The 121896-nt window shown below is 53.4% G+C and overlaps 3 protein-coding genes, 1 long non-coding RNA gene and 4 other non-coding genes across 9 annotated transcripts; 5 read left to right on the top strand and 3 right to left on the bottom strand.

Annotated features, from left to right (window-relative positions):
* Window positions 1-614: 614 nt before the first annotated feature.
* On the bottom strand, window positions 615-27269 carry Tab1 (TGF-beta activated kinase 1 (MAP3K7) binding protein 1). The gene is made up of 11 exons (XM_069999566.1): window positions 27173-27269; window positions 12724-12860; window positions 12284-12437; window positions 11305-11391; window positions 10749-10887; window positions 9790-9903; window positions 9263-9374; window positions 7362-7506; window positions 5402-5624; window positions 3802-3964; window positions 615-2169 (listed from the first exon to the last, which is right to left on the bottom strand). Exons 1-11 carry the CDS (start codon window positions 27203-27205, stop codon window positions 1962-1964), a joined length of 1515 nt encoding a protein of 504 aa, XP_069855667.1. The 5' UTR covers window positions 27206-27269; the 3' UTR covers window positions 615-1961.
* Window positions 27270-30448: 3179 nt separating this feature from the next.
* Window positions 30449-38547, bottom strand: LOC138811758 (uncharacterized). The gene is made up of 2 exons (XR_011367492.1): window positions 38461-38547; window positions 30449-34848 (listed from the first exon to the last, which is right to left on the bottom strand). It is a non-coding gene; the product is annotated as an uncharacterized lncRNA (long non-coding RNA).
* A 2606-nt stretch (window positions 38548-41153) lies between these two features.
* On the bottom strand, window positions 41154-67862 carry Syngr1 (synaptogyrin 1). Of its 2 annotated transcripts, none has more exons than XM_069999567.1 (4): window positions 67706-67844; window positions 49918-50155; window positions 48851-48996; window positions 41154-44236 (listed from the first exon to the last, which is right to left on the bottom strand). In XM_069999567.1, the coding sequence occupies exons 1-4, from the start codon at window positions 67802-67804 to the stop codon at window positions 44015-44017; spliced, it is 705 nt and encodes a 234-aa protein (XP_069855668.1). In that variant the 5' UTR covers window positions 67805-67844; the 3' UTR covers window positions 41154-44014. The 2 variants fall into 2 exon arrangements, with proteins under 2 accessions (XP_069855668.1, XP_069855669.1); XM_069999568.1 differs by lacking the exon at window positions 41154-44236 and adding an exon at window positions 47571-47813 and having other exon boundaries at window positions 67706-67862.
* Window positions 67863-78952: 11090 nt separating this feature from the next.
* On the top strand, window positions 78953-84218 carry Rpl3 (ribosomal protein L3). Its single transcript, XM_069999565.1, has 10 exons — window positions 78953-78982; window positions 79803-79995; window positions 80486-80654; window positions 81152-81287; window positions 82091-82277; window positions 82629-82789; window positions 83180-83281; window positions 83542-83637; window positions 83855-83974; window positions 84120-84218. Exons 1-10 carry the CDS (start codon window positions 78980-78982, stop codon window positions 84162-84164), a joined length of 1212 nt encoding a protein of 403 aa, XP_069855666.1. The 5' UTR covers window positions 78953-78979; the 3' UTR covers window positions 84165-84218.
* LOC138811941 (small nucleolar RNA SNORD43) lies at window positions 79397-79460 on the top strand. The gene has a single exon (XR_011367515.1). It is a non-coding gene; the product is annotated as a small nucleolar RNA SNORD43 (small nucleolar RNA).
* On the top strand, window positions 81103-81151 carry LOC138811949 (small nucleolar RNA U82P). Its single transcript, XR_011367521.1, has one exon. It is a non-coding gene; the product is annotated as a small nucleolar RNA U82P (small nucleolar RNA).
* LOC138811944 (small nucleolar RNA U83B) lies at window positions 82334-82427 on the top strand. Its single transcript, XR_011367518.1, has one exon. It is a non-coding gene; the product is annotated as a small nucleolar RNA U83B (small nucleolar RNA).
* LOC138811945 (small nucleolar RNA U83B) lies at window positions 83362-83454 on the top strand. Its single transcript, XR_011367519.1, has one exon. It is a non-coding gene; the product is annotated as a small nucleolar RNA U83B (small nucleolar RNA).
* Window positions 84219-121896: the final 37678 nt, after the last annotated feature.

The raw sequence follows: 121896 nt of genomic DNA, 5'->3' as shown, positions 1-121896 counted from the left end.
GCCCAGGGCCTGGGCAGTGGCCGCCTGTGACCAGCACCATGGAAGCCTGTCTGTCACTCACAGAATGGTGTGGCAGGGTGCCGAGGCTGACCTCAGGTCATCAGGACACCCAGGGTTTGGCTGGGGGAGCTGAGGAGGGGCAGCTCTGAAGGAGGCTTTGCAGGGGGAGGCCTATGCCCAGCCAAGGGGCGGGAGCGTGGGGACCCTCTAACCAGACAGAGCTTGGCTTTGTTCCTGAGCACACAGCCTTCTGCTTGTCACAAACTCTTCTTGAACAGGGCCGAGCTCTGTCCCAAAGGGCAGGAAGTGGCATGCGTGCACTAGTATTTGTGGGAACATCCTTCACCCAAACAAAGCCAACTGGCTGGCGAGAGGTGGGGGCCCCTGCCCTGGGGACCCAAGCCCTGGGCAGTCACCCCGCTGTCTTCAGGCCCAGATCTAAGGGTGGGGTAGTGTAGCAGCCTCGTAGGCCTGTGCTCCCCCTCCATGGCCAGGACGGCAGTACAGACGCCCCAGAAGCCCTGGGTTCAAATCTCAGCACCCTGGCCAGGCTGGCTCTTTAACTCCCCAACCGAGCAGCAGTCAGAGGCTTCCCAGGCACACAGGAGACAGGATGGCGGAGAACACCACGTGTTTCCGTATTGCATTAACAACAAACATGATTCCATTTCTAGAGTAAGAGCACCAGGCATCCCCAGACATTCCTGAGACAGTCCCATGTTCCCAAAATCTGCGGGCCAGCAGAGATGTGGCTTCCCAGGGCAGGGCAGCCAGGGCGGGTGGCTGTCATCCACATTTTCTCTCTGCTTCTTCGGTGGCAGTGTCCCCAGTACTGCGTGGGGCAGGCTCTGCTGCGGGGACACAGACTCCTGGCCAGAGCGGGCAGGGGCTCTGGAACTGGTCTTTGGTCTTCCAGACAGCAAGGACAACACTGTGGCCTGACTGCCTGCGGCTGTGCCCTCACTGTGGGGCCGGGGGGTGGGGAGGGCAGCACCTGTGCAAGGCAAGTGATCTACCACTGAGCCACCTTCCCAGCCCATGGCAGCACCTGTGAACCACACACCACACCAAGGCCACAGGCTAGAGCTCTGGACAAGGGCAGGCAGCAGCCGCTGTCTCCTCTGTGGACCCCACCAAGGCGGAGCCTGCGAGTGATCTAGCTCAGGGCCTGGCTGGCCCGTCCCTCCCTCCCTATTTGGAAATATCATGCACACCCCTAAAGCCTTGTCTTCCTGGGCTTTGCTCTGGCCAGTACTCCAAGGATCCTCTTCCCTCACAGCCACTGCCCAGTCTTTTCTCTCAGCCAGGCCCCCAGCCCAGACTGTCACCTCTGGCTGCCACCCAGAAGCAGTCCAACCTCACCCTCAGCCGCTCACTACTGGGCCTCCCCTGCAGCAGCACGGAGGATGCAGCGCGGGGCCGGCAGAAGAGCGGCTGGGTGGGCAGCTCACCTCCTGCGCCCCTGGGGATGTCCAGCCACCAGCGCTCTGTTCTGGCGGCTCCAGCCTCATGCTTCTTCAGCCACACCTAAGCTGCTCCTGTGGCCATCCCAGGGACACAGGGACCGCAAGCCGAGAGGCTGGGGGACACGGACAGAGACGAAGGGTACTAGCGGTGTCCAGGGGCTATTCTGGGGGGTGGCCTCGAGCAAGCATTCCATCTGGCTGGAGGCACCGTGGGTCCGCAAGTGTGTCCCACTGTGTCGCCACAGCTTCTATGCTTGGATCCTGCTCTGAGGGACAGCTACAGTCCTGGCTGGGGCTGCCCAGCGAACCCAGCCACCAGCCTATGTGGTGGCCAGGTGCACACCAGCCACAAAGTTTGTACCCGTGAGCTCCACAGCCTGCAGTGCCGTGGGCCAAAGCCTGGTGCACGACGTGGGGGTGTCCACTGGCCCCCAGCACAGGCCGTCCCCACGCACCCCACGCGTGGACCGGCGGGGCTGCGCTCCTTGCCCAGGCCTATGGCGCTGTCGTCACGCTCTGCTCACCATGGTCCACACTCCAGAGGCGGTAAAACTCAGCAAAGTCCACGTAGGGCTCCACTCGGCCATCCTCGCCTGGTGGGAGCGAGTGGGCAGGCCGGGAGCGGAAGAGGCCCCCGTCAGAGCTGGAGCTGCTGCTCTGCGTGTGTGTATTGGTGGACTGCAGGGTCAGGGTCGGGCTCTGGCTGCAGAAGGAGGGAAGGGGGACAACTGAGGCAGGACCTGCAGACAGAGCCCCAACCTTCGGTGGGCCGCAGGCCTGCCTATCAGAGATGGCCGTAAGAGCCAACCAGCTGTTCTGAGGGACACAAAAGCTGTCAAATGCATTCTTTTTCTGTTTTGGTTTTCGGAGACAGGGTCTCACTATATTGTCTGGGTGGCCATGAACTCAGGATCCTCCTGCTTCAGCCTGACTGCTGGGATTGCAGGCAGGTGTCATTATGCCAAGCCTTCAAGAGTATTTCAGGGGGCTGGGAAGGTGGCTCAGTGGTAGAGCACTTGCCTTGCATGCATGAGGCCCTGGGTTCGATTCCTCAGCACCACATAAACAAAAAGAAAAAAGCCGGAAGTGGCGCTGTGGCTCAAGTGGTAGAGTGTCAGCCTTGAGCTGAATTGCTGAGGGACAGCGCCCAGGCCCAGAGTTCAGGCCCATGACTGGACCCCCCCCCAAAAAAAAAGAAAAAAAAAAGAGTATTACAGCACTGGCTATATGCGGCTCTTTAAGCTGACAGAGGGTAAATGGAACACTCGCATGGTGTCAGGGCTAAGCAGCCATGCATGGTGACCTTCCTCTGTTAGGGAAAGTTCTACTGAGGCTCTGAGCCACTCCAATCTCAGCCTTGGACCACAGGCAGGCAGGACCCCTATTCCAGGAAACTTTCTGCCTCTTGTGGACTGGGTGCACAACAGCCGCTGCCTGCCAGTTCCCAGCACGCACAGCACCAGCTCAGGCTGGCCCGCATGTGACCCAACTGTCTCAGCTAGGGGAGGGCAGAGGCCTTGGAGGCCCAGGGAGTGAGGCGGAGGATGCTCATCCTCCGTGGGCCACAGTGATCAGCTGTGTGGACGCAGCTGGTGGCTTCCTGGGGTGGGGGTGGGGCGAGGAGAGGACAGGCTGACCCCGTTCAAGGATTGCTCGAGCTGCCCGTGGCTCTGGGACTCCCGGCTGCTGGCAGACTCTTCCTGCCACAATGTTAGCAGCAGATCTTGTGGGCAGAAGGCAGGCCCGGGGCAGGCCGAGGCAAACAAGGCCCTTCTAATTGGCCACATCCTGCCTGCTCCATCCTGATGGGCTGGGTGTGGGATCTGTTACCCCTGCAGGGCTGTAATATGGAAACCAGATCCCTTCCCGCCCCCCACGGGGTGCTGGCTACAGACCTGTCCCACAGGTCTATAGGGAGGGGCAGCTCCTGCCCAACCCCATCCCCACTTCATGAACGCCCCCTCCCCCTAAACTAGACAAACCTTTCAAAGCTGAAACCCGCATGGACCCTTGGGGGAGCAGTGGTGGGAGAAGCAGGGCAGGGGCAGTGGTCCCTGGCCGACCCAGGGACCCACACAGAGCCCATGGAGAGGTCTAGCCTAGGCTACACACTCCCACATGGGAGAAAAGAACAAGAGAACCTGCACAAAGCAAGGTCCAAAGCAATGATGTGGCCTGACCCAGTGGATGGTGGACTGTCCCCTCCAGCCCTCCTGGGCCACCCAGGTCCAGCTTTACCAGCAACCATCTATGCTGCCCCAGGGGCGGGGGGGGGGGGGGAGGGGGAGGCTGGAGAGGTCCAGCACGGCGGGCACAGGGCAGCGCCTTGGCTTACTTGGTGAGGGTGGGAGTGGCTTCATCCAGGGTGGAAGCGCTGTGGGCCCCGTTGACCATCTGGCCTTGGGACGGCATGACGAGGGACAGGGTGACACTGGTCTTGCTGGTGCTCTGGGCACTGGAGTAGGGCACGGACACAGGGTACACACGGCCCCCTGCAGCTGTGGGAGGAAGACAGCGGTGGGTAGGAGGAGGGGGTGGGAAGAGGAAAGAGGCACAGGGATATTGCTTCTCTGGGCTGAGGGGTTGTAGACTGGGAGGCTCCCCGAGCCCCCAAGGGGCCCTGGATCCATGGAGCAGCGCAGGAGCAGAGCCCTCCCTTCAGCACGGAAGCTGTGCTGAGGCAGGGTGGGTGACGGCCCAGCTTCCCCTGACGGCTTAGTCCACAGAAGTCTGCTCCTCGCTGAGGCTAACCCAATAAAAATACGGCTGCAATAAAAAGCCAGAGAAATGCCAGCAACCCTGGGGTCTGGTGGAACACACCCAGCCACTAAGTTCAAGTTCTAAGATGTTTCTTTTCTTTTTTTTTTTTTAAGATCTGTTTCTTTAAAAAAGGAAAGGAGGGGGGGCTGGGAAGGTGGCTCAGTGGTAGAGCACTTGCTTTGCATGTATGAGGCCCTGGGTTCGATCCCTCAGCACCACATAAGCAAAAAGCAAAAAGCTAGAAGTGGCGCTGTGGCTCAAGTGGTAAAGCGCTAGCCTTGAGCTGAAGAGCTGAGGGACAGCTCCCAGGCCGAGTTCAGGCCCCACGACGGGACCCAAAAAAAAAAAGGGAAAGGAGGGGCTGAGAATATGGCTTAGTGGTAGTGTGCTTGCCTAGCATGCATGAAGCCCTGGTTTGATTCCTCAGTACCACATACACAGAAAAAGTCTGAAGTGGTACTGTGGCTCAAGTGGTAGAGTGCTAGCCTTGAGCAAAAAGAAGCTCAGGGACAGTGCCCAGGCCCTGAATTCAAGCCCCAGGACTGACCCAAAAAAGAGAGCGAGGAGAGGGGAGAGGGTGAGAAAGAGAAAGAGGGAGTGAGGAGACAGAAAGAGAAAGAAAGGAAAGAAAGAGAGAAAAAGAGGAGAAAGTAAGAAAGTAAAGTACTGCTAGGCACCTGGCTCATTCCTGTTATCCTATCAACTCAGCTCAGAAGGCTGAGATCTAAGGATCATAGTTCAAAGCCAGCCCAGGCAGGAAAGTCCATGAGACTCTTAGCTCCAACTAAACACCAGGAAACTGGAAGCGGTGCTGTGGCTCAAAGGGCTAAAGCACTAGCATTGAGCCAAAGAACTTAGGGACAGTACTCAGGCCCTGAGTTCAAGCCCCATGACTGGCAAAAAAAAAAGAAAAAGAAAAAGAAAAAAGAAAGTATCTGCCCAGTCCACTGTGGCCAGAGCCAGGCCTCGGGGCCTGATCATCTGTCCGTGTCTTGTGGCCTGCACTGTGTGCTCATGTGGCAGATCTTCAAAAGATGGCAGGGAAGTGCTACCATTCTCATTATACAGACAGCGCAGAGTTGGCAAACCAAAGCATCAGGTCAGAACCGCTCAAAGCTGGGTCTCCTGCTTCACAGATGCCAAGCAGTAAGGCCACCACTTTGTGGCACACCCACCTGGGGCTGGGGTGGGTGTGGGCTGGCTCATCTCTCCCAGTGGGTAGCCGAAGTTCCTCACCAACAAGGTCATGTCCTCGTGCCGTGGGCAGAACTTGGCACGCTCCCCCCCACTGGCAAAGGTGTCACCATGGATACGCTTCACCCGGTCCACCACGGCCTGGGCCACTGCATCCAGAGAGGTCTGCTTGGCAAACTCAGTGTCAATCATTGCGGCGATCTCCTGGGGGTGGAACCAAGGAGCTGGTTGAGAAGTGAGGAGTGGCCTTGGGAAGGGGGACCCGTAATCCCAGGGTCCTGTTGATTTAGGGGGTCACAAACCCAGCAGGTAAAGGAAGTCCCTACCAGCCAACTTGTAATCTGAGCTTTTCAAGACCTTTAGGATAATCTTTCTGGAACTTTCGAGTTAGAAAAGTTGGCTTCCATACCTCTAAATGGATCACTTCCCTGGGTTATTACAAGAGTTACATAGCATCACGAATCTGAGCAGTCTGTAGACTGCTAAGAAGGGCCATGTGAATGGCCAGCATCAAGCATTGCTTCTCACACTAACTTGCTGAAGGCTACAACATGCCAGGTTTGTCAGAACCTGAGAATGAAGACATCATGTTCTAGAACCTGGGAGATGCCACTGGATACGTGGCACCAAAGAAAGACAGAAAAAAAGAAAACCACAGTTCTTTACGGGAGGACTGGCTACGGCTCGTAGAGGTAGAGGGCAGACAGGTGAGGGGAAGGGACCGCACGGGGAGCCAGGCTCAGCTCCACCGTCCCACCGTGACCTCAGACAGAACCCTGGGAGCTGAGCCCCACCCGAGTTCCCTGCTTTAGTAAGCCACTGGCCCCTCTGTGCCACAAAGTTGCTGGGATGAATAAGAAGAAAACAGTGAAAAACCCTGAACACAGGGAATTGGGAGATAGCTACACTTTCTTTGTTGAAGAGGATGAATTAGAGTTGGGCACAGTGGCTCATGTCTGTAATTCCAGCTGCTTGGGAGGAAGAAATAATAAGACTGAGGGTAGTTGGGCTCAGGCCCGTAATCCTAGCTACTCAGGAGGCTGAGATCTGAGGATCATGGTTCAAAGCCAACCCCAGGCAGGAAAGTTCGTAAGACTCTTATGTCCAATGAATCACCAGAAAACCGAAAGTGGCACTGTGGCTCAAGTGGTAGAGTGCTCACGTTGAGCTGAAGAACTCAGGGACAGCACCCAGGCCCAGAGTTCAAGCCCCATGACTGACAAGAAAAAAAAAGACTGAGGGTAGATGTCAGCCTGGACAAAAATACAAAACCTATCTAAACACAAAGGCAAAATTAACGTGGGCTCAAGTGCAGAACACTTGCTCAGCAAATGCAAGGCCCAGCGTTCAATCCCCAGTGCTGCCCAGAAAGGAAAAAGAGATGATCAGAGGCAGGCATGGCAGTGCACACCTGTGTTCCTGGCACATGACTTTGAGACCAGCCTGGAAGTCATACTTCAGTGACGACTGCTTGCCACCTGTGCACCACGTTGTGCGAGAAACATGTCTTTTCTCCCTGACTCAACAGCTCCATTTCCTGTGCCTGACCTCAGCACAGTCCCCACGGGAGCATGGCCTTCCCCACTGCACAGGCCTCCACAGGAGCACGGCCCTCCTCGCTGCAGAGGTGAGGGACTCTGCGGCTCACTGAAGAGAGGCCTCCTGAGGCTGCGGCTGGGAGGCCTGATACCTCAGCCCAGCTCTGTGCAGCAGGCTGCAGCCCTTCCTGGGCTCTCCCCCTCAGCCCAGAACAATCTGATGGGAGTCTCTCCCTCTCCCTCTTCCTCAGCACTTGTGCTGAACAGTGAAATGAGTACTGCTTTGGGCAGGAGCAATGTCTTCAGAGCTCTGAGCTTTTCCTTCCCCACCTCTTGACCTCTGGAAAGATGTCTGACAGCTTGTGAGGAGAGCGCCTGGCCACCCGTGCAGTGTGTGGCTCACCTGGTTGGCCTGGCCAGGCCCGTGGGCTGCCTCCAGGGCCTTGTAGAGTCCTTCGGACATCAGTACCAGGAAGCCGGTCACCCCGTCCAGTGGCTGTGCACCGTGGATCTCTGGCTCAGCGATGATGGGTTTGGACTTGGCGGCACTGTGGGAGAGGGGAGGGAGGGCTTGGTGTGGATAGACCACCAGGTGGAGGCTGCTTCTGCTGGGGGGAGAAGCTACACCTAGAATGTACAATACAACACTGACTTGGTAAGTGGAAAAGAAAGAGAAAATCAGCGCAGACCTGAGGGCCAGGAGAGCTGGTGTGCTCTGGGGTTCAGATGGCCAAGGTCAAATATCAGACTCCAGCCTTGTTTGGTGTCTCCTGTCTATAGAGCCTGGCAGGGCAGGGCAGAACAGCAAGAGAGGAGGCCATGGAAAAGCCCACTCCTCTCTGAAGGTGGTAAAGTGCTCGCTGAGGAATCAAGCCAAGCAAACCCACAGTCTTGAGTTCAAACCGGACTGTCAAAAAAAAAAAAAATAAAAAAAAGCAAGCAAGCCCACTCACAGGTGTCTATACAGCTCAAGCCACAAATAGACCATGTGCAGAGACACCATTTGCTAACCTGCAAATCTGGAGCACATGTACATGGGCCCGAGGACATTCCTGACACAACACTCAGAGGACAAAGTGGACACATGCCGAGGGCTGGGCTGTCCAGGCCCACCAGGTGCTGGAATCCCAGAGGCTGCACTCAGGTGCAGGTGTGCAGGTGTGTGAGGGGCATCGCTTGTGTAAACAGAGGGGGACGTGACCTTAGCTTCGGCCTCCGAGCTGCGCACAGGAAGTATGGACCTGAGTACATCACTCAGACTGCAATAAGGTAGTTAAGGAAGAAAGGTAAGGGGCACACTCCTGGGAGTGTATACAGGGTATTTCTGTGGGTATTTCAGGGGGCTGCTGTCATCCTTAGCTCTCAGAAAACACCCAGAGGCGCCTGTGTGCACGTTCGCATGTGCAGACACACATGAGAAACTGGCGGCCTCAGCAGGGTCTCCTGGGTTGCACGGATGGAAGACTTGCCGTCACTGCCCTGCCCTGAGCCCTTCACACACAGGCCTTCAACAGAGCAAAGAAAACCCTATAAATTAATGACAAAGGTTCCAAACTGCTTAAATCCTGGGAGGCGCAGGTGAGGAGGTCTGGCCCTTGCTGACGGGGTCTTTGGTGAGGTTCCTACGGCCCTGCCACGTAAAAGCTGTGGCTGGCATCACCCAAGTGCCAGTGTTTCCTACACAGGTTAGCCAGCCATTAAGGACACATGCTCCAAATTCAGGCTGTCTGAGGTCAAGTCCTGCCTTGGTCCATCACCAGGCCTATGACCAGGCAGGCTACCTGATGTCTCCGTGCCTCATATATCTGAGGAACATATCTGAGGATCTGAGCAAGTGGAGAACGGAAGGCTGTGTGTAAGGAGCGGTGTAGGCTGGCCGCAACAAAGGCTCAGCAGGACTGTCACTGCCACGAGCTGGGTATCACCACAGAGGGCAGCGTCCCCGCAGGAAGGCAGGTCACTCATCTCACACCTCTGCACTGCCTCTGGCCACGGGCAGCAGTGACCAACAGGCTGGTAGCCTGCTCATACCTATCCACGCCAGCTCTTCATGCCACCTCCTGCTTGCCCCACCAGGCCCTGCGACACTGCTGCTTGCCCTGGCTTTGGCCCAGCTTCCTTCTTGACCCCTTGCCAGCCTAGCACATGGGACTCAACTCCTGGCCTGCTCACCCAGGCCCCACCGCATACCTGTTACCCTGGGGTTAGGAAAAGTGTCTCCCTGAGCCTCAATAACCCCTCCCTCTGCGGCCTGAGATCAGCTTCTGGCCCCAGCCCTCTGCGGGCTGCTGGCTGGCCACCCACCTGAGCAGGTCTATGTCAGTGTAGCCATATTTGACCTTGTAATCCCCGATGCGCCTGGTGCTCTCCTGCCCACAGATGACCCCCACCTGCTTGATCTTTCCTGCGTCCAAACCTACCAGGGAGAGACAGAACAGGCATTCCTGTAGAACCATCCCTGGTTCATTACAAATTTAGGAAAAAAAAAAAAAAAGAGAGAGAGAGGGAGAGAGAGAGAGAGAGAGAGAGAGAGAGAGAGAGAGAGAGAGAGAGAGAGAGAGAGAGAGAGAGAGAAACATGCCACGCCAACAAGGAGGAGGAAAGGGAGGTAACAGCAGGGTGACATGGTGAGCAGCTACACAGCACCCCTAGTGTCCTAAGAACATCCCCTTCCCCAGGCCACGCCCCCTCCATGCACCCCAGGCTGACTGGCCACAGACTGAAGCGCCCAGCCCTTCCACCCCTCTCCCTGGCCAGCAAAGGAGAGCACATGAGGGGTACAGGGGTCAGTCCCCTCACACTGACCCCCCAGCCCGGCATCCTCTGCTCACCCAGCTGGGAAAGGCGGAAGAGCTCATCCTCGTTCTCTGTGGTATGGTCCATGTTCAGCTGGGTCACCTGCAACCCATCCGCTGTGGACTTGCACAGGAGTGCCCGGTTCGTGCCTGCAGCACAGTTTGAGCAGCTAGGCAAAGACTATGCAGGAGGAGGCGGAGGCCCCTGGGAGAGGAGGGGACCCCTGAGAGAAGGGGGGAGGGCAGGCTTCTCACACAGGCTGCAGGAAAGGCCAAGGCTAGACCAGGGGTGACCTACCAGTTGGGGGCAATTGGTGACAATCACAGGATCATGCATGTACTAAGAGTACTAGGGTAGAGGTATCTCTACTCTGGAGGTGACATCACACCACAATGTCTAGGATTTGCTTCACAAAAATTTGGGGATGAAGGGCAATAGATGGAATAGAACCAGCCACAAGGTAATTCTTGGCATTGGATGGGACATGGTGGTCCACTAAGTACTAATCTCGTTTTGGTTCGAAAGTTGCTGTCTAACAAATTGCTAAGGAATGGAGGAAGACAGAGGGGTGCACAAGAGGTCTCTGCAGTCCCCACAGTAGGAACCTGCATGCTCTACACTCTCTTCTGCTTCCCAGACGGCCGCTCCTTTTCCCATTAGTCAGATGCTCAGTTCTCCCAGCTCACTGCTGGGGGATGCTGACTGGGTATTCGCACCACATAACCTCTTTTGGAGCCACTTCAGAGCCAGACTGTGGCTCACCATAGGCTACAAGCCAGTTAGTGGCAGAGTGAGGCCAAACGCCAGGATGCCTGCTCCATCCAGGCCATCCTCCTCCTGGATGGTGTGGCTGGAATGAGGGCACATGTCCAGTGGCTGCAGGACACTCTGCATCTGAGGTTCTATGTGCCTAGAATGCAGCCCACTAGAGAGAGCTCCAAGCCCAGTCTCCCCCCTCCTCCCCTCCCCGGGCCTGGGACAGTGGGTGGCTCACCAACGTTGGCCACGTAGAGCCTGTTGTTGAGAAGAACTGCCACGACGGCCATGGCGCCTCCTGAGATCTCCCTCTCCAGCACCTTGAGTCTCTCCAGTATCTTCTGATATTGAGGAGGCAGCTGGTGCTGGGGCACACCCTGCATCCATCAACAGAGGGGTCAGGCAGGCAGGTGCTCCAGATGGGAGTAGGGATGTGAAGGCCCAGAGGACAGACAGATGGCTGTGGCATGGCCAGGATGAAGGCCTGTTCAGGAAAGCCCGCAAGCCCTAACACAGGAGCAGCCCGAAGCTGCTGGCAAGTGATGAGGCTGCAGCCTGGGACCACAGGACTGGAAAGGCCTGACCTCCCTCCCGTCACTGAAAGCCAAAGCTGAGCCTCAGGGAAAGCTGTCCCATGCACAGCAGGCCACAGGAGCCTCTCAAGCACAGGCCCATTGGCTCCCACGATTCCTTGGCTCTGCTGGGTCCATGCTTGGTGAGTGACCATGGCAGGTGAGCTGGCTTCCGGCAGAGCTAGGCCTTGACATCTGGGCCCATGCAGGTGGGGAGGTTACCTCTGGTAGCTGGGACTGGAGGCTTGCCTTCTCAGCCAGCGCATCATCGATGGACTCCAGGAAGCTCCTCTCCACCACGTCGAAGGCCTGCAGGACACAAGACGAGGCCAAGGCCGGCTCAGCCACCGGTCACCTCACACTGGAACGCCCTGGGAGAGCGCGGCAGGTCACTGCCTCCACAGCCGTGCTCACAGGACCCAGTGCCACACCCATCAGCTCCGGGGCTTCTTGCACATCAGGGGCAGGGGTACTGCTCAGGCAGCACCCAAAGGGACTTAAGAGCCCAGAGCAGAGCCTGGGCTTGGCATCAGAGTGGCTCAGCCCCAAGCAGGCAGCCCTCGGCTCAGCACTGGCTCTGGGCAGTGCTAGGTCAATGGAGCACAGTGGTCTCTTCCTGAAGGCTTCTGTCAAGCCCTGCCAGGTCCTGCCTACCATGATGCTGACCCCTTCTCCAAGGTGTGGGTACTGCCAAGTCACTGCACAGAAGCCCAGAGTCCCAAGAGGACAAGAAAAGGCCGGGCCATCTTCATGGGCTTGGAAATGGAGACGCAGGAGGAAAACTCCAACATGACAGTGGGCAGCGAGGCTGCTGGCCAGCAAGGACACAGCTGGGAGTTGGGGAGGGGAGCTCCTTCCTGGCCATATGCAGCAGCTAGAGGCTGCACCTGACTCACTCAGAGGAGGGGGCTGCTCTGAAGACCCTGGTCTCTACCAGGCCTCCCTCCCTCTGCAGCAGCATCTCCTCCAGAGCCAGACTGCCAGCCCTACAGGACCACTACTTCATGCAAGGCCTTCAGCTCCTAGGGATGGATGAGAGCCCTCCTGTACCAGGGGCTGCTCCCAGCTCTGCTCCTCAGCAGGGGGAAAGAAGCTAGTGGGTTGTGGACCAACCCTAGATACATTCATAGCGACAAGGCCAGGGCCCGGGTGGGTTGTCACGCAAGTCAGCTGGGTGACAGCAGCTACCTGGAGCTCCTACCTGCAGCAGCACCCGCCGCACGTCGGCCTCGGTGTGCTCAGCATTGAGCTGGCCCAGCAGGAGCTCTGCCGACAGCCGCTGGGCCACAAAGTTGGTCACCCGGTTGCCATCATAGCCGTTGAAGACGCCGTACAGGAAGCAATTGTTCTCACTCCTGGTAGAGGGAGGGTGAAAGGAGACCTAACACCAGGACCTTGGATGGGGAAGAAAGAACTGGGGGAGACTAAAGACAAAGGCTTCAGGTCCCCACATGGGTCGCCTACTTTGTCTATTATTTCATGGTGCCCATGACCTTCTGCCTTCCGTCTTCCCCATGCCCCGTGCAGGCCCTCCACAAGATGGGGAAGGTACCACAGCAGAGGCTTGCTGCCAAGGGCCACATTTAGGGCAAGCCCCACACCCAATGGTGTCTTGCTTGCAAACCTCCACTACAGGCATACCTGAACTTGAGCCAGTTGTCCTCCAGGGGGTGACTTTCGATGCCCTTCCCATCGGAGGAGTAGCTGCGGTTGGAAGCTGAGCCAACGCCAGAGAGGTGGCAAGGCGGCAGGTCATCTGTCCAGCTTGCCTGCTGCTCCTGGGGGCGGGGAGAATGCCAGGAAATCATGAAGTGCCACCTCCCTCTCCCACTCACCTGAACCAAAGGGTTCTACTCCTTTCTGAAAGCAACGATCCTTGTACAAAGAAATACATGCAGAAGGCTTTCCTGTCTTTATGGACAATCTACAAATGGTTCCTGGGGACCCCCTCTCCCCCACAAAAAATCAGTGTTCCAACACGTGGTTTCCAGGATGGATCTGGGTTGTGAAACACAAGCAAAACACAAATGAAGCAAAGCCCTTGCGGGAAGTTTTTTTTTTTTTTTTTTTTTTGGTCTGGTCGTGGGGCCTGAACTCTGGGCCTGGGCGCTGTCCCTCAGCTCTTCAGCTCAAGGCTAGCGCTCTACCACTTGAACCACGGCACCACTTCCGGCTTTTTTCTTTTTGCTTATGTGGTGCTGAGGAATCGAACCCAGGGCTTCAGGCATGCAAGGCAAGCGCTCTACCACTGAGCCACCTTCCCAGCCCCTTGCGGAAAGTTTTTTGCACACACTCCTCACAGAGATTCTGTCACAAGCAAGGTAGGCCTGGGACACTGTTTGCAGTTGGCAGTCTGCCCACAGAGCATCAGACCAGGCGCAGCCAGGGGTGTCTGCATCATAAATAGCTCCCTTCATGGCTTCAGGAGGATGGTTAGGACAAAGTCTTGAGAAACTCCACCTTGCAAGCTGGTCTCCATCTCTCCCTGGCACTGGGCCTTCCCATCTCCCCTGCTACGTACTTCCCAGTGACGCTTGCGGCCTGGTGCGCACCTGTCCCACACATGGACACTCAAGTTTCTCCTTGCCTACAAACCTAAGAGTTCTCTGGGCCTCAAGAGCTTCATCTCTCCTGCCCGCCTTCATCTGACTCCCGCTCTTTCTCAATTCAGGCTGCCAAGCACCATCACTGTGGCATCTCAAACACATAAGCAGCATACACTTGAGTAGGCCCCGACATATTGACTGAATTTACTAAGTGTTCCTGAGCACCTGCATTTGCCTCACCGCGGTCTGACTGCAGCAAGGCCCAGCCCCCCGTTCCCCCCCCCCCAAGCACTGGGCCTGCTCATGAGGAAGTCTGGGTTCCACTGTACAGCTACAGTAGATTCAATGGTTGGGAGAATCAAAGTCCAATTTCAAGGCCACTCGTTAAAATGTGTATGGAAAGCTTTATTGAAGTCTTAAATGAACACCACTATTGTGCACAACTTCTTACAAATTACCAGTAATGGTCTAAAAAAAAAAAAAAAAAAAAGCATGTGAAAACCGCTGCTGCAGGCTTCTACAAGCAGACATGATAAAAATGTGGCCAACTTCATTTTGTTACTTTACATATACTGCCAGGGAGTTGCTTTCTGGATTGTTTTTCCATTTTATTGCTTTTATGCTGTATTTATCTATTTTAGCACCTTCCTTATGGAGCACTTCTGTGGGGTGTGGGAGTCTAGTTTATTTTTAAAATAGCACGTTGTGGAGGGGAGGGGCCTGGCTGTGAACACACTGGAGAAGCTGGGAGTCCTGCCACACTTGGGATGTGGTGTGCCCACAACCCTAAACACTCCCTCCTGATGCCATTCTGAAGTCCTCACTACCCAGCCCCTGGCACCCGCCTGCCAGCTCGTCACATGTGGGACAAAAGGCAGTATGTGAAATTCAAGGCAGGTTCTTTTACTCAGGATTGTACCCCTGAGATTCCTCCGCACTGCGGCACACGCACCAGTAGCTGGTCCCTCCCGGCTACAGAGCAGGTCTCTGTTCTACTGCACAGACCTGCACAGCCCACTTGTCAGTTCATCCAGGAACAGACATTCTAGTTGTTTCAGGGGTTGGTAATTATTAAGAGAGCTGAGCTAGACAAGCACTGGTGGCTCCCACCTGTAATCCTAGCTACTCCTGAGGCTGAGATCTGAGGATAGTGGTTCAAAGCAAAAAGTGAAAAGTCGTTTTTCTGTTTTTCCAGTCCTGGGGCTTGAACTCAGGGCTTGAGCTCTGTCCCTAAGCCTTTCTGTGCTCAATGCTAGCGCTCTATCACTTGAGCCACAGAGCCACTTCTGGTTTTTTCTGTTTATATGGTACTGAGGAATTGAATACAGGGTTTCATGCATCCTAGGCAAGCACTTTATCACTAAGCCACATTCCCATCCCTGAAAATTAGACTCTTATCTCCAATTAACTAGCAAAAAGCTGGAAGTAGAGCTGTGGCTCCTCAAGTTGTAAAGCATTATTCTTTAACAAAAGAGCTAAGGGATAGTGCTCAGGCCCTGAGTTCAAGCCCCAGCACCAGTGTGTAAACACACACACACACACACACACACACACACACACACACACACACACACACAGAGGCAGGGCTTGCAAACACTCGTGAAGGTTTTTGCTGGTATATAACTTCTCATTTCTCTAAGGTAACTACCTTGGGGAGGGACTGCAAATGGATGATGTTCATTCATGAGAAACCAACTGGCACAGACAGTTTTCCAGAGTGGCTGAAACACGAGCATCTCCACCATCCCCGCACAGGAGTTCTGGAGGCTGGTGCCTTCCCCACCCAGCAGCAACTAGTCTGTTTAGAACTCTAAGGGGAATGCTTTATTTCACTTCAACTTCCATTTCCCTAATCATGCTGAGCATCTTCTTGTGCATTTATCTGCACACAGGTCTGGTGTATGCCCCTTTTTAACTGGAATATTTTCTTTTTGGTGCCAGTCTTGGGGCTTGAACTCAGGACCTGGGTGCTGTGTCTTGAGTTTTAGTGCTCAAAGCCAGTGCTCTGCCACTTGATCCAAAGTTCTACTCCTAGCTTTTTGCTGGTTAACTGAAGATAAGAGTCTCAAGGACGGGGCTGGGAAGGTGTCTCAGTGGTAGAGCACTTGCCTTGCATGCATGAGGCCCTGGGTTCGATTCCTCAGCACCACATAAGCAAAAAGCAAAAAGCCGGAAGTGGCGCTATGGCTCAAGTGGTACAGTGCTAGCCTTGAGCTGAAGAGCTGAGGGACAGCGCCCAGGCCCAGAGTTCAGGCCCCATGACCAGACCCCCCCCCCAAAAAAAAAAAAGTCTCAAGGATTTTCCCTATATAGGATGGCTTTGACCCTCGATCCTAAGATCTCAACCTCCCTAGTAGCTAGGATTACAGACATAAATCACTGGTACCCACTTTGGGATTTTCCTTTACCTTTTTCCCCCTCCTGGGGTTTGAACTCAGGGCCTGTCCCTGAGCTCTTCTGCTCAAGGCGAGCGCTCTACCACTTTGAGCCACAGCTCTGTTTCTGGTTTTCTGGTGGCTAATTGGAGAAAAGAGTCTCATGAACTTCTCTGCCTGGGCTAGCCTTTGAACATGATCCTCGGATCTCAGCCGCCTGAATAGTTAGTATTACAGGTGTGAGCCACCAGCACTCAGCTGAACTTTTGAGTTCTTAGAACTCTTTACATGTTTTAGATAAAATCCTTGATAGTTATGCAATCTGTAAATATTTACCCAAGACTGTAGCTTGCCTTGCTGCTCACATAGTGGTATCCTATGTAGTGCCACATTTTTGGTGTTCTTTTGTTTTGATGCTGGCACTGGGGCTTGAACTTATGGCCTCATGCTCTAACTTGACTTTTTTCTTTTTCCAATCAAGCCTAGCCCTTTACCACTGAGCCACATTTCATTTTCCAGCTTTTTGGTGGCTAATTAAGGATTAATTAGCATAAGAATCTCAAACTTTCCTGCTTCGAACCTTGGTCCTCAGATCTCAGCCTTCTGTAGCTAGGATTACAGGTGCCACCGGTACCTGGTTAGGTTTTTGGTGTTGATGATGTCATTTTACCGATCCTTTCCTTCCATCGTTCCTGCTCCTGGAGCCATGACAAGCCAGCTGCAGGTCACAAAGACCTTTGGTTTCCTTCTAAAAATTTTATAGTTTCACATTTTTATCTTTCTGTCTCTGGTCCAGTTTGAATTGATTTTGGTCAAAGGTAGGAAGTTTTTTTTGTTTTTTGTTTTTTTTTTTGGTCAGTCGTGGGGCTTGAACTCTGGGCCTGGGCGCTGTCCCTGCACTCTTCAGTTCAAGGCGAGTGCTCTACCACTTGAGCCACAGCACCACTTCCAGTTTTCTAGTGGTTTTTATTGGAGATCAGAGTCTCACGGACTTTTCTGCCTGGGCTGGCTTTGAACCCTGATCCTCAGATCTCAGCCTCCTGAGTAGCTAGGATTACAGGCGTGAGCCACCAGCACCCGGAAAAGGTAGGAAGTTGTAGTATTTTTTTTTTCCTAAATGCAGATGTTCAATTGTGTGAACACCATCTGGTGAAAAGATTACCCTTTCCCCATCAAATTGCTATTGAATCTTTGTTAAAATTTAACTAGCCATGTTACGGAGGGTATTTCTGGACTTGGTTTTATTTGGCTGAATTATGTATCTATCTCCCCACCAATATCACATTTTATTACTTTAGTTTTATTACTGTAGCTTTATAGTAAGTCTTAAAACCAACAGTGTGATTCCTCTAACTTTATTCTTTTCCAAAATTGTTTTGGCTCTTCTAGTTGCTTTGATTTCCTATATGGATTAGAATCAGTCATTCTGTATTTACAAGAAAAAATGAAAGAAAGAACAGAAGGAAGAAAGGAGGAAAGAAGGGAGGGAAGGAAGGAAGCAAGCAAGCAAGGAAGGAAGCAAGGAAGGAAGTCTTGTTGGGAGCTGGGTATGGTGGGACACACCTGTAATACCAATACTGGAGAGAATGAAGAAAAAGGATAGCAAGTTCAAATCTAACTTAGGCTAAACAGTGAAACTGTCTCAAAAAAGAAAAAGTAAATAAAACAAGGTTAATCATTGGTGACTCGTGACTATTATTTATTTTTGTGTGTGTGTGTGTGTGTGCGTGCGCGCGCGCGCGTGCGCACGCACACACACTGGTGCTGGGACTTGAACTCAAGGTCTGGGTGCTGTTCCTTAGCTTTTTCACTCAAGGCTAGGACTTTATTACTTGAGCCACATCTCTAATTCCATCTTTTTTTTTTTTTTTTGGTCCGGTCGTGGGGCCTGAACTCTGGGCCTGGTCGCTGTCCCTCAGCTCTTCAGCTCAAGGCTAGCGCTCTACCACTTGAGCCACAGTGCCACTTCCGGCTTTTTTCTTTTTGCTTATGTGGTGCTGAGGAATGGAACCCAGGGCCTCCTGCATGCAAGGCAAGCGCTCTACTGCTAAGCCACCTTCCCAGCCCTCTAATTCCATCTTTTATGCTGGTTAGAGATAAGAATCTCAGGGACTTTTCCTGCCTGGGCAGGCTTCAAATGGTGATCCTCACATCTCAGCCTCCTGAATAACTAGGATTACAAGAATGAGCCCCTGGTGCCTGCTCCAATTCTTCCTTTCTTTCTTTCTTTCTTTCTTTCTTTCTTTCTTTCTTTCTTTCTTTCTTTCTTTCTTTCTTTCTTTCTTTCTTTTTCTTTTGGGGGGTTGGTTGTGGAGCTTGAACTCTGGGCCTGGGGGCTGTCCCTGAGCTCTGTTGCTCAAAGCTGGCATTCTACCACTTTGAGCCACAGTGCCACTTCTGGCTTTCTGATTGTTAACTGGACATAAGAGTCTCACGAGCTGGGTGCTGATGACTCACATCTATAATCCTAGCTACTCACGAGGTTGAGATCTGAGGATCACTGTTCAAAGCCAGCTGGGCAGAAAAGCAGAGAAGTCCCTGTGAGACACTTATCTCCAATTAACTACTCAAAAGCTGGAACTAGAGCTATTGTTCAAAGTGGTAGAGCACTAGCCTTGAGCATAAGAGCTAAGGGACAGCACCAGGTCCTGAGTTTAAGCCCCATGACTGGCAAAAGAAAGTCTCATGGACTTTCCTGCCAGGGCTGACTTTGAACCATGATCCTCAGATATCTGCCTCCTGAGTAGCTGGGATTAAAGGTGTGAGCCACCAGCACCTGGCTCCAATACTTATTCACTTATTCTCTCTCTCTCCCTCCCTCCCTCCCTCCCTCCCTCCTTCCAGTCCTGGCCTGGACATGTCCCTGAGCTTCTTTTTGCTCAAGAGTAGTACTCTACCACTTGAGCCATAGCACCACTTCCAGCTTTTTCTGTTTACGTGGTGCTGAGGAATTGAACCCAGGGCTTCATGCATGCTAGGCAAACATTCTACCACTAAGCCACATTCTCAGTCTTTCAAAACTTTTTTTTTTTGTCAGTGATGGGGCCTAAACTCTGGGCCTGGGCACTGTCCCTCAGCTCTTCAGCTCAAGGCTAGTACTCTACCACTTGAGCCACAGCGCCACTTGTGGCTTTTTCTGCTTATGTGCTACTGAGGAATCAAACCCAGGGCGGGCCTTATATATGCAAGGCAATCGCTCTACCACTGAGCCACCTTCCCAGCCCCTCAATACTTTCTTAAATTTAAATGTATACTTTAGTGAGTTGCAATTCCAGCATCTTACTCAGTGTGAAGCACAAGGGAAGAAACATTTCCATTAGGAACACTACAAAGCTGCCTACTCTCCATTATTTAATATTATGGAAGTGTGAGCACAGGCAATCAAGACAGAGGAAAAAAATGATAGGACAGCAAATGGAAAAAAAGGTAAAGCATGGTATACCTGGAAACCCTAGAAAATTCATGATAAAATTAACTCAAACAATAAAAGATATGGTGACATATGTCTATAATCCCAGCACTTGGGAGGCTGAGTCAGGAAGATTTTTTTTGGTTACATGTGTGTTTATGTGTGTATGTACTGGTTGTGGGGCTTGAATTCATGACCTGGGTGCTATCTCTGAGTCTTTTTTGCTTAAGGCTAGCACTATACCACTTGAGTCACAGCTCCATTTCCAGCTTTTTTGGTTGCTTAATCAGAGAAAACAATCTTACAGACTTCCCTGCCCAGACTGACTTTTAAGCCAAGTGCCTCAGATCTTAGCCTCCTGAGTAGTTAGGATTACAGGAGTGAATCACTGGCACCCAACCAGGAAGACTGTACTTTGAGGCCAGTTTGAGCGACAGAACCAATTCCAGCCAGCCTGGGCTATACTGGGAGACACTATCTCAAACCCACCAACCAACAAAAAGAAAAGCATTGGGTGTCAAGTCAGAAAATCAACACATGGAAACCAGTAGCCCTCCTAAGTAAAAGAAGGCGGCCTGCCTCGCTGGGAACATTCCTACTTGCTGCCAATGATAACAGGCAGCTTTTCTCCCCAAGGGGTCTTGCTCATCTGTATCCTCTACCACACTCCCCCCTTAGGTCTGGAAGCCTAAGGTCAGATTAGATCTTAATGCTTTCATCTTAGCCTTCCAGACTGTTGACACAGTTTTGAGTCTCTCCTTTCGAGAAAGGAACAATCTCACCGAATTGTCGACCCTGTACAGACAGAGCCTTCTGCATAGCATTCCAAATACTTCTAAAACTGTGCCCACAACAAAAGGTGCAGGAACCTAACCCACTTCTGGCAGGAGAGGTTCACACCAAACAGAGGAGGCAAGTAGCATCTTCTGCCCTCCTTGAAAACCCGTATATTCTAGGGGCGTGGGAGAAAGTCTGCATCAGCAAGTGAGAGTGAGGGCAGAGACGGCCAGCCAGTCTGGGTGACTAACAGATCATAATGGAAGACTTTGACCCCAGAGGTAAATCACAGACAGGCACATATATGTAGATGCATGCTCTGCCGAGCAAAGTCCTGCTTGGCTTACAGTGGCACCCTGTAGACAGCAAGAAAACAAAGATAGAAGAAAAAAACTCAGCCAGAGAACATATATTTAAAGCATGCACAGGAAGGTAAGACCTTCCTTTTTCTGTCTTTCTCTGTCCCCTCGACCCTTAAAGTCCCTGCTCAAATCTAGCTAGTACCAGAGGCTGGTTTCCCAAACCTCAATCAGCCATGGACGGTTTTCAATAAATTGCTCACTTCTAGTTTATCTCTAAATTACCCTATTTTTCTCTGAAATTACTTCATTCCAAAGTAAACCTTTCCAATATTCTAAGTGGAAAACCAGTATGATTTGCCATGTCTAAAAGATAAAAACCAAAACAAGGCTACTCTATTTTAGTGGAACCTCCTGCCTGCCACAGACCAGGCTGGAGCCCTCTTCTTTTTTTTTGGTCGGTTCGTGGGGCTTGAACTCTGGTGCTATCCCTCAACTCTTCAGCTCAAGACAAGCACTCTACCACTTCAGCCATAGCGCCACTTCCGGTTTTCTGGTGGTTTATTGGCAATAAGAGTCTCATGAACTTTCCTGCCTGGGCTGGCTTTGAACCATGATCCTCAGACCTCAGCCTCCTGAGTAGCTATGATTAAAGGCGTGAGCCACTAGTGCCTGGCTTGCTCACTGGTTTAAAGATGTTAGTTCCCATAATTCACTATGACTGGAGATAATGTTACAAGTTAATTAGCAGTGCATCATTTTCTTAGTTGAAAAAAAAAAAAATACTAGCTGGGTGCCAGTGGCTTACACCTGTAATCCTAGCTACTCAGGAGGCTGAAATCTGAGGATCATGATTCAAAGCCAGCCCAGGCAGGAAAGTCCATGAGACTCTTATCTCCAATGAACCACGAGAAAAACTGGAAGTGGCTCTGTGGCTCAAAAGGTAGAGCGCTCGCCTTGAGCTGAAGAGCTGAGGGACAGCGCCCAGGCCCAGAATTCAAGCCCCACAACCGACAAAAGAAAAAAAGAAAGAAAGACAAAAAAAAATACTGTGTCTTATATCCTGTAACGCATTGTTTTCATGTGGTTTGGGTGCTGTTCAGTGGCAGGCCGGCCTGGAGTGTGGTCCCCACGGCACCTCGGACAGATTTGGAGACAAGTGGCCAGACAATGGCCAGCTTCAGTCCTCCCTGACTTCATCTCACATGGCCAGGGCTGGCAAGCTCCCACTCTTCTCCATCTCCACTAGGGATCAGACACACCAAGTAGCCACAGCGGCGTCTATGAACAAGTCTGCCAAGTCTCCTCCTTCCTCCACATTTCTGAACAATTTTTGGAAAGGTCATGGATTTGCGAGTCACACAAACCGCCCACCCCTCCGCCCCTGCGCTCACTGAGGCATACTTTCTCCCACATCCCCAAATGCCAGGCTCATGAGCTCAGGGGGCACAAGCCTTTGGAAAGCTGAGAAGGGGGTGTCTCACACTTGGCACCCTCAGTGTAGAGCCCCCCCCACCCGGCTCTCCACACACGCCTGTGTGCGCACGCACATGCAAACACAGAGACTGTGATTCCTCCCCGATTCAAAGAATTGCTAACAAAATCCAACAGAAATTAAGAAGGCTGCTTCCAAGGGCTTGCCTTAAGCTTGATTTGGTAAGGGGCTTTCCACCAGTCTTACTCTGGTAGGAAAAGCTTCCACGGCGATCCAACTGTGTTTGGTCCCCAGGGGCTTTGCCACACCTTGGGCCCTTTCATTTACACAGGAGGCTCAGTCTGTGTCACATCAACAGAGGTCAGAGATGTCCCCACATGGACTCAGCTCAAAGCGCTGGGCAGCACAAGTGGACAAAGCCTGCTTCAGGCCACAGCTTGAATATCACATTATGGTATGAAAAGGCTGAGTGTTTTTGTAGTGAAAGAAACTGAATGCCTTGGGGACCAAAAGGAAGCTCTGACAGTGTGGATTTCTATGGGAAGATGGCTCAGGGTGGGACAGCAATTTCTTCTCTTAAAAAACCTCCGGCCATCTCCAAGCCACTGGGTGATCCACTTCAGAGGCAAGAACACTCTTGCTCTCCACCATGCCCTAAGGCTTCCAGCACAGGCTCCATGCTGTCATCACCAAGTTCCCCACTACCATTTGAATCCCTGGGGGCCATGGCAGCCCCTGGGCCTGAGTTGTTTTTTTTTTTTTTTTTTTTGAAGTCATGGGACCTGAACGCTGGGTCTGGGCACTGTCCCTCAGCTCTTCAGCTCAAGGCTAGCACTCTACCACCTGAGCCATAGCACCACTTCCAGCTTTTTCTGCTTATGTGGTGCTGATGAATCCAACCCAGGGCCTCATGCATGCAAGGCAAGCACTCTACCATCGAGCCACCTTCCCAACCCATGAGGAAATTTTTGCAATGGATGTTTTTATCTTATCAGGTATGTATGTATGTATGTATGTATATATGTATGTGTGTGTGTGTGTGTATGTGTGTGTACATTGTAGAGAAAAATATAGCTAACACTGTGGGTTCATAAGTAAAATTATTCAGGATATACCTAATCTTAAAATATTAATTTCAAGCCAGGCGCTGGTGGCTCATGATTGTAATCCTAGCTACTCAGGGGGCTGAGAGTTGAGGATCCAGGTTCGAAGTCAGAGGGGGGAGGAAAGACTGTGAGACTTTTTTTTTTTCTGTGAGATTCTTATCTCCAATTAATCACAGAAAAAGCCAGAAGGGATGCTGTGGCTCAAGTGGTAGAGTATTATCCTTGAGCAAAAAAGATGTTCAGCAGGGACAGCGCCCAGGCCCCGAGTTCATCAAGACTGGCAACAAATACATAAAATAATTATTTCAAGTTAATTTTCTTTTTTTCTTTTTCTTCTATTGTTGATCATAGGGCTTGAACTCAGCTCCACTTCCAATTTTCTGGCAATAAGAGTCTCATGGACTTTTCTGCCTGGGCTAGAATTGAACCGTGATCCTCAAATCTCAGGCCCCTGAGTAGCTAGGATTACAGGTGTGAGCCACTGGTGGCTTCTTTTTATATTTTTGGAGACAGGGTCTTACTGTATTGTTCAGGTTGTCTTCAAACTCCTGGGCTCAAGCAATCCCCCAACTCAGCCTTCCGAGTGGCTAAGAATATAAATATGTACCACCATCTCTGGTTGACCTCCTCTTTGTACTTAAAAACAATCCAGGCAAAATCAAACTCCAGGTAGGTCCTCCTTGCATGCAATAAACTCCTCTAGAGGCTAGGAATGTGGCTCAGTGGCAGAGTGCTTACCTAGCATGCATGAAGCCTTTGGTTCAATTCCTCAGTACCCCATACACAGAAGTGGTACTGTGTGGCTCAAGTGGTAGAGTGCTAGCCTTGTGCAAAGGAAGCGAAAGAAAGAAAGAAAGAAAGAAAGAAAGAAAGAAAGAAAGAAAGAAAGAAAGAAAGAAAGAAAGAGAGAGAGAGAGAAAGAGAGAGAGAAAGAAAGAGAAAGGAAGGAAGGAAGGAAGAAAGAGAGAGAGAAAGAGAGAGAAGGAAAGAAAAAGAAAGAAAGGAAGGAGGGAGGGAGGGAGGGAGGGAGGAAGGAAGGAAAGAAGGAAGGAAGGAAGGAAGGAAGGAAGGAAGGAAGGAAGGAAGGAAGGAAGGAAGGAAGGAAGGAAGGAAGGTCCTCTTTCAGGGGCCCTCACTGTCAATGATGCCACTGTTGCTCAAACCCAGCCTTGGAGTTATCAGGCACTCCTCTGCCTTGAACCCCATATCCAACTCCAGCAAATCAGACCAGCTCTGCCTCCAAGTACAGCAGAACCCTCCTACTTCCCACCACTCCTCTCTCCCCCTGGCCAAGCCACTGTCCTCTCTCTTCAAGCCACTATCCATTCACACCTAAGGACTTAGCAGGTGCCAGGCTTCCACTCTTGCTGCTCAAATCCAAGAAAGATCTTTCTCCAGTCACAAAGCAGACTGCATAAGACCCCTACTCAAAACATCGAGAAGCTTCGCATGACACAAAGGCTATTGCCAGCATCTACCAAGCCAATTCAAGGGCTGCAGCTCCCTTGGGCCATGGCTACCACTCTCCCCCAAGTGTTCAACCGCAGCCACAGTGGTCCTCCCTGGGGCTCCTGAAAAGGCAAAGCCTTTGTACACCTCTCCTCACACCCTTTCATGTCCCTTACTACACCTCCACAAACGTGGAGACAGAACCCCATTGAACCCAAGCTTCTGTGTGTGGCACACACTGCCTTATCAGAGGGAGACGGCTGGTTGTTTAGAACACATCAAGCTTTTTGTTCAAAAGCTCTTTTCTCCAAAAGACCTTTTAAGGTTCCACACTCCCTGGCAAGGAAAGGGGAATTCCTCAGGACGATGATCCACTTCGCACTCTGCCAAGTAGCTCTAGAACCCCTTGAGTAATCCCAGCCCTTCCTTCCGTGCAAGCCCCTCTGCCTGGATCACTGGAGGCTGTTCCATGGCCTGTGCTAGCAATACAGACATGAAACCCCACTTAGCTAACTTCAGCAGGTACCTATGTACCTGTGTAAGTATGTATGCATATCCTCCTGGAATGTTCCTCCTCTCCTCTGCCTGGAAAACCTGACTCTCTTTCAAGGATTGTGCAATTCTCTGCTGCCTGCCCAGGGCTCCTGATGCAGACCCACACAGATCTGGGAGTGTCTTACACACTATGCCAATGGCATAGGTGCCTTCTCCCAAGTTGGGCTATACACAGTGAGGGTGGCTACCCTGTCTCATTCATCCATGCACTCCCAGGCCGAGAAGCCAGAGTAGCAACCTCCACGACCATCTGTCGAACACAGGCATCTGAGCAGACTCAGGACAGCACCCTGCCTGAACTAGACACCATGATACCTTGTGAGCAAGGATGAGCTGGTCTGTCTGACAGGGTGTGAGTGGAGTTGAGTGCTTGTATAGGCATCTCTGGAAGTCCCCTGATTTGCATCAAGATGCTATATGTCTGTAATTTTTAAGAGTCTATCATCACCCAAATTGGGGCAAGGCAAGCTTATTTTCTATCTGACCAGTCTCCTGGGCAGGGGGAGAAGGTGGCAGCTACCTTGCTCTGCATATTCCAGGTGACCACTCTTTCCATAGTAAGCTAACTCAACATGCACCACTTACCAATTCTTCCCAGCATCCCTTTCCCTCAACACCACAGTCAAGCTAGTGTTTCCCAGATACTTTCTACAATGGGGACATTCATGCCCTTCCAGACCTTTCAGACCTCTCAGCTCCCAGACTCTACACAATGCCTGCTTAGCCAGTGTGTTGATAGCTAATGTTTGTAATGCTAGCTATCTACTCAGGAGGCTGAGATCTGAGGATGGCAGTTCAAAGTCAGCCCAGGAAGACAAAGCCAAAAGACTTTTATCTCCAATTAACCAGCAAAAAGACAGGAGTGGAGGTATGGCTCAAGTAGTAAGGCAGTACAATCCCCAGTACCAGTACCAGACACCCCCCCCCCCACACACACACACATACAGGTCTTCCTTAACACACAGCAGTGAAGGCTAACCTAATCCTATCATTCTGATGCCTCAAGACCCTCAGGGGCAGGAAGGCCAATGATCTCAGAAGACACAGGGATTAAAAAACAGAATCAAAGCTGGCTCACACCTATAATGCTAGCTACTTAGGAGGCTGAGATCAGAGGATCCCGGTCTGAAGCCAGTCTGGGCTTGAAGTTTGTGAGACTCTTTTCTTTTTTGTTTTGCCAGTCGTGGGGCCTGGATGCTGTCCCTCAGCTCTTCAGCTCAAGGCTAGCGCTCTACCACTTGAGCCACAGCGCCACTTCCAGCTTTTTTTTCTGCTTACGTGGTGCTGAGGAATCGAACCCAGGGCCTCATGCATGCAAGGCAAGCACTCTACCACTGAGCCACCTTCCCAGCCCAGCGAGACTCTTACCTCCACTAAAACTACCAGAAAGCTGGAAGTAGAGCTATGTAGTTGGAAGTGATAGGTCACTTGCCCTGAGCAGAAAAGCTAAGGGGCAGGGCCCAGGCCTAGAGTTCAAGCCCCACAAAAATAAATAAAAAATAATAATAATAAACACCAGAATCAAAGCCTGGCCGGGAGATGGAGAGGGGAGATGGGCGCAGTCTCACCCAGAGGCCTGGACTTCCAATGTCACCTTGCAGAGGGGCAACTGAGACCAAGGAAGGCACAGTGAAGCTGGAACCCAAACCAAGGTCCCCACCACCTCTGCCAATCCTTCGGAACAGCCCAGAGCTTAAGGGGCGCTCTGGAGTCAGACTGCCTGGGTGACATGGCCTTCTGTGCCTCAGTTTCCTCATTTGTAAGAGTGACTACAGTATTATTTCCTGCGGCTACACTGAAATGAAAAGGACCAATGAGAGGCGACCCGCAGAGGGGCCAGCGTGCAGCACGCGTCGCACGCGCGTGGGCCGCTCCGGCTGTCACGCGGACTCGCGCCCCGGCGGGCTCCGCGGCCGCGCCCGCTTCCGGCTCGCGGACGCCCCCACCCAGCCGGACCCCGGCGCCTCGCGGGCGGCCGGGCGGCGGCGCGCATGCGCGGGGCCCAACCCCGCGCGGCTGCCGCGCGCTGCTCGCGCCCGGACCAGGGAAGCGAGGAGCGGGCGGAGGTCACGCTCCACCACCCGACAGTACACCGGGGCTCCCGACCCCCAAGCCCGGAGGGCCGGTCAGTCTCCTCACACTCTGCAGCAGGCTCCTCCTCTGCGCCGCCATCTTGGAGGACCCCCGCGGCGCTCCCGCCCCCACAGCGGAGCAACGAGAAGGACGGGTAGAGAGGCTGAAAGCGCCTTGGAGGACCAAAGTTCCAGGGAGCATGCGCACAGCGCCACCCGGGGGCGGGGGGGGGCGCCTAGGGAGAGAGCATGCGCACAGCGCCACCGTGGAGGAAGTGTGCGCGCTGGTGCACTCTGAACAGTTGGTGTGCCCTCGCGGGTGTTCATTCCCGCACTTTCTCCGGGATTCTTTCCGACGGGACCCTAAGGCTTTGGGGCCTGAGGAGAGCGGATTATTCACTCAACAAATGACTGTGTGTCTGCCGCCGCTGTCGCAGATGTCACAGCCAGCAAATCCAGCCTAGAAAGCTGTTAGTCGGGCGCCGGTGGCTCACGCCTGCAATCCTAGCTACTTAGGAGGCTGAGATCTGAGGATCGAGGTTCAAAGCCAGCCCGGGCAGGAAAGTCCGTGAGGATCCTGAGCTGTGGAGCGCCAGCTTCGAGCGAGGGACAGTGCGTGAGCCCTGAGTCCAAGCCCCAGGACGGGCACACGCACGCACACGCACGCATGCACACACGAGCTGGAAGTGTGGGAAAAACTGAAGGATGGTGCCAGCTCCTGAGTTTAAGTCTCGGTACCAACATTGGAATTGGTGGGGACCGGCGTGGGGTGGGGACTGCATTGGAAGAAGAGCAGCCCAGGGGGAGGCGACTGCAAGAGCAAAGAGGCCAGAGAAAGAGATCACCGAACTCACACTTTTAGTAAGATTGAGTGACAGTCCTGTCACCTGTGTGCTTGCACAAGCCACCTCAGTGGGATATGGAAAGGCCTGACTTCAAGTAGGTGTTAATGGTCAGATTATAACAAATTAGATGTTAATGTTAAGATTACATTTAAGCTGGGAAGGTGGCTCAGTGGTAGAGTGCTTGCTTGCATGCATGAGGCCATGGGTTCGATTCCTCAGCACCACATAAGCAGAAAAGGCCAGAAGTGGCGTTGTGGCTTTTTACCCCAAGATGCCTTTCTTGGGCTGGGAATGTGGCTTAACGGTGAAGTGCTTGCCTAGTGTGCATGAAACCCTAGATTCGATTCCTCAGTAATACATACACAGAAAAAGCCGGAAGTGGCTCTGTGGCTAAAGTGGTAGTAGAGTGCTTGCCTTGAGCAAAAGAAGCTCAGGGACAGTGTCCAGGCCCTGACTTCAAGCCCCATCTGGCAAAAAATAAAATAAAATAAAATGCCTCTCAATCACGTGTGTGTGTGTGCGTGTGCCAGTACTGATGCTTGAACTCATATTCTCATTTAGCTTTTCATTCAAGGCTGGAAATCTACCACTTGAGCTGCATCTCTACTTCCAGCTTTTTGCTGGTTAATTGGAGATGAGTCTCTTAAATATCTAGCTTTGGACCATGATCTTCACATCTCAGCCTCCTGTGTAGCTGATTACAGGCATGAGCCACCAGCTCCCAGCTCTCAATCACTTTCGATTCTTTCAAACTGTAGTTACTGTTTGCAGTGAACTTCATGAAATGAGGACCCATGGTAAGTTTGCTCTGAGTTTTCTCACAGACTCTAGAAGCCGTTTAGCAAATGTTTGTAATATCAACTTGGTTGATGAACCAGGGAGAGATGAATTGACATATTGGTAAATGTGAGGCACAGCAGCACTAATGTCCCCCAAGTAATTTATAGGGATGCTGGAACTCCATTTTGGGCATCCCTTATTCCTCTCTGTACCCCTAATCACCTAAACAACACAGTAGGGCAAACCCTCCCTCCACATTGGTCTGGTTTTTCAGAATTGGAGTAAGTTCACAATGGTACTTGGGAGGAAAAGCATTGTTAGTACTAACTACGTGCAGTGTGCTGGGCTCCCAGAAGCTGTGTGATGAATTGGAAGAAGTCTACTGTATGAAATCCTCACCGACACACACTTCTCTGGGGACAGTGCCCTGGAGGCCACAATGATGTGTGTCCTGCTGGGCTTGTGATCAGTTCAAGGCACCCTCTGTCCCAGTTAGTGGCCTTGATAACTACCCAGCCAGAGTGAGCTGTGGGCCCCATCCATCGTGGACACCCAGATGGGCAGATAGGCTGGCATGGACGCACCATGAAACCCACTCCTGGCCCAGAACATCAGCTAACTGCACCCTCCCATTCCAAACCCCAGACAGCACAGACAGCTCACAACCCTCAGTGTGGGAGGACACCTTCGCAGGAGGGTTGTGAGAGGTCTGCCTTCCTAGAAACTCTGGACTGCCAGCAGCCCCCATGGAACCACAGGCTCCTTTCCCTTCACAAATGACCACTGTGGCTACTCTGGTTTGCACATTTGGCTTGAAAAGATGATATAAGAAGCCCAGCTTGGTGGCTCACACCTGTAATTTCTGGCTACTCAGGAGGCTGAGACTTGAGGACTGTGGTTCTGAAGCCAGCCCAGACAGGAAGGCACACTAGACTTTTATCTCTAATTTAAACTACCCAAAATCCTGAAGTGGACCTATGAATCAAATGATAGTGTCAAACACAATTTTTTAAAAAAAAAGAAAGAGGGGCTGGGAAGGTGGCTCAGTGGTAGAATGCTTGCCTTGCATGCCTGAGGCCCTGAGTTTGATTCCTCAGCACCACATAATCAGAAAAAGCTGGAAGTGGTGCTGTGGCTCAAGTGGTAAAGCGTTAGCCTTGAGCTGAAGAGCTGAGGGACAGCGCCCAGGCCCAGAGTTCAGGCCCCATGATCGACAGAAAGAAAGGAAGGAAGGAAAGAAGGAAGGAAGGAAGGCAGGAAGGCAGGAAGGAAGGAAGGAAGGGAGAGAGAGAAAAAAAGAAAAAAACTAAGGAACTGCACTCAGGCACTGAGTTCAAGCCCAGTACTTGCACATGCACGTGTACTCACACACACACACACACACACAGCCCAAGCCCAGTGTTGTGATGGGGCCTGAGAGAATTTTCCCATCAGCCTACCATTCTCATCCCTACCCTCACCTTTGTTTTCAGTCCCTCCATTCTGGCCCAGATCCAAGGAGATGCTGTAGCCTAGTTGCCATAGAAACAAAAGTACCACACTGGACAGGTTCCTGACCTTTCCAGTTTTTCCCTGTTGTAGATGTGTGGCTGAGTAGTCTTGGTATTGATTGCTTTAATGGATGCTTTGTATTCTGTCACTGGAGACGGTTAGCTAGTAAACTTATGTTCATTTGGGGATAGAGATTATAAACAGTTCTGCAGTGAGCAGTCATCAAGCACTGGAAAACTATTTATTGAATATCTTAGAGAACCATGACAAACTAGATGGGAAAGGAGGATTTGCATTATAATACTTTAGCACCCACACACAAATGGTACTTCAAAGGAAATGTTGCTGGCTTACATAGATGATTTGGATTAAAAATAACAGCTCTCATGCTGGGCGCTGGTGGCTCACGCCTGTAGTCCTAGCTACTCAGGAGGCTGAGATCTGAGGATCATAGTTCAAAACCAGCCCTGGCAGGAAAGTCCCTGAGACTCTTATCTCCAATAAACCACTAGAAAACTGGAAGTGGTGCTGTGGCTGGAGCGGTAGAGTGCTCACCTTGAGCTGAAGAGCGCAGGGAAAGCACCCAAACCCAGAGTTCAAGCCCCATGAATAACCAAAAAAAACAAAACAAAACAAAACAAAACAGCTCTCCAGGTGATGGTGGCACAGCTTATAATCCTATTTACTCAGGAGGCTGAAATCTTAGGATCATGGTTCAAAACCAGCCTGGGCAGGAAGTCCAAGAGACTCTTATCTCCAATTAACTTTAAAAAAAGCCAGAAATGAAGCTGCTAGCCTTGAGCAAAAAATGCTCAAGGACGGCTCCCAGGCCCTGAGTTCAAGCCGCAAAACTGGCACAAAAAAAAAAAGCTGGGCACTGATAACTCATACCTGTAATACTAGCTACTCAGGAGGCTCAGATCTGGGGATTGTGGTTCCAAGCCAACCTAGGCAGATCTGAGGATTGTGGTTTGAAGCCAACCTAGGCAGAAAAGTCCCTGTGAGGCTCTTATCTCCAATTAACTCCTCAAAAACCAGTAGTAAAGCTGTGGCTCAATGTGGTAGAGCACTAGCCTTGAACAAAAGACCTCAGAGACAGAGCCCAGGCCCTGAGTTCAAGCCCCATGACTGATTTTAAAAAATTAAATAAAAAATATGTATGTGTAAGAAAGCTGGATGCTGGTGGTTATAACTGTAATCCTAGCTACTGAAGAGGCTGAGATCTGAGGATGGTGGTTCAAAGCCAGCCCAGGCAATAAAGTCCTTGAGTCTCTTATCTCCAATTAACTAACAGAAAATTGGAAATGGTTCTGTGGCTCAAAGTCATAGAGCACTAGCCTTGAACAAAAGAGCTCAGACACAGTGCCCAAGCTCTGAGTTCAGAAAGAAAGAGGTGGGGGAGGAAGGAGGGAAGGAGGAAGGGAGGGACGGAAGGATGGAGGGAGGGAGGAAGGTCACTGCTCAAGTGACAGAGTGCCTACCCATATAGACTGGCCCATTTGTATTTCTTCCTCTGTTTTAACCCATTTTGATGAGGAGCCTATATTAAGGTTGTATGTGTGTGCCTGTACAGTACCTGGTACTCTTGCTTGTCTTAGTCATACCTCCAATTCTGGCTTTTTGCTGTTAATTGAAGAGAAGAGCCTCTTGGGCTTTTCTGCCCAAGCTAGCTTCAAACTGCCATCCTCAGATCTGTGCCTCCTGAGTAGCTAGGATTCCAGGCATGAGCCACCAACAGCTGGCATGACCCTATATTTCTTTTCTTTTTCTTTCTTTCTTTTTTTTTTTTTTTTTGCCAGTCCTGGGCTTGAACTCAGGATCTTGGCCCTGTTCCTGAGTTTCTTTTTTGCTCAAAGCTAGCCCTCCACCACTTGAGCCACAGAGCTACTTCCAGCTTTTTCTGTGTATGTGGTACTGAGGAATCAAACCCAGGGCTTCATGCATGCTAGGCAAGCACTCTACCTCATTTCTAGCCCCCACAGCCTATATTTCTATCTGCTTACATACTGCAAGTGTTTTAATGCTGTTTTTTGTATCTTTTTTTTAGTTTTTTTTTTTTTTTTTTGTCGGTCGTGGGGCTTGAACTCTGGGCCTGGGCACTGTCCCTCAGCTCTTCAGCTCAAGGCAAGCGCTCTACCACTTGAGCTACAGCGCCACTTCTGGTTTTCTGGTGGTTTATTGGAGATAGGAGTCTCACGGTCTCTCCTGCCCGGGCTGGCTTTGAACCGCGATCCTCAGATCTCAGCCTCCTGAGTAGCTAGGATTACAGGCGTGAGCCACCAGCACCCGGCGTTAATGCTGTTTTTTGATGTGCTATACCTTTACATTTTCACATGGTTAAGTTAGAAGCTGCCTTTATGGTATCTGCCTTCGTGTGTTTTGCTGAGACCTGCCTTCCCTTCCTTAAATTCCATTCATGTCCACATACACAATCATCTGCTCTGTTTGGAAGCGTGCAGTGTAAGGGATCCAATTCAATTCTTTCCAATTCAATTCTTTCCATACACGGAGCCAAGTTCTTATTACATTCATTTGTTAAATCATCTCTTCTCCCCCCACTGCTTTGAAATACTTCCTTTATTCGTTGGGTAAATCTCACACACCAATGTCTTTGTTTTAAAAATCCCCACCTCCTAGGGATGTGGGGATACACGCAGTGACCTGACCAAACCTGAGCCCGGACTAGGATCTGCTCCAAGTGTTTGGCTGTCCCCACCCCCCTCATGCCATATGCTTGACCTTGAGCCTTGGCAACTGTTCTCACACAGGTGTCTCCAAAGGCCTCACCTTTAGGCCCCCAAACTGCTTTTGGGTCTATCATCAGCTCAGCCAAGGTGACCTTGGTCAGCCGGCCAGGATGACTGGCAATGGTTCGATTCCACCAGGGGGTTAGGACCATGTCGTGGGGAGGGGAACTGAGAGCTGGGTGTAGCAGGGAGAGGAGCTGGGCAGGCAAGCAGGGAGAAAGGGCACTGCTGGCTGATGATCAAAGCTGGAGTTTGGGGCAGGGAGGCAGTGTGCCTTAGGAAGGGGCTTATCACGAGTAAGGTAAAGATAATCACATTTCTAACGTTATCCTGGGCCAGAATTAGCAGGCTGCTGAGGCATCCAGTCCAGATAAGAGGGGGCGTGGCCTGGCACAGGGGTAAGGGTTGGGATGTTGGGGGGGGGGGCGGTTCTACCCATTGAGCTGCCAGCTCTCCTTATACTAGATAGTTTTATTTTTTCCCCTTGCGGGGAGGGTGCTGGTACTAAGGCTTGAACTTAAGGCCTAAGCACTGCTCCTGAGCTTTTTGACTCAAAGTTGGTGCTCTATCACTTGCACCACACCTCCACCTCCACTTTTTGGTAAGATGAGTCTCACTGCCTCTTACTGCCTGAGGTGGCTTCAAACCACCATCCTCAGATCTCAGCCTCCTGAGTAGGATTGCAGGCATGAGCCACTGGCACCTAGCAAGACTTTGATTTTTTTTTCTTTTTTTTTTTTCTGCCAATCCTGGGGCTTGAACTTAGATCTTGGGCACTGTCTCTGAGCCTCTCTGTGCTCAAGTCTAACGCTCTACCACTTGAGCAACAGCACCACTTCTGGCCTTTCTGTTTATGTGGTACTAAGGAATGGAACCCAGGGCTTCACGCATGCTAGACAAGCACTCTACCACTAAGCCACATTCCTAGCCCAAGACTTTTTTATGCTACAAAAGTAAAGGGCTTTTGGGGCTGGGAAGGTGGCTCAGTGGTAGAGTGCTTGCCTTGCATGCATGAGGCCCTGGATTCGATTCTTCAGCACCACATAAGCAGAAAAGGCCAGAAGTGGCACTGTGGCTCAAGTGGTAAAGTGCTAGCCTTGAGTTGAAGAGCCGAGGGGCAGTGCCCAGGCCCAGAGTTCAGACTCCACGACTGAGAAAAAAGAAAGGAAGGAAGGAAAGAAGGAAGGAAGGAAGGAAGGAGGAAAGAAGGAAGGAAGGAAGGAAGGAAGGAAGGAAGGAAGGAAGGAAGGAAGGAAGGAAGGAAGGAAGGAAGGGAGGGAGGGAGGGAGGGAATCTTTCTGAAAAGAGCTCTGCTTTGAGCAGAGCAGAGGCTGGTATTTTAAACACAGGGTACAACTTCCTTGGATTTTGTATTCTAATTCTACCACTATCTAGCTACGTTATTTAATGTTTCTGTGTCTCCATTTTTATCTGTAAAAATGGGAACATATTTGTATGACTAGTTATTTAAATAAGTTTAACACAGGAAAGTGCTTAGATATCCATCACACAGTTATCTAGTTATGGTGACAATACCAGTTATGGCTGGTGATGTGGACTTCAAACTGGAAGGCACATCTTTAGGGGGTGCCCGCGGTGGCCAGGAGAGGCACAGGGGGTGAGAGCAGACCTGGGCAGCTGTGGAAGCAGCTGGAGGAACAGGGCACTGCACTTCGTCTGAAACATGGAAATGTCTGCGGTAGCATTTCTAGGGCACATAATTGGGACAGAGCTTGGGAGGACACCAGAGCTGGAGGAGCCCAGGTAACAGATGGTAACAAATCGAAGTCTTCACAGCAGGCTTTAAAGGGGCAGGAGATGTAGCTCAACGGGAGAATGCATATTTAGCACGTGCCAGGCCCTGGATTCCATCCCCATCACTGCCAATAAAAAGCAACAAGACAGAATAGGCTTTAGGAATATCAGATATATATATTATGTACGTACACACACACACACACACACACACACACACAGACACACACACACACACACACACACACACACAGTCAATTTTTTTTTTTGGTCGCTGTGGGGCCTGAACTCTGGGCCTGGGCGCTGTCCCTCAGCTGTTCAGCTCAAGGTGAGCACTCTACCACTTGAGCCACAGCGCCACTTCTGGTTTTCTGGTGGTTAATTCTGGTGGCTCATGCCTGTAATCCTAGCTACTCAGGAGGCTAAGATCTGAGGATCACAGTTCAAAGCCAGCCAGAGAAGAAAAGCCCATGAGACTCTTATTTCCAATAAAGCACTCAAAAAAGCGAGAAGTGGTGCTGTGCCTCAAGTGGTAGAGCACTAGCCTTGAGCAAAAAGAGGCTCAGGGACAGTGCTCAGGCCCAGAATTCAAGTCCCATGACTCAAAAAACTATTTGTGTGGCTCAAATAGTAGTTATCTGCCTAGCATGAGCAAAGGCCTGGGTTCAATCCCTAGTACGGAAAGATGTGGGCTTGATAGTACTTTGCCAAGGTCCCAGTGTAGCTCTGTCTCATGGTCTGTACTGTGCACTGAATAGACAAGCCCCTGGTTTATTGCTCTGCCCTTAGTCTTGAAACTCTCCATCAGTTTACCTTTACACTTGTGTTTTGTAAGGGAATTCATTGCCCAGGACAGTAATGTGCTCATGTGACTATAGCCCAGGTGGAGTTGAGCCGGCTCAGGCCAGCAAGAATGGCAGGTGGTGGGCAGCACGGGGGAACAGTTGGCCTGACCTGGTGGCACCACATGCCTGGACAGTCTGGGACACTGTGGGGCTGCAGAAGGCAGCAGGATCAGGTCATGTGCCCAGACTGGAGGTAACAGAAGGAATGGTAATGGTGACAGCCCATCGTGGTACTGGCAATAAAGGACTTCTCGTGGAAGAGCCCTCCTGTGTGTCCTGCCCACACGCCTACAGCCTCAGTGCCGGGCTAGGGACTGCAAGCATCTGCTAGTGAGACTCACCAGCCAATCATTCCACAATAAAAACTATGCCTGGGCCAAACACCAGTGGCTCATGCCTGTAATCCAAGCTACTCAGGAAACAGATTTGAGGATCAAGGTTTGAAGCCAGCCCAGACAGGAAAGTCTATAAGACTCTTATCTCCAATTAATCACCCAAAAGACAGAAGTGGAGCCATGGTTCAAATGTTTGAGTGCTAGCCTTGAGCAAAAAATGTTCAAGCTCCAGGAGTAGTGCCATAAAAAGATTTTTTAAAAAGCTATAAACTGGGCACTGGTGGCTCACACCTGTAATTCTAGCTACTCAGGAGGCGGAGATCTGAGGATAGTGGTTCAAAGCCAGCTAAAGCAGGAAAGTCTGTGAGACTATCTCCATTTAACCACCAGAAAACCAGAAGTAGTGCTATGGCTCAAAGTGATAGAGCACTCACCTTGAGCTGAAGAAATCAGGCACAGCTAGCGCGTGTGCAACTCAACACCTGGGCCCTGTTCCTTAGCTCAAGGCTGGCACTCTATTACTTTTGCTCCACTTTTGGATTTTTTGATAGTTAACTGGGCTGCCTCTGAACCATGATCCTCAGATATCAGCCTCCTGAGTAGTTACGATTACAGGCATAAGCAACTGGCACCCAGCTTTCCAAAGAGTTCAGAATTTCTGTTTTGAAAACTGCTGTGACATTGTAAGCAGATATCCACAGATTGAGGGTATTTTTTTTGGCAAGTCCTTTGGCTTGAACTGAGTCTGAGCACTGTCCCTGAGCCTCTCTGTGCACACCACTTGAGCCAGCGCCACCTTGGGCCTTTTCTGTGTATGTGTATGTGTATGTATATGTGGTGCTGAGGAATCAAACCCAGGGCTTCATGTATGTTAGGCAAGCACTCTACCACTGAGCCACATCCCAGCCCTAATTTTTATTTTTTGTTATTTTTTATTGTTATTATAAAAGTGATGTACAGAAGGATTACCATTACCTAAATCATGTAATAAGTACATTTCTTTTTGGACAATGTCACCCCTTCCCTTGCTCTTTCCCAGAGGAAGGAGGTTTTAAGATTAAATTTTCCTCATAATTGAAACTCTAATAGTCCAATCACAGATACATGTCATAATTTTTTTTGCTGTGTGTACACGTCATAAAATCATTTTGTTTGCTGTGTGTGTGTGTGTGTGTGTGTGTGTGTGTGTGTGTGTGCGCACACATGCGCAGGCACTATGGCTTGGCCTCAGAGTCTTCACCTCTCTCTGTGGCTTTTTTGCTCACAGATAGCACTCCACCCCTTGGACCACAACTCCACTTCTAGCTTTTTGGTGGTTAATTGCAGACAGGAATCTGAAGGGCCAGGTGCTGGTGGCTCACGCCTGTAATCTTAACTACTCAGGAGGCTGACATCTGAGGATCACAACTTAAAGCCAGCCTGGGCAGGAAAACCCGTTAAGACTTTTATCTCCAATTAACCACTAGGAAACCAGGAAGTGGCACTGTGGTTCAAAGTGGTAGATCACGAGGCTTGAGCAAAAAGGCTCAGGGTCAAGCCCTAAATTCAAACCCCATGACCGACAGGAAAAAAAAAAAAAAAGAATTTCATGGATTTTTCTGCCCAGTCTGGCTTGGAACCTTGATCCTGATTTCAACCTCCTAAGTAATTAGGATTACAGGTGTGAGCCACCAGCACCCAGATAGAAGACACGGGAAAGGGGGCAGATAGGTCCAGACTCCAGAGGCTGGGTGCAGTTGCTTGACCAGCCATGGCAGGCCACAGCCTCGGGGTTAGGCCTTGCTGGGGTTGGTCAGCTTCCAATGGTGATGAGTGGCAGCGTGGCGGGGGGGGGGGGGTGAAGGTAAAAGCCAAGGGGTGGGGAACCTGGGCAGCTGGAACTGACATCCTGATGCAGTCAGCATCCTGCAGCTCTCCACTTCCACTAGGAACCAGCACCTCCCACTCCCAACTGACCAATCCCTCTGTCCCATCATGGAGGGAAGCAATCTGATTGGTTTAATCACCCCACCTCAGTGTGGGCATGGCCATCAATGTGATGGACAGCCGCATGGAGGACCCAGCACCCTGCTCCGCTCCTCCACTTAAGTTGGAGCCCCAGAACCTGACCTGAGCTGCCCTGTCTTTACTCAGTCTATCTTTTACTGACCCGCTCCTTCATCAAATAAACCATAACTACTGCTGTTTTTATTTTCTGGGACTGGGGGTTAAACTCTGGGCCTGGGCTCTATCCCTGAGCCTCTCTGTGGCTTTTTTTTTTTTTGAGTAGTTCATTAGAAATAAGAGTCTCACAGAGTTTCCTGAGCTGGCTTTGAACCGTGATCTTGAGATTTCAGCCTCCTGAGTAGCTAGGATTACAGGTGTGAGCCACGGGCACCCTGCTACCTCTGCTGCCCTCTGACCAGCGTTGCCCGCACCAGCTTCTCCTCCCGGTCCGCAGAGGCCTCCATGTCACCATGCCTCAGGGCCTAGTGCTGGGACCTGAGAGGAAACTGGCCTGTCCCTTCTCTCCTTCACTCTCAAGCTCCTCCCCTTCCAGTGATTTTCTAGAACTCACCTTTGCTGTCAAGCCTCCACTCACTGGAGAGAGCTCAGGCTGTCATCTGCTCAGAGGTCTACGCTGCATCCTCTGGCCCGGCTGACTTCCCCTAGCACCAAATGCAATTATTTTCATTTTACTTACTTTGTGATACTGAAGTTTGAACTCAGGAGTTTTTCTTGCAAACCAAGCACTCTTCCACTCAAACCACACTCCTACCCCTTTTTGCTTTCAGTTTGTTTTTCAGGTAGGGTCTGGCGCTTTTGCCCATGCCAGCTTCGGACTTCCATTCTCCTTCTTCCATATCCCAAGAAGCTGGGAATGCAGGCATGCACCATCATGCCCAGCTGATATTTGTTATTCATCCCAGGCTGGCTTCAGATTCATGATCTTCCTGTCTTCAACTCCGGAGCATTGGGACTACAGGTATGTGCCACCATTTCCAGAGTATCACTGTTACTTCTGTTGTATTGTTACTTGCATGTTGATTTAATTCCAATCTCTCCCACTAAATGGCCATGTCTGTGTGAATTCTCAGGTCCTAGCAGTGAAGTGTCTGGAACTATCTAGACTGCCTAAGTGGTGTGCCAACTCAGAGCAACTAACTGTAAATTGGAGTGCTGTAACCATGTGCACACAGATGACCGTGGGATGGTCTGGAAAGAAGGCCATGCTCCTCATCTAGGCTACTTCTGGGGTTGGAGACGAGACCAGGACAGGGAAGTGCATGTGTGCGTGTGTATGCGTATACACGTGCATGCATATAGCACACTCACATGCAGGTGTCTGGTAGGGACTTTAGCTTCAACTGTAGTGATATTCCTTTTTGTGTGTGTGATATTGGTTGTTGAAGTTAGGGCCTCATGCCATGTGTAGTCTTGAAGGAGACAACATGTATGAAGATGGCGTGGCTCACACCTGTAATCCTCTCTACTCAGGAGAATGAGATCTCAGTATTGTGGTTCCAAGTCATCCAAGGCAGGAAAGTCCATGAGGTTCTTACCTCTAGTTAACCACCAAAAAGCCAGAAGCAGTGCTGTGGCTCAAGTGGTAGAGCACTAGCCTTGAGCACAAAGAGGCTCAGGGACAGTGCCTAGGCCCTGAGTTCAAGCCCCAGGACTGATATCAAAACAAAAAAAAAATTGGACTAGGAATGTGCTTTAGCGGTAGAATGTTTGCCTAGCATGCCTGAGGCCCTAGGTTCAATGCCTTCATACCACACAAACCATGAAATAAAAAGGATTCCTTGAGCTGGGCGTCCCTGGCTCACACCTGTAATCCTAGCTACTCAGGAGGCTGAGATCTGAGAACTGGGCTCGAAGCCAGGCTGGGAAGGAAAGTAAAATTAGTTAATTAATTAAAAATTTAATAAATACAAAAAAGAGGAGGTGGGAGGGCTGAGGGCGAATGAAGATGAATATGGTTCAAGTAGTTCATTTGCATACATAAAAAAGAGAACAATGAAATTTGTTGAAATTATTTAAGAGTAGGGGGTAAGGGAGAGTGACAGAGGGGTAAACTTGATCTGGATACATTGTATGAAGATGTGGAAATGTTACAATGAAATCAGTCCTCTATCATTAATGTATATATGGAATCATTTTTTTTTTTAATGAGTAACTTCCCAGGGTGCCAGTGGCTCACGCCTGTAATCCTAGCTACTCAGGAGGTTGAGATCTGAGAATGGCGGTTCAAAGCCAGACAGGGCAGGAAAGTCTGTGAAACTCTTATCTCTGATAAACCACCAGAAAAACTGGAAGTGGGGGTGTGGCTCAAATGGTAGAGTGCAGGCTCTTAATTCAAGTCCCACCACCAACCAAAAAAAAAAAACAAAAAAAACCTTAGAATATAGGGTTGGGGGCATGGTTCAAATGGTAGAGCATGTGCCTAAAAAAGATGTCATACCTTCATTGTGTAGTTAAAACTAACTGAACAATATACAAAGAAAACGTGGCCAGGCGCTGGTGGTTCACACCTGTAATCCTAGCTACTCAGGAGGCTGAGCTCCAAGGATCGTGGTTCAAAGCCAGCCTGGACAATAAAGTCTGTGAGACTCTTATCTCTGATTAACCACTAGAAAATCCAAAATAGGGCTTAAAGTGGTAGAGTGGTAAAGTGCTAGCCTTGAGCGAAAAAGCTCAGGGAGGCTGGGAATGTGGCTCAGTGGCAGAGTGCTCACCTAGCATGCACAAAGCCCTGGGTTTGAGTCCTCACTACCACATAAACAGAAAAAGCCAGAAGTGGTGCTATGGCTCAAGTGGTAGAGTGCTAGCCTTGAGCAAAAAGAAGCTCAGGGACAGTGCCCTGGTCCTGAGTTCAAGCCCAGGACTGGCAAAAATAAATAAATAAACCAAAAAAGCTGGACACTAGTGGCTCATACCTGTAATCCTAGCTACTCAGCAGGCTGAGATCTGAGGATTGTGGTCAAAGCCAGCCTGGGCAGGAAAGTCCATGAGACTCTTATCTCCAATTAAAAAAAAACAAAAAACACCAGAAAACTGGAAGTGGTGCTGTGGCTCAAGCAGTAGAGCACTCGCCTTGAGCTGAAGAGCTGAGGGACAGCACCCAAACTCAGAGTTCAAGCCCCACAACCAACAAACAAACCCCAAACAAACCTCAGGGACAGCGCCCAGGCCACGAGTTCAACTCCTGAGTGTGGTAACTCCAGCCACACTGAGGACCAACAATAAAACACAGTGACACACTTGCAGTCCACTGGTAGGTTCTGAGTCTGAGTCACTTTATTACTACGTCACCAGAAGTCACCACCGTCACTTGGTTCACCACAGATGGATGGGCGTCATAGAGGAGGGGGCCACAGGCCACTCTGGAGAGACTTACCCAGGTGGGAGGGGTCTAGAGCGGGGGCCCAGCGTGGGGGCCGCCCTTCACCACACACGCACGCGCACACGCACAGATATAGTTGTGGAGCCTTATATTATACATCTTATATATAGAAAATATATATATTTATACTATTCACAGGCAGTAATGCTGCGGGAAGGACCAGGGCACCTGGGGCGGGATGTCAGGTGAGGGGCGGCGCTGGGAGGCGGCTGGACCAGTCTCTCCTCCATCAACTCGGGGTGGGAGGGGGTGCCTCCCTGTGCTCCTCTGCGGACCAAAGGGATCTTGGACAAGGTGAGGGCTCCCGAGCAGTGACAAGTGAGGATTCTGTTATACTGAAGCCCTGGAGAGGGCGGGGAGGGGGCGGGGCTGTGGGAGGACGGCCTCTGATTGGGCAGGATGGGCATTCACTTAAAAGGCAAAGGTTAGGGTTGCCACGCCCCTCGCTCTGTGCTTGACCTTGGACATTGCGGCCTTCCTGTCCCACACTTGACCCTCTCAAATGGTCTCGACGTGTACGGTGCCTTCTCTTGTGCTTGGGGGGAGAAGTGTGCAGGCTGCAGGCAGCCCTTCTCGAAGGACACTGGAGCAGGGGGAGGGAGGACCCTAGAGGGAACTGGGGTGGCGCTGGTCGGAGTCACTGTCCCTGTGAACCTCTCAGCCATAGAATCAAGGTACCCGAGTGTCCTAAAGCCTCCCACAGACACCGCATGCCCTCTGTCTCATGTCCACCGCGGCACGTCCCCACCCGTGTCCCTTCTGGGGGCAGATTTCGTCCAGACACGCACCTGGGCTGGACCCCAAGAAGACTAAGGGAGGATGCATCCTGAGGTGGCAGTCTGCAGCCCAGCAGGGGTCTGGGAAACTTCCTCAGCCTGGATGCCAGTCAGGGCCAGGGCCGGGCAGAGCGGAGCTGCCCCCTGCCATCCGGCCCAGTGTTGCCAGTAAGAAGCAGATAAGCAGCACCTGGGGTCTCCAGGGCACACCAGCTGGGGGGGGAGGGGAAAGGGGGCTAGGGAGGGAGTACATGATCCATAGGTTGTCCCCAGCCCTCTGGGACCTACACAGAACCACCAGGTTCCAGGAACACTGGCAGCACTGCAGCCTCGCCTCCTGTCTGGCACAGGCCCGCTGCTCAGCCTAGCAGATAGCCTGTCCCCAAGCTGTCTCCTGGGGGACTGTGACAGAGTCCCTTCCCCAGATGTGACAAATGCAAGTCAGCAATGACCACTGGGTCCTCTTCCAACACTGCTGCCCTTGAGCTGGGCTCCACTGCTCAGTAATGTTCTCTATGCCTCAGTTTCCCCCTCTGTTCAGGGCTGCTCCTTCCTGCTCCTGTCACCCTAGGGTCCTTGCAGTGCAACGTGAAATACCTCGTCACTGTTCCGTATTCATCCTCCCCAGGCTCTGGGAAGACGGGCCCCACACACCCTGGGTCTCCTCAGATGGACGGCTGGCACCTGGTGGCTGGAGCAAGCAGTGGTCACCGGCCTGTGGGGTCCTGCGCGGGACGTGGGGTGGTGGTGGGGACACCATCCCTCTGCCCCGCCCCCAGGGGGTCGGCCAGCGTGCCCTCTGCACCCGCAGGAAGAGAGGTGCAGCACTGTCATGCAAGGACCCTTCCTGCCACTGCTCAGAACCGACTGCTGCCTGCAGCCCCACCCTGCTTGAGCCTTGGGGATGCCCTGCTACCTCGCTCCGTGCCCCCCCTCTGCACAGCACTCTCCCTGTCCTCGGCGTGCCAGCTCACCCATGGACTCCCCACCCCCCATGGACCTTCCGGAAGGTCAGGGAGGGCAAGACCTATGCCCAGGCTGCTCCAGATCACTCCTGTGTCCTGGGAGGTCCCAGGGGTGGGATCGGGCCCCTGCAGGGTGACCAAGAAACCCGACAGCAACTCTGCTCATTCACTTCCTGGATGCCAGGCCAGTCCCAGCACACTGCCCACCACCACCAGGGCCGGGCAAGGCTCGGAGAGCTCGCCCAGAGGCAGGCCTGGTTGGCCTGCTCTGGGTGGGCTACCTGTGGGACGGCTCCTTGCTTAGGAGGGGAACCCCCAGGGTGAGGTGCAGCCAGGGTACAACAGGTCCTGGGCTTGTCGTGGAGTCGGGGTGTCTCCTGGGCAGAGGGCCCAAGGCCTCCCAGGTGAGTCATGCTGATGGGGGTGGTGGGAGAGTGGGAGGGGGGCTGGTGCCGTCAGCTCTGGGTTCTCTGCTGCCCCACTGCCCTTGACCTCTCAGCCACCTTTTCCTCAACTGTGAACCGGAAACAGCTCCGCCCCCCCCCCCCCCCCCCCGCCCCTGCAGGCCTGCTGCACCACATAGGCTGTCGGTGGGTGGGCTGCAGACATCACACTCGCCCTGTGTCCCAGCCCTGCGCAGCCAGACTTCCTGCAATCCACCCAGTCCATCTGTCCCACCGATCCTGCCTCTGGGACCCACGGGGCCACCTCTGCACCCCTCTTTTACTACCTGACCAAGCACGGGCCTGGCAGAGTAGGTGCTCAATGAATGCGCGAGGACACAATGAATGAATGCAGCCCTGATGCCTGCCCTCGGGGCCCCCGCTGGGCGCACACCCTCAGACACACTTGCACACACATGGGCGCCCCCCACAAGGGCCGCCCCAGCCCCGCTGCAATGTGGAGGCTGAGGAGGTGCTGGGCAGGGTGACCAGGAGGGATGGGCAGGGCGGGGCTTGGGGAGGGGCGGGCGGTCCAGGGGGCTCAGTAGCCCTGCGACTGGTAGCCCTGTGGCTCGGAGTCGAAGGCATTGGCCGGCTGCTGGTAGGTGCCGCCCGTGCCGGCGGGGTCCGGCCCGGTGCTGGGCTCCGCGTAGGGGGCGTAAGGCATGCTGGAATCCTGGCTGGGGTCCATGTAGTCCTGGGAGAAGAGCGCCGAGTCGGCGCCAATCTGGTACCGCTGGAAGGCCAGCACAGCCTGGCCCGCCTGGGGTGGGGGCCAGCGTGGACAAGGGCGGGTGGGAGGGACGGTTAAGGGAGAGACAGACAAGAGCACTGGGTTAGTGATGGTTAGTAGATGCGGGCAATAGAGCTTAGAGAGCCTCAAAGCACCTGCCTTGACTGGACAGGACTGTCCCCATCGCACCCCTCCAACATCCGGACCACATGTCTAGCCAGGATAAACCTCAGAAGCCACTGTCCTCAAACAAAATATTTTTTTTTGTCAATCATGGGCTTGAACTCTGGACCTGGGCATTGTCCCTGAGCTTTTGTGTTCAAGGCTAGCACTCTACCACTTTGAACCACAGGGCCACTTCTGGTTTTCTGGTGGTTAACTGGAGACAAGAGTCTCACAGGGGGCTGGGAAGGTGGCTCAGTGGTATTGTGCTTGCCTTGCATGCATGAGGCCCTGGGTTCCTCAGCACCACATATGCTGAAAAAGCTGGAAGTGGCGCTGTGGCTCAAGTGGTAGAGCGCTAGCCTTGAGCTGAAGAGCTGAGACACCGCCCAGGCCCAGAGTTCAGGCACCACAACTGACCAAACAAAAAAAAGTCTCACAGATTTTTCTGCCCAGATTGGCTTCAAACTGTGATCCTTAGATGTCAGCCTCCTGGGTAGCTAGGATTACTGGTATGAGCTGCCAGTGACTGGTTCAACCAAATATATTTTATTGCCACCGTGGAGAAGTCCCAGGAGCTCACAACTGCTTCCCAATTTGGGTTTGGGTATTATATGGAATGTCCCTCCTGCAGCCAGGTACAGCCAGGTAATTCAGTTTTGGTCAACAAGGTACCTCCCAAGTTCTCTGTTCTACCCTTTGATCTGAGGCCTGGAATGCAGGTGTGATCACTGGAGCTCTAGTTGCTAAAACGGGCCATGAAGACCATATGCCAAACTGCAGAGATGGAGGGCACCTGGTCACTGATGGCCTCTGAACCACTATGTCAGCCTTGCACGAGATTTGTTTAAATTGCTGTTATTTGGGATTTGTGTCCTTGCTGCTGAACCTGATTGTGGCTGAAATATGTGGTCAAACAAGTTCAGGAAACTGAGTTCAAGACAGTGAAACAAGTTGCAGGGACCACAGGACTTGTCAGGGCTCTGATGTCAATATCTGCTAGAGCCCCCAGGGAGACAAGATGGAAGCAAACTTGCGCAGTACATGGCTGCTGTGTGCACCGTTAGCTTTGATATCAGTAAAGGCAACTAACTGCACTGTGAACACCAGCCTGCCAGGCTAAGGAGCAAGGCATTCTTCCCACTGAATCCTGATTCCAGGCTTGCAATGAGATCTTTCTCACCTGGGGGCTGGACAGACTTAAGGCCGGAGTGTCAGGGGAGTTGGTACTGCAGTGGGGGGTCTTCCCCCTGCCCTGGCCAAGCCCCTCACTCCTTCCTTGCCATCAGTCCCCTGACGTAGAGAGTTAAGCCCTCGGGGTCCTAATGGGCTGATGGAGGACAGGTAGGGAGTAAAGTGCCTGGTAGTCTATTCCAGAATGGTTATTTGTTTTTGTCAGTCTTGAGGCTTCATCTCTGGGCCTGGACGATGTCCCTCAGCTCTTCAGCCCAAGGCTAGCACTCTACCACTTGAGCCACGGTGCCACTTCCAGTTTTCTGGTGGTTTATTGGAGATAAGAGTCTCATGGACTTTCCTGCCTGGACTAGCTTTGAACTGCAATACTCAGATCTCAGACTCCTGAGTAGTTAAGATTACAGGCGTGAGCCACCAGTGCCCAACTCCAGAATGTTCTAAAAGTCCAGAAATTAAATATTATCAGAAGACCCTTTGGGTTGCCCTTTGTGGAAAGCAACTGTTCGTTTTCCTCTCTCTCTTTTGCCAGTCTTAGGACTTGAGCTCAGGGCCTAGGCACTGTTCCCAAGCTTTTTATGCTCAAAGCTAGTGCTGTATCACTTGAGACACTGCTCTACTTCTGGTTTTGTTTTGTTTTGTTTGCTTGTTTTTAATTGGATATAAGAGTCTCATGGTCTTTTCTGCCTGGACAGACTTCAAGTTGTGATCTTCAGATCTCAGCCTCCTGAATAGCTAGGATTATAGGTGTGAGCCACCAGCGCCTGGCTTCCTTCTCTTTTTTGCAGTGCTGGGGATGGGACTCTGGGCGGGCTAGGTAAGACTTCTACCAATGAGCCATACTCCCAGCTTGGGGAGGCTCCTGGGGCCAGGGAAGCTGTGGTCCACCATAGGCAAAGCACCAAACCTGGGGGAGGGCAGACAGGCCCAGAGCAGCTGGGAAGAGGAGTGGATGCGGCCCTCTGAGTTCCCGCAGCTGGGGTTTCAGAGGCTGGGGCTGGAGATGCTGGGCGGGGAGGGCTGCCGGCAAGCCAGGCAGGAGGACCACACAGGAACAGAGGACAAAGCCCGAGGCAAGGCCTCAGCCCTGCACCCCTGTCCTCACATCCCTGCCTCCTTCCTTCCTGGCCTCCCACACAGGGGCCCAAGGCTGGAGCAGATAAGCTCTGTGGGCCTCTGGGAGAGGCCATGGCCATAGGCATGGAGGACTAACTAACTGTCTCTGTGGCCAGTCTTCTGCCTCCAAGGCCAGGCCTCTTTGGAGAGGCCTGGGACTGGCTGGTCTGGGCTGCACTGGGGAGGCAGCAAGTCCCGCCGAGAGCCAGGGACCTGTGTCCACTGGTCGTGGGTCTCCTCCAGGCAGCAGGCTGTGATCACGCGCAGGGCGCCGCAGGGCCAGGCAGCACAGATCTGAGCTCGGCCCCAGTGAGGCTGGCTACGACTGCCTCAGCATCCACAGAGGGTGGAGGGGCAGGCGCTGCCCAGACACCGAGGGCCACAGAGGAGCCCATCAGGGCACAGAGGGCTCGCCAGGAAAGGAGAGCTTATGGGAGTGTCCCCAGCTCTGGAGAGGAGGATGGATGGATGAGCAGAATTTACATTTATTGAGCATCCCTGTGGCCAAGCCCACGTTGGCCTTAGTTTTATTGCACAATTGCCTTGAGAAGCGGGCCTGTAATCAGCTGCAAGGGAAAATGGACTGAGGCTCAGAGAGGTGCAGAGATTAGCTCTAGGTCACACAGCAAAGGACCACAAGCCAAGCCACATTCTCTGACAGGCTGGGCCAGCCAGCCTCCATCCAGACGTCATGCCACAGCCCTGGACAGGCCATCAGTCAACAGCTGAGCTCCTTCAACGGGGGACACCTCCTGGCAGCCCGTACTGCGTCATGGAGCCACTCACCTTCTACCATCCTGTGGCCTACTTGGGGAGTGATTCTTCCTGCCTTCCCCTCCCCAGTCTGTGAACTCCTGGGCCAGAGACCCCATCTAACCCACCATAAGCACAAAACAGCTGCTCAATAAATGTTTACTCAATTAACAAATACAAAGAATAAACAAAAGAGATGATGAATGAATGAACAAATGAATGAACAAGTGGTAAGCTCGGCTGGTCCCTGAAGCCAGCCTGCCTGCACTCCCTGCCCTGCGGGGGGGATGGGCTATGGCTGGGCAGTGGCGGGGAACAGTGTGCTGTACTCTTCCTGGAAGGAAAGGTCCTTCAGTCTGCGCACGGCCAGGGCTGCAGTCAGGCTCTGCCGGAAAGAGCAGGGGTGAGGCCGCTGGGGAGGTGCGGAGGACAGCGGTGCCCCACAGCACCTGCCCATCAGAGCTGCAGACCCACCTCTAAAGAGCTCATACCCAATCACCAGGCTCCTCTGCAAGTCCCACCCACACGGGGCCAGAGCTTTCAAACTCTTCCCACTGGGGGAAGGAGGGGGGTCGCGGAGGGGGGAGCACCGTCTCTGCACTAAAATTCTGTGGATCACCCAGGTCTTCCTGTCCAGGCCTGAGACCTCAGGGCGGGCCACCTGAATCGCAGGTCGCCCCTCCAGTGAGCAGTGCTCACCACTGTACTGAGGACCTGGGGCTCCTGAGTCTGCTTCCTGTCATAGCCATGATGACAGGCATGTGGCACTGTGCCCAGCGACCGGTGGAGAGGGGGTCTCGGGAACGTTGTTGCCTGGGCTGGCCTTCAAATGAAATCACCATCATGATCCCGGCCACCCAGGCAGGACCACTGGTGCCCAGCTCCAGATCTCTTAACTTGAATAAGTTACCCACAACATAAAGACCAGAATTCGTGTAAAAACTCCTATGTTGGTTTCTGTGGAAAAACCAAATGCTGGCTTCTGCGGTTCCTATCCATGCTTGGCAACAGGGCTGGGCAGAGGGCGGGTCTTCAGGTGTGTGCCAGGCCACCCAGGGGACCCTCGCCCTCTCAGGCCCTGCCCGGATCCTGAGCAAGAGCCCAGGTCTCTCCATTTCCAGATGGGAGACCGGCGGGAAGCCAGGGGCAGTCTCCTTCACCCTGAGGCCTGGTCCTTCCCAGACTGGAAACTTCCAAATCTCCCTTCCAGTCGAGGCCCCCACCATCCTATCTATGTGGGGCACACGGGGACCACCCCGGAGAGATGGAGGATGCACGGCCCCTGAAGGCATCTCTAGGCCAGCAGGGTCTGCCTTGACCTAGAAGCCACCGTACCCGGGGTGCCCCAGGGGGCTGGAGCAAGGGCCGCAGGCAAGGCCTGGGCTTGGCTGGGGGAACCGGGGCTCAGGGGACTGTACTCACCCAGGAGAAGATGGAGAAGAAGGAGAAGGCGATGGCGGCCCGGGCTGCGTCTGTCCCTTCGTTCAGTGGGTTGTCCTTGGGCTTGGACACCTGCCACTGATTGGCCAGGTAGCAGAAGCCCACAAACCAGAGGAAGGCCCAGAAGGCTGGGGGTCCCAAGGCAGGTTGTATAGGAAGAGTGACACATGGGGGTGGGAGGGGGGAAACACAGGAAACAGAAGTTCACAGAACCCCTCCCGCCAAGCAGAGGTGAGGGCAGAGGAGGGGCAGGCAGCCGGGAGAGGCAGCAGGGAGATGAGGAAGACAGGGCAGAGCCAGGCCCAAGGGAGAGTGGCCAGGGCAGAGGGTGCCAGGGCAGTCCACAGTATAGGAAGGACAAATGGGGGAGGGGAAGGGAGGGGAGGGGAGGGAGAGAGAATGAGCAAATTAGACTGCAAGGCTCTGCCCCCTGCACTCTAAATTCCATCCACTTCCCTCTCTGGGGCCCGCGGCCCACCTGCTGCTGGCCTCGGCTTGGCCTGCAGCACTGGGGTGGGAGGGAAGCAGGGCAAGGGTGGTAGCTGTGGGGTGCTGAGGGGGAGAGCTGGACTTCCTCTTCTAGTCTCACAGAGCCTGACACAGTGAGAGTCTCTGAGAGCTGGGTTCGGGGCTCAATAAGGGGTCCGCCAGGAGCAGCTCAGCGCACGCCATGTGTGAGGGGGGCGGCGGCGGGCGCAGAGCCCAACCCACAGACACACTGCTGGGGATCCCTGGGGCTCTGTGGAAGTGTAAGAGCCTTTCACTTAGTTCCAGTCCTTCCTGAAGGTCTAAGGAGCCCCAGGCCCCAGGCCAGGATGGCCGAGGCGGGCCCTGGAGCCCCCAGAGCAGAGCAGGGCCCTGCCAGAGGCTCTTGGGAATGGACAGGGGGTGCAGGTCTATGCTGGGCAGAGCCAGGACAAGGGGGAGACTGAGGCTCGCGGGGAGGAGCACAGGGAGCACCGAGACAGGAAAGAGGGTCCCCCCACACGACCTGTCTGTGCCTCGGTAGGTGGTGGGGCCCAGGGGCCAGGAGGCCCCCACAGACTCACCCGAGACACCAATGTCAGACAGCACGGCCTTCTTGCGGTCCTTCACGCTGCTGATCTGCGGGAAGTAGACGTCCAGGGCCAGGTAGAGCAGGCAGGTGAGAAAGGCCAGCACGCCCACGGCCACGCCGTAGCTGCAGGCGTTGGGGTTGCGGTTGTAGATGCAGAACTCCTCGCCCTCCGTGGGGCTGTTGAGGTAGCCCTCATTGACAATGGAGCCAAACACCACAATGGAGAACACCTGGGGGGGGGGGCGGGGAGGGGTGAGCCAGGACAGGACACACCCGCTGACACTGCTGTCACCTGCTGCCTGCCCCTATGTGAGTTGGGACACACTGGAGGCTCAGAGCGGGAAGGCAACTAGCCCTGGGTCACACAGCTCAGGAAGAGCAATCGCTTCCTTCCTCAGCTACAAGGATCGAAGGCCCTACCACTTGTGGACTCCATGAACCCATGGCTAAGGCCCCTGGGACTGGACTGTTCCCTGAAATGGGACCTTACTTACAGGCCACCCTGGGCATAAACTTGTCACGCCCCTCCCCACCCCCTCATGCTGCCCAGCCCAGTCCCCACCCTTTCTATGGCCAGGGCTTCGCCGGCCCTGGCAGTTAGATAGGGTGATGAATGAAAACCACAGGAGTTGCGTCCCCCCCTCAGGCCACCATGCTACCTCATTTACAGTCAGCCACCCCTGCAGGCTCAGCTCTGCTGGAGGCCAGCCCCACCTCTCCCACCCACATCCAGGTACCCTGCACCTGCTGTGGCGGCGGATTCTGCCAGATAGCCTATGGCAAAAGCTTCTAAGTGAGGGTCACAAAACGATGCCGGCTCCCGCCTAGCTTGCCCCTTAACCCCCGCCCCCTGGCCCCTGCTCACTTGCTGGAGGTCAGCTGTCACATTTGGAGCTGCCCCACGGAGAAGTTGGCATGCGACTGAGGGAAGTCTGTAACAGCTGACAGGGACCTGAGACTCTCGTGAGCGGCTGGCGGGCTGAAGCCCACCAGCACCACAGAAGTGAACTTGAATTTGGATCTGTCCTCAGTGGAGCAGTCAGATGAGACCACATCCCTGGCTGACATTGGGGCCGCAGCTTAAGGGACCCTAGGCACCAACACCCAGAAGTGCAGATTTCTAACACAGAGAGATGATAAATGTGCGCTCTAATGCCATAAGTTTGGTTTTGCAGCAATTGCTAATCCCTCAGTATCGCCAGCATTTTGCAGAAGAGGCGGTCAAGGCTCGGGTATAATGAACATGCCCAGTAAAACCTTAAGGGCCAGGCTTCCTCCTCAGGCCACTCACCTTTCCTAAGTTACATCAGGAGACAGACCAGGCCTGAGCGCCCTGAAAGTGGAAGTATTATTGTTCAAGTGGTACAGCGCTAGCCTTGACTGAAAAAGCCAAGGGAGAACGTGAGGCCTTGAGTTCAGATCCCAGTCCTGACACACACACAGAAGGCTCAGTCCCAAGTGTGGCCTGTGACGTGTCAGAGGCGGGAGCTGGGGGGAGTTCACTTGTCTCTGCTTTCTGTTTTGCTAGAATAGGAAAGCAACTCCAACATGAGTCAGGAGGGGCAGTGAGCCTGGGTGTATGGACAAGCAAGAGAAGCACTGCTAATGTTCTCTGCAACATTATTGCGTGTGCGCGCGTACACACACACACACACACACACACACACACACACGTGTGCATATAAGCATGCACATGCTGGTCCTGGGGTTTGAACCAGGACTTGGACACTGGTCCCAGAGCTTCTTTTGCTCTACCACTTTAGCCACAGCTCTACTTCCAATGTTTTTTGGTAGTTCAGTGGAGATAAGAGTCTCATATTGGCCTGGGAAGGTGGCTCAGTGATAGAGTGCTTGCCTTGCATGAGGCCCTCGGTTTGATTCCTCAGCACCACATAAGCAGAAAAAGCCAGAAGTGGCGCTGTGACTCAAGCAGTAGAGCAGTAGCCTTGGCTGAAGCAGAGTTCAGGCCCCATGACCAACAAAACAACAACAACAACAACAAAAAACCTACCAAGTTAGTTATAATTTGGCCATACAAAGAAAAGCCATGAAGGTGGTTCTTGAAAACAAGCCAGGCACTCAGGGTCACATATGGTTATCATGTCTTTGCTGGTACTGGGGCTTGAACTCAGGACCCTATGCTCTTAGTGGACTTGTTCACTCCTAGATGGAGTCCACTTAAGTCCACTTAAGCCACCACTTCCACTTCCAGCTTTTTGCTGGTTAACTGAAGATAAGAGTCTCTCAGATTTGTCTGCCCAGGCTGAATCATGATCTTCAGATCTCAGCTCCTGAGTGGCTAGGATTTCCAGGCATGGTCACCAGCACCCAGCTCTGATGCAAGCTAGATAAAGGCTCTTCCTCTGGGTTACAGAGGCAGTAATCTCTGTTTTCGCTCCATACTGATCCTTTTTTTTTTTTGGGGGGGGGGTCTGGTTGTGGGGCCTGAACTCTGGGCCTGGGTGCTGTCCCTCAGCTCTTCAGCTCAAGGCTAGCGCTCTACCACTTGAGCCACAGCACCACTTCTGGCTTTTTTCTTTTTGCTTATGTGGTGCTGAGGAATTGAACCCAGGGCCTCATGCATGCAAGGCAAGTGCTCTACCACTGAGCCACCTTCCCAGCCCCCAGCGCCCAGCTCTGCAGGATGACTTTTTTACTTGATAGACAGGAGTAGTAGGTGCCACAGGGCAGGGAGGGGGTGGGGTGATTACTCAATGGGCACAGGATGCTTTTATGGGGTGATAGTTTGAGACAGAGACAAGACAGGGCTGTATAGCACCAGGAATTCATTTTTTTCTTTTCTTACTCAGGACCTAGACACTCTCCCTGAGCTTTTGTGCTCAAAACTAGTGCTGTACCACTTTGAGCCACAAGACCATTTCCAGCTTTTTGGTAATTTAGTGGCAATAAGAGTCTCATGGAGGGCTGGGAAGGTGGCTCAGTGTCTTGCATGCCTGAGGCCCTGGGTTCGATTCCTCAGCACATGAGCAGAAAAAGCCAGTAGTGGTGCTGTGGCTCAAGTGGTAGAGCGCTAGCCATGAGCTGAAGAGCTGAGAGACAGCGCCCAAGGCTCAGAGTTCAGGCCCCACCACCAACCAAAAAAAAAAAAAAAAAAGGCTCATGGATTTTTCCTTCCCGAACTGGCTTTGAACCTTGATCCTCAGATCTCAGCCTCCTGAGTAGCTAGGATTATAGGCAGGAGCCTCTGGCACTTGGATGAATTTTTTGTTGTTGTTTTCAGTCATGGGGCTTGAACTCAGGGCCTGAGCTCTTTTGTTCAAGTCTGAAGCTCTACCACTTTGAGCCACAGATCCACTTCTGGTTTTCTGGTGGTTGATTGGAGATAAGAGTCTCACAGACTTTCCAGTCTGGGATGGCTTTGAACCTGTATCCTCAGATCTCAGCCTGTTAAGTAGCTAAGATTACAGGTGGAAACTACCTGCACTGGGCAGGAAGAGGGAGGGGAGAGGAGAAAGGGGAGGAGGAGGAGATCTGTGGTGTCCTGGCCAGCCACAGTATTCGCTAGTCCTGATAGGGGATGTGTCTTCCTGCCATCCTCTGGACCCAGGGAAGGTGTCTGGCCTCGCCAGCCAAGAGGGCTACTTGGGAAACCAAGGCTCAGAAAGTGAAACCCCCACCAGAATACCTGTGTCAGCAGCACAAGCTGAACCTGAGCCCAGGTCTGCGGATTACAGCCCCTCCCTCCCTCCACGCAACCAACCGACATTTGCTTCAGGGGGTGGCCCAGAAAAAAAACGTGGTGTTTCTAGAGACCCAGGGAACCAGGTGAGAGGTGAGCAGGGAGGACGCCCTGCAGGGCAGCATCAGTGCAAAGCATTTGGCAAAAGTCCGGTCTGGTGTTCAGGGGCACAAGAAGCCAGCACTTCAGAGCCATCAGGAGGAGCTGGGTGTAGTAGTGCATGCCTGTAATCCCAGTACTCAGCAAGCTGAGGCAGGAAGATCCTGAACTGCGGACACAGGCATCACGGCAAGGAAGGCGGGGCAGGCTCTGCACCCTGGTTGCCTGGGCCCGCTGCCCGTGACTCTCTGTGCACAGCGAGCTTGAGCTTGACTAGAAACATCTGCAATGGTCCAAGGCTGTACCAGAAAACCACCAGGTCAGAACCCCGGGGCCCATGCTGCCTATCACTAGAACCAGCAGAACGGAAAAGCTGCTGGGTTAGAAGGCGATTTCAGACACACAGGTATCAGGCCTGCTGGGTTCCTATCTGAGGACTGCAGCCATGCAGGCTCTGGGGCCTTGGCCAGGCTCTCGAGTCCTGGAGAAAGGAATGAGCCTCTCAGCTGGGGATGGAGCTCAAGCCTAGAGCATGTGCTTTGCATGTGAAGACTGGGCTCCGAGCCTTTCTCTGGAGAGAACTGCACACAAGCACCCAGAATACGCAGGCCTCAGAGGACTGGGGTGAGACTGAGGCCAAGAAAGAAAGAAAAACACCTGTGAGCCTTTCTAAGACACTGCTGCTCTCTGGGCTGGAGAAGACACCACTGCAGCCAGTGGGAAAAACAGAAATAGACCCCTTGCAGAAGCAGGGAACAAGGGGCCTCCCCAAAGCCAGAGGAGCGGAGGGAGGCAGGCACAAGTCCGGAAGTCCAGGCCTTGGGGACTGCAGCAGAGGCGGAACCATTAACTCTGGGCTCTCTAGAGAGAAGACACATAACTCCTCTGAGAGGCCTGGAGGAAAGTGCTGGAGACAATATGTCCCCAAGAGGGTGAGGAACAACATCAAAACACGCTCAGAGCCAAGTATGGTGTTACACACCTGTAGTCCCAGAAGCAGAAGCAAAAGGTCTGGCCAGAATTAGGTAGATCATGTCTCAAAGGTAGAGAGATTAAAGCTGGGTGCCAGTGGCTCATTCCTGTAATCCTAGCCACTCAGTCAGGAGGCTGAGATCTGAGGATCTTAGTTGGAAGCCAGACCAGGCAAGAAAGTCCATGAAACTCATATCAACCACCAAAAAGCTGGAAAGTGGAGCTGTGACTGAAGTAGTAGAGCACTATCCTTGAGCAAAATAGCTAAGGTACTGTACCCAGGCCCTGAGTTCAAACCCCAGGACCAACACATTTAGAGAGAGAGAGAGAGAAAGAGAGAGAGAGAGAGAGAGAGAGAGAGAGAGAGAGAGAGAGAGAGAGAGAGAGAGAGAGAGACTAAAAAAGAGCGCTGGAGTATAGCTCAAGTGGTAGAGTGCCTGCCTGGCAAACTTGAGGTCTTGAGTTCAAACCTCAGGACTGGGCGTGTGATCACCCTCAGTGGTCACAGCTCCACAGCTCCAGTGGCCTCAGGCCTGGGTCAGCACTTAGCACAGATCTCAGGCTCCTGGGTGTGTGGTGGCACTGTACTGGGAGGGGCACCCCGTCCTGGCCTTGTGGGTCAGGAACCTGTTGTGTGGTGACTTAACCTGAGCCCCAGATCCTGCATGGGCCAAGGGAGAACCTGGCGGCCAGTGGAGTCTCTCACAAGTGACCCGACTGCAGTGAGGGCCCTGAGCCAATCAGATAGCTGGAAGAGGACGAAGCCACAAGTGCAAAGGCTCTAGGGTGCAAATGAGCATGGGGTATGGAGAAGCTGCTGCAGGCCACAGCGGCTGGAGCAGAATGAGCGAAGGGGCGATCCCTGAGAAGTGAGGTAGGTCCCTGAGGTAGGCAGGGGCTGGTGTCCAGGACCTTGAGGGGCAGGGGCAGGCCCAGGAGCCACTGCAGACATGAAGAGCTGTGACCTTAGCTGTGGAGGAGAATCAGTGGAAGGGAGTCTGCAGGAACTCCCGCAGCAGCTGGGCGAAGGAGCTGGGGCTGGGACTGGTGCGGGCAGAGATGGGCAAAGCGGTCTGGCCCCAGGGGTGTCCTGACTCCCTGCAGAATTCTCTCGGCCCTCCAGCTGCTATGCGCCCACCCAAGCAGGAGCAGAGCAGAACAGGACAGGAGGACGTGGCCCCCGGTTGCCTGGGCCTGCTGTGGCGGGGCAGCCCTGGAAGGGGCTTCCCCTGTCGGATGTGGTGAGCTGAGACCACGCTGCAACCCCCCAGGGGGCCTCGCCCGTCCAGGCCACCAAGCTGGCCGCCACTGCAACACAAGTTTCTTGGAATCCAAAGCCGGTGCCAGTGCCACCCTGGTGACTTACAGCCAGATCTGCAGGGACCACAAGGAACTCCCAGAGCGGCGCAAGGAGACACCAGACAACCGGAAACTAAACCAGAACGCAACTCTACACCAGCCTCGGCCGCAGAGGCACTGGGGGAATTCACGCAACCAACTGCGGGGCCGCACAGAACAGGGGGACAGGTGATGGCCAGGGAGGTCTGGGGGAGTCGGCTGCTCACATGCCTGGAAAACCATACCTCCCCTTGGGCTCGGGAAGCAGCCCAGGTAAAGAGCAGGGTTTCTGCCTCTTCTGCATCCCAACCCGACTCTCCAGAGACGGTTCCAGATGGTGCGTGGTGCAGACCCACATCCAGCTCCAAAACCGAAGCACAAGGAAGCTCGGAATCAGGAAGTTGCAGGATCCTGGGTGGCTGGATTCAGAGGTGTAAAGAACCAGAGACTCGGAAGTCCTGTGCCCTCGGTGACCCTACGCATCTGCTGCGGTCCCTGCCCTGTTTGACAGGACTGGCTGTATGAAAATTCTGTATGGTTTCCCCGCTTCACAAGCCATCACCCTTCCAGAACCTCCCGTGACGGGGAACCTGGCCACGCTCCCCCAGAAGCCGAGCTGGCCTGTGGCCTCCTAGGGCTCTTGACACTCGCGTGAGCAAAAACGGACATGGAGGCTCAGACATCCTCCTGCACCGTTCCAGAACAGAATTCCTCCCCCCACCCCCACCCCCGTCCACAAACCCCAGAATCAGCACAAGACCAAGGAGGGACACCTGCCGATGGCTGGGGGCCAGGTGGAGGGACAGACCACCCCGCTTTGGGGACCAGATGGTGCTCCTGCTTCACAGGCAAAACCCATCGGGGTGAGCCTGGGCCACGGGTGGGGCTCTCAGGAGGAGATGCCCAGCTGGCATGGGGTGATAGAGGTCAATGCCCAGCATGGACTCCCAGAGGCCTCGTTATGAAGTGCTGGTTGGCTTTTCCCCAGCCAAGCTCGGAGAGATGACATCTGGGGCCTCATGGTCCTTCCAGCCACCGTGAGTGGGGCAGTGTGCCCCAGCCAGACAGCGGGAGCAGCCCTGGCCCTGCCCCCCGCTGCCCAGCCCTGCTGCTGCTGCTGAGAAAGCCCATCTCCAAGGGTGGCTCTGAGGCCCCTGTGTGGGCCTCATCCACAGCCCCACGCTGCTCCCAGGGCACAGGCCCTGCTCAAAGTGAACTCCTCCACCCCTCGTCCAGCCCCCCTTACACTTCCTCTCCTCACCCTTCTCCCCTCTCTCTCTTGGAGGCAGAACTGGGGTTTGAACTCCAGGCTAGGCAGGCATGGTAGCACTGAGCCACACCCCTAGCCCTTTTTGTGTGTGTGTGTACATGCACACCAGGCCTGGGACTTGAACTCAGGGCCTTCCACTGTCTCTTGGCTTTTTTACCCAAGGCTAGCACTCTACCACTTGAACCCCACTTCCACTTTGGAAGTTTTGCCTGTTAACTGGAGACCGGAGCCTCGTGGACTTTCCTGCCTGGTCTCCCTTTGAGCTGCAATCTTCCTAGCTCAGCCTCCTGAATAACTAGGGTTACGTGTGTGAGCCACTGGTATCCAGCAAGTGCTGGCTCTGTGCACCGACGCCAGCCTCCCGCCGCAGCCCTGATCCTGCCTCTGGTGGCCATGCTGAGGGACAAGGCCGGCTGCCCACACCCCGTCCCCAGCTCATGTGAGAGAAACCTCAAAGCCAGCATAGCGTCTCATGAGGGAGCCCCTCAGGGCTGGGACGGGGTGGGGTGGGAGGGCGGCATGCAGGGAGCCCGGCCTCCTCTCCTCCCTGCAGCCTTGGCCCCAGCCCAGCCCGGATTAGGAGGTAATCTTCTCACAGCTGTCCCCACCAGGTCTAGTGGGGAGGGACAGGATGGGTCAGTCTCTCCAGGCGCAGAGATGACCCCCGTACCACTCTCTCTCCAGTGGGGCCGGGGGCCCACGGGAAGGGTTCAGTGAGCCTCAGAGGGGCTCTTGGCTGTCCCGGGCTCCCTCTGGCTGATGCACCTGGGCTGTGATCCTGTGACCTCGCTGCCTCTGATCTTTTGGGCACAAGAAGGGGAGGGGATAATGTCACCACCTGTGACAATGGCACAGAATCTGAGCCCCAGACTCAGCTAAGCCGCAGACACTTCAACAGCCTAGGAGGTGGCCACTGCTGTCCCCATTTTATACAGGAGTCGGGAAGGGCAGGGTTTACCACAACAGCCTTTCTACCTTCCTGACACTGATCCTCATCCCCTCTGGGGGGGGCTCCAGGGCCTCAGGGAGGTGAGCCAGCCCTGGCCCTGCCTACCTTCCAGAAGAAAGGCTGTGGGAGAGAGGCCACTGCTTTAAGAGTTCACCGCCATCACTGGAGCACCAAGAGTGGCAGGACAGGGTGGAGAGAGTAAGCTGGGAAATCCAGGAAGGCTTCATGGAGAAGGTGACCAAATGGGAATATGGGTAGGAGAAGAACAAAGGACAGTTCCCACCTCACTCACATACACGTGGAACCCTCCTGAAGCTGGGTGATGCCTTGGGCCTGGGAAAATCCATGTCCTTCAAGGCTCGAACCCCATGGGGTGACTTGCACCGGCCTCTGATCCTCTATTTACTGTCTCCTCGCTGTCCCTGAGCTGGGCAAGTGTCCCCTTGCTGGTGGTCGCTGCTCACTCCCATATGCTAAACAGATTCCCGGCCTCAGTTCTCTTCTCTAGATGGGGAGTTTTCCCTGGCAAAGACCGAGCACAGGGTGCACCCAGGAGGAGGAGTGCTGTGTACTGGATGGGCGGGTGGGCATGTCTGCAACCTTGCTGTCCGGATTCAAGGGAGGACATGCGAATGTGCCCAGGCCCTCCCTGTCGGCTGAGATGCATCAAGAACAATCTGCCTCAGGATCTGGCAACATGAAGGCCACGTGAAGGTCGCGGCTGATCTTGACAAGTGTGGGGGAGCCAGGAAGAGCCCGCACGGGGACCAGGCCCGCCTCCGCCGGGGAGTACTTCCTGAGGGGGATAACAGCCACTTGTAAGGGAGGAGCAGAAAGGGCAAAGTGGCTGGAGGAGGGGAGGAGAGGAGGAGGCCAGAGGAGCTGCAGATGTGCAAGAGGGGCCGACCCAGGGGCTGCGGAAGGAGGGGAGGGCAGCCGGGGTATGAGAAGGACCACCGATGACCAGACGAAGCGTGGCCAGCAGAAGGCTTCTGTGACACCAGGGGACCAGCAGGGCTGGCCAGGGGGGAGGAAGCAGCTTCCCAGGACTGGAGTGACATCCGGGGGCCAGCAGGTCCAGGCATGGCCTCAGGAGTCAAGAGGGCCTTGTTCCCCACTTCCGGCCTGGGGCAAAAAAGGACCCCACTGAGTAGCTGGAGACAAGGATTAGGAGACAAGGATTAGGAGACAGGCCGGGTTACAGCGCAGTTTATATAACAGGGTCACAGAGGTACGACTTTGGGAGCGGCTTAGGGGGTCAAGACTGGGGACACCATGCTCTGTGGGGACCTGAAGACCCCCAGCGTCTGCATGTCCACAGCTGGGGCTGTTCCAGCTCACACCCAACCTTTCCCCCAGGAAGGGTCCCGTGTCCTGTGCCTGCCACCCAGCAGAGGGGAGCCAAAGACAACTCCATCCCTGGAACACAGGGACATGGCCCGGGCCAGGCCGTGACAGTGTGCTCCTCACACGCACGGCACGGCCCCGGGGCCCTCTGCTCCAGCCTTTCTTTTTTGCATGTGGAGGTCTACAGGAGTAAACTCAGGCAAGGGCTTGATGGCAAAGCGCTCAGTCCTTTGGCTTTCCTGTTTGTTTATTTTGGATGGAGTTCCTCACTATTGTCTGGACAGGCGGAGGACCAGGATCCACTTCACCTCTGGTAGCTCTTTGTTGTTTTTGTTTGTTTGTTGTGGGGCTTGAACTCTGGGCCTGGACACTGTCCCTGAGCTCTTCAGGTCAACGTGAGTGCTCTACCACTTGAGCCACAGTGCCACTTCTGATTTTCTGGTGGTTAATTGTAGATAAGAGTCTCACGGACTTTCCTGCCAGGGCTGGCTTTGAATCTCAATCCTCAGATGTCAGCCTCCTGAGTAGCTAGGCTTACAGGCATGAGCCACCAGCGCCCGGCTTGACATTTCATCTTTAAAGACAGACAGAGCAATTGTCAGCTCTCATTGACACTGTCACTGATAACCTGACACAAAGGCAGAAAGACTGATTCTGGCTGATGCTATCAGGTCTATGGGGTCTGGGGTCACCTGGCCATACACACATGGGCAGACTGGGGGAGGGGGTGTAGAGAAGGCTGGGGACGGGCGGGGTGGGGGAGGTTAGGGACCCAGAATAACGGAGAATCACACCCACTTCCTCCAGTTAAGTCTGACCTCCATGGTCAGGCTTAACTGAGGTCTAAGGCCTCCTAGAATAGTGCCACCAGCCGGGAGACAAGCCGTCAGCACATGAGCCTATGGGGTATCTCACAACCCCAAAGCCCCCCGCACCTTGGGAGCACAGAAAGAACAAGAATAGGTTCTTTAGGGATACAAGGGTTGGGAACCACCAGCTCCATCCAGCTGTCCTTTTCCCACCGGACAGGTAGGCACCCTGAGGCCCAAGAGCATGGGCATCTAGCTCAAGTCACACACCAGGCAGGGCTGGAGGAGGCTACCACAGGGCACTTCCCCATGCTCCCGCTGTCCCCTCCCCCAGGACAGCTGGTTCTTCCGGTCTGAGTGCCAAGAGAGGGTTCTCCAACAGCACTGCCATCTGCCTCTCCTCTCTTCCCTCCCTCTCCTGGCTTTGTTCCTCGCCTCCCATCCTCCCTCACCTTCCTGCTTTTGCCCCCAGGCTCAGGTGTGCCTAGCCACTTGGCTCACTGGGTCGCAGGGCCCTGTGCTGTGCTTGGGGTGCCTCTCAGGTCCTGCCCCCGCCCCCCAGCCCCTATGTAAAATGGGGATGGCAGGACACACAAGGAGCTCACCGCTGCCACCACTTTCCAGACTCCCCCAAACCAGCCACTGCAACTCATGTCACAGAGGGGAAACTGAGGCTGGGAGAAGCTGGGCTTTCAAGTCCCCCATGGTTCTTTTGGGTTCCCCAATCCTCCAGCTGCCCCAGTAACCAAGGAAGCTCTCTCAAGGCATGATCGAAACCACAGTTCAGCATCTCCCGCAGGTCCCCTTGTGCTGGCCTTTCCTAGACCTGAGGGAGACGCAGCACTAAGCATTGGCCTTGGCCAGAGGCAAGATTCCAAGATGGACTGTGAAAAATGCCAACCAGGGCTGGGATGCCAACAAAACCCTGTTGGCTCACATCTGTAATCCTAGCTACTCAAGAGGCTGAGATGTGAGGATCAGGATTCAAAGCCAGCCAGGACAGGAAAATCTGTGTTTTTTTTTTTTTTTTTTTTTTTGTCGGTTGTGGGGCTTGAACTCTGCGCTTGGGTGCTGTCCCTGTACTCTTCAGCTCAAGGCGAGCGCTCTACCGCTTGAGCCACAATGCCACTTCTGGTTTTCTGGTGGTTTATTATAAATAAAGAGTTTCACGGACTTTCCTGCCCGGGCTTTGAACAGTGATCCTCAGATCTCAGCCTCCTCAGTAGCTAGGATTACAGGCGTGAGCCACTGGTGCCAGCAAATCTGTGAGATTCTTAACTTCAACTAACCACCAAAAAAAGCTGTAAATGGAACTATGGCTCAGGTGGTAAAGCACCAACCTTGGGACAGCACGCAGTTCCTGAGGGCAAGCCCCAGGATGGACATAAAGCAAAACAAAACAGAGGCTCACACCTGTAATCCTAGCACTGCAAAGTGGTTTGAAGCCAGCCCAGGCAGGGATAGAACTGTGGCTCAAGAAGTAAAGCACTAGCGGGGCGCTGGTGGCTCATGCCTGTAATCCTAGCTACTCAGGAGACTGAGCTCTGAGGATCGCGGTTCAAAGCCAGCCTGGGCAGGAAAGACCGTGACACTCCTATCTCCAATAAACCACCAGAAAACCAGAAGTGGCGCTGTAGCTCAAGTGGTAGAGCACTCGCCTTGAGCTGAAGAGCTGAGGGACAGCGCTCAGGCCCAGAGTTCAAGCCCCACGACCGACAAAAAAAAAAAAAAAAGAAGTAAAGCACTAACTTTGAGCAAAAGAAGCTCAAGATAGCACCCAGGCCCCGAGTTCAAGCTCCAGGACCAGCAAATGCGTACAGCAACAACAGGCCCAGCACTGATATATTCTCTCCTTGATTGGTCCTTTCAAGCCCCCAAAGAAAGATCCTTAATTCCAAACCAAAGGCGCCCAGCGCTCAGAAATGAACATGATTCCTGGTGGTAACTGTTTCCCCTCAGGCTCCAGAACCAGGAAATGAGTCATCCCCGGCATGCTGCAGTCCTGTGGACTGGCAACAGATCCACACCTCTAACCCACACCAGCCTCCTGGGTCATGTGGAGAAATCAAGGCAGGCAAAGAGGAGGGGACACTTGCTGAATATCATAGCTACTCCCAACCCAAATGGAGGTGGCAGCTCCCAGGCTGCCCTAGACAAGGCTGCAACTTAAGCTACCTACAGTGAGGCAGAGGAAGCCAGGCCCAGCCTCGCCCAGCCTCACCCAGCCTAGGAAAGCAGTGGCCTGGAAGAGCAGAAGCAGCCTCAGTCCAGGGCCAAGTGAGGACTGGGAAGCCCTGCTTCTGACACCCTCCCCCCCACAGGCAGAGGGGCTCCTAAAAGCTCCAGAAGCTCAGGGTCCAGTGTGGGTCTCAGGTGAGGTCTGCAACTTACATGATTTGGAAGCCTGACTGACCATCCCCATTTTGTGCTGTTCCTGGGGCTTGAATTCAGGGCTGGCGTGTTGTCCCTGGGTTTGTTTTCCCTCAAGGCTAGTGCTCTACCACTTGAGCCACGGCTCCACTTTCAGATTTTTTTAGTGGCTAATTGGAGATGAGTCTTTTAGGCTTTCTTGCCTAAGCTGACTTTGAACCTCAATCCTCAGACCTCAGCCTCCAGAGTAGCTAGGATTGCAGGTGTGAGCTACTGGTGCCTGGTGAGTGCGCTCTCTCTCTTTCTCTTTCTCTCTTCTTAATGACCTTCTCCCATTCTCCTTGTAGTACTGGAGAATGAACTCAGGGCTGTGAGCATGCCTGGGCAAGAGCTTTACCTCCCACCTTTTAGTTTAGTTTGTTTTTTTGGGGGGGTCTGTCATAGGGCTTGAATTCTGGGCCTGAGTACTATCCCTGAGCTCTTCAGCTCAAGGCAAGTGCTCTATCAGGTGAGCCACAGCACCACTTCCAGTTTTCTGGTGATTAATTGTAGTTAATAGTCTCATGGACTTTCCTACCCAGGCTGGCTTTGAACCACAATCCTCAGATCTCAGCCTCCTGAGTAGCTAGGAATACAGGTGTGAGCCACCGTGCCTGGCTCTTTTTTTTTTTTTTGTCGGTCGTGGGGCTTGAACTCTGGGCCTGGGCGCTGTCCCTCAGCTCTTCAGCTCAAGGCAAGCGTTCTACCACTTGAGCTACAGCGCCACTTCCGGTTTTCTGGTGGTTTATTGGAGATAGGAGTCTCACGGTCTTTCCTGCCCGGGCTGGCTTTGAACCGCGATCCTCAGATCTCAGCCTCCTGAGTAGCTAGGATTACAGGCGTGAGCCACCAGCGCCCGGCTCTCTTTTTTAACTTTTGAGACAGGCTAGCTTCCAATTTGAGATCCTCCAACCTCAACTTCCCAAATGCCAGGCTTACAGGCATGTGTCATCACACCTGACATCTGGATCTTTCTGGCATAAATTTTACAAACTCGCAAGTGGGCATGCACGTTAGTGGAGGCCTCCAGGGGGGTGGTGAGGCACAGGTAATATAGGAATCCTAAATGCCAACCCTCCCACTTTGCCATGGGCTGAGGGGCTAATGCCAAGCAAGTTCCAGCAACCAGGAGGATCTGGTCACCTGAGACCTGGAGACCAGGAACCATTTGTTCTAGCAGACCTGCAGTATGCAAAGGGAGTGGTGTGCAAAGGGCCACGGTGTGCAAAGGGCCATGGGCAAGAAGGCAGCAGCACCCATCACCCCCCCTCCCTAACCTGATAAGATGTTTCAGCATACACACATTTCCCCAAAAGACTAAATATAGTACCGGAGTCTTCAACTTCCATTTCTTGCATAAGGAGCAAGAAACGTTTCTCTCCTTTTCTATTTCTCTCTACATTAGCCTTATGAAACTAAAATAAATCCTTGCTAAAACTTAAAAAAAAAAGTGTACAAGGGTTGGGAAGGTGGCTCAGTGGTAGAGTGCTTGCCTCACATGCATGAGGCCCTGGGTTTGATTCCTCAGCACCACATAAACAGAAAAAGCTGGAAGTGGCGCTGTAGTTCAAATAGTAGAGAGCTAGCCTTGAGCTAAAGAGCTGAGGGACAGTGCCCAGGCCCAGAGTTCAGGCCACAGGACCAACAAAAAATAAATAAAAATAAAAATAGCCAGCGTCTATGGCTCACGCCTGTAATCCTAGCTACTGAGGAGGCTGAGATTTGAGGATCGAGGTTCAAAGCCAACCTGTGCAGGAAAGTCTGTGAGACTCTTATCTCCAATTAACCACTCAGAAAACCAGAAGTGGTGCTGTGGCTCGAGTGGTAGAGCACTAGCCTTGAGCTGAAGAGCTGAGGGACAGCTCCCAGGCCCAGAGTTCAAGCCCCACGACCAACAAAAAAAAATAAAAAATAGAGAACTATGGTTGAGGATTTAGTTCAGTGGAAGAACACTTGCCTGGCAAGTGCAAGGCCTTAAGTCCTCAGCTATGGAAAAGAGAGACAGGGGAGGAAGGGAGAGAGAGAACAAACATAGCACTACATGAACTGCCCCAAAGGACAGTGTTTCCCCTCCTCCAGTTTTCTCAGTTATGGTATAATTCATACAACATTATGGTCTTCACCATTTTTCTTTTTGCAGTGAGAGATCGAACCCAAGACAAGGGCTCTACCCTTGAGTTATATCCTCAACCCCATCCTTCTACTGTACAGTCCAGTGGTATCTGTTCATGGGTTTTTTGGTTTTTTTTGGGGGGGTATGTGTGTGTACCAGTCTTAGGCTCTGAACTCAGGGCCTGGGTGCTGACCCTGAGTTTATTTTTTGTCAGTCATGGGACTTGAACTCTGGGCCTGGGCGCTATCCCTCAGCTCTTCAGTTCAAGGCTAGCGCTCTACCACTTGAGCCACAGTGCCACTTCTGGCTTTTTTTTTTTTTTTCTGTTTATGTGGTGCTAAGGAACTGAACCCAGGGCCTCATGCATGCAAGGCAAGCAATCTAGCACTTGAGCCATAGCTTGGCTTTTTGGGGCAGTTAACTGGAATAAGCATTTCAGCAACTTTCCTGCTTGGGCTGGCTCTGAACTTGTGATCCTCGAATCTCAGCTGCTGAGTAGCTAGGATTACAGAGCCATTGGTGCCTAGCATTCATATTTTTTGTCCAACTCTCATGCATGATTTGCATATTTTCCAATAATCAGCAGGGATTTTTTTTTATATTTTTACTTTTCCCCCTTCTTTGTGGCAGTACAAGGCTTGAACTCAGGACTTTGTGCTCTTAACTAGGTTTTTTCTTTCACAGTTGGTACTAGTCCAGCACTTTACTTGTTAACTGGAGATAAAGTCTTGAGGACTTTTCTGCCTGGGCTGGCTTCAAACCTTGATCCTGATATCTCAGCCCCCTGAATAGCTAGGATTACAAGTGGAAGACATTCGCTCTTTGCAAGCTTACTTATTATCTACTCTGTAAAGGTCTCAGTGTGCTGTATCAGATGCTCATGGGGGGCGGGGGAGCACGCCCCTTTTGAGCTGGCCTGGGAGGTGGTTTGATTCCCACATTGGTCAGGCTTGGCCCAGATGATCTTCAAGTGCCAGGACTCCACATTTCCCCCACCCCAGACTATGACAGGAAGTCTTGGGTGCCTGTGCTCACCCTGTCCTGCACTTTTAGGTCTCTCGGTGCCCTGTCCACTCGGGGAGCCAGCTAGGGAACCGTACACAGTGGTGTTCAATGTGTGCTTGTTTTTCTCCATACCACATCCTCCACATCGCAATGTGCGCAAGGATAAGCTCTCCCCATGCTGCAGAGCCCGAGGTGACCTCTCCTTCTCCACGAAGCTCCTGGATTCCACAGCAGAGACCCTCTCCTGGCTCCCTCATGGCTTCTGCCTGGGGCACCTGGCTGCCTCCCCAGTGGGACTGTGGGCTCTGGGGCACCAGGCAGCCAGGGCCTGAGTCATGCCACCTTCCCTCAGGGCCTGGCAGACTCGATAAAGCGATGCTAAATGAAGCCATCACAAGCAGAAATGACCCAAACACAACAACTGCCCGCCCACGCCCCCACACAAAGCCAGGCAGTCAGAGTCCTGGGGAGGAGGAGGGCAGCACACAGAGCTGGCCCACCTGACCTGGCAGGGTGCCCAGGAAGAGGGGGGCTGGCTCCCACCTTTGCCTAAGGTCTGCCCCTCCTTCTGGTTGTTGGGGACTGTCACCGATGCATGGATTTGGTGCCAGAAACCCTTGTGGACATGCTGAGGACATGCCAAGACACGAAGACCAATGGCACAGGGGCTTCAAGGGGCCCCCTAAAGGGGCCAAATGGTCACCCTTCCTGCTGCCAGGACAAATCTACAAGCCGTCCAACCCATCAGACCCTAAAACAGCCCTGGAATGCTGAAGAGCCAGGCACTTCAGCCTGCCTGGCTCACAGTTGGCTTCTGCCAGCCCCCAATGGGTCCTGTCAGTATCCCTGCCCAGTGTCCCTGATTCTCATCCTTCTGGTCTGGCAGCACCAGCGAAGGGCCCCAGACCTACAGAGACAAGACTGTCCACAAGGGAGGGTTTTTCAATCATGACCAGCTAACCAGGAAGCCCCAGGCACCCCCCTCCACAGGACCCAGCAGGCCTCTTTCCTACAACAGCTCTGCCCTGTCTTCAACCCCACTCAGACCTGAGGTATCTGCCCCCCCCCGTCTATCCCCCCCTCCCCCCTTACAAGGATGCAGGTGCAGAACAAGTCTCTCATGGGTGGAGGGGACCTTCCTTCCAAAATACCTGGCCCTGTAGACATCCAGGTGAGGACTGGGGGGGGGGGGGAGGGAGGAGGCCGCTGGCGGGGGAGGTGCAGTGTTATGGATCCAGGAAATGTCACCGCCCAAGGGGCCCCCAGGAAGCTCCTCCCACCCTTTCTATAAGGGAAACTGAGGCACGACATTAGAGGTGGCCCCTCCCGGCTCGGAACCAAATCCCTCGTTTCGGCGAGCGTTTCTAGGTGGTTCCCTGCCCAAGGTCACGCGGCGAAGACGCGGCTGTTGGGGGGGGGGGTGCTGGTATCCGGCGGGGGCCCCGGGGCTCCAGCCCCTCGGAGCTGGGCAGCAGCAACCCCGGCCCCCGCCTCACCACGGGCACGACGCGCACCCCAGCGGGCGACCCACACCCTATCATCGCCCCCCCAAAGTCGCGCCTCGGACCCGGGCACCGTCCACGGTCGCGCGCGACTCAAGCCTCCAGCTGCAGAGCGGCGGCGGCCTGGAGGTCAGGGCGCGGGCGCGCGGGGAAACCGAGGCTCGGGGACGCCCGCGGCCGGCGCCCGGCCAGCAGGGAGCCCCGCGGCTCCCGCGGCACGCCGTCCTCGCCCCCGCCCCCCGCCCCGGACCCCCAGCCCGTCCTTACCCAGGACACGACGCGCAGGATGGTGTGCGGCTGCCGGACCAGCGTGTGGGGGTCGAAAGCGCCCCCGGCTTTGCCCGCTCCGTACGCACCCCCTTCCATCGTGGCTGCCCCGCGCAGCGCCCCCCGCTCGGCGCGCGCCGCCGGCTCCTGCGCGTGCGCGGCGCCCCCGCCCCCTCCCCTCCCCTGCGCGCCGCCGGCCCCCTGCGCGTGCGCAGCGCCCCGCCCCCGCCCCTGCGCGCCGCCGGCCTGGAACGCGGCTCCGCCAGGGGGCGCTCTGAGTGACGGGCGCCGCTCGGCGGGGCGGGGCGGGGCGCTGCGCTCGGGCTCGCGGGGGCGCGCGTGCTACGGGGCCCAGGCGGAGGGCGCGCGCGGCGGCGGCGGCGCAGTGACCTCTTTGCAAAGCGTGGACCCGAGAGAGGCGGGGTGTGCGCGAGTGCAGGCGGGCCCCGCCCCCGGGCGCCCCCAGCCGTCGCTGCGCCGGAAACCCTCCTCCTCCTCCTCCTCCTCCTCTCTTTAACGGTGAACCGTGGGTCTGTCTGCCCCATATCCGAAAGGGAGCGGGGGCTGCGTCCGTGCTCGTCTCCGGGAACGAGGCGCCCAGCAGGTGCCTTTACCGGATGAGTGCATGGACCCAGAGCTGCCCCCCCAGCGCCCCCGCCCGCGCCTCCGATGACGTCATGCACCCCACCGCACCTGGCTCAGCCGTGGAGGCTGGCTCCCGCATACACCCGTCCCGCACGCCGCAATTAACTATGTCACCGTTTATTTCCTCCTCGTCTGCAGGTGCCCGGGATTCGTCTGCCCTGTTCCCCGCTGTAATCCGGGTCTCTCCTGCGGTGGGTGCTCATCACCCCAACGCAGCTTGGCCTACAGCCCCAGGTTTTAGAGAAACTGAGGCTGGGTGGAGCAGGGACAGCCACCTCCCAGGTCAGCCTTGTAACAGGGACTTACAAGCTGCTTTCTCTGGAAACCACTGACCTCCCCACTGGGGTGACTAAGAGCCAGAGAAAGCCTTAGTGTCCCAGCCTCCGTTGTAGCTGTGTCCTTTGCTCCGAGCCATGCTGTTCTGCAGTCTCTTCCCGGTCACCTTGAGATCCAGGAAGGACGAGACTGATGGGTAAATAACCTGTGACAGGTGTGGAAACCAGCCCATGCCCGACAACAAGGACTTCCTCATCCAACAAGGCCCAGCTGACCGATCCTGAGAACAAGCAACTTGCCCCGCTCTGACCACTTCTGTCCACACCTGTGACTTGGACTGTCTAATAATTGTGCACACCTCTCTCTCCCCGCCCCAAATCTTCCTGTGTTTAAGCCTAGGGCATGCCAGACACTGGTGCCTCACACCTGTAATCCTAGCCTCTCAGGAGGCAGAGGTCTGAAGCCAGCCTGGGCAGGAAAGTCCGTGAGACTTTTGTCTCCAATTAACCAGAAAACACTGGAAGTGGCGATGTGGCTCAAGTGGTAGAGCCTGCGCAAGATAATATAATAATAACAATAATAATTAGCCAGTCCTGTCCCTCCAGCACTAAGATTCTATCATATTAATTAATAAATACCCAGTGAGAGTGGTGTTGAGGGGTCTGAGGTTCAGGATAGGTGAGAGTCCTGACACCCCACTCACTGCACACTCTGTGACCGTGGAAAAATGGCTTCACCTCTCCGAGCTTACTTCTTCATGTGAAAAAAATGGAAATAAACACTACCCAAGTCTGAGGATTATCATCAGAATGAAATGAGATGATACACAGGCCTCTTCTAGAAGCAAGAACCTTTGAGTGGTAGGGTTTACCCATGAGTCTCTCCTTTATACCACATTGCTCTCATAGAAACATTCCCAGCCTGTCTGTATTTGTGTCTTCTTGTGTTAGTGATGAGACCAGACTTGAAAGTCAGTCTAGGTTTCACAGGTCAGGCTTTTGCAAACCCAGGGCTTCTTGGATCAGATCTTGTTTCCCCACCCAGAGCCTGTGCTGGCTCTCTCCTGCCCCCTGGAGGCGGCTTGGACCACAACGCTGTTAGCTCTGTTTTTTGAGCAAAGGGGAGACAAATTCAGAGGATCTGAGTGGAGGAACCTGATATAATTACAGTGTGTGTGTGTGTGTGTGTGTGTGTGTGTGTGTGTGTGTGTGTGTGTGTGTGTGTGTGAAACTCAGGACCTGAGCACCGCTGTCCCTGACCTTTTATGCTCAGGGCTGACACTCTACCACTTGAGCCACAGCTCCACTTCAAGCTTTTTGCTAGTTAATGGGAGTCTCTCAGATTTGTTTGTCTGGGCTGGCTTCAAACCATGATCCTCAAATCTCAGCCTCTGGAGTAGCTAGAATTACAAGTGTGTGCCACTGACACCTGATTTGTAATGTCATCAGTGTTTTGGTTGGCTTGAGTCTGTATTAATTGATTAGCTTTCCCACCCCTCTCCCCCTTCTTCCTCTGGCCCTTCTCATACACTATAAAACATCTGAGAACTGAAGTGGTAATGTACAGTAGTGGTAGTAGCTCAGTACTCAGCACCCCCAAGGCCCTGGGTTCAAGCCCCACTCCTACCACATTAGGAAATCACAAGAATTTTTCTCATATCAGACCCAATAATACCATTTTCCCCTCAAGGAAGGAGTGAAGATCTGAAGTTAGCTCATGTGTCCACACGTTCTTCTTATCTGTATATGAAGACTTCTGAGAGTTGACAATAACACAGTGCACAGTCTCTGTCCTGAAACATCTCATAATCCACAGAAAAATCAATAAGCAAGGGCACCACTGAACCATGGCTGTAGATTCTTGGAAAATCCTGACATGGAGAGGAGGAGGGTGTCTGTTCATTTGTTTTTCTTTTCTTTTCTTTTCTTTTTTTTTTTTTGTTGGTTGTGGGGCTTGAACTCTGGGCCTGGGTGCTGTCCCTCAGCTCTTCACCTCAAGGCGAGCGCTCTACCACTTGAGCTACAACGCCACTTCCGGTTTTCTGGTGATAGGAGTCTCACGGTCTTTCCTGCCCGGGCTGGCTTTGAACCGCGATCCTCAGATCTCAGCCTCCTGAGTAGCTAGGATTACAGGTGTGAGCCACCAGCGCCCGGCTCATTTGTTTTTCTTAACTGTATTTTTTTGTCTTTGCTTTTTTGGTAGTGGGAATCGAACTCAGGACATTGCGCTTGACAGGCAAGTGCTTTGCCGCTGAGTTATATCCCAGACCAAGAGAAGGGAGGTCCTTGTTTCCTCCCCTTGACCCAAGGAATGCTTGCAAGTGATTGGTTGATTAATAGATCCATATCAGCTTTTAGTTAGGTGCTTATGGCTCACTCCTGTAATCCTAACTACTCAGGAGGCTGATATATAAGGATTGAGATTCAAAAGCAGTCTGGGTAGAAAAGGCTGAGATTCTCTCTCCTATTAATCAGAAATATGCCAGATTGGCATAGTAGCTCAAGTAGTCAAACAGCAGCCTTAAGCAAGCAAGCTGAGAGAGAGTACAAGACCCTGAGTTCAAGCCATTATACCATCACACATACACACACATGTCAACTTTTACTTTCCAGTGTTTGGAACACTCAAGTTTGAGCTGTTGAGAAATAATTCTTGAGCCAGATGCCTATGGCTCATGCCTGTAACCCTAGCTATTCAGGAGGCTGAGATTAAGGATCACCAGTCTGGGTAAGAAAGGCTGTAAGACTCTCCCATAAACCAGCAAAGAGCAGGATATGGAGCTGTGGCTTAATCAGTAGAGCACTAGACTTGAGCAAAGAAGCTAAGGAACAGCGTACAGGCCCACTGTTGCGCACGTCATGCATACACACACACACACACACACAATATATATATATATATATATATATACATACATGCATACATATATAGATATAGATACACATATCTATATATATGTTGGAAGAAAGGGAGTAACCAGAAGGGCAGAGAGCAAGGAACCTGGCTCTCTTGGGTCTCTCCTCAGAAAGAGCTGGGCTGGGGGCAGCCACCTTCCTTCTGGTTCTGAGCCTAACTTCATCCTCTTTTTTGCCTCATCTGGAAAATTCCAAGCTGGAACTCTTAGTTTGACCTGGAGGTGGCTCGGTGGCTCCCTCAGGCACCAAGAAGACAACACATCTCCCCAGGAATGCGCTCTACAAGCCAAACCCCAGAATTCCTGCAGACAAATAAGAACAAATAAGAACTCAAAATCAAAAGTACTGGGCATGTAACTCAGTGGTCAAATGCTTACCTAACACGTGTGAGGCCCTGGGTTTGGTTCCAAGCACTGCAACAAACAAACACACCCCAGCATTAGGCCCCATGGCAGAGATCAGGAGGATTGATGTGCCAGGCCAACAAATAAGATGGGCATGCTGGTGCTTGTCTGCAATACCAACTTAAAGGAGGCACACATAGGAAAATCTCAGTCCTGGACAAACATTTGAGAACCTATCTGAAAAATAGCACCTGCTTAGTAACCACGAGGCCCTGAGTTCAAACTCTAGCACTGTCCCAAAACAATAAATAGGAAGGGATGACATTGTCCAAAAAGAAATATACTCATAGATGGGCACTGGTGGCTCATGCCTGTAATCCTAGCTACTCAGGAGGCTGAGATCTGAGGATCGCATTTTAAAGCCAGCCTGTGCAGGCAAGTCCATAAGACTCTTTTTTTTTTTTATTTTTTTTTTTGGGGGTCCCGTCATGGGGCCTGAACTCTGGGCCTGGGCGCTGTCCCTCAGCTCTTCAGCTCAAGGCGAGCGCTCTACCACTTGAGCCACAGCGCCACTTCCGGCTTTTTGCTTATGTGGTGCTGGGAATCGAACTCAGGGCCTCATGCGTGCAAGGCAAGTGCTCTACCACTGAGCCACCTTCCCAGCCCCCATAAGACTCTTATCTCCAATAAACCACCAGAAAATGGGAAGTGGCACTGTGCCTCAGGTGGTAGGTAGCACGTTCACCTTGAGCTGAAGAGCTCTGGGGCAGGGCTCAGGCCCAGAGTTCAAGCCCTATGACCAGCAAAAGAAAAAACAGAAAAAAGAAAAAAAAAATGGCTCATCTAGCTTTGTGGCAGTGGGTCATCCTGTAATCCAAGGCTGACATCCAGAGGATGGCAGTTTTAGGCCAGCTTTGGTAGAAAAATACTCAACATTCCATCTCCAAAATATCAGCAAAAATGGAGCACCAGCTAAGCAAGCGAACCTACCAAATGCAAGGCCCTGAGTTCACACTCTGGTACCACAAAAAAAAAAAAAAAAAAAAAGAACAAAGCCAGGCGCTGGTGGCTCAAGCCTGTAATCCTAGCTACTCGGGAGGCTGAGAAGTGAGGATTGCAGTTTAAAGCCAGCCTGTGCAGGAAAATCCTTGAGGCTCTTATTTCCAATAAACCACCAGAAAACAGGAAGTGGTGCTGTGGCTCAAGTGGTAGAGTGCTTGCCTTGAACTGAAGAGCTAAAGGACAGCACTCAGCCCCAGAGTTCAAGTCTCACAATCTACAAAAAAAATAAAATAAAATAAACAAATCATTAGATAGGACTCTACTAGAGTCCTAAGAGGTAAATACATGGATATCTCAGACCATCTAACTAAAGACATTCAACACCTTCATTTTCCAGAAGAGACCCAGGCCCTAGGATAGGAAGGGACTTGGTCCAGGGCTCCCAGTAAGACCATTCAGATGACCCGGAAGAGATGTGGCTATACCCTTCCTTGGATTTTTTGTTTGTTTGTTCCCGGTTGTGGGGCCTGAACTCTGGGCCTGGGCACTATCCCTCAGCTCTTCAGCTCAAGGCTAGCGCTCTACCACCTGAGCCATAGCGCCACTTCCGACTTTTTTTCTCTTTGCTTATATGGTGCTGAGGCATCGAACCCAGGGCCTCAGGCATGCAAGGCAAGCGCTCTACCACTGAGCCACCTTCCCAGCCCACTTTAATTTTTTTACTGTTGCATATTACGGAAAGGTTTTATAGACATCCATGCCTGTGTGTGTGTGTGTGTGTGTGTGTGTGTGTGTGTGTGTGTGTGTGTGTGTGTCGCGCGCGCGCGCGCACAAGTGTCCTTGGATTTTTTTGTTTGTTTGTTCCTGGTTGTGGGGCCTGAACTCTGGGCCTGGGCGCTGTCCCTCAGCTCTTCAGCTCAAGGTGAGCACTCTACCACTTGAGCCACAGTGCCACTTCCAGCTTTTTCTGCTTATGTGGTGCTGAGGAATTGAACCCAGGGGCTCATGCATACAAGGCAAGTACTCTACCACTGAGCCACCTTCCCAGCCCCAGAACGCTGTGTTTCTTCTGCCACCAGCCTCTGATTCAGCAGGCTCCGGGAGGCATCTATATAACTGTATCTTCTTTTGTCTTTTCTTTTTTTGGAGAGTGAACCCAGGATGCTGCACTTGCTAGGTAAGTGCTTTGCCACTGAGCTACATTCCAGCCCATGGCGTCTATATTTTGAAAAAGCCCAAATGAGTTCGTTATGTTGTTTCTTTTCCAAAATGCACATTTCTCTTTCTTTTTGAATTTGCACAAGTAATGAGTGATGAGTAGATTGTCATTGGGAAGTGCATAGCAGGATGTATAGAGCCATCTGTGAGCGTTATCTTTTCCCCCACCTGGCCTGCCCCCAAGCCTCTCCTCAAAGACAGTCCACTGCAGATGGGTAGGCTTTCCTCACTGTATGTGCACAAACATTGAAAAATAATGGCTTACAACACTACTGTGTATGCTTCATCCCATTTCCAGGCACACAGCTTCTAAACGTGTGTGTGTGTGTGTGTGTGTGTGTGTGTGTGTGTGTGTGTGTGTGTGTGTGTGTGTGTGTGTGTGTGTGTGTGTGTGCATGCCCCAATACTAGGGCTTAAATTTGGGGCCTGGGCACTGTCCCTTAGCTTTTTTGCTCAAGGCTGGCATTGTATGGCTGGTGACACAGCTCTACTTCCAGCTTTTTAATGGGTAGAGATATCAGTCTCATGGACTATTCTGCCTGGGCTGGCATCAAACATTGATTCTCAAATCTCAGCCTCCTGCGTAGCAAGGATGACAAGAGTCTGGCTAAAACTCTTGTCATATTTGAACTAAGGCCACAGCCATCTTACAACAGAAATATATCTATGAAGACACCTGCTGGCAATTATCTGTCCTTCCTCAGACCGACATCGCCGTTGTCTTAAGTCATTGTGGCCAGACATTTCCATTTCACAATATCCCATGTAATCCACCATAAAATTGCCTTAAAAAATGAAAAAAACAACTCGGGCTGGGAAGGTGGCTCAGTGGTAGAGTGCTTGCCTCGCATGCCTGAGGCCCTGGGTTCTATGCCTCAGCACCATATAAGCAGAAAATGCTGGAAGTGGCGCTGTGGCTTAAGTGGTAGAGTGCTAGCCTTGAGCTGAAGAGCTGAGGGACAGCACCCAGGCCCAGAGTTCAAGCCCCATGACAGGCAAAAAACCTAAAAACAAAGAACAAAACTCCCATAATCTGGGTGCTGGTGGCTCATGCCTATAATCTTAGTGAGTAAGAGACCCTATCTCAACCAGTTACTGGGCATAGTGCAACATACCTGTCATCCCAACTATGTGGGAAGCATACATACATAATTGGATTGTGGACTGAGGTCCAGGCTGGCCCTGACAAAAATGTAAGACCCTATTCAAAACATAACTGAAGGGCTGGGAAGGTGGCTCAGTGGTAGAGCGCTTGCCTTGCATGCATGAGGCCCTGGGTTCGATTCCTCAGCACCACATAAGCAGAAAAAGCCGGAAGTGGTGCTGTGGCTCAAGTGGTAGAGTGCTTGCCTTGAGCTGAGGGACAGCGCCCAGACCCAGAGTTCAGGCTCCACAACCGACAAAATAATAATAATAATAACTGAAGCAAAATACACACACAAAAAACTAATACTGGAGGTGTGACTCCAGAATTGGTGTGCTTGTCTAGCCAATGGGACACCCTGAGCTCAAACTCCATTACTGCCAAAACAACAACAACAACTATATATATATATATATATATATATATATATATATATATGAATTTATGTATATATTTGCATATATATATACACACACATATATCACTCTAGGTATGATGGCACACATTTTTACTTTGCTTTCATTATTGTGCTTAAATAACCCTTAAGAGCTGTTGATCACGCTAGCCGGGCGGGTTGTCTTTGCTCACATCCCATTGGCCAAAACTCAGTCACGTGTCCACACCAAACTGCAATGGAGACTGGGACATGGAGTTTTCCTGTGATTTTCTTGTTGATATCCTATAAGGCCTTTGCCAGCAAATCCTTCTTCCCAGCAGCTGATAGTTTTATTTGTTTAGCTGTTTGTTTTTGTAATTGTATTTTTTTGTATTTTCTTTTTTTTTTTTTGTTACGGGTGATTGAATCCAGGACGTTGCACTTGCTAGATAATTACTTTGCCACTGAGCTACATCCCAGCCTCGTAGCTATATTATATATATATTTATTTATTTTTGTCAGTCATGGGTCCTAAACTCTGGACCTGGGCGCTGTCCCTCAGCTCTTCAGCTCAAGGATAGCACTTTACCACTTGAACCACAGTGCCACTTCCAGCCTTTTCTGTTTATGTGGTGCTGAGGAATTGAACCCAGGTTCCCATGCATGCGGCATGCGAGGCAAGCACTCTACCACTGAGCCACCTTCCCAGCCCCTAGCTTTATTTTTAATCTGAATTCACCAACTCTTTTGTATTTTTGTTTGTTTGTTTTTTTTTGGGTCCGGTCGTGGGGCCTGAACTCTGGGCCTGAGTGCTGTCCCTCAGCTCTTCAGCTCAAGGCTAGCACTCTACCACTTGAGCCACAGCGCCACTTCCGGCTTTTTTCTTTTTGCTTATGTGGTGCTGAGGAATCGAACCCAGGGCCTCGGGTATGCAAGGCAAGCACTCTACCACTGAACCAACTTCCCAGCCCATCTTTTGTATTTTTAATATAATTAAAGGGAGAAATCCTAAAATAATAATACTTTGTGTGTGTATGTGTGTTGGTACAGGGGCTTGGACTCAGAACCTCACATTTTGGCTTGGCATTTTTGTTCAAAGTTAGTGCTGTATTGGTTCACTGACAATTTCACTTCCAGCTTTGGCTGGAACTAAGAGTCTCACAGAATTTTCTACCTGCGCTGGCTTTGAGCCTCTATCCTCAGATCTCAGCCTCCTGAGTAGCTAGGATTACAGGCGTGAGATCCTGGTAGCTGGCAAAACTCCTATTTTAAACTACCTGATGTTTTGCTGAGCAGCACTAGTTAAGAGCACTTTGAAGTCGGGAACTGGTGGCTCGCGCCTGTAATCCTAGCTACTCAGGAGGTTGAGATATGAGGATCATGGTTCAAAGCCAGCCCAGGTAGGAAAGTCCGTGAGACTTTAATCTCCAATAAACCACTCAGAAAACTAGAAGTGGTGCTGTGGCTCTAGTGGTAGAGTGCTTGCCTTGAGCTGAAGAGCTGAGGGGCAGTGCCCAAGTCCAGAGTTCAAGCCCCACAATTGACAAAAACAAATAACCAAATAACAAAAAAAGAGCACTTTAAAAACTAAGGCTATGAATATTAAAATTGTGTAATGAATAATACATAATGATTATAGCAGAATCTGGCAAGTGACAGACACTAAAGTATCCTTCAGTGGGTGGATAAATAACTCAGGATTCCGACAACATGGCTCCTACATTACCAAGGCAAAGAGAATTCTATGCTGGTCCCATCTTCCATTCAAACCAGCAAGGAAGTCAAGCTGTGGCTCAAGTGGTGGAGTACCAGATGAGCAAAAAAGCTAAGAGGCCCAGGCCCTGAGTTCAAATCCCAGTACTGGTACATTTATTAAAAAAAAAAAAAAGCCAGATGCTGGTGGTTCATGACTATAATCTAGCTACTCAGGAGGCTGAGATCTGAGGATCACAGTTCAAAGCCAGCCAGGGTAGGAAAGTCTGTAAGACTCTTATCTCCAATAAACCACCAAAAACCGGAAGTGGTGCTGTGGCTCAAGTGGTAAAGCGCTTGCCTTGAGCTGAAGAGCTGAAGAACAGCACCCGGGCCCAGAATTCAGGCCCCCAAACCGACCAAAAAAAAAAAAAAAAAAAAAAGGGAAAAAAGTCAAACCCTCCCTTCTTTCCTACCTTCTCCCAAGTGATAAATATTTCAATCCTTGCTGGAAGCATCCTGAGCTCATTCTGGCCCTCCACTTATCACCGGGCAGTTGTGAATGGAATCATGTTACAAACCACATTCATCTTTTTTATTTGACTCCTCGGAGACACTGCACCCTCCCCAATGGGAAGGCTCCAAACCTCTGGCATAAGTCGCCAGATCTATAATGTTTAGCTGGCTGCAATCCATCTCTGGCTTCATTTTACTTCCCTTCCTCACTTCCTTTCATCCTGATGACTGCCATACATCTTGGTTTGCAGGTTGCAGCCTATTCTTGGAAGGAGAAAGGACAGTCAACCCCGTGAATGCGTCCGTGGATCCCCTGTGAAGCCGGGCCATCGAGAGTCCCTGACGGATGTCTTCCTCTCAGCCTGCCCCACCGTCCACTCCATCCCACACAGCTCCTGATCTGGGGACCCAGGCTCCTTTTTAGGTCTAGGCCCTGGCTGCTTACATGGAATATCAGAAAATGTTTTCACTCCTGCAGCTTCTCCCACTCCAGCCAGCACCTTGACATTATGTGCGTGCGTGCACGTGTGTGTGTGTGTGTACTGCTGGCTTTTTTTTGTCGATCGTGGGGCTTGAACTCGGGGCCTGGGCGCTGTCCCTGAGCTCTTTTGCTCAAGGCTAGCGCTCTATCATTTTTAGCACAGCGCACTAGCAATTTTCTGGTGTTTAACTGGAGCAATGATTCTCACGGACTTTCCTGTCCGGGCTGGCTTTGAACCGCGATCCTCAAACAGGATTACAAGCGTGAGGCACCGGCGGCGTTGGGACTCCGGCTGGGTATGAATCTGGGAGTCGCTTAAGTGTGCAAAGATCCTCCGCGTGTGCAAAGATCCACCCGGCCCAGCGTTACGCAATGCAGAGGTAACAGCACCGCGCCTTCGTCACCGCGTCGGCAGCCGCCCAACGCTCCCACTTCCCGCTGAATTTGAGCCCAGCGGGTCGCCGTCCGCTCGCGAATCACTCCCCAGTCCACCTTGGAACAAACGCTAGGGGCGGAGACAGCGGGCGTGGAAATGGTGCGGAGCACGCGCTCTAGATCCGACGTCGGGCGCGCGCACGTACGCCGGAAGGGGCGGGACCAGCAGTGGCTTTATATATCCTGCGCAGCAGCCAGCTCGACCTCTACCGGCGGGATTGCGCGGCGAGATGGTATGTTCTACTATGGCGTCTCCTCCCTCTTTCCCCGGGTGGGCATGGCGGAATCCGCGGTGCATCGGCGCCATCAGAGCCTGTCCGACGCCGGGAACGTGCTCTTTCGGCACGGGGGACATCGCTGGGGCCGTAGACAGGCCCATTTTCTGGGGCCTGGCGAGGCCTGGGGAGGAGGGCCGTGGAGGGCCGAGGCCGCCCGAGAGTCCCTGGGGCGGGAGCAGGCCTGGAGGTCCGACAGGTCGTGCTTAGAACTCGATTTCCTCGTTTTTCTTCTTGATCGAGATAGGGTTATCAACAGGTGTGCTTTTTGTTACATGTGCTAACATGGGACGTTTGGGTTGGGCCCGCGGAGGCCTCGTTTCGAAATGTCCGGGTGGAACACGTCGCATAAGGCCTCGGGTACACAGAAACCACAAATGATGAACTTAATGACGGGCGGACAGAGACTCTGTGCTGAATGTCATGTTCTGATTTGTTTCTGTGTGACGTAGCGCCCACCACGTGCCACCTGCCTCCTGCCCCCGCAGCTGGCCGGCCTCTGCTGCCCTTCACAACGTCTGTCTCCTAAATCTGTGGGGGCCAGGTCTCATTGATTCAACCAGAAAGCCAATTGCTAAAGAACTAGGTTTTTTTTTCTGATAAATAACTTCACATTCAGTTTTAACATACTGAGTACTCTTTAATGTGAATGAAGACAAAAAAGGTGACCATCAGACGCTACCCGCAATTTGGGAGTATGGTTGGGGTCAGGATACAGCGGGTGAAGGAGGGGAGAGCTCTTGGGTGTGGGTGCTAATGCTGGTGGCTTTCTTCCTAGTCTCACAGGAAGTTCTCCGCGCCCAGACACGGGTCTTTGGGCTTCTTGCCTCGCAAACGCAGCAGCCGTCACCGGGGGAAGGTGAAGAGCTTTCCTAAGGATGATGCTTCCAAGCCTGTCCACCTTACAGCCTTCCTGGGCTACAAGGCTGGCATGACTCACATCGTGCGCGAGGTGGATAGGCCAGGATCCAGTATGTACACCCCCATCACCCAAGTTGGGGATTTCAAATGTCAGCTTTCCAGTATGGTTGGTGGGAGAAGAACCAGATCACTTGTTGTCTTGATGTGTGTTCCATAAGCTGCAGAAGCAGTTCGGCTTTAGTAGGTTAGCCTTGCCAGGGAATGTCTGTCCTAACCAACCTCAGGTTTAGTGTAGTGTGGCTATTCCACCCTTAGGATATAAGAACTCAAGGCCTGGGGGCTGTTTGAGTGTTTGCTGAAGCGTCGCACTCAAACCTGGAGCGTCAGGATCACTTCTGGTTTCTTGGGTAAATTAGAGGCAAGAGTCACGGACTTTCCTGCCAGGGCTGATTTCTAACTGATCCTCAGATCTCAGCCTCCTGAGCAGCTAGCAATACAGCTGTGAGCCACCAACATCCCTTTAGGTTGGCACTGTACACACTTTTGAAGCACCTTGACTGTATGGTTAGAACAACCCCTTGTGGGGATATTTATTTGCAGAGGTGAATAAGAAGGAAGTTGTAGAAGCTGTGACCATTGTGGAAACTCCACCCATGGTGGTGGTTGGCATCGTTGGCTATGTGGAGACCCCTCGAGGCCTGCGGACATTCAAGACAATCTTCGCAGAGCATATCAGTGATGAGTGCAAAAGGCGCTTCTACAAGAACTGGTAAGGCTGAAACTTGGGCTAGGTCAGGCTGCAGAGCAGGGAAGACCCACAGTTGCAGGCCTTGGCTTTGGGGGAAGGGCTGTTTTGCTTTTTTAGATGAGCACTATGGGCTCACCATGGGCAGCCTCTTTCTATTCGCCCCTGGTTGGCATTGCTTGACCAAGGCTCCATCCAGCAGGCCGTGGCTGCTCGGAGCTAGGAAGTCCAGCATGAAACCAGTTATACTCCCGTGGCTAGACTTTCCCCAAGGTAGAGAAAGCTTTCTGGAGCAAGAATAGCAGTCTCAATGTTTGTGACTTAACAGTAACCTTGTTGGACCTCTGCTCAGCTCCGCTCGGCTCTGCCCGATGAGCTCCATCCAGGCTCCGCTTGCCGGTGGAAAAGGCTCCTTAGAAGCCGGCAATGAGCCCCCTCCCCACGTGGTGCCCAGTGCCTTCCTCTCACCCCGAGGGTGATGAAGGCCTGCACCCTGCTCCAACTCTACTCTGCTCCTGAAGGCACAAATCTAAGAAGAAGGCCTTCACCAAGTACTGTAAGAAATGGCAGGATGACATGGGCAAGAAACAGCTGGAGAAGGACTTCAACAGCATGAAGAAGTACTGCCAGGTCATCCGCATTATTGCCCACACCCAGGTAAGCGTGTTCCCTCATCTCTCACAGGGACACCGCAGGCCAGGAGGTGGTGTCTGAGCAGCTTCTTGGCTGATGTCTGCTCACCATGAATTAGTCAGCTTGGGTTGCTTGCCATTGCCAGGTTTCCTCCTGGAGTCACTTTTGACGCCCCTGTGGGTGTTCCTCATGCTGGCTGGCAGCTCTTCTGGCCAGCAGAGGGCACTGTATTTTCATTTTTACCCAGGAACCTAGAGGGTCATTACTTGAGTATTCTGGAGTGTTAATGGGAAGCAGGTTGGTGGCTAGATGCCAGCTTGATGGTCTTGCTTCCTGCATAACTGCAGTTTTTTTGTCCATCCTGGGCCTTGAGCTCTGGACCCAGGAACTGTCTGATCTTTTCAGCTCAAGGCTAGTGCTCTACCATTTAAGCCACAGCACCATTTCAGGTTTTCTGGTGGTTTATTGGAGATTAATCTCATGGACTTTTCCTGCCCAGGCTGGCTTTTAAACTGAGATCCTCAGATCTCAGCATCCTGAGTAGGTAGGATTACAGGTGAGCCACCGGTGCCTGGCTTTTGACTGCACCTTTCTGATTAAAGGCTTAAAGTCATTGTTAGGAGCCACTTTTATTAGCACTGCCACCTTAAGAGGGCCCCAGGAACACTGCTACCTGCCATTAGTTTGAAAGCACCGGAGTTTGAGTGGAATGACAGTCAGGATTAAATGGCTCGTTAGCTGTTAGGTCCTTAATAGCAGACTTGGTAACATCGTCCACTCCTCCCAAAGGGACACTTGGAGCCAGGCTAATCTTGAGTCTTTCCTAGATGCGCCTGCTTCCTCTGCGTCAGAAGAAGGCCCACCTGATGGAGATCCAGGTGAACGGGGGTACTGTGGCTGAGAAGCTGGACTGGGCCCGCGAGAGGCTGGAGCAGCAGGTCCCAGTGAACCAAGTGTTCGGGCAGGACGAGATGATTGATGTCATTGGGGTGACCAAGGGCAAGGGGTACAAAGGTGAGCCCTGGAGTGCTTTGTTCCTGTGGTTACTGGGGAGGGCAGTCCTCGGCCCAGCTGTTCTGTGATGAGGCTTTGGAATGTGCGCTGGGCACAGCGCCCGACTGAGACTGAGGATTCATTCCCTGTTGCCTTCCTTCTGAGAACAGCAGTCCGTGTGGCTTAGGCTCTGGCGCATAGAAGTTGAGGCCTGTCCAGAGCTGTGCCAGCTATGTATGGACCAGATTGAATAAATAAAATCAGGGGGTGGGATATTTTGGAGTGTCCCCTCCTGTGTCCTCAGCTACAGGTTGTGTTGGACACAGGTCCCATGGTGATTCCAGGCCCATGGTAACACATTTCTTTCTCTAGGGGTCACCAGCCGCTGGCACACCAAGAAATTGCCCCGCAAGACCCACCGAGGCCTTCGCAAGGTTGCATGTATTGGAGCCTGGCATCCTGCCCGTGTGGCTTTCTCTGTGGCCCGGGCTGGACAGAAAGGCTACCATCACCGCACTGAGATCAACAAGAAGGTGTGTGTTGTGGGTTCCTCATCTGTGAGACAGTTGTGATAGGGGTGTTCCTTCTTAAAGATGGCTCCCGTGAGCTGTGCGTTAGCCTGATCCAGCTGGGAGGCTTTGATTCAGGGGCAAGCCCAGGATCATTGAGATAGTGAGCAGCCCCTTTGTCTCGGGGCGTTAGCCACCCTTAGTTTCCTTCACCCACTCCAGCAGTCTGACAGTTGGATAATGGCCAGCCCTTTGCAGCTAGAATCCCCTCTAGAATACTAAGGTTCTCCCACATCACTGGAGTTGAGGCCATCTTCTGCGTGGGGGATTTAAGTGTGGCATTCCCGCCAGTCTCACCCTGTGGCCGTCCTTGAGCCCTGCTGTCCCTGTGTTAAGTCTCACCCCATTGTTTAGATCTACAAGATTGGCCAGGGTTACTTGATCAAGGATGGCAAACTAATCAAGAACAACGCTTCCACTGACTACGACCTGTCGGACAAGAGCATCAACCCGCTGGTGAGTGCTGGGCCCTCGCCCTGCAGACAACGGTCCAGTGTCTGGGACCTGATTGAGTGTGAAGTGCAGTCCCCAGCCCACCTGTCAGTGATGAGGTTCTGGAATGTGCGCTGTGCCCAGCGCCTGAGTAAGACTGAGGAACCATTCCCTGTTGCCTTCCTTCTGAGAACAACCCTGGTGCTGTTGGCTGCATCCCCCCTGAATCTGAAGTGGGGGCCCTTTGCTGTGGATGCTTTGCTGACCAGTGACTATTTCCCTAGGGTGGCTTTGTTCATTATGGTGAAGTGACCAATGACTTTGTTATGCTGAAAGGCTGTGTGGTGGGAACAAAGAAGCGAGTGCTCACCCTCCGCAAGGTGAGGCTGGGGCCCCTGAGGAGCACAGGTCCACGCCTGTGCGAGCCATCAATGGGATCTCACACGAACAAAGGTCCTGAGGTGTTTATGTCTAGTCTGGCCTGGGCTGGCTGTTTGCCTCCTCGTGGGCCTCCTGCAGTGCACAGGCCTGAAACTGGGTTAAATGTGTTGAACGCTCGCTCTGGTAAATCCTAACTGGCTGTCTCTTGGCCTGCAGTCCTTGCTGGTACAGACTAAACGGCGGGCCCTGGAGAAGATTGACCTCAAGTTCATTGACACTACCTCCAAGTTTGGTCATGGCCGCTTCCAGACCATGGAGGAGAAGAAAGCATTTATGGTGAGCCCTTCCTACTTGATCCAGAAGTGTCCTATCACCCTCTCCCTGCCCTGCCCTCCCCTTCCGCCAGCTTGCACCGGCCCCCCTAGTGTGAGTAGCCCATGTTGTCTTCATCCTTCTAACTTCTCTCCATTTGTCTCTGCAGGGACCACTTAAGAAAGACCGCATTGCCAAGGAGGAGGGTGCATAAAGCCAAAACATTGCCCAGCTGGTGGCAGGTCTTAATAAACTGTTCCCTATGTCATTGGCCTCTGCTGTTTGTTCCAGGGCTGGGAGATGGTAAACTGTACATAGGCTGCCTGCAGCCCCTGCCCTCTTACCCTCATCCCCATTACTCAGTGGGGATGTGACGGCCAGACCTGGGGCTGCCCCTGAGCTGCTGAAAGTCTTCCTGTAGACAGGCCTGGAAGTGTTTGTACAGCCTGAGGTCCATGGGGCTGTGGCAAGGACCTGGTGTTCCCTGTTCTTGGCACCCAGAATGCACACGGACCCAGTGCCTGTCCTTCAGCTTAATCCACCCAGCTTCCAGTCAGGGCTTGTTTCTGTCCTTACCATGAATTAGCTCATAACACTCCAAGTGCCTCTTGGGGTCCAGCAGCCAAGCACATTCTCACAAGAGTAAGGTGCATGACTGCAATGTGCCATGTCACCTGCTGGGGGCAGCAGATGCTTAACTCAGCTTGAGGTCTAGAGAAGTAAAGTGGATGATGGATGGGGTGGTGCTTGGGTCTTAATGTCCCTACTGGGGATTTTGTGCAGTGGGGTTTAAGCTGTTGGTCCAGAGCAGCAGCAGTGGATGCGGCGCCTAGTCTCACCAGGGAACAGCTTTCCTCCCCCTTTCCCCCTTCACTTTCCTGGCCTATGGGCTTTCTCTCCAGGATCAACCTGGGGTACCTAGTAGGTAATGGTCTGGAGATGGGATGGCATAGGCCAGCCTTAGACACTTCCATAGCCTGATGCAGTCAGTCGCGGGGCCTGAACTCGGCCTGGGCGCTGTCCCTCAGCTCTTCAGCTCAAGGCTGGCTAGCACTGCCACTTGAGCCACAGCGCCACTCCAGCTTTCTCTGCTTACATGGTGCTGAGGAATTGAATCCAGGGCCTCAAGCCTGCAAAGCAAGCACTATACCACTGAGCCACCTAACCAGCCCAGTCTGCCTTTCTGTGACCAGCTCTTGTTATTTTGGGAGGCAGATGGCAAGCAAGATGGTTCTTGACTAGGTTATAACCCATGGAGTGAAAGAAGTGCAAAGCCTTTCCTCCCCCCGCCCTCCCCCGTTCAACTGCAGCGTCTCCTGGCATCCAGTGGTGTTGGAGAGATCTGTATCTACCTGAGCATGCCCCAGGGTTCTCAGTAGTGTACACTAGGGGTGTATGGAAAGATATTCCTAACCCAAGTAGGGACAGGGAGCCCCAGGCCCCTGAAGGTGGTATAGAACTGGGGTTATGCTCTCCGGCTTGCCCCAAAATGGCTGGGTGCCGCTGGGCTCCTAACAGCACAGCCCTGTGTTCCCCCAACTCTGCTGCCTTCCCTGCCAGTCTGGCGTATAAGCCCTGGTCCCCTTGCTGGTCCAGCCTTTCAGGCCCCCTAGGAGCCCAGGACAGGGCCCAGCTCTGTCTCAGCCACAGAAGCAGAAGCACATCTAGAACCTTCCAAGATGGAGCTCATGGGGACAGTACCTTGAAGTGGGCAGGTATGACTGGTGGGTGGGTGCTAATGGTTGTGATGACTGGAGTTTTTGAGGGCCCCATGTTAACGTGTATGAGCAGACTAAAGGCACCCCTGTGTCCCTTTGCCCATTCCTGGGTGTATGTGTAAGCCATGCTTTCTTGGCAAGTAGAGTCCTGGGGTACTAGCCCTGAGATTCCCCAGGGAGAGCTGAGTAGATGGCCAGCCCCACCGTCCTGGGCCCCTGATCCCCTAGGGGCCTTAGGTCAGCAGCCTCATGTGACTATGGAGAAGTGGCCAGTGGTGGCCACTCCCCATGCCTGCCCCACGCACCCAGGAAAGCTGCTAAAGATAGCCCAGGCGCCCACTTCCTGTCCTCAGCCACCCTTCCTGGCGTCAGCGGGCCCCTCTGGCATGTAAGATGTCTGCCACCCTGCCAGTCCTCAGCCTGCTCATCCACCCCGGGCAGCGGGCAGCCATTTCACCCCATGCACGCTGGGACCTAGCTGTTGGCACAGCTGGCAATTTTCCACCATGGGGCCTCCCACTGAGAGGCCAAGTCGCCATCCATCCATTCTGCCTGGGCTGACTCAAAAGGTATCCTTAAGTCTCAACCTCCTGAGCAGCTAGGATTACAGGTGTGATAGACTGATGTCTGACAAAACTAGAGATGAATGAAGTCTTTAATAAAGTCTTTAATAAAGTGTTTGGAAGCAGAAATACCTGATTTCAGTGTGTGTGTGTGTGTGTGTGTGTGTGTGTTTGAGGGGCTTGATCTCAGGGTCTGGGCCCTGAGCTTTTTTTGCTTAAGGCCACAACTCATTTCCCACATTTTGGTGGTTAAGAGGTCTCATGGACTTTTGCCCAGGCTGGTTTGGAACTGCAATCCTCACATCTCAGCCTCCTGAGTAGCTAGGTAGGATTGTAGGTGTCAGCCACTGGTGTCTAGCTCATACTTTATAGAGTTTTAAGATTTGGGGCAATTTGCATATACTTTACTGGGTAAACATCCTTTGGGAGAAGATGTGTTTCTATGCCCCAGATAGAACAACTGAGGCCCAGAGAGGGCAACTGACCTGCCCAGGTCCAGCATCTTAGACCCAAACCTTGATTTCATTCATGAAGCCAGAGGCAGTTGTCAATCTAAGGGCAAGCCCCACCCACCCTGGAGATAACAAATTACAGCCAATTTGACCACTGCTGCCGGTCCTATAGGGTGTGGCCTTGGCCCTCCACTGGGCCCCAGGGCCCAGCCGAACCCTGCACACCGCGGCGGCTCAGCCGGACATTGGGAGGGAGAAGGCTAGAAGGATGGATGTAATGCCTTCTGGGTGTCCTGGTGACCGTACCTGGGTGAGTTCCTTTTGCAAGGACGGTCACTTTAATCTCTGAAGACATCAATAGCACAAAGCTGGGAACCATCCAAAATAACATGTGAGCTAAGTGCTGGAGGACAGCGTGCTCTCTGTGAGTTCCGCCCGTCCTGGCAGACCCAGGAGCTGGAGCGGTGCCTGCGGGTGGCGAGGCCTGCCTGTTTTCCTCGCTGTGTGTGGACTATTTTATCATCCATGTAAAGCATGCAAATGGGCCAGAAGCGTGATGGCCCGCTTCCTGCACAATGCCCTCCTTGGGGGCAGACCTGAGTAGGAACACGGGATGTATAGGAGTGTACAGGAGACCAGCAAGGAGAGAACTGGGAGATTTCCCGCCCCCGCCCCCCCCACTCTCCCCCCAATATGGGACCCCACCATGGGACCCTGTTCTCCAACCTGGACAGGACAGGAACAGATAGGAAGACTCATCTGTTGGCTCAAGCATGCGCTGTGTGCCAGACACAGGATGATGGCTCATTCCTCACCTAGGGGCAGCAGATGCCAGGGCGCGCCCACTCCACCGGCTTGAGGCTCCAGGCTGCTGGAGGACAGGAGGCTGGCGCAGCAGCGCCCCCTGCAGGCTCCTCCCTGCCTCTCCCTTTCCCTCTGCATCAGAAGCCACCTTACTCTTCCAGCCTTGGCATTCATGTCCCCTCTCTGGTACCCCACTGCTCAGGGACCCCCGATGGCAGCCTCTGGTTCTCTGGTGCCGTCATCTGTTCCTGCTGCTTTTGTTCCCCTGTTCCTAGCACTGGGTACATGGTCGGCACTGGAGAAGCGTTCAGGACTCATCAATGGCAGGTGTGAGAACCAGTGTGGTGTCTCCCCCACAGCAGCAGCCCTCCCTTTCTTATTTCCAGGCTGGTCTCACCACCTCTATTTGGGACCCCACATCTCTTCTCTGCAGCCAGGGCGATTCTGTTAACACCAACTCAAACTGCACCCCTCCCCTGTCCCACGTCCTCCACAGCTCCCGCTGGACGCAGACTGCATTCCGCTCCTGATCTTCTCACCTCCCCAGTTGTCCTGTTTCCTCTGTTCCTCAAGCATGGCTACTGCCCCAGGGCCTTTGCACTGGCTCTGCCTGCTTCCTTGTCTGTCTATCCCCCAGCAAACTGCAGGGATGCGCAGTCCCCCACTGCAGCCTATCCCCACCCTCCTGCCCCACCCCATTCGATCCCACCAGCACCCAGCACCTGGCCCCATCTGCGCCCTGGGGGCATTTGTGTGCTCAAGGCTCCCCTCCAGGCTTCCAGAGAAGGGAGAAGGGATGTGGTCTGGAGAGAGGCGGAACTCCAAGGGGGCCGTGACTTCCTCAGAGCAGATTTAGGAAAAGTTGAAGTGAAAACTTCTACGCAGCTGAGTGTTCCTGTGGCTGGTCCACGGGGCCTGTGTGTGTGTGTGTGTGTGTGTGTGTGTGTGTGTGTGTGCTCACGCATGCGCATGTGTGTGTGATCGCTGGTCTGTGCCCTCCCCCCCCCATACTCCCCGGAGCAGAGGGCTTATTGCTTCTGTCCTTCCCCTCCTCAGGATGCGGCTTAGAAAGACAAAAGTCTAAGAAATGGGGAGAAGACAGGACCCCCCATGTTCCCGGGTGGTGAGTGCGGGCGAAGGAGCCTCTCCGTCACCACTTACAACTGGGACTGAGCCCCACACTCACACCTACAGAGGCAGAGACGCCCAGAGCCGCACACACAGCCAGAGGCTGGGGAGAGGCCGCGCGGGGCCGCCGCAGGGGCCCGGCAGAGGACAGAACTGCAAGAGAGCAGCTGGGCTGGGAATGTGGCTTAGTGGTAGAGCGCTAGCCTTGAGCAAAAGAAGCTCAGGGACAGCGCCCAGGCCCTGAGTTCAAGCCCCAGGACTGAGAGACACAGAGAGAGAGAGAGACAGAGACAGAGACAGAGACACAGAGACATACAGAGACACAGAGAGAGCGAGAGGACACACAGCTGCATGGAGGTGACCTTGTTGGCCCACCATCCTACCCCCTATCTAGTCTAGGACAGGAGGACTAGAAATCTGCCAGGGACTGATTCAGGTTCTTTTTAACCTGTCCTGGGGCTTGAACTCTGGGCCTGGGCACTGTCCCTGAGCTCCTTTTGTTCAAGGCTAGTGCTCTACCTTTTGAGCCACAGCTCCACTTCTGGCTTTTTCTGTGACTTACTGGAGATCAGACTCCCAAGGACTTTCCTGCCCAGACTGGCTTTGAACCACAATCCTCAGATTTCAGCCTCCTAAGCAGCTAGGATTACCAGGTGTGAGTCACCAGCTCTTGGCTTGCAGGTTCTAGATTTTGGCCAAGCCTTCCCCCCACCCCCACCCCAGCCTGCCTCAGTTTCCCTTTAGCCCTGGGCTGTGAGAGGAGTGGTTCTGGTCCAGGCTTTTGTAGCCTTGGGGGCCAGATGCCAAGGATTGTTTTCCACTCCTAGGAGGGTGGGCCCTTCCTGCCAGAGAAAATTCCAGGCTCGGCAGCCTGGCGGGGAAAGATCCTGCCACCCCCGTGACCACACACCCGGCGGCAGAGCCGGCGCTGGCTGCGTCCTTTCTCTCCTCGTGGCTCTTGGCCCTGGTGGAGGGAGCCAGCCAGCCCAGGAGAGGCCTCGACACCTTCGGATTGTCTCCCAGCGCTCCTTCCCTTCCCCACGCCCTGCCCACCTTCGCTAGCCGCCGCCCAGGCTCAGGGGACTGTCCAATGTCCACAACCAGAGCCTGGCTTTCGCTCCTCCCCATGTCTGTTATGCTGGGTCCTGAAAAAGAACCGGAGTTCCTGTCCTCTCGCTATGCAACCCAGGCTGGCCTTGAACTTGTGAGCTTCCTGCCTCAGGTGCTGGTGGAATTCCAAGTGTGCACCCACTGGAACTTTGGGGTTCTAAGAGCTTCTCCCTCTCCCCTTACAATTCCCATGTCCAGGTTTCTTTGGTTCTGGTAGGGGTTTGCAAGAATGTTGGGACTCCTTGGGCTGGGAAGGTGGCTCAGTGGTAGAGTGCTTGCCTTGCACGCATGAGGCCCTGGGTTCAATTCCTCAGCATCACATAAACAGAAAAAGCTGGAAGTGGCGCTGTGGCTCAAGTGGCAGAGTGCTAGCCTTGAGCTGAAGAGCTGAGGGTTAGCGCCCAGGCCCAGAGTTGAGACCGTACAACTCTCACACACACACACACACATACACACACACAAACACACACAAGTGTTGGACTCCTGTTATTTGGATCTCAAAGATCCTCAGGTTGGAAGGGAAAATATGGTCAATGTTTGATGGCCTTGAAATTTCCTAGTTGCAAGAATCTATGCATTTAACACATTGTTCTTTGCCTGTATGCCAGTAGTAAGACTTGAACTCAGAGCCTTGTGTGCCTCTCAGTCTTATTCACTCAAGGCTGGTGCTCTACCACTTTAAGGGCCATCCACTTCCAACTTTTTGCTTGCTAATTGGAGATAAAAATCCCAGATTTGTCTTCTGGGGCTGGCTTTGAACCTGAATTCTAAGGTAGCTCTGAGTAGCTCAGAGTAGCTAAGATGACAGGTGTAAGGCGCTAGCATTTGGCTTAACATATACTAAAAAAAAAGAAGAATACCAGGAAGTGCAACAAGCAAGCCAAGCTGGGCGCTGGTGGCTCACACCGTCATCCCAGCTACTCAGGGGCTGAGGATCTGAGGATCCTGGTTCAAAGCCAGCTAGGACAGAAAAGTCCCTGTGAGACTCTTATCTCCAATTAACCACTCAAAGACTGGAAATGGAGCTATGGCTCAAGTGGTAGACTGCTGGTCTTGAGCAAAAGAGCTCAGGGACAGTGCCCAGGCCCTGAGTTCAAGCCCTAGCTCTGGTGTTCCTGCATGTGCAAACACATACACACGTACACACACAGAGAATATGTCCTTCTAGAATTTTCTTTTTGTTGTTGTTGTGGGGCTTGAACCCTGGGCCTGTCCCTCAGCTCTTCACCTCAAGGCTAGCGCTCTACTGCTTAAGCCACAGCGCCACTTCCAGTTTTCTGGTGGTTCATTGGAGATAAGAGTCTCAGGGACTTTCCTGCCCTGGCTGGCTCTGAACCTCGATCCTCATATCTCAGCTTCCTGAGTCACTAGGATTACAGATGTGAGCTACCGGTGCCCAGTGGTTCTAGAGTTTTCTAGTGCTAAGGTGCTGTGGTTCTGGAGGTCTGCGGTTACCCGCAGTGCCCGTACCATGTCAGGGTCTGTGGTGCGGCAGTGCTGGGCCGGAGGCGCCGGCAAGGGTCGCAGGGGCGGGGGAGGCCAGGTGTGCCGGCGTGGGTGCTGGCGGCAGCTGGCGCTGGTGACAGCCAGGCGGGGTACCTTGCCTGAACCGATCACACCTGGCCCTGACCCAGGAAGGGGTGGGACAGGGCTGGGGTGAGTTGGGGGACCCCAGAGGTCAGGCTGAGGGCCTGGATGCCCCCTTTCCTCCCCTGTGGCTCTTCCTGTTGTCAACTGGTGGCACAGTGTGCCCCAGGTGAGGTCCAGGTGGGGCTCCTGTCCCCGAGGGCAGGGCCAGCCAGCGGCCCCAGGGGCCCACCCAGGGCTCATGTGCCCATCAGCCCTCAGCTACCCGATTCTTCTCTGGAGTCTGGTCTCTGATCACCTCTTCTCCCCGCCCCCCTTAGTCCCTCAATACCTTAGGTCCCGGGAGGCCCCATCTTTCCATCTGTCCACTCTCAGCCTGCCCTGTGGTCCTGCCTCTCCCGCCAGGCTCCCGGGTGCCCTCCTGGCCTCGGTGAGGAGCCCGTTCCCGCTCTCCTGGCCCCACCTGGCAGGCGCCCAGCGGGCCGTGGGAGCTGGAATTCCAGGCAGCCCCTGGCGTGTGCACACCGCAGCCCGCCGGCCTGCCGGGGCACCTCCTCTGACTCCCGGCCAGGAATTCCTCTTGCTTGCTCCCCACAAGTCCTGGGGGTAATAACGGGGGGTGCTGTGGAAAGGGGACAGAAGGAGGGAGGGGAGCCATTGGAATCCTGGCTCGGGGCTAGCTGGTAAGTGGGGTGAGCAGAAGAGGGACAGGCTCTGACCTTGCCCCTGCCCTCCTGGGCACAGGTGTCCACAGTTCTTTTGAGGCGTTCTGTGCCTTCTTGAGGATGTATTTGTTGAACACCTACTATGTGCTGGCCCTGCACTGGGTGCTGGGCTGAGGATGACATGGAGAAGCCCAGTGAATGTGGAGTCCCGTGGCACATGAAGACACAGCCCGCATGGGAGCGCAGAGAGGAAAGCTCTGTGGGCAGGCCCGGCCAGCGAGTACGAGGCCAAGAGCAGTTGGGGCCTGCGTCAGCCGTGCCATGCCATCCCCAGGGCATCTTAGAGAGAACACTCAGGGGGGCAGGAAGGATGAGGGCTGGGGAGAATAAACACCCAGGACAGCCAGGAGATACCAAAGCCCAGAGGTGGGAGATCTCAAGGTGGATGGAAGATAGGCTTTGCAGAGGATCTGGGCGCACAGCCTGCTGTGTGAATTGGATTTGCTTGGAGCAGTGCTGGTTAATTCTCAACCACAGGTTGGAGGCGGGAAGTAAAATCCCAGCTGGCTTTGTCCATTGCCAGTTCTCATGATAGAAATCGGCCCAGGATGGTCAGTTTGCTCCAAAGGTGGAAGTGCCCTGGCTGGCAGCAGGGGAGCTGGGGACAGCTCACTTGCTCAGCCTTCCACAGTACTGTCTGCTGGGAGTTGAAAAGCTGGGGACAGCTAGCTCACTCGGTCTTCCACAGCGCTGTCTGGTCCAGAGGCAGCTGACACAGACCACGTGCAAAGCGCAGATCATAGTAACGTGTGGGGAAATAGTTACGGGGCGATGAGTAGTGAGCGTTTATATAAGTGTAAGTACAAATACTTTAATACCTCATAATGATTGTGTTTCTCTCCTTTATTTATTTATTTATTGTTGGCACTGGGGCTTGAACTCAGGGCCTATAACTCTTGCTAAGCTTTTCTTGCTCACAGCTGGCACTCTAGTACTCAGGCCACACTTCCAGTCTGGCGAACTTGCTGGTTAATTGGAGATCCAATATTGTGGACCTTTCTGCCCAGACTGGCTTTGAACCACGATCCTCAGATCTCAGCCCCCTGAACAGTTAAGATTACAGGCGTGAGCCATAGGCACCCAGCTATCATGGCTGTGTTTCAAAGCTGGCTTGCATCGTACTTGCAAATTCAGTAGTGACTGAAGGAGACGAGATTTTGAGAGAAGAAAATTGGGAGCGGGGCGCTGATGGCTCACACCTGTAATCCTAGCTACTCAGGAGACTGAGATCTGAGGATCGAGATTCAAAGCCGGCCTGGGTGGGAAAGTCTGTGAGACTCTTTTTTTTTTTGTCCATTGTGGGGCTTGAACTCTGGGCTTGGGTGTTGTTCCTGAGCTCTTCAGCTCAATGCTAGCACTCTACCACTTGAGCCACAGCGCCACTTCCAGTTTTCTGGTGGTTTATTGGAGATAAGAGTCTCACGGTGCCAGGCGATGGTGGTTCACACCTGTAATCCTAGCTACCGAGGAGGCTGAGATCTGAGGATCACAGTTCAAAGCCAGCTCGGGCAGGAAAGTCTGTGTTGTTGTCAGTCACTGGGCTTGAACTCTGGGCCTGGGCGCTGTCCCTCAGTTCTTCAGCTCAAGGCTAGCGCTCTACCACTTGAGCCACAGCGCCAGTTCCAGTTTTCTGGTGGTAAGTTGGAGATAAGAGGTTCACAGACTTTCCTGCCCATACTGGCTTTGAACTGCAATCCTCAGATCTCAGCCTTCTGAGTAGCTAGGGTTATAGGCATAAGCCACCAGCACCGGGCTTGTTTTTTTAATTAATTATTTATTTTGTTGGTCCTGGGGCTTGAATTCAGAGTCTGGGTGCTGGGTGCTGAGTTCTTTTGCTTAAGGGTAGCGCTCTACCACTTGAGCCACAGCATCACTTCCGGCTCTTTCTGCTTACATGATGTTGAGGAATCGAACCCAGAGCCTCATGCATGCAAGCCAAGCACTGTACCACTGAGCCACCTTCCCAGCTACCTACTCTGATTTTCAAGGCACCCAGACCTTTCTCCTCTCTTGGCTGCTGTATTTCTATCTGTATAATTCTCCTTTTTTTTTTTTTTTTGTTTCTGGTGAAGTCTTTCTAGACACCCACCTGGCCCTGCCTCAGCTTGCCTGGCTCTCCAGCTGCGCTGCCCTGAGCAGTCTGGCTTGCTGATGATGTCAGCACTGGGGAGACGGTGACTTCAGGTGGGGATTGCCCTGCCAGGCTCTTCTGGCCTAGCACCAGGCCTGCTCTCTCCTCCAGGAAGCCTCCCTGGCTTGCTCAGCAGACACCTCGGGGCTCAGCTTCATCTCTGTAGGCCAGGCTGTGGCAGGGGTGTGGGAGCTCAGCCTGCTCACAGGGACCCAGAGCACCCGCTGTGGGGGCAGGGAGGGGGGCGCAGAGCGAGGAGTCCTGATCTCCACCAGTTTTGTGACCATGGGCAAGGCTTGCCTTCCCCTTAACTCTTCCCAACAAAGTGGTCCATCTCCAAATGGTGGCCCTTGCACCTCACATGGCAGTGGGGGGGGGAGAGGAAGAGAGCTGGTCTACAGCAAGTGGCCCTAGAGCTCATAGCAAGAAAAAATGAGTCCTTCAACACCATGGGCACGTTTGTTTTGTTTTGTTTTGTCGGTCATGGGGCTTGAACTCTGGGCCTGGGCGCTGTCCCTGAGCTCTTCAGCTCAAGGTGAGCGCTCTACCACTTGAGCCACGGCACCACTTCCACCACTTTTGGTGGTTAATTGGAGATCAGAGTCTCCAGATGTTCCTGCCAGGGCTGGTTTTGAACGTTGATCCTCAGCTCTCAGCTTCTTGAGTAGCTGGGATTACAGGGATGAGCATCAGCCCCTGGCTCCTTAGACAATTTTAAACACTGGCTTTGCACTGATGGTGTCTGTGGACTGTCATCTCCCTCCAGCTGCGGCCTGAGCCTCGGGGACCTGACACCTGCTGCTTGCCGTCACTCCACCTGGTTGCTGAGGCTCAGAGCCACAGGTGCCACACAAGCCGCGGAATGCAGAGTCCGGGCCAGCGGGCGCAGAGCACCCAAAGCTCCATCAGGAATGACTGAGGCTCTTAGAGGGAGTGGAGGCCCCACTGACAGGTGTGGCAAGTTGGAGATTCTTCTGGTCCTCACCAGATTTCAGACAGCCAAGGAACCTTCCATCCCCTTAACCAGGACAATGGCGTAGCAGGCGGGGCTGAGGACAAAGGTGCGGGAAGAGCTGGGTGCAGGGGGCACTGGATGCAGTGGGGTGCTGGGTGTAGGGGTGAATGTTGGGTGTTGGGGGGTGTAGATCACTTTTTTAGAGGGTGTCTTGTCTAAACAGGGTCCTGAGGCAGGAGGGAGGAGCTGGGGCTCTCTGGGAAGGCTGAGCTCAGTGATCGAGCCCCCGAGGGGCTGGGACACTGGAAGGTAGGCAGGGCGCCATTCCCTGTAAAGCACTCAGTATGGCCTGCTCCCCGCTCCCCCTCCCCTTCCCCCTTCCCCACCTCCCCCTAACACCCCCCCACACACACTGGCTGTGCCCTGACTGCTCCCCAGCTGGTCCCTGGTCTCCACCCTGGCTCAGTGGGACACCCTGGTGATGGGTGGATGAGCAAACGTGCCTGCCTCAGCTGGCTGTGGCAGACCCGCCCCACCTTGGGCATGAGGCACCTTCCCGCCAGGCTGGCTTTGGACCCACTTTCTCCCCTGGCTGCTGTCCAGAGGCCTCCCGGGCCTGCACTGAGCTGTTCCCTGTAGGAGGTGGAAAGATTGTGGGCCGAGGATTTACCAGCTGACCCGAGCCCGCGCTCCGCTAGTGGCTTCCGAGCTGGGTGGCCTTGGCTGGCTGCTCCTAGGCCCCAGCCAGTTTCCTGGGTCCTAGTGTGGAAAATGGGGGCTTGCTCATGAGGCAGGACTGCAGGCGGCCACTGAGGCAGGGTGGCGAGGACCAGCTGGCCCATTGGAGATGCAGGGGGAGACTAGGCCTGGGTGCCCAGAGACCCTAGAATGGGGGGGACATGCTTGGGAAAGAGTCATTCATGGGGGGGGGGCGCAGCATGAAGGGTGGGACTTGAATTTGGCCTGTGTGGCACAAGATCAGTCACTTCCCTTCTCTGATCCGTGCTAGGATCCCAGATAAGTGCTCTTTGGGGCTAGGGACGAGGAGAAAGGGGTGCATGGGCTTGTGGGGTTCCACCTGGGAAAGGAGGATGTGGGGAGGTGTGGAGGCCGGAGGCAGGCGGCAGCTCAAAGTGTCTGGGGCAGACAATGGGCACTGTGTGCGGGGCTCAGGGTGGGGCGTGGGGGGCAGAGTGGCACTGGGCAGGAATGCGCCCGGCCTGTCTGGGAATGCAGGCCCCGTGCTGCCGGTGGCCTGCTGCTCCGTGCCAGGCTCCCTCACACAATCTGCTGTTCACGGTCCGAGCCTAGATCCGCAGACGGGGGGTGGGGGGCAATGTTGGGGGGTGTCGAGGGGGGCAGCAAGCTCCTGAGCAATGTCCCATGTTGGGAGACCTTGGTAGAGTCTCCCTTGATGCCTGAGCTGGCCTGGTCTTTGAGCCTCTTGCTTGTGCCCTTGGGGATGACAGGTTTGGGTCATTGTGCCCAGCGTTGTGCTCTCCCACAGGGGGATAACAGGCATGTGTGACTATACCCACCCACTGATTGAGATGGAATCTCTCAAACTTCTTTTTGCCAGTGTTGGCCTGAAGCCATGATCTCCCATCTCAGCCTCGTGAGTAGCTAGGATTACAGGCTGGGAGGCATTTTCTTCCTTATTCCCATTATTTTCTGCTTGCTGACCCCCTCCCTGAATGCTTTCCCCACACCTCACCCATGAATTGGGGTCTGCCCATGGGCCATTGAAGGCAGAGTGAGGGTGGGCTGTATCCATTCTTCCTGCCCCCTCTTTGCTCCTCTTCACACTGGCTTCCTCCCTGCCTCTCCCTCTCACTGGTGTTCAGATCCCTGGGCTTTCCCTCAGTCCCTCCTGATGCCTCTTTCTTTCTCCTCATGCCCACCAGGCCAGGTAGCCCCTCCTAACTCCTATTCTGTTTATGTTTTTGTTGTGCTTGTGGGGCTTGAACTCTGGGCCTGGGCGCTGTCCCTGCCTGGGCTGGCTTTGAACCATGATCCTCAGAGCTCAGCCTATTGATTAGCTAGGATGACAGGCATAAGCCACCAGCGCCCAGCCTAACTCTCATTTTATAGAAGAGGAAACTGAGGCCCAGAAAAGGGAAGCAAAGGGCTCCTGGTATTGCAGCTCAGGGGTGTCAAAGGTTGAACTCCTGTCCCTGGTACTCCATTGGTTCCCAGGCTTGCCTAATGTTAGCTCTTGTGATTTCTTCTCATAAAAGCCAGGCGCTGGTGGCTGAGATCTGAGGATCACAGTTCAAGGCCAGCCTGGGCAGGAAAGTTCATGAGACTCTTATCTCCAATAAACCACTCAGAAAACCAGAAGTGGCGCTATAGCTCAAGTGGTAGAGCACTAGGCATGAGCTGAGGGACAGCACCGAGGCCCAGAGCTCAAGCCCCACGACGACCAAAGAAAGGAAGAAAGAAAGAAAGAAAGAAAGAAAGGGAAAAGAATGCCAGGAACAATGCCCAAGCCCTGAGTTCAAGTCTCAGAACTAGCACAAAAAAAAAAAAAAAAAAAAGCTTTTACCACTCAGGTGCTCCGCTATCTGCTGGAGCTTGACAGATAACGATAATGTGCCAGCTGGGGGCCAGCTTCCGCTCCCAGGCGTCTCCTTTGCTCCCTTCTCTCGGCTGGCTGCAAGGGAAGATGCTGGGTGGCCAGGGGCCTGAGGGTCAGCCAAGGTCTAGGAGCCTGTGGGTCAGCCTCCGTCCCGCAGCCAGGGCCTCCGCGGCTGCCCTTCCTGGGGACTCCCCGGCCGTGAGTGGGCTGAGACAGCTCAGCAGGCCCCAAGGGCGCCCAGGCTGCCGGTGACTTCACCACGGGCCTTTCCCACACGAGTCATCGTGGCTCACAGACTGACCCCCGGGTCCGGGAGGTGGCTGGCTCTGCTGGGGGTTGGGCAGGACTGGGCTCAGCCTCCTGAGCTGCAGGGGGAGGTGGGAGGAGCTGGGGTGTGGCCCTGTTGGGTAGCACTGCCCTGGGCAGCTGTGTGAGGAAGGCATTGGGGGGGGGAGGGCGTGGTGGCCAGCCTCTTGGCCCCGCCCCCAGGCCTGGAGAAGGGGCCACTTTCTCTTTCCTGGAGGTTGGAACCAAACTTGAACTTGGTTGTAGGTCTCACATTAGAGTTGGGGCGGGGCAAATGCGGCAGAAGCCCCGGGGACTTCCACAAGCTCCAGGCTCACAGCACCAATACTTCACATCCTTAAAGCTGCCAGTGAGTGTCCAGCATTTGCAGATAGGGAAACTGAGGTTTAGAAGGGCAGAGAGGCACACCCCCCTCCAAGGGGAGCGTCTTACACCCCTACCTGAGCCAGGGGTTCAGGGGTGGCCAAAGGAGTCCACATCTCCATCACAGGGTAACGTTTCATTCAGTCTCTGCTGTTGTTTTTTTTTAGGTCTGAGACCAGGACTTGAACTCAGTCCCTGATGCTTTTACTCATTGGCTGGCAACTCCACCAGCTGGAACCTCCACACCCCTCTGCTCTTAATCGTTAAACCGCTGGAGGATTAATGAATTACTCACAACCCCCAGGGGCTAGGCTGACTGCCCCGGTGTCTGTGTCTCCAGCAACCCCTCCTCCCCCTGCCAAGGTGAATTTGAGCCACTCTCTGCTGAGTCCCAAGCCATAGCACAGCCTTCAGGGCACAGGGCAAAGGGCAGGCAGGGGCCAGCAAAGAACAGAAGACAGAACCTCAGAGGCGGGGCCCAGGGCTGCTGAGGGGCGGCCATTCCCAGCTACAGGGGTTTGTCTGGACTCTACAGGGTGCATGGGGTTGGATGTTCCTTTTTTTGGTTGGTCATGGGGCTGAACTCTGGGCCTGGGCGCTGTCCCTCAGCTCTTCGGCTCAAGGCGAGCACTCTACCACTTGAGCCACAGCGCCACTTCCAGTTTTCTGGTGGTTCATTGGCGATAAGAGTCTCTCTTTCCTGCCTGGGCTGGCTTTGAACCTCAGTCCTCAGTCCTGGGATTACAGGCGTGAACCACTGGCTCGGGAATGTCCTTGGAAGAGAAAGGAGAGGGATAGTTGACCACAGGAGAGAGAAGGCTGTATGGAGAGTAGAAAGCAGAGGCTGGACTTATGTGGCCTCAGGAGCCACCAGATATTGAGAGAGGCCACAGAGGCCACTGGGCCTCACGCCGCTGCTGACATAGTGAGTTTGGACTGTTAACCTCCAGAACTGTGAGAATAAATGTGTTTGTGGTTGGTCATACTGGAGTGCATGGATGCTGGGAGCTTCCTTGGGAGCCCGGCAGGATGTGAGGGAGGCCCGTTTACACCCTGGGGACTCTGTTCTTCTGCCTCCCTGGGGTGCCAGAGCAGTGGGGTCTCTGTAGCCACACCCTGGGCCCCCTCTGTGCTGGGTACACAAGCAGATGTGAATGGCCAGGGCAGGGTCGGGGTGGAGGACATGGAGCCGCCTGTGCCAGGCCTGAGCGCTGCCTCTTGGAGACCACGCTGGTGATTTTAGAACACAGCTTCGCCAATTACTGTCTTTTCTCTAACTGAGAGATGGGGTCTATGTGATCTTGCCTGGAGTCCACTCTGTGGGTGCTCAGTAAATACAGCAGAGGGGTCCTGGACCAGGCCATGAGACCCTGTAAGGTCTTCCACCCTCTGAGTGGAAGAACTGGAGGTTGGCTGCCATGTTGTAAGGAAGCTCAACTGTCACAAGGACAAGCTACCATTTTCATAAGCAGTGGAAAATTCCATGCAATCAGGCAGACTTCCTCCTCCAGGAAGTCCTCCCTGGCCACCTCAGGCTCTCCTCCTCCTCTGTGCTACCCCCAAGCAAGGGTCCCCGTGGGTGGCCACTGACAGGAGCCCCCAGACTGAGACCTCCTTGAGCACATCAATAGGAAGTCCAGAAAAGGGATGCAGACAGGGAGGGAAGGGGAAGAGCAAACAAAAGCGGTAGTGTTATTCAGTGTATACTGTGGCAAATGACCTATGTAACTTGTGGGCAGCAATGGGAGGGGGCAAAATGAAAGAAAGTGAAGGAAGGGGTGATAGGGTCCAAAGAAAGAAATGAACTCTAGCCAGGCGCCAGTAACCCTAGCTTCTCAGGAGGCTGAGATCTGAGGACCATGGTTCAAAGCCAGCTGGGGCAGGAAAGTCCATGAGACTCATCTCCAGTTAACCACCAGAAAACCGCAAGTGGCGCTATGGCTCCAGTGGTAGAGCACTCGCCTTGAGCTGAAGAGCTGAGGGCCAGTGCCCAGGCCCAGAGTTCAAGCCCCACGACTGATTAAAAACAAAAAACTATTTATCTCACTTACATAACTGTAACTCCTGTGTACATCCTTTATAATAACAATTAAAAATAGAAATAAATTTAAAAAATAAAGAAAATAAAACAGGTTCTCTTACCTGACTTATGAAATGGTAACTGCTCTGCATAACACCTTAGTCATAACAATAAGGGGCTGGGAATGTGGCTCAGTGGTAGAGTGCTTGTCTAGCATGCGTGAAGCCTTGATACTGATTCTTCAGTATCACATAAACAGAAAAAGCCGGACGTGGTACTGTGGCTCAAGTGGTAGAGTGCTAACCTTGAGCAAAAGAAGCTCAGGGACAATGCTCAGGTCCTGAGTTCAAGCCCAGGACTGGCAAAACAACAACAACAACAATAATAATATTTTAAAAAACAACAAGTCTGGAAAGGGGTTCTAGCATCCAGGCAGATGTGCAGTGTGTATAGACTCAGGTGGGGTGCTCAAGGATCTGCAACCCAGCGGCGCATCCCAAAGCGTGCAGGCCTCCATGTCATCCTGTCAGTACGCTTGCTTCAGCTCATCTTTTATTTTTGTGCTGGTACTGGGTCTTGAGCTCTGGGCCTGGATGCTGTCCGTTAGCTTTCTCATTCAGGGCTAGTGCTCTACCACTTGAGCCATACCTTCACTTTTGGCTTTTTGCTGGCTAATTGGAAATAAGAGCCTCACAGACTTTATTTCTCCAGCTGGCTTCCAATCAGAATCCTTGGATCTCAGATTCCTGAGTAGCTAGGATTTCCAGGCCTGCTCCAGCAGCATGCTTGTTTGAAGCCTGAGCATACACTCTGTGCCTGCTTGTTTACCCACATACTTGTGCAAGTGTGTGAGTGTCCTGGCATGGGGTGTGTCTCCATGTGTGCCCAGGGCCAGGCTACAGCAGGGAACATGAAGTGGGTTTGCTGTGACATTCGTGTCCTGCCATTCTCCTTTTTAGGAGTTAAAAATAGCCTGTGCCCAGCCTTGTGCCCGGGGGCCGAGGGCTGCCGGGCACACCCCACAGGGCCCTCCTGCCAGGCAGTTACCCTGCCTTAAGCTCCCATGAGCTCACGCAGGCTTTCCCAGGCAGAGCAGCTGGAGGGGCGGGGCGGGGCCAGGCGCTGCCCATGGCCGGCGGCTGCCCAGGAGCCAGGCAGGGCCTGATAAGGTGAGCAGGGAGTGTGGCCAGGGCAGCGGGCGGACGTGAGTCAGCAAGTCCCGGGGCATCAGGCAGCCCAGGCCTGGCCACAGGCGGGCAGCAGGGGGGGGATTTGGGGTGGACCATCTTCCCAGGGCCCGCCGCTGGCCAAGCTGTGACCTCACTCTCCACCTTGAAGAACCCCATCTCTACTTCCATCCAGAAAACCCCTCGTGGAAGCCCCCAGCTGCCTTCCTGTCTGGTGGCTCTTAGACCCTGGTCCCGGGAGGGCTGGTGCCCCCTGCCATGCCTCCTCAGTGCTTCCTGGCTTAGCTGTATGTCCCAAGGCCTTCACAGGCCTCTTCCTTAGGAAGTGACCCCCCTCCCCCCAGCCAGGTGGACTAGGCCATCCTCTGAGTGCCCAGCTCTCCTTGGAGCCTCTTGATTCCTGGACCGGCTGTGGCCTCTTCCTGTGCATCCAGAACATTCCCTCCCAGGCTGGCACCACAGCCCAGGAGGGGTCAATGTTGTCCTTTGTAGAGGAGGATGCCAAGGTCCTTTGTCTTCTCTATTGCTGTCCCTGAGCCCTTTGGATGCTATAGTTGCAAGGCTGGGGTCTCCCCTGTGCCCTCCAGCATGGAGAGGAGGACCCTGACCCCCCTCCCCCGGTGCCCACAGACACCCATGGCCCTGTGTGCTGTGTGTGCGCACGTGTGCTTGAGCTCAGAGCCTGCACACTCTCCTTTAGATTTTTCACTCAAGTCTGGTGCTCTACCACTTGAGCCACACCTCTACTTCTGGCTTTTTGCTGGTTAATTGGAGATACAAGTTTCACAGACTTTCTGCCCTGGCTGACTTCAAACAAACTGTGATCCTTAGATCTCAGCCTCCTGAGTAGCTAGGGTTATAGGCATGAGCCACCAGCACCCCATTCCTTGTGTGTGAATGAAAGGGAAAAAGTGACCCCATGCCTGCTAGGCCTCCCCAGAGGGCTGCGAGGGACAGGACTCAAGCCGAGGGGAAACATGTGAAGTGGAGCCCCGTGGCTCACATTTGCAATCCTAGTTACTGGGGAGGCTGAGATCTGAGGATCCCAGTTCTAAGCAGTCGGGGCAGGAAAGTCGGTGAGACTCTTATTTCCAATTAACTACCAGAAAAGCAGAAGTGGCACCGTGGCTCAAGAGGTAGAGTGCTCGCCTTGAACTGAAGAGCTCAGGGACATTGTCCAGGCCCAGAGTTCAAGTCCCATGACTGCCAAAAAAGAAAAAAAAAGCTGCGTATGATGTACAGGGTGAGAGTTCACACCAAGTGAGTAACTCTTATTTTATATATATTATATACTACTTTTATTTATATAGTTATTTTATGTATTTTGTTATTAGTGTTTGTCTTTCCATTATGTTTTCTTGCATGTGCTAGGCTGATGCTCTACCACCTGAGCTATGCCTCCAGTCCTGGTTATTGATGGTTAGAGATGGACTCCAGATAATTTTACTGTTTCTGCTGGCCTTGAACTGTAATCTTCCAGGTCTCAGCCTCCAGAGTAACTAAGATTACAGGCATGAACTCCCTGCCTGTAGCTAAGTGCATTTTTTTGTGCGTATGCCAGTCCTGGGCCTGGGTACTGTTCCTAAGCTTGAGCACGCTATCACTTGAACCACAGCTCCACTTCTGGCTTTTTCAGTGGTTAATTGAAGATAAGAGACTCACAGACTTTCCTGACTAGGCTGGCTTTGAACCACAATTCTCAGATTTCAGCCTCCTACGTAGCTAGGATTAAAGGTATGAGTTACTGCCAAAGTGTTTCCCCCATCCTGGGGCTTGAACTCAGGACCTGGGCTCTGTCCCTGGCCTCTCTGTGCTCAAGGCTAGACCACGGCACCACTTCCAACTTTTTCTGAGTAGTTTATTGGCACTAAGCATCTCATGGACTTTCCTGCCCAGGCTGGCTTTGAACTGCAATCCTCATATTCAGCCTCATGAGTAGCTGGAGTTACAGGCCTGAGCCACCAGCACCTAGAGCCTAAATGCTTTTTAAAAAATGTGAATTTAAGGGCCAGACTCCAGTATTGCACCAATCCAAATTCAGGGCATAGTGTGGCTCAGCGTAGAGTGCTGGCCTTGTGTGAGTGAGGCCCTGAGTTCTGTCCCTACATGGAGGCAGAGGTCAGGAGGAGTAAACATTCTCATTTCCTACCGCTGCTGTAATACATGGTTTAAAACAATCACGGAGCATCCAGTACTGGAGACCAGAAGTCTGGATCCAGGAGGCCGAGATCTGAGGACTGAGGTTAGAAGCCAGCCCAGGGAAGGAAAGTCCTGTGAGACTCTCATCTCCAATTAACAACCAAAAAGCCAGAAACGGAGCTGTGGTTCAAGTGGTAGAGCACCAGCCTTGAGCAAAAGAGTCATGTGAGAGCTTGAGGCTCCGAGTTCAAGCTCAAGTACTGGAAATAGGGAAGAGGGAGGGGAGGGGAGGAGGAAGATGCGGGAACAATGACAACAAATAAACAAAACAACAACTTATTTTCTCAAGAGCTAATAGGTTCAGATCCAACAATTGAAATATGCCAAAGGCTACTGGGTCAGGGGTGGGGGGGGTGTGTGTGGCGGGAAACTTCCCTCCCACCCAGGCCCAGTCCATTTCTGGAATGTTCTTCCTGTGATGGTCTACACAGATGCACTGACGTCCCTTCCTCCCTTTAGATGTCTGACCACGGGAGCGCTGCCTTGCACCTCCAACAATGGCTGACCAGCACACCCCACTTCCTGGATGCACGTCCTTTGTTACTTAGCTGGATCCCAGGGCCCAAGGCTTTGCTTTGTTTTTTAAACAGGGGGACAGCTTGGTGAAGGACGCTTTCTTCCACCCTGGACTGGGATGCCTCGTTTTGAGTCTGGACTCCGTGACTCCTCTTCCTCCTCCTCCTCCCTCTCCTCCTCCTCTTCTTCCCTCTCTCCCTCCTCCTCTTCCCTCTCCTCCTCCTCCTTCTCTTTCTTCTCCTCCTCTTCCCTCTCTTCCTTCCCCTCCTCTTTCCTCTTTCTCCTCCTCCCCTCCTCTTTCCTCTTTCTCCTCCTCCCCTCCTCTTCCTCCTCCACCTCCTCTTCTTCCCTCTCCTCCTCCTCCCTCTCCTCCTCTTCCCTCTCCTCCTCCTCTTCCTTTCCTTCTCTTCTTCTTCTTCCTCCTCCTCCCTCTCCTCCCCCTCTTCCTCTTCCTCCTCCTCTTCTTCCCTCTCCTCCTCCTCCTCCCTCTCTTCCTCCTCCCCCTCCCCCCTCCTCCCCCTCTCCTCCTCCCTGCTGCCTCGATTTTTCCACCTGGAGGCTTTGTCTTCCACAGAGACCAGAGGGTGCTTTGGACTGGACATGGGGCTTTTTCTATCCTCAGGCCCCACCACTCCGCTGGCTCACTTTGCTTCCCAGAAGACCTTCGCCTACAGAAGGGTCTTGGATGCCCTGGGGTCAGAGTTCTTCAAACCCAATGGACACTTTGAGGACCGCCACCCTGCCCCGTGCCCAGCCCAAGCCCAGCCCCATTCTTGCCAGGGGCTTGGAGGGTCTGTGGGTGGAGGGGCAGAACTCGAGAGCCAGGCCTGCAGCCCTGGGGAAGGGAAGCAGAGGCCCTGGCACAGGTGCAGGAAGGGCTCCGGGCGCCCGGCCAGGGGCCGCAGCGCCGCAGCGCCTGGAGCTCCCATCTCCTGGTCCCCAGGATGCGGCCCCCACGCCTTCCTCTTCCCCACCTACATTTGGCAGCTACATCCTGCCTTCAAGGATTGGCCAGGCCAGAAGGGGAGCTGGGGCTCCTGGGGGACCCAGGGACCTCCTCTCTCCCAGGCTTGTTGAAGGCTCTTCTCAGCCCCAGGGTGCCTTGGAGCACCATGTGAAACCAAGGAAGCCCATTCTGTGGATGGGGAAGCAGAGGCCTGGACTGGGTTGGGGGAAGCCCACACGGCCCCCAACCCAGTCCAGGCCTCTGAAGACAGTGGTAGAGAAGCCGCCACTCGCTGGGAAGGTGGCGGGGGTCACAGCCCCCCCCCCCACTCTGCTCCCATATGTCTGGAGGGCAGGAGGTGCTGGGTTCACTCCTCCAAGTCTCGCTCTGCTGCATCTCCCAGGCCCACCGTACAGGGTGCTGTGAGGACCAAAAAGGCCCTAAGGCCCCCAAGAGCAGTTGCTGCTGAGCTCTGCGCATGCTCTCTGTTGAGTTGGTTTTGTTCTTTTCTTTCTTTCTGTTTTTGGTACCAGTACTAGGGCTTGAACTCAAGGCCTGGATGCTGTCTTTTAGCTTTTTCTGCTCAGAGTTGGGGCTCTACCACTTGGCTCACAGCTCTACTTCTAGTTTTCTGGTGGTTTATTGGAGATCAAACTGTGAGCCTCAGATCTCAGCCTCCTGAATTAGTTAGGATTATAGCATGAGCCATTTGTGCCAGGCTCTTCATTCCTTTTCATGGCCAGATAATATTCCCTTTGTTGGCTGAGTTGGCAAGTGTCGGGTGTTTCCACCTTCTGGCTGTGCAAAAGAACCTTGCTGTGAACCTCGGTGCAGGTCTTTGTGAGGTGACCTTTTCATTTCCCTCCTGTGTGTATCCCCAGGGGAGGGACTGGATTATGTGGCCACCCTTTCCCATACCCCCCCCCCTTTACATTTTGTTTTCTTCCATCCTGAAGAAGTGTCTTGCCCTGTTGTCTAGCTGGCCCTGAATTCCTGAGCTCAAGCAGTGTTCCTGCTTTAGACTCCCAAGAAACTGGGATTACAGAAGTGGGCCACGGCACCTGGTGATAATGAGTCGTTTTCAAATGTTATCTTTGGAAGAAAATATAAAAGGTAACGCTATTTTTGTCTTAAAATAAATGCAGGAATAGTATAGATTTGACTACAAAATTCACCTCTTCAAATAAACGCTTAACCTTTTGGGAAGCTGCCAGGTGGAATTTTCAAAGGGGCAAATCACCACCAGCCGTGCAGTGCAGTAAGGACTTCAGGGTCTCTAAATGCTCGCTTGCTACTGGCTTCAAATTTTTTTTTTTTTTTGGGTCCGGTCGTGGGGCCTGAACTCTGGGCCTGGGCGCTGTCCCTCAGCTCTTCAGCTCAAGGCTAGCGCTCTACCACTTGAGCCACAGCGCCACTTCTGGCTTTTTTCTTTTTGCTTATGTGGTGCTGAGGAATCGAACCCAGGGCCTCAGTCATGCAAGGCAAGCGCTCTACCACTGAGCTACCTTCCCGGCCCCATGGCTTCAAATTATTACTGCCTCAGCCTCTCAGTGATGGGATTACAGGTGTGTGTGATCATGCTTGGTTTAGTGTGTGTGTCTGTGTGTGTCTCTGTGTGTGTGTGTGTGAGAGAGAGAGAGAGAAAGAGAGAGAGAGAGAGAGAGAGAGAGAGAGGCTTGAAATCAGAGCCTGAAGAGTGTCTCTGAGCTTTTTCTCTTTCTTTCTTTCTTCCTTCCTTCCTTTTTTTTTTTTTTTTTCAAGGATAGCACTCTACTACCATAGCTATAGCTCCTCTTCCGGCTTTCTTGGTAATTAGTGGGAGATAAGAATCTCATGGAGCGGAGCACCAGTGGCTCACGCCTGTAATCCTAGCTACTCAGGAGGCAGAGATCTGAAGATCATGGTTCTAAGCCAGCCCAGGCAGGAAAGTCAGTGAGACTCTTATCTCCAATAAACCACTCAGAAAACCAGATGTAGCACTGTGGCTCAAGTGGTAGAGCGCTCGCCTTGAGCTGAAGAGCTGAGGGACAGCGCTTAGGCCCAGAGTTCAAGTCCCACAACGAAAAAAAAAAAAGAATCTCATGGATTTTGGCTTTGAACCTGGATCCTCAGATCTCAGCCTCCCAAGCTCCACAGGCTGCTGGCTCACCCACCAGCACCCTGTGCGGGCCTGCCCTTTGAAGGCAGGATTATGGGAGGGGGGGGACAGGTGGGTGGCCTCTCTGTTTGCTGGTAGGGCCCCTAGTTTGCTTCTGCTAGATGGCAGGGGCTGTCTGGGGCGCGCATGGTGGTGGGGAGGCCCCCAGCTCGGGGAGGGGCAGCTGTAGCCTTCTTCTCAGGCCATCTTCCCGGGACGCTGGGAGCAGGGTTATCACCTGCTCCCCCGCCCCTCTTCCGAGCGGCTCCTCGGGTTTCAGCCCTGAGCCTGTGCTGGTGGGATGCGGGGGGCGGTGCGTGGCCCCTTCTGGGTTATCTCTGCTCAGGGCAGCGGGAAAGTGAGAAGCTCTTATCTCCCCCACTTCCCTCCGGAGATCGGGCCGGGCGCCTCAAAGCCCTCTTGTTCCGGGGCTGCCCTCAGTCCGCCCCCCTCCCTGCAGCCACATTAGCCCAGGAGGGGTCCCGGCCCCAGCCGTCCGGCCACACCGTTTGTCCAGGCTCTGCCCTGAGTCAGGGCACAACAGGAGAGACCCCCCAAACTGCCCACCCCACCCTCCTCCTCCCGCGCATGCATACAGCACAGGGCAGCCAGGTGACCGGCCCCCTGGACGGACGCAAGGCCTGTGCTTTGTGGGCTCCAGGTCTGAGGGGAGGAGGGAGAAGGGGAAGCCAGGCAATGAAGAAGCCAAGCAAGAGTGTGAGGTCCTGAGTTCAAGTCCCAGTACCAGGAAAACAAAAACACAAGGGCCTACTGTGTGTGTGTGTGTGTGTGTGTGTGTGTGTGTGTGTGTGTGTGTGTGTGGCAGGTGGGGGGGGAGAGAGGAGAAAGAATGTTCTGGCACTTGAACTCAGAGCCTAGGCACTGTCCTTAGCTTTTTCCATTCAACGTTGGAGCTCTACCACTTGAGCCACAGCTCCACTTTTGGCTTTCTGTTCATTACAGACAAGAGTCACACTTCCCTGTCTGGGCAGCCTCAAACCTCATCCTCAGATCTCGGTCTCCTGACTAGTTAGGATTATAGATGTAAGCCCCTAGTACCTGGCTACATTTTGGGGGGGGAGGGGAGGTGTGAGTTCTTACTGGGGGTTCAACTCATGGACTGTCTCTTGGCTGGTGCTCAACTATTCGAACCACACCTTCACTTCTGGCTTTTGGCTAATTAATTGGAGATGGAGTCTTGAGGACTCTTCGGCCCAGGCTGGCTTCCAACTACGCTCCTCCAGGTTTCAGCCGCCTGAGTAGCTAGGATTACAGGCGGGAGCCACCGGCGCCCGGCTGAAGTGTCTATTTTTAAGTGGGAGAATTGTCTAGTGTCTGGCTTGTGTCTCAATGAGCATCTCTTAAATATGTTCTACAAAATACCCGACCAGTGTTCCCTGCGGAGCACAGAGGGCAGAGAAGCTGTGTCACACAGCGGAGTGTAAGGCGACTCGCTGACGTAGGCTGCGGGACAGAAAAAGGACAGGGCAGGCCAAGTTAGTGACATCAGGAGCAAGTGTGCCCTCACAGGGTCCTAGCAGTGTCAGCACTTTGTTTTTAGGGCTGCTCCTTGGTTAGGTGAGATATTACTGTGGGGCTGGTGGTGGGGAGGACATGAGGGAGTTTCTAACAGGAGAAGTTAAATACAATGGAAGGAGGGGAGGGGGTCCCAGGTAGAAGGGAGTTGACACACAGCCCTGCCCATGCCCAGACCTTTCAAACAGGAAGATAAAGATGTGTGCTGTTACGTGTCAGTACCTTAGTCCATGGTCTATTGCTGTACCGCCAACCCAGACACTGCATGGTTTATGAAGAAGAGCGGTTTGTCTGTATGCAGCTGTGGAGGCTGGAGGTCCCAGGGCCCAGCACGCATGTGCACCTGTTCAGCCTGTGGAAAGGAAGAAGGGTGGGCAGGGCCGGGCTTCGAGTCTCCCAAGGTCGGCATGGCTCTTGGTGAAGAAAGACAGGCCTCACTCAAGGCACAGGCCCGGGTGCGTGTGACTGTCACTCAGAGGACAAGGAGGTGACAGCTACCATTGGTGTGCAGAGGGCTTAGCAAGTGCTCACCGATCTTCCTTCCATTGCACATGCTGGCTTCGTCTTCAGACACCACTGTGCAGAATACCAACATCTTCATTGTATGTATGTGTGTATGTATGTATGTATGTTTTTGTGCCAATACTGGAGCTTGAACTCAGGGCCTGGGCACTCTCATTTGGTGCACGCGTGTGTGTATGTGTGGTGTGTGTATGTGTGTGCATGTGTGCTCTGTTCCCTGACCTTCTTTTACTCTACCACTAGAACTACAGCTCCATTTCTGGCTTTTTTGGTAGTTTATTGGAGATAAGAATCTCATGGACTTTCCTGCCTGGCTGCCTTCAAACTGTGATCCTCAGATCTCAGCCTCTTGAGTAGCTAGGATTACAGGCGTGAGCCACTGACTCCTGTCTGGCTTTTTTGTTTAACTGAATTTTGTTGTTGTTGTTGTTGTTGGATGTGGGAGTTGAACTCAGGGCCTGGGCGCTGTCCCTAAGCCTCTTTGTGCTCAACCTAGCACCCTACCACTTGAGCCACAGAGCTGCTATGGTTTTTCAGTGGTTAATTGGAAATAAGAGTCTCATGAGGATTTTTCCACCCAGGCTGGCTTTGAACCATGATCCCAAGATCTCAGTCTCCTGAACAACTGAGGTTACATGTGTGAGCCGCCAGCACCTGGCTTTTGTTTGTTTTTTGGTCTTTTCATTTTTGGTATTGGAGATCAAATCCAGGTCATTGTACTTGCTAGGCTAGCGCTTTGCAACTGAGTTATATCCCAGCTTACATCCCAGTGTGTGTGTGTGTGTGTGTGTGTGTGTGTGTGTGTGTGTTTTGCCAGGCCTGGGGCTTGAACTCAGGGCCTGGGCACTGAGCTTCTTTTGCTCAAGGCTAACATTCCACCACTGGAGCCACAGCACCACTTCTGGCTTTTTCTGTGTATGTGGTACTGAGGAATGGAACCCAGGGCTTCATGCATGCTAGACAAGCACTCTACCACTGAGCTATGTTCCCAGCCCCCCTTTTTTTTCTTTAAAGGCTCCCCTCCCCCTGCTGCTGGTGCTCCACCACTTGAGCCGCACTCCACTTCTAGCTCTTCCTTCCTTCCTTCCTTCCTTCCTTCCCTCCTTCCTTCCTTCCTTCCTTCCTTCCTTCCTTCCTTCATTCCTTCCTTCCTCCTTCCTCTCTCTCTCTCTCTCTCTCTCTTTCTTTTGTACTGGGAGTTGAAGTCAGGGCCTCATGCCCTCTACCACTTGAGCCACTTCTGGATTTTGCTGTTTGATTGGAGATGAGTTGAAGACTTTCCTCAAAGCCCAAATTGGCTTCAAACCTTGATCCTCTGATCTCAGCCTCCTGAGTAGCTAGGGTTACAAGTGTGAGCCACCAGCCCTAGACAGTCGCCAGCGCCACCAGGTCTGCCTGCAGTGTTCAGGCAAAGCCAGAACCGGACTTTGTTGACACCAAGTTTTAAGGGAAGGCTAGCTCTTGGAAAGCAGTCTGGGGCTAAGGAAATGTGGACTCTGCCCTTAGAACTGACAGGTCACTTTCCACCTCCCACCTAGCCCTGGGAGACATGCAAATGAGATGATATGTAAATGAGCAACCCTATTTGCATATAACCAAGTACCAAGATGGGTGGTGGAGGCACGTACCCTCCTTCCTGTTTGCCCCTCTCCTATGAAGCGCCTGGAGGGTAGGCCAGGGCCCAGGCCAGCTCCCTGCAGTATCTAAGCGCCCAGACCTGCACCTGGCACCCAGCAGCTTCCTCTCATCCGTTCAACTGAATGAATGAATAAATGAATGAGTGCATGGGTCACTAGAGGGAGCCTGCTGATGGTGTAGACCGCCTGCAGGAGTCTGGCCTTTGCTGATTGGCTGAGTGGTGGTGGGCGTTCCCAAAACCTCAGTGGCCAATCAGTGCTCACCCGTGAAGGGGCGTGGTCCAGATCTTCCTGGAGGCAGGTTGGGCTCAGGGTTAGGGTACCAGGGTGCACCTGCCTGGCTGATGCAGTAATTCCATTCCAGCCAAGGAGCTACACCTAAATATGGAAAAGAGCAAGCCAATCAAAAGCTAGCATTTATAACTAAAAACCTGGAAAGAACTGAGAAGCCCAACAATCAGAGAATGACTAAACTATGGAACTTCCACTTGGCCAAATATTAGCCAGCCAATAAAAATGAGGTGGGAAAAAGGAAAAAGAAAACAGGCTATGAAGAGTAAAATCACCACCAAAAATGTCCAGGATATAATGACAGGTCAAAAAAAAAAAAAAGCAGGATACTAGAGTTTTGTTTTTTTTCCCCCCTGTTAATATACAGTATGAGCTCAGCTATGTTTTTCTAAAGTCCTCAAACAAAAAACTATGGAAGGAAATACATCAAAACTTAACAATGATTGTGTCTGGGTGGTGATCTTTTTTCCTTATTTTGACTTTTCTGCATTTTTCAGATTTTCCTAAGAATGTACTGTCCCTTTTATGGTAAAGACTTTAACAAAGAAAGCACACTTTTAAAGTCTGGTGCTGGTGGCTCACTCCTGTAATCCTAGCTACTCAAGAGGCTGATGTCTGAGGATAGTGGTTCAAAGCCAGCCCAGGGAGGAAAGTCTGTGAGATTCTTATCTCCAATTAAGCACCAGAAAAACAGAAGTGGAGCTGAGGCTCAAAGTGGTAGAGCACTAGCCTTGAGCACAGGAGTTTAGGGAGCATTCAGGCCCTGAGTTCAAACCCCAGGACTGGTATGCATGTATGTATGCATGCTCGAGTGCCCCTGCCCCCCACTCAGGGTCTAGTTTAAATGGTCTGATGTGGTAGTTCCCAGCAGTAATTTCAGCCCCTTAGAAGACAGAGGGAGGAGGATGGAAGGCCTGGCAGAAGAACAAAACAAACAAGAACTATTAGATCTGATCTGAAAAACAAACACAAAGCAGGAGGCCTGGGGCTGTGGATCAGCGGCAGAGCACCTGCCTGGCCAGCTTGAGGTCCTGAATTCCGTCCCCAGTACCACCTCAAGAAGAAGAAAAGTGGCATTATTGTCAGTTCCGGAGAGGAGCAGCTTTCCCTTCGCACCCTGGAGGATGTCCGTGTTCTGGGGGAGGGGGGGGCGGGGAGCCCCTGGGGTGCTTTTGGCCCCCGGAGGTGCAGATGTTCCTGACTCATTCTGTAGAATAGAATTAGGGTGATTTCCAGAAACACATCCTGGCGCGGGGGAGGATCACAACCAGGGAGTCAGCATCCTGAGTTCTGGGGCCAGCTCTTCCCCATTGCTGTGTGACCTTGGGCCTGCTCCTCAACCTCCCTGAGCCTCAGTGTCCCTCTTGCACAAGCTCTGCCTTCAGAGATCACGGAGACCCTGAAATGCTCTGCTTAAGTGAAGTCCCTCCCAGGCCCTTGGGAGGCTGAGAGGCTGGGGCTCCTGTGGCTGCACCTCTAGCCTTTGCACCCCTGGGGAGTGTGTGTGTGTGTGTGTGTGTGTGTGTGTGTGCTTGAGGGGGAGGGGTCATGCTGGAAGCTTCTGATGCATCCCTGGGGATGAGGTACCCCCTCCCTACCCCCCCCCCCCCGTTTCCCTCAGCAGAGGCAGAGGAAGGAGGCCGCTTCCGGCAGAGCAAGGATGGCGGTGGAGATGCCTGGCACTCGGCCACCCCTGTCCCGGGTACCACAGGCTGCTCGGAGCCTTGGGGGGGGGTCCCCACTCCCACTGCGACCCACGTTACCACGGGAGCATGTCTACGTGTGTTAGAACCTTCTAGAAAAATGAGCAGCTAGCCTAGCGTGGTGGTTTCCCAGGGCCCAGCCCCGCTCTTTTTCTGCTCATGACCCAGCGTGAGCGAGGAGGAAGGGCCAGCCGAGGCTTGGGCCGCTGGAGGAGCGAGGAAGGGGGTTCCGAGGCGCAAAGGAGCCTGGGTTGCGGGGAGATGTGGAAGGGGGGGCGAGCTTGTCAGCTTCCCACAATGCCCCCCCTGTGGACGGAGGGCACCCTGCCCCGCGGGAGTGGACGGAGACACGGTCTAGGAAAACATGCGGCTGCTGACTTCCTGGGTCACAACAGGAAGAGGAACAGGGCTCTGGGATGGGCTGGGTGGGGTTGAGGTCACAAGGCAGCGCAGCACCCCAGCTAGTGCCTCAGAGATGGGGAAGGGAGAGGCGAGCTGGCCAGCACCCGCTACTTCCTACCACTTCATTCCTCCCCTCTAGCCCTGACTTGTTACTGTTTCTCTGGGGAGTAGATTGTCCCCACCACAGGGCCTTTGCACCTGCTGCTCCCTCTGCCAGGAGTGGCTCTCTTTTTAACCATTCCCTTCTGGGACTTTGCCTCCCACCCATCACTTTCTCCCTTCACCACTGCATTGCTCACTTCGGCCCTGTGCTGACTGCCAGCGTGCGGCCTGTCCATCCACGGCTTCATTATCTGGTCCCCGCTCAGGCCTTGAGCGACACAGGGCAGGGCTAAATCCCAGGACAAAGCCCGACACACAGTGGGCCTTCAAAGGCTGAGCACTGAGCACCCACTACGTGCAAGCCTTTATCTGAGGGTAGTGATTCGATTCTCCACCCAATTGAAGGCTCTTTGATTGTGGAATCTTCTGGAAGGAAAATATTCATGGCGGGGAGCAGGACCCCGGCAAGGGCACCGAAGGAGGGGCCGTGCAGGGAAGGGGCCGTGCAGGGGAGGGGCCGTGCAGGGGATCATCAGCACCAGGGCAAATCTTCGCCTGCAAGGAACTGAGGCAAAGACAGATAAGCAACCTGATCCCTAGCTTGCAGGTGGCAGCCCCAGGATCTGAACGCAGGAGGTCTGGGGGTGGGTTTGGACTCTGGTAGGTTTGAATGCTGTGAGGCATTTCCTCCAAGAGCATTCGTGGGCCATGGGAAGGATCATGCTGAGATGGCTGGTGCAGCTGCAGCCCGGATGCTCCTCAAGTGGACAGCAGAGGACTCTATGTTTTAAATCCACTTGTTATTTTTATTATTATTATTATTTTTTTTTGGTCGGTCATGGGGCCTGAGCTCTGGGCTTGGGCGCTGTCTCTCAGCTCTTTAGCTCAAGGTTAGCGCTCTACCACTTGAACCACAGCACCACGTCTGGCCTTTTCTGCTTATGTGGTGCTGAGGAATCGAACCCAGGGCCTCAGGCATGCAAGGCAAGCACTCTACCACTGAGCCACCTTCCCAGTCCCAGCAATTGTTGAACAATTTTAAAAAACAATGGACACATACTAATTACGCATATGTATGGGACATAGTATAACATGAGTTATAGAATAGAATAACATGAGTTATTCTTGTTTTGTTGTGGTTGTGGGACTTGAACTCAGGGCCTGGGCACTGTCCCTGAGCTTTTTCCCCTCAAGGTGAGCGCTCTACCACATGAGCCACAGCGCCACTTCTGGTTTTCTGGTGGTTCATTGGAGATAAGAGTCTCCCAGACTTTCCTGCCCGGGCTGGCTTTGAACCACGATCCTCAGATCTCAGCCTCCTGAGTAGCTAGGATTACAGGCGTGAGCCTCCAGTGTCTGGCCTTCTGTTCTTTTTACACCCATGACGTCCACGTTTCCAGCTTCCTCATATAAGTGGGAGTGTGTAGTCCTTGTCTATTTGTCCCTCATGTTCTCTAGAGTGTTTCTGGTCACTGCGAATGATGGGATTTCCTTTTTTGTGGCTCAGTAGTATTCCATACCCGTCGATGCTACATTTTCTGTATCCATTGGTGGGTGATGGCCACGAGGGTGCTGTGTGTTGGCTTTCTTGATGGGTCAGCATGGGGGGGGGGAGCTCAGGCTCCTTTCCTGTCCTGCGGTATCTCGCTCCCCGCGGTGGTACTAGTCCAGTGGAGACGAGTTCTTCTTTTTCTGCCTCCTTGCTTAGCATTTAGTTTCTTGCAGTTTTGCTGAAGCGACCTCGTGGTTCAGTGACCTCTTGTTGTGGTTTGGATGATTGGCGATGTTGGGCATCTCTTCGCATTCTTGTTTGGATCCTTGGCTCAGTCCTCTCGGGGTTTGCGGGGTCTCGCTACGCAGCCCAGGCTGGTCTCGAACTTGTCATTATCCTCCCTCTGCCTCCTGAGTGCTGCGACTACAGGCGTGTGCCACCACACCTGCACTGACCACTTTGTAATTGCGGGAGTGGGGGGCGGGGAGTGGTGGTGGTGGTAAGCCTCTCCTCCCTCTCCTACCTCCCATCATCCCATTCCAGCCAGATAGGAAGGTACTAGAATGCTTCATTCATCATCCACAGCGGTGTGGAGCGCAGCGCCTGCCCTAAGGTCTGAGGCTCTACCAGTCAAAAGCAGTCCTTGTTGGCCAGCCCTCCGTATAATAACCAAAAAGGCAGGTGATTTAAAAGCTGAGGGCTGGGAAGGGGGCTCCGTGGCAGAGTGCTTGGCTAGCACGCATGAAGCCCCGGGTTCCACTCCTCAGCACCACATAAGCAGGAAAATGCAGAAGTGGAGCTGTGGGTCAAGTGGTAGAGCGCTAGCCTTGAGCAAAAGAAGCTCAGGAACAGGGCCCAGGCCCTGAGTTCAAACCCCAGGACTTCCAAAAAAAATGAGATACTCTTAGGAGAGGAAGACAAAGGCTCGATATCTCTGTGCCTCTCATCATATAAAATAATGTTGATCCACGCCTGTAATCCTAGCTACTCAAGAGGCTGAGATCTGAGGATCCTGGTTCAAAGCCAGCCCAAGCAGGGAAGTCCAGGAGTCCAATTAACCACCAGAAAATGGGAAGTGGTGCTGTGGTTCCACGTGGTAAAGTGATAGCCTTGAGCAAAAAGAGCACAGGAACAACCCCATAACCAACAAAAGTAAATAAATAGAAAAATAAAATTTCTTGAAATGAACTCCAGCGATGGAGACAAGAGAAAAAACTTGAGATACAATGTTCTTGTGAGTGCCAGTACTAGGACTTGAACTCAGGGCCTTATGCTCTTGCTTAGCATTTTTTCCCTACTCTGCTGGTGCTCTGCCACTTGATCCACAGCTTTACTTCTAGCTTTTTGCTGGTTCATTTGAGCTAAGAATCCCACAAACTATCTTGCTCAGACTGGCTTCGAACTGTGATCCTCAGGTCTCAGCCTCCAGAGTCGCGCAGATGGCTCTGAAGTGGGAGGGGCTGCTCTTGAGAGGGAGGGGCATGGAGGAGACTGGGGTTGGAGTTTGCCCAGGGCCCGTGAGTCTCAGAGGGGCTTGAGTGTGGTGGGATCCTCGGGAGAGCTCTGGCTTCCTGTGGAATCGACAAGGTCAAGGGCAGAGGCCGGAGGTGCTGGGGGCCTGGGTTGGGTGGTGGGAGGAGATGGAAGACTCCACCGCACGTGCGTGGCTCAGGGCTTATTTTTGGCCTCCGGCTAACACGATCTGTTGTAAGTCAGGACCAATTAGCCCCCGCTGCCCAAGAGCCGGCTTAGATTTAGTAGCGCGGGACTCTAGGGATCTTGGTGTTTCTTGCAGCTTGCGCAGGTTGGGGATGCAGGAAGGGCTGTGTCAGGGGTCCGGCTTGGATTCTGCAGCTGCTGTGAGCTGGCCGGGGGCAGAGCAGCCGTCTCCAAGGCGCAGGTGAGGAGCCTAGAGGTGACGAAAATAATTCTGCAGAGTACCAAGGCCCCCCAGTTCCAGTATTGGCACACACACACACACACACACACACACACACACACACACACACACACACACACACACACACACACAGAAATAGAGCTAAAGCTTACTGAGGACTTCTCTCTCTCTCTCTCTCTCTGTCTCTCTCTGAGCTGTCCCTGAGGTTTGTGTTCAGTGTTGGTGCTTTACCATGGGAGCCACAGTTCCAGTCTGGCTTTTTGCTGGTTAATTGGAGATAAGAGTCTCACAGACTTTTCTGCCCAGGCTGGCTTGGGAACTTGGTCCTCAGATCTCAGCCTCCAGAGTAGCTAGGATGACAGGTGTGAGCATTTTATCTCATCTTTGTCTAGATCTGCCTTCTTCACATCTTCATGGGGCTCACACCATGAGCTGCGAGAAAAAACCAAGGAGCAGTGTCCAAGGCCTGAGGCTGATGGTGGTGGCGAGGGGCTGACTCCCGGTGGCTCTAGGCTGCGGCCCCTGGGTGTCGGGTCCCCCGTCGGTTTCCAGTGTCTCCTGACCCTTGTGTGTTCAGTTTGCCCTCCTCCTCATGGGAGCAGCGTGATCACAGCCCTCGGGCAGAGAAGGGCGTGGAGGGACAAGGGACAGTCCCAGCTCATCCTACAGGACACATGGGTTGATGACAGAGCCAGGATCCAATCCTGGACCCCTGAGCCTCACCGGTCACCTGTCATCTTAGCCCGGCTCGCAGCTCACCAGCCTCCCTGGTCCAGCTCACAGCTCACCTGTTACCCGCTGCCCTGGTCCAGCTCACAGCTCACCAGTCACCCGCCACGCTGGTCTGGCTCGCAGCTCACCCATCACCCACCACCCTGGTCCAGCTCACAGCTCACCCATCACCCGCTGCCCTAGTCTGCTTGCAGCTCACCCATCACCTGCCACCCTGGTCCAGCTCACAGCTCACCCGTCACCTGCCACCCTGGTCCGGCTCACAGCTCACCCGTCACCTGCCACCCTGGTCCAGCTCACAGCTCACCTGTCACCTGCCACCCTGGTCCAGCTCACAGCTCACCCATCACCTGCCGCCCTGGTCTGCTCACAGCTCACCTGTCACCTGCCGCCCTAGTCTGCTCGCAGCTCACCCATCACCTGCCGCCCTGGTCCAGCTCACAGCTCACCCGTCACCTGCCACCCTGGTCCAGCTCACAGCTCACCCATCACCTGCCGCCCTGGTCCAGCTCACAGCTCACCCGTCACCTGCCGCCCTGGTCCAGCTCACAGCTCACCGGTCATCTGCCGCCCCGGTCCAGCTCACAGGGATACGGCCCAGCCACACTCAGACACCATGTTTTGTCTTGCAGCCCAGGCAATCTGCAGGGTCCAGAGCTAGGGTGCATGCTGGGCACTGGGGGGTGGGGTGAGGGGCTCCTCAGGGGACCTGGAGGGCAGGAGGGGCGTGAAGGGAGACGAACTGACCGCCAGGAGGGGCTGCTCAGTGTCCCCACCAGCCCTAGGATGTGTGGCCCAGGTCAGCACTGTCTGCTGAGAATCTTGAGCACAGAGGAGGAGATGGTGGGCTGGGGCGGGGGGAGGGGAGGTGGGAGGGAGGGAGAAGTCCGGGGCTCTGCGCCCCTCTCCTCAGCAGGACAGTGTCTCCTGGGCACCTGCCTGGCCTGGCCTGGGGGTGTGGCTGTCCCCCCAACCCCCATCTCTGTGCTGTCTGTTTTCTGGTGAGCCTGGGCCTGGCCAGCCATTGTTCAAAGGTTTAAAAATAAAGGTTTCTTGGCCTGGGCCCTGCTGGGGACTGGAGGGGCAGCCATGGAGGCCCGAAAGGCATCCTGATGGAGATGGAGGCCCCTCCTGCCTGAGGTCCGGCTCTGCCAGCTATGCAACAAGGAGCACAGGGTTGGGGGGGCAGTCCCCAGAGAATCGCCAGCTTCTCCCTGGTATCTTAAGAGAGGTGCTAGTGGCAGTATGGGGGTGTCCCTCTCCTCAGTCTAGCTGCTGTAGCCTGAGCCTCCTTCATCAAAAGCACCCAACACGCTGGGTCCAATGGCAGGACCTCTCCCTCCCCATCCCACCCCCCTAGCTCAGCACCTAACTGTAATAGTATTATCTCCCAAACCTTAGGCAGGGTGGGTACTGCCATTGTTAGTATTAGTCAAATGAAGAACAGCTCAGAGAGGCTTAGGAACATGTCTAGGGTCACACAGCTGGTCAGTAAAGGAGCCAGGGTGCCAAATGAGGCCCATCAGGGTCCTCCCGGAGTGCTCTCTGTTCCTGCCACTCCTGTGGTCCTCCTTCCTGGGCTCCCATTCCTGGTCCTCCCGCCAGTCCTGTGGGGAAGGAAGGGACTTCCTGTGTGTGCCCTAAGTGGCCCGGGAGGGGGGGCACCAAGTAGGGGTGGTGGGAGGAGAGAGGAGCTCTGCAGATCAGGAGTGCCAGGGCCTGAGCCTGGGGTGTGTTACCTTATTCCAGACCCATGCTGGGCCCGAGGCAGGGGAGGTGATACAACTACCATCCAGAGGAGATTCGCACCCAGAGCAGCCTCCAGCCAACACCGCTTCTCTATCTGGGGGCTCACGGGGGAACTGCAGTTTACAACACAGAGCCCGCCCTCCCACCTGCCCTCCAGCAGGGTGCCCTCTGGGGCACTGAGGGTGAGCCGGGCATGGAGGATGCCCCACTGGGACTCAGCTGGCAGGGCCCTGCTCTTCCCTCTCCCCTCCCCCCTTCCCCATCCCCCGCAGTGCCTGCCAGCACCTCATTCCAGACCCAATCCCCTGTCTGCCCCCAAGGCCTTTGCCTAACAAGGCTGGCATGCCGGTGCTAGCACCGGAAAGCCACCTTCCAGTGCCCCCCAGCTCCCTGCCAGCACTGCATTCTGGGCTGCTTCAGGAGATGAGCAGGGTGGTGTGGGGAGAGGACCAGGGGGAGGGCCTGGGCAGGCCCTTACACTCCCACCCCATCCCAGACCCAGGATGGGGAGACAGCAGCCTGCAGGTGGGGCCAGGGCTGGGCCTTGGGCTGGCAGCCAGTCCCCCGTATTACCTATAACCAAAGGGGTTCTGTTTGCTGTGTGTCCCTTGTGCAAGAAACAGATCTTCTCTGGGCCTACAACTCTTTATTTAATTGTTATTATAAAAGTGACTTCCAAAGGGGTTACAGTTACATAAGTCGGGTAACAAGTACATTTCTTTTTTTTTTTTTCTGCTTATGTGGTGCTGAGGAATCGAACCTAGGGCCTCAGGCATGCAAGGCAAGTGCTCTACCACTAAGCCACCTTCCCAGCCCCAAGTATATTTCTTTGGGGACAATGTTACCCCTTTCCTCCCTGCAAGTCGTTTTTTTGGTTCTGTTGTTTTCCTAAGCCAGTCCTAGGGCTTGAACTCAGGGCCTAGGTGCAGTCCCTGAGCGTTTTTTGCTCAAGGCTAGTAGTGCTCTACCACTTGAGCCACAGCCCCACTTTCATTGTTTTTTGTTTGCTTGTTGTTTTTGTTTTGTTGTATGTTGACTTTGGTAGTTTATTGGGGATAAGAGTCTCACAGAGTTTTCTGCCCAAACTGGCTTCAAACTATGATCCTCAGATCTCAGCCTCCTGAGTAGCTAGGATAACAGGTGTGAGCCACCAGCGCCCGGCCAGTATTGGGTTTTAAACACAGGGTCTGAATACTGTCTCTTAGCTTTTCCACTCAGTGCTGGTACTCTACTACCTGAGCCACACCTCCACATCTGGCATTTTGCTGCTGGTTAGTTAAAGAGTCTCAAGGACTTTCCTGTCCTGGCTGGCTTTGAACTTCAATCCTTAAAACTCAGCTTTGTGAGTCACTAGTATTACAAGAGTGGGCCACTGGTTCCCAGCTTTTTTTTTTTTTAATTAAACTTAATGAATTAATTTTTGAAATAAGATCTTGTTATGTGTCCCACGCTGTTCTCAAATTCATCCTGCCTCGGTCTTCTGAGTGCTGGGACCGCACGCAGTGTCACAATGCCTGGCTTTGAAGCAGGTAAGGGTTTTGGGGTGGGATGGGAGGGGGAAGTGTGTGAACCCAGGGCCTGGTGCTCGTCAGGCAAGCATTCTAACTTCTTGAGCCACCTCCCTTTCTAGCAAACAGATTGGGGTGCTCAGCTGTCAGACCTCAGCTTCTTCCACCCCAGCCTGCCTGTCACCGAGGGGCAGGGCTGCTCCTCACCCACGCCCGGCCGCCGCTGGCAGCTTCCTCTTCAGCTCCCACCCCCATCAGACCCAGCGCCTGGCCTCTGTCCCCTCCCTCCAGCCACACAGGCTCCTGTCTGGGCCTTAACCAGACAAGGCTCTTCCTCTTGGGGCTCTACGCTTGTCCCCCTCGGGGCTGCATGGCTGGGCCCCACCCTGGCCTTCATGCTTTCTGAGCATCCACGTTCCAGCTCAAATGTCAGTCCTCGCAAGAGGCAGCCTCTGACCCCTCTCTTCAGCCGGGGCCTCTGCCACCCCAAGTCTGTGCCAGTCACACTTGGGGTTTGTGCGCTTTCTGTCCCTTTTGCACAGGTGGAATTGTCCCCTAGCTCTCTGTCCTTGTCCTTCCCGCTGGCCCGTCCGGTCACCTGTCCAGCCCATGGCTCTCTCCCTGGTGCTTTCCCTCTCGAAGCCACTCTGGTGACCTTCTGGGACTCCGCCTGGCTGGTAGGTCACTGGGCTACAGCAGGAGGGCACAGGACGGGTGGGGCATGCGAGAGAGGTGGATCAGAAGCTCTGGGCCCCAGGCCTGGGCCACGAGAAGGGGGGAGGGGCCGGGACCTGGGAACCCCCTGGGGCTGGCTCCTGGGGTGACCTCACCCCCTTGAAAGGAGGGCAGCAGGGGCAGGAAGTGGAGGACTCATCAGATGGGCTAAATTTAGAGCATGTGCTGGGGGGTGGGGGTGGGGACAGTATTCCTGGAGTCCCCATTGTTTG

This window comes from Dipodomys merriami, unplaced genomic scaffold (assembly GCF_024711535.1).
Source record: "Dipodomys merriami isolate MVZ:Mamm:240054 unplaced genomic scaffold, mDipMer1.0.p SCAF_55, whole genome shotgun sequence".
NCBI lineage: Eukaryota > Metazoa > Chordata > Mammalia > Rodentia > Heteromyidae > Dipodomys > Dipodomys merriami.
Note: the sequence above shows the minus strand (reverse complement) of the source record. Positions and strands in the feature narration are given on the sequence as shown.

Coding starts and splice junctions, on each gene's coding strand:
- Tab1 (XM_069999566.1), bottom strand. CDS start 27,205: ATGGCGGCGCAGAGGAGGAGCCTGCTGCAGAGT. Junction 10,888..11,304: donor TCCAGTCCCAGCTACCAGAG/GTAACCTCCCCA, acceptor TGATGGATGCAG/GGTGTGCCCCAGCACCAGCT. Junction 5,625..7,361: donor GGCCTGGCCAGGCCAACCAG/GTGAGCCACACA, acceptor TTCCACCCCCAG/GAGATCGCCGCAATGATTGA.
- Syngr1 (XM_069999567.1), bottom strand. CDS start 67,804: ATGGAAGGGGGTGCGTACGGAGCGGGCAAAGCCGGGGGCGCTTTCGAC. Junction 48,997..49,917: donor GTCTGACATTGGTGTCTCGG/GTGAGTCTGTGG, acceptor TGGGACCCCCAG/CCTTCTGGGCCTTCCTCTGG. Junction 44,237..48,850: donor TCTTCTCCATCTTCTCCTGG/GTGAGTACAGTC, acceptor CCCCCACCCCAG/GCGGGCCAGGCTGTGCTGGC.
- Rpl3 (XM_069999565.1), top strand. Junction 82,278..82,628: donor CAAGGGCAAGGGGTACAAAG/GTGAGCCCTGGA, acceptor TTCTTTCTCTAG/GGGTCACCAGCCGCTGGCAC. Junction 83,282..83,541: donor ACAAGAGCATCAACCCGCTG/GTGAGTGCTGGG, acceptor CTATTTCCCTAG/GGTGGCTTTGTTCATTATGG.